Raw genomic sequence first — 111,756 nt, 5'->3', positions numbered from 1 at the left:
GATTTTGAGTGAAAACCTCCTTCCATCAGCAAGGGCATTGAAGATGAAACGTGGCTCGGTCTCCAGCATGACAATGATCCCAAACACACCGTGAACTAACGAGTGGCTTTGTAAATGAAGCATTTCTCAAAGGAATCCTGGAGTGGCAGCCAGTCTCCAGATCTCCAACCCCATAAGAAAATCTTTGGAGGGAGTTGAAAGTCTGTGTTGCCCAGCGACAGCCCCAAAACATCACTGCTCTAGAGGAGATCTGCATGGAGGAATGGGCAAAAATACCAGCAACAGTGTGTGAAAACTCTTGTGAAGAAAGCTTACAGAAAACATTTGACCTGTGGATATTTGCCAACAAAGGGTATATAACAAACCTTCAATGAGAAACTTTATATGTTATTGACCAAATATGGCTTTTTTCTACCATAATTTGCAAATAAAGTCATAAAATCCTACAATGTGATTTTCTGGATTTTTTTTCTCATTTTGTCTGTCATAGTTGTGATTTTGCACTATGATGAAAATTACAGGCCTCTCTCATCTTTTTAAGTGGGGAGAACTTGCACAATTGGTGGCTATTCTTCTTTTTCCCCCACTGTAATCGGCCATTGTGTCAAGGATAGAAACAGAACAAATAAATCTCAATTTAATCCTTTTAATGAAAATATGTCAATCATTATTTGGAATATGTTGGTAACTCGTTAGATAAAGGTGATAATGCCTCAAAGTTGGTGTTTGGAGGATATATTAGCACGATTTGCTAACAACACATATGCCAATATATCCTCCAAAAACACCGCCTTCTCAGAATTATCACTAAAATAAGCAGCAGCCTGCTAAGGGTTAGGGTTTTTTTTTTTTTTTTTTTTTTTTTTTTCCCAACATCTACAGATGGACTAGATCCAAACAAAGTGTTACCCAATTCCTTCCCAAAACATATTTGAAAGGGCTTTGTAGCTGAATAACTTGGTTTTAAGTTACTTTGACATGAATACAAAGTGATCAGAAGCCCTGTGTATACTCTGGTTCTAACATTAAGCTTTTGTCTAGATCATTTCCATATCTAGATTGTGCCGACATTTTAGACGATTAAAAGACGACGATCTGATTGTGATCAGATCTTATAAGTGTAAACAGACAAGATCAGGACAAGATCGGGACGAAGGACGCATGTTAACGGCAGGTATAAACAGGGCTAAAGACAGCTATAGCTCCCTGCAGGAACCCAGGGCTCCAGCTCAGATAAGTTGACCTAGAGTACAGTGCTGTGCGAGTACAGCGCAGTCTAGTGCCTAAGAGGGAACCTGTCATTCGAAATCTCTTCCACACTGTAAACTGACTATGCTGATCCTGTGATCCCCAGTGTTCCCTCCTCATCCATCCTAGGGTTGTTTTGATCTATCCCAGCGTTGATTTGCTCCAGCGCAGCCCAATGTGCTCTGGCCTTTCAGTCTCTACTGGACATAACCGAGGATGGCATGCTTGTGCCATTCACCCCTTGCACACACACACACACACACACACACACACACACACACACACACACACACACACACACACACACACACACACACACACACACACCTCCCCAGAGAAACAGTCCCTAGGCCCCTCATGGTTCCCTCTCAGCTCTTCACGAAGTCAGGACTGTCCAAGATCTTCCTGTTGCAGTGTCCCCTTGTTGGCATGCTTTACATTTCTTGCCCAAAACATCTCTGAAAATGATTTTGTAGCTCAATAACTTTGTTTGAAGTTACTTTGACAGCGAATGATTGAGCATGACATTTAAAGCCCTATGTTTCAGAGGGTTAAACCATGAGGTTAGGTTTATACTAAGTAGCAGTTCTCATATTAATGTGCCCGATAAGTAACAAACTGATTTCTCAATTTATGATTCGTCACATTAAGTAAAATTTTTACAAATACTGGTCTGATGGATATGATCCATTTGCTGTTGTAGCCCACATTTCTCGACGAGGATCGCATTTTTGCAAAAATTACTCAAAACTTCTAAATGAAACTGGGCCACACAAATTAAGTCCTCCACGCGTTATTTTAACAACAGTGACTATGGCCAAGTTTACTCAGTCTTAAAGGGATGGTTCATCAATTTGTTTGGCTACTTTAATGCAAATCAAAGTATAGATTGCATTCACTCCCTGTCCATAAAACTGCCTTTAAGGTAAGGGGAAACAAATATCTAAATATGTTAATTCATCGAACTGTCCCTTTAAAATAATGTGAATTAAGTCACAACAAAAAACAAATTATTCAATATCTACTTTCAGTCCCTATGTAGTTTTGCTTGCTTGCTTCAGCAGACTATAATGTGAGTAATTGGACACTTTGCCACTTGTCCTCGCTGTCATGTCAAGATCCATCCCGGTAGGGTGATTGCATATTTCTTGAAAGGTCACTGTTTCTAAACTCGCCCAGATAGGTGAAAAATCTGTCTGCCCCTTTGAGCTTAAAAATGCTAAACTAAAAAAAAAAATGCCGTTCTGACTCATACTGTAGGCTCAGTGGAGATGAATTGAGCATGTAAAGAGAGTGTGTAAATGTCTGAATTGGGGGCTTTTGGATTAAATATTGGGAATACAATCCTATGTAGTGAATCTAATGTCTCATCCTTCAATTATATTACTCTCTATCCTTTGTGAAGTCGAATGTCTCTCTAGTCTCAGACGTCCTTAATTTGTATTTTTTCAATTGTGTTCATGTGCCTGTGTGGCTTCTATGTTCAGATTTATGTCATTTATTACATTTCTGTGGTGGTGGTCTGCGTTCTAAATAGTCAACTGATTGGGTATGTAGAAATAATTGATGTTACCATGGATAAGAGGTAAACAGATATACAGCTAATACTTTATGCTCTATTTTATCACACAACACAAGTGTTTATTTTACCTGATTATGCAAAAAGACAGGAAATGTGTAGAGTGTAAGAAATGCAGAATGCCGTTTTAAAAGGGACAATCAGGGATTCCAATAATTGATGTACTAATCCCATATTGTCCCTCTCAAAGCAGGCAATCTGCAGTTCGAACACTAACAAAGCGCCACCCCGCCACTGATTTAATAAACAGCTGAGGGATGAGGTTGGAGAAATGAACTCACTCTCAAACTCATGGACAAAGCCATACCACAAACCCCCTGAGGTGCTTGATTGCTATTATAAACTGACCAACGTAATTAGAGCAGTAAAATAAATGTTTTGTCATACCTGGCAGCCAATCAGCATTCAGGCTCGAATCACCCAGTTTATAATCTTCAATAATCAATGGGTATATATAATTAATATAAAAGTCTAAATGAACGTAGCAGCTGCAGATTGCCCCTTTAAGTCTAGAATTTCTAATGTAAATGCACCAAGCACAATATCATTGAAGTACAGAATTCCATTGAGCACCATACTGTACATTGCTGGACGAGTTCAGTCCAATAAAATGTGAAGTCCTTCAGCAGTCATCTAAAAAAACACCCAAAAAGGAAAAGAAAATGGCCTACAGAGAGAGAGAGAGTCACAGAGTAAAATACCAGTAAAAGGACCGTTTCTATTTTTACTACTGCCTAAAAAAATCCAGAGTGGAATAATGGAAGCATGCAATGACATAGTTACTACATAGTTTTCTGTTGTTGCAGCTGGAACTTCCATCAGAGAAAGCTCTTTGAGGATGACTGGAGGGCCTGTCTCCCCCGGGGCCATGCTTCAGGCTTGCCCGCTTCTGGATATCGACATCTCTGAGTGGAGCCTGAAGTGAACAAAGATTTTACAGCAGGGGGAACAACGATGCAGCTGCATACACGCAAAAATGGCCTCCTCCACTCAACAAGCATCAACGAAACGATGAAACGATGACTTACTGAAGCAGTTTTCTCCACGTCACAATTCTGATCTTAGAAAGCTGTAGATAGACAGTGTGTGCATTATTTTGCTCCAGCTCAACATTAAATCACCTAGTTTAATGATTCAGCTGATCCACTAATCGTGGTCTTGGTGATTAGTTGACGAGACGAATCAGGTGTGTTGGTGCTGGGTCGAGACTAACGCCCACACATACTGCAGCCTTCCATGACTAGGGCTGAAGGACACTGACTTAAAGGGACAATACACAGCAAAATCAAACTTTGTCAAAAGTAGTCAAGATGAGTTCATGTCCCAGCAGATCTGTTTTGTAGATCCAGCTCTATGCCACAATCCAAAATGAATGAATAAGGTAATCATCATGTAATTTCCACATTTGCGGTGCTTATCTTTTCCATTCATTTATGGTTGAGCTGGATGGCTGGTGTTTGATGTCAACACGTGCTTTGGTACACTCTTAGAAAAAAAGGTGCTATCTAGAACCTAAAAGGGTTCTTCGGCTGTCCCCATAGGAGATCTCTTTCAAAAACACTTTTTGGTTCCAGGTAGAACCCTTTCCACATAGGGTTCTACCTAGAACCCAAAAGGGTTCTACCTGGAACCCAAAAGGGTTCTACCTGGAACCAAAAAGGGTTCTCCTATGGGGACAGCTGAAAAACCCTTATGAAACCCTTTTTTCTAAGAGTGTATTCTAGTGCCAACCATAGCGAACATGTCAGTAAGCTCTCACAGAATACCCATTAGGCCTCACTGCTCTTGGTGGAATGGCTCGAGATTTTGACTGAGGGATGCAATATTGCTCATTTGAAACCATCCCTTCCTCTGGCTACAAGACAGTACAATGATATAATATTGTACATCTATGATTCCATCATATTGGTCAGACAGCATAACGAGAAAACTTGGCATGGTATCATTCTGCAATATGACGATAGTAAAACAACCAATTTGGAGGCTTTTCCTCAATGTATGACTTGATAATGAACTTACAGTACTTGACATACAGTATATTTCGATATTTAAATGTATAATTTTCATAGATGCCAGATTGCAAAACGTTATGCCTCAGAAAGGTTGAGGAAAATTGAAAGTGTCACATTCTGTATGACATTTATAGGACTTGTGACTTTGCAATGCTAAAGGGTGTATGGGACAGGCGTTGTCAAGCATGTACACACACATACACACAAACACACACACACAAACACACACACACACAAATGCACACACACACTGGCTGTCATGTCATTGGTCTATTGGGACCTTGTGTGAGAACAAGAAGGTTTGAATCTTAAATGCATTTAACCTCCAGTCTGGAATGGCTGTTAATTTCACTGGGTTAATTCAGTTAGTGATGCATGAACAGGCAAGAAGCTTATTATTCCCACCCACACCCATCCACACACACACGCAACACGTACGGTCACACATGCACACACACACACCCACACACACACACACACACACACACCCAAACACACACACACCAACCAGTGCCTTTTGATTTACATTTGGCTGAGTTATTCAACGTGAATTCAACATGGAATCAACAAAACATTTCACCATGACATTGGATTTAGGTTAAAAGGTGGGTGAAAAAAAGTTAAGTTCCCTTATGTTAAGTTCCCTTATGTTGATGACGTTTTGCAAACCCAATCAGTTTTCCATGTTGATTCAACGTCATCACATTTTATTTATTTTTTATGACGTGGAAACAACGCTGATTCAACCAGTTTTTGCCCAGTGGGTGGCTGCCAAAGAGCCCCTGTCAGTGGCATCCCTCTGGCAGCGGTGGAATTTCAACACTGATCTCCTTCCGCGCAATAAGCTGCTGTCACCTCCGTGAACAGTCACAAGTCTCAGCTCTTCCATCGTCAGCCATGCTCTACACACACACCCCTACACACTCACGTGTCCACGCACACACAGAGAGACACACTCTGATACACACACACCCCAACACACATACACACACAAACACACACACAGATACCCCCATTCCACACACACCACCCCGATACGCGCACACACACACACACACACACACACACACACACACACACACGGCAGCTCCAGAAATGTCAAGTGGAAAGAAAGGCGCCTTGTCACAAAGGCCAAGCCAACTACTGTAAAGGTCAGTCCCAGAATCCACCTCTATAAACAGGATGTATCCCAAAAGACACCCTATTCCCTATGTAGTGCACCTCTTTTTGTCCAGGGCCCATAGCGCTGTAGTCAGATGTAGTGCACTATTTAGGAAATTGATTGCCATTTGGGACACAATCACAGACTTCCTGGAGATAGCCATCATTAACTGTCAAACTGAAAAGAAGGTCTTCATGTACCATTTTACCTGCTGTAAGTGATGTAGCTGCTTATTCCTGTGCCGTAAAGTAAAGTGTTACCCATGAAAATATAATGTAGTTGTCAAATATTCTTCTAGTTCTTTGGATTTCAAAGGCAATGGAGGGAGGGGCTTGAGTTGAGAAGTGCCGTCTTTGTTCTCCTTCTTTTGATACAGTTATTTTTTTTACAAGTGAACCATAAATGGAATGAAAAGAGCAGCCACAATTCCCTTTTCTAACCGACAGACAATAATATCTGTTGTACACAATACATTTCTATCTGAGCATTGCATTCTGTAATGGTGCCCTTCAGAACAGACTCCTGATTAAAGTTGTGCCCTTAAAGGTGATAGGCAAAGGATTCCAGGTTTGTAATAAAAAAAATAAAAAAAATAAAGATAAATATATTACATTTTGTTTAGTCTCGAGTTATACTTTTCTGTGTGTGAGCACGCGTGCGCTTTCTATCAGCACAATGGGAACGGAAAGCAAGTGCATGCTCGCACATGGAAAAGTATCGCTCGAGTCCAACATAATGGACCATAACGTTGCGGATGAAGTTCAAAATGACACATTTTCCTGTGTACAACATCTAAAGACCTGCATCACTATACTGAGAGCTTTGCCATTTCTAAAAGGAAGTCATTGGGTGATTTTGGACCGTATGATCTATGTGGTTAAGAGAAGGAGCTTCTTAATTTGCTAAAAAAAACATCATTTATCACGTTGATGGGGTAAGTTTCTCAAAAACAAGTGAAATCACAATAAAAGTGTCTGGACACTTCTATAACATGCCATTTACCAAAAAATGTAGGGTTGGTTCAAAAAGCTAATTTGTCCTTTAACTGCCAGGACACCCACCATAGCTGATCCTGGCTTCAAACTCCTCAGGGTGTTTGTGACTGTGTTCCTGAAGGGGTTGGCTTTAAAGCAAATAGGACACATTTCTGTGATATGAAAGTCCTCACGCAAAAGCTTTTGACACGCCAGTGATTGACAGATCAATCACAAAGTGCTCAACCAACATGCCAATCTATAACTTTGAATCTAACAACATTTACACTGTCCCTTTTACTGTCAAAAGAAGTTACAGAATCGAGTCACTCAACTGTTTATTTTTCCTTCAAATGTGACAAATAAGCTGGCCCACTTTCCAGCTGAGAAGATACCCTGCCGAGCGTTTACGACATCCTGCTATTTCTCTAAATATTTCTATGCTCTCCCAAGACATAGAGGAAGAAATGCTTGCAGTAGCAGCAGTAGCAGTGCTACCTCAATGACTCATGTCAGTTGTCCCTAGACATTGATCTTGGGTCAGTGTTGCATTTCCCCCAATAATGTTTAAGGTTAGGATTTGGGGAGGAGAAGCTGATCCTAGATCTGTACCTAGAGGTAACTTCACCCTGGAGCACCTCAGTGACTCACGTTCCAAAACAGGGAGAGTGGTCCCTGACGGCACTGTGTGATGAAGTCATAAGCCCCTGGTGCAACTCCTAAAATCAAAAGACTGACAGGCATGCATTAGCCCCTTAAACCAGACTGAGTGAGCACAGCAGTCAATCTGGTTGAGGCTAGGCATGCATAGCTACATATTCCAAAATAGAAAAGTGTAGAATTCAGACTTGGGATAGTATTGTTTATGCCAGTGTCTTCATTTATAAGCACACGCACAAACACACACAAACACACAGACACCTCTCATAGTACACAGTAGGTCTGCTTTACACCTTCACGCATAACTGAAGCCACAGGGAGAAAAAACTACAAATATAAAGCAGTCTGTGAAAGAGACATAAAGTGAGCATTAGGAATTCACAAAAAATCAAGGGAAATCTCTGGAAGCATGTGCTACTTGAGTAATGGTGTGAAAAGTAAAACATGCTGCAAATAACTCTCACACGAGCAAGGCAAATTTAACCATTTGGGACTTGAATCAGCCTAGTGCTTAAAGATGAATTACTAAAGAATCAGGTCGCTGTGCTGCCACCCCAAAACACTAACATGCAGACTGGTAGCTAGAAAATAAACTGAATAAATAAAAAGAAGGAAATTACAATTAAGTCTTGGCAGTGATGGCTTGACTACTGTAAACTCACTGCAGCATTCTGTATGTTTTGCAGTTGACCAATGGCTTTCTTGGGTAGACCATACAGGAGAACTTGACTATTGTAATGCTCTCCTGTATGGTCTACCCAAGAAAGCCATTGGTCAACTGCAAAACATACAGAATGCTGCAGCACGGGTACTGACCAAGACCAGACGGAGAGCACACATTACACCGGTTTTAAAGTCTCTGCACTGGCTGCCTGTGAGTTTTAGAATCCATTTAAAAATTATTTTATTGGTTTTTAAATCAATACACAATTGTGCACCCCATTACATGTCAGAAATGCTTTTAAGTTATGTACCCAGTAGGTCCCCCAGGTCCTCTGGCACTGGCCTTTTAACTATCCCAAAGCCTAGGACTTTTAAAACACTCAAAGAGGCACAGGACCAAGAGTGGAGAGGCAGCCTTTAATTATTATACCCCCAGCCTCTGAAATAGCCTGCCAGAGAATCTGAGGGGGGCCGAAACTGTGGACATATTTAAAAGAGATCTTAAAACTAATATTTTTTGCTTTGCTTTTCCTTAGGGTGCTTTTTAGTCATGCAGTTTTTGTCATTCTTTAGTTTTTTATCTTCTGTTTGTTGTGTAGTAAATATCTCAGCTTTTGTTTTCATTGTTTTTTATTTGTTTTTACTGTGAAGCACATTGCATTGCATTCCATGTCTGAAATGTGATGTAGAAATAAAGCTTGATTTGATTTGATGGGCCTCAGACATATATCTTTTTTTGCATGTGCTCGCTGTTTAGGTATACAGTATTTTAAAACAAACTATAACCACAACCAATTTAATATGTGAGAATGATAAGCCAATAAGCACACTTAAAATAAATTGTAATAATAAGCATAATCTTAACCATAACAATACCTATAACCATAACCATAACCATAGCCACAGCCATAGCCATAGCCATTGTCACACCCTGATTTGTTTCACCTGTCTTTGTGATTGTCTCCACCCCCCTCCAGGTGTCGCCCATCTTCCCCATTATCCCCTGTGTATTTATATCTGTGTTCTCTGTCTGTTGCCAGTTTGTTTTGTTTCGTCAAGCCTACCAGCGGTTTTCCCCTTGCGCCCGTCTTTCTCAAGTTCCTGTTTTCTAGTTTTCCCCGGTTTTGACCATTCTGCCTGCCCTGAGCCTGCCTGCCGTTCTGTACCTGTTGGACTCTGATCTGGATTACTGACCTCTGCCTGCCCTTGACCTGCCGTTTACCTGCCCCCTGTTTTTGTAATAAACTTTTGTTACTTCGACACTGTCTGCATCTGGGTCTTCTCCTGAAGCGTGATAGCCATAACCATAACCCTAACCCTAACCATATCTATAACCTTAAGGATAACCATAACCATGTAACTTGCTCAATTTTCGCCATACTGTGCATGCATTGAACCATAAGCATAACCATATGACTTCCTGCATTTTCATCAATACTGTAGTCTACATGCATTGATTATATTGTGAAATCCAGCTGACTGGAAACTATGACCACTAGATGAATCGTGTCCGAATGTTTTAACCAAGGTCATGAACCTTCCATTCAACGCAAACACACGCGAGAGATACTCTAATCTCCATCCTGTTTCACCCATGGCCAAAACGAAAAGAGAAAAGAGAGAGAGAGAGAGACAGGGAGACAGAGAACAGAGAGAATAGCAAGAGAGAGAGAACAGAGAAAACGAGAGAAGAGAGAGGGAAAAGCTCACAGCAATTAAGCAACACAGAGGGTGGCAGAGTTCTCCAAATCGTATCGTGGGGAGGCCACGTGAGGGTCCTGACAGGGGAGGCAATGCTCTCAACCCACTGACTCATCAAAAACAGAAAGGGATTAGATCAGATAAACAACCCAAAATTCTATTTCGAAAGCTATGGTTCTCGGGCAACTGCTGTCCCTTGACTCTCAGCTCCACATATATTTGACTTCGCAACGGGTGTGATTTCCGTTTACAAATTTCACATAAACCAAAAGTGACGCAACTAGGCCACTGGCAGAGAGGAGAGGCTGGTTTGTGTAAATCATGAACGAGGACGAACCCACTCCCTTTAACCACTACACCAGTGAAGCGCAGATTGTTGACCAGACAGATGCCTGGAATGCATTCATCCACCAGGCGGGAGTGTAACTACTCAAAATTGTAGCACTGATGAGCCCACGTTTGGGTCGTGTTCATTACGACATGCAACAGAAAATGTTTTAAAATGTTTTACAATGGAAAACGAAAACAAGCAGTTGTTATTGGACAAGTACAGATAGTACCTCCCCATTTCACTGCATTTAGGTGCGTTTCCCTCCGTTTCAAGCCTACCGAAGACAACTCTGGTCTAGTGGTAGTGCTGAGGCAAACCTGCCCATCCAACTGGGACAAACATGAAACATATGTCTGAAAGCGCAGTGTGAAAAACCCACTATCTGTGACTGTAATGACTGAATACTGGCCTGAGTTACAGTAAGCATAGATTAAACTTGTAGAATTTCATTCAAAGATAGATTAACCTCTACAACACTATAGAAATAGTGACTTCAATGGATTGATGTGGTTCTTTTTCAAACAGTTTTGTAATGAAATATATATATATTGTATCTGAACGGTATGTAAGACTGAAGTTGCTGAGGACCAATTGCCTGTATTACAGCGACCTCTACTGGAAGCATGTTTGTATGGTTTCGTGACAGCTCTTTTGAAATGATGGCATGACAGTCATTTTTATCATGATGATATTAACATCATTGACTTGACATTTGACGTCAAGATATGCTGTGCTGCTTTTGTGACACTCAATATTTACAATAAATAGTGCAGGAAAAATAAATACTATGCAATATCTTTACATTTGTATATTTACACCATGTGTTTTACTCTTATTTTGCTATTTTTTAAAAATATATATTGTGAACTTTAGTTATGATGGTTAGCACCCAACCACAGAATTATAGACGGTACACTATCACCTCAAAATAATCTCCTTCCAATACATTTGAGGAACTGTGACACTGAGGGAAATAACAAGGAAAAGGTTGTAGCCTATACATTAACTGTAAATCATCAAGCATATATAAAAGACCAGAAAAGTAACCGAGCCACAACATCAACACAGTTTAGCCAGGGCTACTTATTTCATCAACTAGATGGGACTCTTAATGACAACCATGGACACAAATGAGGTTACATGAGGTCTTCAGCGGTCCTTCAGTAAACAATAGCTACAGGCCCAATAGCCACAGGAAGGAGGGTTTGAAACGTGGATCTATTTTTACTACGGCAATTAACATCAAAGAATGTGATATCCTCCATTCTTTGGCCACAGTCTGACACGTAGCTTCGTCGAATGTTGGATGGCTCCTTTCAACGCTGCTGCTATCACTTGGCTTGTCATTCAGGCCAAAGAGTTCAATCTTGGTTTCATCAGACGAGAAAATCTTGTTTCTCATGGTCTGAGAGTCTTTAGGTGCCTTTTGGCAAACTCCAAGCAGGCTGTCATGTGTCTTTTACTGAGGAGTGGCATCCGTCTGGCCACTCTACCATAAAGGCCTGATTGGTGGAGTGCTGCAGAGATGGTTGTCCTTCTGGAAGGTCCTCCCATCTCCACAGAGGAACTGTAAAGCTCTGTCAGAGTGACCATTGGGTTCTTGGTCACCTCCCTGACCAAGGCCCTTCTCCCCCGATTGCTCAGTTTGACCGGGCGGCCAGCTCTAGGAAGAGTCTTGGTGGTTCCAAACTTCGTCCATTAAAGAATGATGGAGGTCACTGTGTTCTTGGGGACCTTCAATGCTGCAGAAATGTTTTAGTACCCTTCTCCAGATCTGTGCCTCGACACAATCCTGTCTCTGAGCTCTACGGACAATTCCTTCGACCTCATGGCTTGGTTTTTGCTCTGACATGCACTGTCAACTGTGGGACCTTATATAGACAGGTGTGTGCCTTTCCAAATCATGTCCAATCAATAGAATTTACCACAGGTGCACTCCAATCAAGTTGTAGAAACATCTCAAGGATGATCAGTGGAAACAGGATGCACCTGAGCTCAATTTCGAGTCCCATAGCAAAGGTTCTGAATACTTATGTAAATAAGGTATTTCATTTTTATTTTATTTTAGCAAAAAAATATAAAAAACTGTTTTTGCTATGTCATTATGGGGTATTGTGTGTAGATTGCTGAGGATTTTGATTTATTTAATCCATTTTAGAATAAGGCTGTAACGTAACAAAATGTGGAAAAAAGGGGTATGAATACTTTCTGAAGGCACTGTAATTATTCGGGTAATGTCAACAACATTGTGTTATGTTACGGTTAACAAGAACACTTGTTATGCTTACTCAAACTTTGACAGTACAGTATACTCAAATGATAATTTTTTTAAACTCAAATGGTTCAATGCAATCAGTTTCCTCAAACCATTTGAGTAAATTTAACTAATCAGGTTTTACAGTGATAGTTGCCCTATGCATGGGTGCATGTGAAAATATATTATAAATACGTTTGGGAAAACTTGCTTATAACCTCATAACAAGAGAGTATAGCTGCCCTATGGCCTGAAACATTGCTGACTTTTGTCTACCTTATGACAACATTATGTATATCTTATGACTTATGACAGGTTAGTTATGTCTTCCATATAACAAGTTGTTATATTTACCTTGTGACATGGCAGACACACAAACCCTTCCTCGCCAGTTTGCCAAGCTTATGTGTTTTGTTTTTCTCTGTTTGTTCGTTTGTTTTTACTACCTCTAAACCCCATCCCCACCCCCAGGAGTGCCATCATAGAGCAGGGTAGGGTGATGAATGTGTCAGAGAGGTGCCTGGCAGTGCCCATGGTTGGATGATTCGTGGCGTGTCCAACATTCCTCCCCTTGGCACATGGGCAGTAATGTGCCATTAAGCAAGGTGACTATTGGGTGACTGGTGGAGTATTGGATCAGTAGATTGGCGAGAGACGAGGCTTAAACTTTTCCCACTTTTCCCTTACATGGGTTGACTCACTATTTCGCAAAAAGGTAGGACAGTAATTCCCTAACCCGTGAGAAAATCCATTGTGCAATGCTTGAAGAAAGTATTGTGGTCATTTCGATTAGGGCCATTATAAAACATACATAAAACATGTTTAATATGTTCAAGTAAACTATATATACAAAGTAACTCACTGGTTACATGAAACACAAAGACGAAACTTTCCCGCTACGCCGATGATCTGAAAAAACCCAGGGACCGTCTGGTTTATTTAAGGTGACGAGGAGAAAAGGAAGAGAAGGAGAGAGAGAGAAAAAAAGACCGCACACCTGACTTCCTCCACAATAAACAGTTGGCATCCGTCCCAAATGGCACCCTATTTCCTATGTAGTGCACTACTTTTGACCAAGGCCCATAGGGCTCTGGTCAAAAGTGCACTAGATAGGGAAGAATATAGGGTGCCATTTCAGACGCAAACCTTGAAAGTGAGCTGGCGTGGTAGGCGGCCAAGAATATCAAAACGTCTGCCCGCATCGACAAAACCTCAAAAAGACACCGGGACCCTTGTTTTCCATGGGAGCGCTGAACCGCATAAGCGACACAAAAATGAGGGCAAAATACTGACGTTAAAATACTATATTAATGACCTCCATCTTTTGCGACATCTTCTGAAGGGGGTTGGCATATCGTGACACCCTCTAATGGAGGTGATATTAGCGCAGCCGTGTAGATAGGGGCAGGAATTTATATCTGGTACGCATCTGATTAAAAAAAAACCAGTGCGCTGATCACTTTGGGTTGACTGGGCCTTTCTTAGCGAGACAATACATCACAGACTGAGAGATGCGGGAGTTTATGTGGGTCGTGAATGTGCAGTTGCTTGAGTCCTCTCCACGTTCTCTTTAAATGCTTACGCCCTTATTCTGTGGTATGGCTTATTCAAAGCCCCCATGTGAGAATAATGGATACATTGTAAAGATGTAAGGATAGCTTAGACTATTTATCCATAAATTGCTGTGTTCTTTCTATCCATCATTGAAATCATTGATTATGATTTTGACTCTGCCTCCATAACGAACTTGTGTTGTGCACTTTTCATCCATAACACTGCAAAAGGTCACTTTACACACAGCTGTTTTGCAAATATGTGCATCAGAGAGGCTCACACAGCTGCAAGCCAAGACTGGCAATGCCAATACTGTGATGCTTCCACGACCACGGGTGGGTTCAGGTTTACCCGCATGTGCCAACATCAGTACCACGTATCGCCATGGCAGGGCCTAACAAAGCGTTCAGTGTTAAGTCACTGCCGCCGTCAGATGGAGCCGATAGGAGAAGTTGAGTTATTACCAAACATACCCTGTGCCCCAGTGCCAATGTTGTTGAGTCATTGTATATGTGGCAGCAAAGTGTGCCAAAAAAGCAACTGAGGAGATGACAGTCAGGCTGGCCATGAAGTGAATATAATTGGCCTACCTACTTTTCAAACATACAACGGGGTATTTCAGAATTCAGAGGTGAGATAATGTATTATAAGGATGTTATAACTACTTATGAGTTGTTATGACAGCTTACAGCAAGTGTTATAACGCACTACAAGGGTAGGCCTATCATAAGGCATTATAAATGCACTTATAATGCCTTCTATGCATGTGCCTCATAGAAAGTTTACCAAAAGTTGTTGTGAAAATAGCCTCCCTTCTTAGCTTATCTAAGATAGCGTTAGCAGGAAAAGTTCCAGCAAGCCAACTGTTACTCAGACAGACCTTCTTATCAAAGCACTTTTCATATCAGGGATAATTACGCCCCAGATATAGCCACTGAGAGATGTTAATGGTTACTGTGCAAACAACAACCACTATAAAGACTTGACCTGTGTGAGAACACAACATCTTAACCTTTAGGTTTTACATTGTATAATTCAAGTTAAAACTCTACAGTGTTCAAAAGTAGTCAACTGTATTAGTGTTAATTTTGAACTCTTTACAGTTACAGAAACTCCCTGAAAGCTAACACGAATAGCAATAATTTAACACTAAAAAGTATCTATATTGTTCCACACTACACAGAGGTAGCTAACACCGTGTGGTGTAGGACAATATAGACATTTTTGATTTAACACTTGCTATTTTCCTGTGAGATTACCGCCACAATGTTGGGCAGTCAATCAATTTAGAAAAGTTGATAAAAGCTATATTCGTTTTTAAGAAAACTTCAATTGTTGGGAAAGGGCCCGTGGTCAAATCAGCTGGGATGAAAAAGCAATTCCTCCGGGACTGTAATCTAAAATTAACTTCAAGCTTTTAGATAACTATGGTAAAAAGCAGTTAGAAAAAGCCCCTAATGTTCCCTTCAAAAACTTGGCAGACAATATGTCTGCCCCAGACCAATTCTCTACCTCTCTCTAAGATAGCAATGGGAAAGAATAATCTTTGGGTAATTTTTTTGTCTTATCCAAGGGTGGCATGTCATAATCAGTGCTTTGACAGACTTCATGTGGTGTCTGAGTAGGCCGTTGTGCCTAGAAGAAACTTGGTAACATTTTCTAGTGTTATAATTTACTATAAGTATATCATAAGGCATTATGCAATTTTAAGGTATGTGTGCCTCATAGAAAGTGTTACCAAACATTTCTACTTGGTGGTTTTTGTTATTTTTTATTTTTATTATTAAATTTTTGTCCCTCTGATTATACAGCAACATTTGTATTATCCCTATCAAAATATTTTTGTTGTTGTTGATATTTAACTATATTTCATTTCATTATCAAAGTTTTTTGATGTCCTAGGACAGAATTTACCAAGCAGGTGTTCAACTCGGTTTAATATTAATCCTCATTTATTATATGCTGCTGGTGCAGTGGAATTTCTAGGTAAAGGAACATGACCTTTCGCCAGTATCTATTTTCAGTGAATGAGTCAAACATCAATGGGTAGTGAATTGCTGTCAACAGTTTTGATAAGGTGTCATTACGGTCCAGGTATTTCTGGTTTATGATGTAGGAGTTATATTTCTGGTTTATGATTATATTATATTCATAATGTAGCATCATATGTTTAAAATCAACTCTGAATATATTGTTTTTTAATGTTAGGCTATAGTCACTCTTCATTCAAGTATAAAGTGAATTTGATGAATGACAGCATATTTGGATGAGTGTCCACAAATAGGCTAACTTCATATTGTAAATTAACAAAGCTTCATTGCGGTTGGAAACACTTTTATATTTAACGATGAGAAGAACATTGTGAACATCAAATGTACCTAAGGACTTCATAACACATTCATAACACATTCATAAGCAGTATACATAACATGCTTATGTAAACAAGCACTTTAACTTTAACTGAAAATATAAAATAATGAGTGGTTATAAGTTAATAAAGATCCGAATGAGAAAAACAACAACGAATTCTAAAAAACTGCACGCTTTGTTTCAACCTTATGAATGGGCCTTGGGCCTCAGCGGTTGGCCCTGCCCTCGTTATGCTGACGTCAGGGGTTGTCTTACTTTGGACTACGTGTGGAGTGAAGTTGGGGGGCGCGTAGGCGCCATGCGACTCGAGCGGAACGACACACTGCAAAATAGTCAGACAATTCGTTATGACGCGCTCAACAGTATTTAATCTACTACGAAACACAAAAGGAGGGCAATTCAGCACATGTGATGAAATAATTATTTCGCAGGAATGCCGCCGCTCTACAATTTCGTTTCTATTGTTTTAGGAGTCTTCTAAACTTGGACGGTAGCAGCGGGTGAAAAGAGCTTGGTTTAAAGGGGCGCTCGCTCTGACATAAGCATGGAGAAGGAGAGAGCAAATGAATTTGACAGGGACCAGCAGTATTGTGAGCTTTGTGGAAAGATGGAAAACCTGCTTAAATGTGGACGGTGTCGGAACTCTTTCTACTGTAGTAAAGAACACCAGAAAGCGGACTGGAAGAAGCACAAGCAGTTTTGTAAAGAGGCCGAGAAACCTCAGTGTCAGCGGCAGTCCGAATCAACACAACAGCCCGTACGGACTGCGAAAGGAGGGCAAGACAGGCAGCTTAAAAAGAAAAGCACCGAGGAACAGAATGACACAGCTTCTCAGAGCACCACAAACACTGGGCCTTCAAATCCGCCGACAGATGGCGAAAGAATGAAAGATTTTATCACTTCGGTAACTTGCTCGGGTAGTGTGTCTGACAGCAAGCAGACTGGGGAAGGAATTAAGCTCAGCTCTAAAACCAACGGACAAATGAGGTCCCCCCCGCAAAAACTGGCTATGGACTATATCGTTCCATGTATGAGTAAGCATGGCATCTGTGTTGTTGACAATTTCCTTGGAGAAGAGACTGGACTGAGTATTTTGGAGGATGTGAGAGCCCTCCACAAGACTGGTAAATTTACTGACGGACAGTTGGTTATTCAAAGAAGTGACTCCACTAAAGATATACGAGGAGACAAAATAACCTGGACTGAAGGAAGAGAGCCTGGTTGTGAGAAGATAGCCTTTCTCATGAGTCGCATGGACGACCTGGTCCGACACTGTAATGGTAAACTGGGAAACTACAGAATAAATGGAAGGACGAAAGTAAGTAAACACTGAAAGTGAGTTGCATGTTATTAATAGATTTGAACTTATTTCAATATTTATTTATAATAATAATAATAATAATATTTATTTATCTTCTCCAGTTAGTCCTATTTAAAAGTTATGAAAGTCTTAAACATTTCTTTTTGCAACAACATAATAATCATAATATTGAAAACAAGAATAAAATATTTTAAAATGTGTAACATTAATAATAGTATGAATATGGTATCATATTAATAATACTATTATAAGAATATATAATACATATACTTCTATGATAACATATAGGCCTATTCTTAATATAATAATTAATAAGGGTAAGCCTATACAGTGCATTCGGACAGTATTCAGACACCTTGACTTATTCCACATTTTGTTAAGTTACAGTCTTATTCTAAAATTTATTAAATTGTTGAACTCTGATCTTCAAAAATCAATCATTTATTGGTCACATACACATGTTATATTTATTGCAAGTGTAGCGAAATTTGTGCTTTTTCATCACAATATCTACAAGTAATATCTACAGTTCCACAACAAAACCTAATCACACAGATCTAAGTAAAGAATAATAAGAATATATAATATTGGATGCATGTCATTGTCAGAGTGGCATAGGCTAAATGCAATAGATGTATAGAATCCATATATACATATGAGATGGGTAATGCAAGATATGTAAACATTAAAGTGGCATTATTAAAGTGACTAGTTGTTCCATTTATTAAAGTGGCCAGTGATTTTGAAGTCTGTATGTAGGCAGCAGCCTCTCTGTGCTAGTGATGGCTGTTTAACAGTCTGATGGCCTTGAGATAAAAGCTGTTTTTCAGTCTCTCGGTCCCAGCTTTGATGCACCTGTACTCGCCTTCTGGATGATAGCAGGGTGAACAGGCAGTGGCTCGGGTGGTAGTTGTCCTTGATTATCTTTTTGGCCTTCCTGTGACATCGGGTGCTATAGGTGTCCTGGAGGGCAGGTAGTTTGCCCCCGGTGATGAGTTGGGCAGAACGCACCACCCTCTGGAGAGCTCTGCGGTTGTGGGCAGTGTGACCATCAGGTTCTTGGTCACCTCCCTGACGAAGGCCCTTCTCCCCCGATTGCTCAGTTTGGCCAGCTCTTGGAAGAGTCTTGGTGGTTCCAAACTTCTTCCATTTAAGAATGATGGAGGCCACTGATGTTCTTGGGGACCTTCAATGCTGCATACATTTTTTGGTACCCTTCCCCAGATCTGTTCCTCGACACAATCCTGTCTCGGAGCTCTACGGACAATTCCTTCGACCTCATGGCATGGTTTTTGCGCTGACATGCACTGTCAACTGTGGGACCTTATATAGACAGGTGTGTGCCTTTCCAAATCATGTCCAACCAATTGAATTTATCACAGGTGGAGTCCAATCAAGTTGTAGAAACATCTCAAGGATGATCAATGGAAACAGGATGCACCGGAGCTCAATTTCGAGTCTCATGGCAAAGAGTCTGAATACTTATGTAAATAAAGTATTTCTGTTTTTCATTTTTAGTAAATGTGCAAAAATGTGTAAAATCTGTTTTCACTTTTTTCATTATGGGATATTGTGTCTAGATGGATGAGGAAAAACATTAATTTAATCACGTTTAGAATAAGGCTGTAACGTAACAAAATGTGGAAAAAGTCAATGGGTCCGAATACTTTCCTAATGCACTGTATGAACGAGAATATGAAAGTATTGTAGCGAATTCGGAAAGTTGCCCTGATATGGACTAGAACCTGGGTCCCTGCATCTGTCAGTCCAAGACCTCACACCTTACACCAAGAGTTCTGAACGTCTTGGTGATGTTGCTAGGTGTTGTACTAAGGAGCCTACACACTACCCCCATCCTGCAGAGCGGTCATAAGTCCCCTTGGAGGCTTTCTCCAACTGGTACCCAGCCAGGTCCCTGCAACTGTCAGTCAAATACCAGTAATTTAATGGGGGAAAATAATAATTGAATAGTGCACATTGCATTCCAGTGGTGGAAAAAGTACTCAATTGTCATAATTAAGTAAAAATACCTTAATAGAAAATGACACAAGTAAAAGTGAAAGTCACCCAGTAAAAGACTACTTGATTAAAAGTCTAAAAGTTTTAAATATACTTAAGTATCAAAAGTAAATGTAATTGCTAAAATATACTTAATTGTAAAAGTATAAATAATTTCAAATTCGTTATATTGAGCAATCCAGATAGCACAATTGTCTAGATCTTCAAAAATGTAATTTATGGATAGCCAGGGGCACACTCCAACACTCTGACATCCTTTACAAACGAAGCATTTGTGTTTAGTGAGTCCGCCAGATCAGAGGCAGTAGGGATGACCAAGGATGTTCTCTTGATAAGTGTGTGAATTTGACCTTTTTCCTGTCAAAATGTAACAAGTATTTTTGTGTGTCAGGGAAAATGTAAAAAGTACATTATTTTCTTTAGGAATGTAAAAGTTGTCAAAAATATATACTGACCAGAAATATAAACGCAACATGCAACAATTTCAAAGATTTTACTGAGTTACAGTTCATATAAGGAAATCAGTCAATTTAAATAAATTCATTCTATGGATTTCATATGACTGGGCAGGGGTGCAACCCTGGGTGGGCCTGGGAAGGGGAGCCAGGCCCAGCCAATCAGCATGAGTTTTTCCCCACAAAAGGGCTTTATTACAGACAGAAGGACTCCTCAGCAAATTCTCACTAACAGGGATGTAAACAAATTTGTGCACAAAATTTGAGCGAAATAAGCTTTTTGTGTATACGGAACATCTCTGGGATTTTTTATTTCAGCTCATGAAACATGGGACCAACACTTTACATGTTGCTTTTATATATATTTTTCAGTGTAAATAGTAAAGTAAAGTACAGACCCCCCCCAAAAAAAAATACTTAAGTAGTACTTTAATGTATTTTTACTTAAGTACTTTACACCACTGCTTGAAACAAAACAAAATCAGTGTGACTCACAAGAACATTTCTTGTTACTTGGTGCTTATTCAATTGTTAGATTAATTAAATATTACATTACTTTTTAAGACTTAAACTATTACTACGATATGCTACTTTCCATATGCTAGGATATTTCAGTTACAGGACACAAAACAGGGAGAAAGGGGTATTCCCTATTACTAAGGATTCCAGATTCTCTTTCCCTCCATCACCACCTCTCCCTGTTTTTTGTAAGGACAATGGAGCTCTGTCATCCTAACATACAGTACCAGTCAAAAGTTTGGACACACCTACTCATTCCAGGGATTTTCTTTATTTTCACTATTTTTTACATTGTAGAATAATAGTGAAGACATCAAAACTATGAAATATCACATATGGAATCATGTAGTAACCAAAAAAGTGTTAAACAAATCAAAATATATTTTATATTTGAGATTCTTCAAAGTAGCCACCCTTTGCCTTGATGACGGCTTTGCACACTCTTGGCATTCTCTCAACCAGCTTCATGAGGTAGTCACCTGGAATGCATTTCAATTAACAGGTGTGCCTTGTTAATTTGTGGAATTTATATCCTTCTTAATGCATTTGAGCCAATCAGTTGTCTTGTGACAAGGTAGGGGTAGTATACAGAGGGGGGGGATGGCATGACTTTAAAAATGGCAGAGTAATAAAAATGATGTAATTCATGAACAGTCAAAGTGACTGCTTTAGCGGCTCTAGTGTTAAGCCTAAAACAGATAGAAAGGATTCAGCGATGGCTGGCCACTGACTGTTTTTTACTCTTTGTCCGCCCTGAACAAGATTATACATGAATCTGGGAATGACGGCCAATCGCTCAGGTCCAACTAACGGCGAAGGTGCGGCACACACCTGTGGGCGATGGTCGATCAATGACGGTGTTTGACTGATCGTCGGTTCCGATGCGTCCCCTACTTTATGAGTTCCTGCCCGACTTTATTGCTTTATTGCATGCCAGACCTTAAAACGCTTGGATAGGTATTTAACATATAAGCTAACCACATCATATGACATAGCCATCTGATGCCCGACTGTACAGTCAATGACATGGTACGCAACCATTAGTACATCTAGTCGGGCAGGAACTCAACCTTATACTTGTGTGTGAGATCAGTCTTCACACCTCCACCAGACAGAACTGTACTAGGGTTACGATACAGTACTGTGTAATTGATCCAGTCTATCCACACACACCAGCTGAACCACACTGCTAGTATGCACTCATTACGCCTAGTCTCTTGACAAACTTTGAAGTCTTAACCATTCTACAGTGCATTCAGAAAGTATTCAGACCCCTTGACTTTTTCCACATTTGTCATTATGGGGTATTGTGTGTTGATTGGGATTTTTTTTTTTTTTAATACATTTTAGAATAAGGCTGTAACATAACAAAATGTGGAAAAAGGGAAGGGGTCTCAATACTTTCCAAATGCACTGTATATAAAGTGTTGGGGTGTACTGTTCACCGGTTGACCGGTGATTCCATTTTTACAAAACAATGGAAAATAATTCAATGCAAAGCACTTCGAATACCTTCGTTTGAGCTGTATGGGGAGCAATGCAAGCGTAATTGCTGCCCTGCTCATGTCCCCTTGACTTTGGATGTGCAGCGGACCTTGGCCCTTTGCGCCTCTCTCACCAGCTGTTAATGGCACTCTACTGCCAAACTCTCATGGTTTATCATTACTTAATTCCTCAAATCTGCCCCCGTCATTAGGACTAATTCACTAAGGTATGCATCTGTTGTGTCCCCTATAGGTTCTCGCCAGGGGTTAATTGCAAAGTCCTCAAGCCCACCACTCAAGGTCAACACATGGGGCCCACCCCCTCACACAAAGTCAATGTTTTGAGGTTTGAAGATGTACCCAAAAAGTTGCTGTTATGGCACTTATCTCAGTTAAGGGAATCTGCTCAATGAGGGTTTAAAGGTGGCGGCTCAGCCAGACTGCTGTGTATCTTCTCTCTCTATTGTTCTGAACTCTCTGATATTAAAACTTGAGTCCATTTCTTTAAACAGGGACTTCCTGTCAGGCTGCACCCTATGCTACTGATAGGCCATATTTGAGTCATCCATCGCCAGGACGACCTTCACATTTCCTGCATGCGAGGAACGCCCCTTTACCACCAGCTTTGGGCCCTGTTGTGTTTTAGAGGACAAATGCCTTAAAGATACACTATGGAAGTTTAGTTTAAGTCAAATTTTGGCTTGGATGTTGGCTGCATGTTTCATATGCATATTATATGTTAATAAATTAATTTCCTGTTTTATAAAATCACACAAATCCATGAAAAAGTATTAGGGAAACAATGTATGCTTTTGCTCATGGTTGTGAGAAAATGTGCCTCTCTCTGTCCAGTGAGGTCATTTCTGGACAATGGGTTATTTCTGTCCATTTAGGGGACCCCCTTTGGCTCAAGAGCACCTCCCGGCAGATGTCACATATAGCCTCTTTAAGTTGTTTGACCAATAGAGAAAAAATACACTGATGTGTCAGTTAGACACTGATGTAACTGCCATTTTGTTAGGGGGTGTGTCTCTGAACCCTTTAAGTTGCTTTAGCTCTCTCCACACTGTTGGCCAGCAAGGTGACTAAGTTTGTTCTGTCACAGCTGTGAAGAAGGACGACCCCTGATAGATCAGTGAGTGACTGTTTGGACTGTAGATTGGAGGGCTTCCCTTATCAGTCTCTACACACACACACAGACAGATGCACGCATGAAACTCTACTTTGTCTGCCATGGAAAACAGTGCAGCTCTGCTTGCTTGTCACGCAAGTCCCAGATTCAAGGTTTATGAACTTTACGTCTGGGTGTCTAACCAAACAAACAACTTCTAAACTACTCTGAGAATGTTGCTTTTGGAGCCCCTAACATGCTCTGTGTCTTGATGTAATGTATCTTCTATCTGTAATGATTGGTTCTGTGGTTGACATGTGGGGAATGCAAACACAACATTTCACTACAAGCAAAGCCTGGCTTTTGTGGTACTTGAAATTGTATCTGGTGTCAAGATCTCAAAGTAATATGAAATTACTGCAATACTACACTGGAAACAACACTATGGTATGATCTTAAAGGAAAACAATCCTCTCCCTAGAGTACAGATAGGGCTTTGAAGAGAAATTTGATAGGAAGTAATCTGCCCTGCAAGCTTAAATAGTGGCTTGTTTATTTTCTATAATAATTTGATGTTTGCCTCAGTCGTCAGTTTGTGAGAAGCAAAGTAGAGTCCAGGCCTGAATGTTTAATTTGTCCATTTTCCGGGTGTTAGGCCTAAACAGTAGGAAAATAAACAGACTGACCATGATATCGTATGCCGGGTATTCAGACTCCCCGGCCATATCAGCTAACAAATCGATTTATTTTATTTTATTGTTTCCTAATTGATTGTTTTCCAGCAGTCCTGGGACTTTGCACAAATGCACTCTGTCAAGGTCTTAAAGAATAAGAAAATGTCCCCTTTCTGTGATTGCAAGGATTTGTCTTATTTGCAAAAAAAAAATCTGTGTTTTGTCGCTTTTTAAAAAATATACATTTTCATCACCCAAAGTGTTGGGAGCCTAACATGCTAAAGTTTTGTTGATTGATGGACTTTTAAAATGTGTTCATTTATCAACACCTTTCAAAGTTTTAATTTAACACTTTTCCGGGTAATAATATGTACGTGTTGAAAGTGTTTATTTGAACACTGTGGGTGTTAAAATTGCTTAGGAGATTTTCCTGTGTACTTTCCTGTTTGACAATTTAAAGGACATGTCAACTGCAATTAATAGACTTATTCCGTTGGGAACAAACGGAAGATGCTAGGCGATATTTGGAAAATGCAGAACACCAGAGACACTTTTGTTCACATTCAAGGAAATTGGCAACAGTTCAATGCAGCTGGTCCAGTGTCATCTGTCATTTTACTCAGCCGTGTCATCTCCTTGTGGCCGTGCACTACAACAGGATGTTTGAGAAGCGCCGAAGCAGCACTTCCTGCAGACACTGATATGGGCAGCAGGGCCGTGCTGGTTTCTCTGACCATTAGCACGATAGCATGTAAGCACCTACTAGACAATGAGGAAATGCTCAAGTTACTAGGCAAAGAATTGTACACTACCCCTTTCCTCTTAACATGGACCATTGCATACATTTGGGATCCAACTGCGCTCCCTAAAGAATCTTACTTATGGGGACCTACAAAATGCAGTGGGCCACACATGGTAATGGGAAACCTATGGCATAATTCCTCCTGGTTGTGTATACTGGTGGTCTCAGGCCTCATAAAGATTCCAAAAGCCTTTGGTAAGTTACTGGCTGCTTTAGGATTGTTTGAGAACCAGTCCTGAAAGTTTTCCCGCCATTTTCTCCTGTCTAGGAAGCGCTATTGATTAATTTAGGGGCTTGTTTGGACGGGCATCGATGCAACGGGTTGACCCTCACAGGCTAAAGGCTAATGGGCGCTAAAACTGCAAGTTAGGGAATGTAAACAAAACAGGCTGAGAACAGTCTTAGCTCTCTAATGAGGCCAATAGATGGTTTATTCAGGGTTGTGTTCATTAGTCCATAAACTGAAAAGCTGACCAATACCGGGATGGACTACGTGGACAATAAGAAACACGCATTTCAATTTTTCGTTTTCCGTTGCATGCCCTAATGAACACGACCCTGGTGTCTCTGGGTCTGTCAGCCTCTACTTCCTCCCTGGTGGTGGGTCGGTGCTGGAGCTCTAGCACAATTAAATGCCTAATGCCTCTATTTACATTCTACGGTGGAGATGCGCAGTCTAAGGAGAGCCCATTTTGCCCCGTTGTTTTAATTCAGAAGACTGAGGCTGCTCCATTCCCCCAGAACTCACAGTGGCACTGTAGACTCCCTGTGGAAAGTCCCCCGTCGGTAGTCCGTGAAACTGACAGGAAATAAGAGTTTTATGTTACTCTGTTTGAGAGGTTATTTAAGAAATGTTCACGTCATAGCAACGTTAATTTTCTGTATCCTTGAGTGCTTGAACTCCTTATCTTTGCTGCAGCTCGTATGTGAAAACAAAATGAATCCTGGTCCAAATGGGTTCTCATGTGCTTCTGAAATGAAATGACGTTGCTTTACAAATGATTGGAGTGAGGCTACCGACTTTCGTCTCCAGCTGCACAGAAAGCTTTGATATTTTTCATTTATTACTGCTATGCGGCGCCGTCTTTCCGACCCTACTTACAGTTGTGATTGGCACAACTTGTAACAAATTCTTACAGTAGTGCAATGCTCTTCAATCATGATCTTGGGGGACCCACAGCTTTTGCACATTCAAGCCCCTGATAAGTTGAATGTGGTGTGTTCAGTGCTGGGATATAACAAATGTCCCCATGACCTAAATTGGGTGGGTCGCCATGACCTAAATTGTAGAACACTGCCGTAAAGAAGAGCATATTTATAGACTTTGATTGAATTGGATGTTGCATGCAATTTCAAACGTGGATGAGTTGCTTTGTGTTATAAGTGAAGTTGCATTGAAAGATTGAAAACAGTTGCTTTTTAAAACAGCTGCTTTGTGTAAATCCAGCCTAAAGCATTAAACAGTGTACATACTTCTTGAAAGTCAGTCTCATTTTAAAAGGTCGTTTTGAAGGCAGTTCAGGTCCTCCATCTCAAACGACACTGTCTGTGTCAGACAGTAACTCATGTAGCGTAAACTGCACCCTGCGGGGGTTGTGCATGACCCGTCTCAATTCTCAATTGGCTCGCTAACCTCCCTCTCTTGACCATAACAAATGTGTTTACTCCAACACCGGTTGAGCCTGGCCTGGATGCTCTTCTAGTGCCAGGGCTAGTCCCCACTCCCCGCTAGAGGAGCAACAGCCAGCTAGAAGACAGACAGCCTCACGCACCGCACGTAGCACGATCATTAAAATAAAGCCTGTCTGGATGGGCTCCAGCAGCCGTCACAGCCACCGCTGAGTTTAGATCAGTTCAGCCACTCTTCTCTCTGGAGTAGGCTTGGGCAGGATACCGTTTATACCATATACCAAAGTGGAGGCTGCTGAAGGGAGGATAATGGCTAGAACGGAGCGAATAGAATGGCATCAAACACATGGAAGGAATGTGTTTGATGTATTTGATACCATTCCACTAATTCCGCTCCAGCCATTACCACGAGCCTGTCCTCCCCAATTAAGGTGCCACCAACCTCCTGTGGTATACCGGGGTATTGGAAAAAGCCACAGGATGGTTTTTCAATACCGTCAAAACTTTTTCTAGGAAGTTTTTCAATAAATGTGAATATTTGTAGCTACCTTTTTAAGTTAATACCTGCATTCAACTTGTGTTATACGTTAGGAGATACAGTAGATTGCGTTCTTCATTTCACCTGTCACATTATTTTACATTATGAAGCTTACCGTAGTTCCCCAGAACAGTTGAGCCAGTCACGTGTTTGTTTTTAAATAGCACAGCGGGAGCCGGTGAGTCCATAGCGTTCTGTATCTATCTGCGAGTCTCAGTTGTGCGGCACACATAAGGTGATGGAATTGCACTTGTAAGCAATTCACTACTAAATGTTTGCCATCAGATATCTTATAATGGCTTTCTGCCAGAAGTCCAAAACTCTGGATTGAGTTATCTGTACAGTTGCAATTTTTTCCCTGTGCTTCATATTAGCATTTAAATCCTCCTCCGTTCTTCTCCCATCTGCTCTGTGTACACATGCTGCTCTTCCTTCAGAAAAGCATGCATCACAACTTTGTTCATTTGCACAATTTCTCTTGTTGACATTCGGTAGCTACTAACTATGCTTGTATAACTTTATGAGCTTGATTTCCCTGTCTTTGCTATGTGTCGTTTTTCGCTATGTGTCAATGTGATTTCGCTATTAGTTTGTGCTAATTTTGTTAGCATTCTGGTAATAGAAGCCCAATTAGCTTTTCTTGCGTTTTTAGCTCCCCCTTGTGTGCTATGCCAGTAATATCGTAAATCCCGGGATGAGAGAAGGACGGTATGACGATTTTAAAATCTGGAGACTGCCCAAGCCTACTCTGGAGGTGGCGCGGTGTCAAGAGATTGAGCAGGATGAGAGAGCAGGAGACCGCATTCTCACACACACACACGGACACACTCACTGAGGTGCATTCACACAGACACACATCACTTTCAAACGTTGAACCCTGCAATTACACAGAAAGACTGAAACATGCACAGACAGCCTCACCTTCAGACACACAAACACAGGAATACTCAGATATTTACACTCAGATACAGACACACTCACTCCAAGTGTGCAAAGACTGGAGTGTTGAAGTGCATTGTGCACAATGCCTACAAGTGCAATATAGCCTATTCCATTTGTGTGGCCTTATATAGTTCAGAGCTGTGACCCATTTATGCATTGTGCCTACTGTAAGCGAGTACCTCGCTCCAATACATGTATATTACATAACGCATACATTGGCTTTCTCACGTCTGCTTGCAGCACTGCGGTAGAAAATGTAACTGATCACCATCAACTTTATAAACATAAAACATTAATTAAACCTCTGGAAAATAAAGTAACAAGAGCATCCATTTCAGGTCACAGTTACCAAATTACCCTCAACCCCCTATAACAGTCCTTTTTTTTGTAGTTATTTAGCAGACGCTCTTATCCAGAGCGACTTACAGTTAGTGAGTGCATACATTTTCATACTGGCCCCCCGTGGGAATCGAACCCACAACCCTGGCGTTGCAAACGCCATGCTCTACCAATTGAGCTACACGGGGCCACGTGTTATGCATATTAAGTGCTTACAGTATGAGATGTGTGTTGCGTTTTGTAGACCGCTGTCCCAAAATCACAGTTGGAGGATTCCCGGATTCAGGAGCGAATGAGCAGGAAATCTGTAATCCTCCAACCAGGATTTCTAGAAAATAAGAATTTATTGAACGTTTTTGCAACCCTAGGTTTTGTACGGCCACTGTCTGCATGAAGGCGGTATGGCTGCCAACCCCCTTTTCTCTCCATTCTCCTGCCCTCTGTCAATGGAGGCACTTGAGAAATCACTCTTGCACAGCATAGAGGAGGCATAGCATGGCATGCGAAACACGACCACCAGAAACCAAATGACACAAAGCCCACGTCTCACCACCCCCATCTCGCACTGAGCAAAACCTCTCTGACGCACTTCAGCCCCTCTTTACGCACTCCATGTCTTCAAATGGCATCTGATGTTATCTTCCCCATGTACCCGTTCACTCCCCCTGACTTGCGTCAGCCCTCGGCGCTGTGTTGGCTTTGTCCCGACTCGTCTTTTGTTTTGGTCTGCGTGTGTCGGTGTTTCCCTCCTTTTCGAGCTCAGCTTGCACCTGCCAGCAGGAAAAGCGCTAATGGTTGGATAACAGCTGAAATAATGGCGAGTGGATTGTGGGGGCTGTCATCTGTCATGCATAGCCTGTCACTGACTGCCGGCTGCAGCGTGGAGATCACTCTACGGAATCCGAGGGCGAGCGCGGCGAGATCGAAGCAGCGTCATTTATATAAAAAAATGTTTTCATTTAAGTCATTTAGCCGATGCTCTTATCCAGAGTGCCTTACAGGAGCATTTAGGGTTAAGATTTTTCACCTAATCGCCTCTTGGATTGGAACCAGTGACCTTTCGGTTACTGGCCCAAAGAGGGCCCCGCTAGGCTACCTGCCGCCCTATCCTGGTGAGCTAAGCAGAAACATTCTAACAATAGCAGTGGGCCCTCTTTCCCAACGTTCCGACCTCGACATTCCAAAACTTTGGAGGACGGATTGTTCTGTTGTGCAAAAAAAAAAAAACAAGACCTTGGTTATCACAAACTCTGGCTGCTTCACGGCACAGTCTCCACACAGACAGACAACCACACACACACTCACACTCAAACTCACAGCTATGATCACCACCACTGCCTATCCCAGTTAGACTCAAGGTCTGACCCAGAGCGCCGCTGACCTATTTCGTGACCTCAGACCCCCTTTCCTCTCTTTGATTTCCTTTGTTTTGCGTGCGGGCCTCTCTTAAATAAAAAGACGAGGGGGTTTCCGCCATCTGGAAATGACCCTGACGGAGAGGCGTGAACGGGAGACGTGCAGAACATCCTGGTGGTTAACAGCCTCCCGTCCACCTCTCCCCTCATCTCACCCCTCAGTCCTCCTCCCTCCTCCACAGTTGGAAAAGAGATCAGAAGGCCTTCCAGGTCACAAATAAACACATACAGAGAGGGCCAGCAATCTGGGGTAAATGGCAGTGTAAGCAGTCTCATGTCATAGTATCATACAGTCCTGTGGGGTGGTGGGGGTGTTGTGGGTTACACTCTGGCCCTTGTTGACAGTCTAAGAACCTATCGGAATCCTGTTATCAGTTTAGCATAGTTGTGATTATTGTAGAACATAATTGAAGAGGACTTGTGATAGGAACTTGACAGGGATATTGTTTGGAAAGCAGTTCCAATTCAGAGTGTTGTCAGTTTGCCTACTTCGGAATTGAAAGGTAACAGATTTGTAGCATCAATGTCTTCTGTTTCTGTGATTAGATATGAAATATACGGTAACACTTTATTTGGATAGTCCCAAATAAATGGTTTGTGTATGATTTGTAGATGTTCAGTAGATGTTCAATAACTGTCAACAACATTTCAACTAACTATCCACTAACCCTAGCCCTAATCTTAACCTTAGCAAGCAGTTGCTTATCAACAGATAGTTGTCCCCCATGATTAAATGAGTCACCGTCCGTTAATACGCTCGTTCGTCACACGCGATATCTCAGACACCACTGGACCGACTTTGACGAAGCTTGTGTGAATGATGTGTCTTGCAATAGAGATCCGGTATTTACAAAATTACATTGATTGGCCAGATGGTGGCGCTATAACAGGCTATACAAAATTTGCCTCAGGGACCCAGGAATTTTCCACCCTTTAGAATTTTGTGAAAAACACTTCAAACGCTACTCCTATGGCACCGAATGACCTATCTACACAAAACTTGATATTTGGCATCTATGGACAAAAGTCTCTCAATGCAATATTTTCCAGACTAGTACCTAAAACAACATGGCCGCTATTGACCAATAAACATTCTGGTCTGGTACATTAATGCATATAAATCAGTCAAGGATATTCGTATTGTAACAAAATTCAGTACACATGTTGCAAACACTTTCAAGACACAACATATGCAAGAACATTCATATTGACCACATGGTGGCGCTATAATGGGCACATATCTCTTGATCTGTTTGACTCCGAGTGATGAAATTTGGCACACACGCTCAGGGATACGAGTCTAGCTAACCCACGTGATATCTCAGACACCACTGGCCCGATTTTGATTAAACTTGGGTGAATGATGCATCTTGCCAAAGAGATTTGTAATTTATAAAATTACACTGATTGGCCCAAGGGGTGCGCTGAATCATTCGTGGGGGAAGGCATGTTTACTGTTGCCTTGTTTGTTGAAAGTTTGACCATCTGTACTTTCAAGTTGTATTGTCACGTGCACAAGTACAGTGAAATGCCTTTTTTGCAAGCTCTTTCCTAACAATGAATTAATCAATATCAGAGCACAATGCCATCTCTTTTGATCTGTAGATCATCTATATGGGACTATCCAAATAAAGTCAGACAAAATATACTACTTTGCGACTACTCAATTGTAGCCTATGTCCTTGGAAGTACTATACTATCTCCAATGACCGAGCAAAATGCATGTCCCCCCCCACTTTGTCCTGTCCCGTGGCAATACCCGAGCACCAAAAGGATGTATCCGTTTATAAAAATAAAAAAATTAAGAGGATGTATCTGTGTATATATTTTTCCACCCACGGTTTGTTACGTAACAACTTGTGCGTGTGACCCAGAGACCGACATAATAAAGGGAAAAAATGCTCGTAAGCCAACAGTTCTGACCTATTGTTTTCTAACACTTGAAGTAAAGGCCAGACCGATGACACAGAAAAAACAACTCAGCTACTCCAATTAGCCTCTTTCCTTTCAAATCAGCCCAGCAAGCGTGTCAGTCGCCTCTCTGTCTCGTCTTTCACATATCAGCAATTATGAATAACAAGTTCTCCTTTTTGTTTGTGGTTCTCTTTTTTGTTAGCATGCTTTGAACGGGAATGATTTAGTATATACTTTTTATACACATGCATTTCAATAGCAGTATTATCAATTATGAATCAACAAGACTTCTTAAATGACATGACAATTTCATAATATCAAAGATAGGAGATATGCTGTTTTATTATATGCTTAATCATGGAGAAATAGGTGTTGGGAAGCATTTTTATCTTGTGTGACAACTTTTACGACATTTTCAAAATGGCCACCCAAACTATGTCCTTCTCATGTTCTTTTTCAGGCTATGGTGGCCTGTTACCCAGGCAACGGGACTGGGTATGTACGTCACGTGGATAACCCTAACGGCGATGGGAGATGTGTAACGTGTATTTACTATCTCAATAAAGACTGGGAGGCTAAGGTATGTCAAAACAATGAACTGAAAGCAAACTATATGTCCAATATTATGTTAATTTTTTGTATGTTTTCTGCTACTAACCCAAAATTTGGCACATTACGTATTTTTCTGGTTGTAAACTGCTTCTCTGTTTGAGGAGACTTCACCGGGTAAATAAGTATTTTTCATGACAAAATCTAGACGGCATTGGAAAGATTACATATTTTGGTCAAATTCTAACCAGTAAAAAAAAATCTGGTAACTTATTTTTCTGGTTCCTTAAAAAAAACAGTAGACCTATAGAAGGCCTATTCATCAAAGATGCCATAATGACGTCATTGCAACCAGTTTTCTCTGCTGGGAACAACACTGTGGCTTTGAATATTGACTCTGTTAATTCCATGCCAGTCACCCTTTAGAGTTCAGTTTCTGGATGTAATCCCAAAGTTCACCAACCAGCCCACTAAATGAGTTTATGCGGAGGGGAGAAGCGTTGATCGATAGAGGGGAAAGGGGGGTGTCTAAAGAGGTACTGACACGCTATGGATTAATCCCATACATAGTGTACACTGACTCCATTGCCTGGCTACCCAAACTCCTTACTCCAGAAACCATTGGGTTGGGCCAGAGCCAGAACACACATTGGTAAAGCGACGTTTTGAAAATGTATCATTGGCTTTGATACTCTGATTGGTTAGAGATGATCCAATCACTGATAACTTTGTTTTGTACAACACCCCTCATTTTGACGTCACTACAGACGACTTCAACGATGGCAGTCTGACTGAAGTATGTAGCGAACGAGAGAGCTGCGGAAGAATTCAGTTTGAGTCATCAGGCAACCGGCCCTATACCATATGTATGGTGTCCATATTAGGACAGCCTTTGATGGACAAATCAGAGGGACACGAACATCTTGTGAATCTGAAGCTGTCCTAATATGGCAACCATACATGCTACGGTGTGACAAGTGATGACAAAATAACTTTCTGACATGGCTGACTATGGAGTCCTGTTGGGACGGAATACATGTAATGGATACATGTCAATTGCACAAATAATGCACACAATCCCACAGGCATTCATACACCAAAGGTGGTGGTAGTAACTGCTAGAACAAACCCCAGGGCTACCACTAGAACATTGTGATTGCAGGTGGAAATTATGCTGGAATGGGGATGACAGGCAAGCAGCTCCTCTCACACTCCCACTCTGACGTTGTGGGCCTTAATTCTAATCCGATAGCGTCCTCCCTTCTCTTTCCCCCTTATCTTTGCCTTTGCTGACCCTCCTCTCAGATCTGAAACAATTCATTTGAATAGGGAGATATGGAGTTATCAGTTTGGAATACACTAGTGGGGTCATATAGTAGGGCTGCAGCCTAGGTCCTCGTAAAAAAATAATGGATATACTGTAGGGTGGAATGAGGTAACAATAGAACACTGTGGTGTAACAATTATCAAGGGATCCTTGTGAAAAATGCACTCTTGTTGATTCCAGTGGCATCAATGGTGACAACAGACTTCATGTCTTGTAAAGGGACTTGACACTCCAAAATGTCAGTTTGTCAGACGTTTTCAAACCTCAAAAGCGGTCATTTCTTTCCATATATCCACATCCCAGGCCATCTGTTTAGTAGATCCAGCTTTATGCCACAATACATTCTCAATTAAATGTTAACTACAAAGTAGCCTATGCTTACCTGATCATGATTATTTGCATCAACCCAGTGGCCATTTGTTTTGCAAACTCTGCAATCACATGTGCGCTACAGAAACACCGCTAAACAAACAACAAGTCCCTAGCTGTTGCACACTTGAATTAAAGGTTAACTACACTCCAAAGTAAAAATGTCTAAGATCTTTTTATGATTTTTAAGTAATTAATTTTCATTTGACATAGTAGGATGTTACACCAAAACTTGGTCTGTGCCATCTACAGCAGTGTTAATCCTGGCCCTTTTGTTTTTGCCCTAGCACTACACAAGGTTTGAGGATGAGTTGATTAGTGGAATCAGGTGTGTAGTGCAAGGTCAAAGCAAAAATGTCCAGCCCTATGGCTTATTAACAGATCAAGTTTCTAAAAGGAGGCCTGGATAAGCCCAGATGTGCCTTCAGTTATGGATAAATATACTTTATAAGACCAATAGGAACTGCAGGACGAATTAGAAAGTATGTGTGTTTGCTGCCATTTACACCATGCAGATACTCGGGGTGTTTTCACACTTGGTCCCTTTAAGACCATTTTTGTGAACTCAGTACAGTTCGCTTAATTTTTTTGTGCAGTGTGAACAGTCCAAAGGAACTCAGACCCTTGAAAAGATCACCCATATGGAAAGCCATTTGAACATAAAACCTTTTTTTATATCAATAATTGAATTTCTTATATCAATTATTGCATTTTTTATATCCCCCAAAATATCTATTGATATAAAAATATATTTTTTTATATTCAAAAATTAAATATCAATATATATTTTTACAATTATTGAATAATTTTTGATATCGATAAATAATATTTGTATATCAATAATTCTATGATAATGACCTTCATGGGGGCAGGATCACATTTGCATGCTGCTACATAGGTTCTCTGCTCCCAACAGGAAGACACAGCAACATGGCCGCACGTGTATTTCTCCAAGTTAGGAGCATTGCGTGACCGTGACCCTGACCCTGTTGCTACAGCACATTATGTAGGCCTAAGCACAGCTCTTCTGGCGCTGTTGAGAAGCAGCAGTGGATAGTATTTTTTGGGAGGAAAAAAAGTTTGTCTGCAGGGGGAATCGAACTCACACACACTGGTTTCTCCATTGAATCCTATTGGGAGTTATTGATATAAACATTTTAAATTATTGATATAAACATTTCGGTTCGCTTGAATTCCGGTGTCCGGTTCAATTTTTTAGGGCAATGTGAGCTCCTCAGGTTCGCTTGTCATTATTCCCGCACTACACAAGGCTACTGCAACACGGTTTCTCCTGACATAACCCTGACATTGGTACCACAAAAGAGAGATGATGCGCAGGTTCGCAAAAAAAAAAAAAGGTGCTGTTTTTGGATATTGATTAGTGATTGTCAATATGTGATCTATAGGCTAAGAGAGCTTCATAAGCTGTTTATTCAACAACATATTTGGTGAGAATCACAACATAGGATACAAAATCATTTCTAGCTCTTAAAGGAGCATTAGCCTACATTGTGTGTACAATTTTCAATTACAGCATTTTTTCATCTGCAGTTATTCTTCTGCTATTTATTTTGTTACAAAAAAAAAACTATTGATATCAGAGCGGCGGTAACTCACCAGCATTACGACCAGGAATATGACTTTCCCGAAGCAGATCCTTTGTTTGCTCTCCCCAGGGCAATTGAACTGATTCCAGCGGCTGACCCAAAACATCGCCGGCGGAGGAGAGGCACTCGGAGCGGCCTGCTGGTTCGACTTAGGAGGCGCGTACACCACCCACCGTTTCCAAGTATACTACTCGCTAATGTTCAGTCTTTGGATAACAAAGTCGACGAGCTCAGGGCAAGGATTTCTTTCCAGAGAGACATCAAGGCCTGTAACATACTTTGTTTCACAGAAACATGGCTCTCTGGGGATATTCTGTCGAAATTGGTCCAGCCAGATGGGTTCTCAGTTCATCGCGCAGACAGAAATAAATAGCTCTCCGGGAAGCATAAGGGCGGAGGTGTGTGTTTCATGATTAACGCTTTGAGGATAACACAGTGCCACCGACGAGGCCCACTACCAAGGACTGTGGCCTCTCCTTCTCAGTGGCCGACGTGAGTAAGACATTTAAGCATGTTAACCCCCGCAAGGCTGCCGGCCCAGACGGCATCCCTAGCCGCGTCCTCAGAGCATGCGCAGACCAGCTGGCTGGTGTGTTTACAGACATAATCAATCTCTCCCTTTCCCAGTCTGCTGTCCCCACATGCTTCAAGATGGCCACCATTGTTCCTGTACCCAAGAAAGCAAAGGTAGCTGAACTAAATGACAATCACCCTGTAGCACTCACCTCTGTCATCATGAAGTGCTTTGAGAGACTAGTCAAGGATCATATCACCTCTACCTAACCTGTCACCCTAGACCCACTTCAATTTGCTTACCGCCCCAATAGGTCCACAGACGATGCAATCGCCATCACACTGCACACTGCCCTATCCCATCTGGACAAGAGGAATATCTATGTAAGAATGCTGTTCGTTGACTATAGCTCAGCATTCAACACCATAGTACCCTCCAAGCTCATCATTAAGCTTGAGGCACTGGGTCTGAACCCCGCCCTGTGCAACTGGGTCCTGGACTTGTTGATCGGCCGCCACCAGGTGGTAAAGGTAGGAAACAACATCTCCACTTCGCTGATCCTCAACACTGGGGCCCCACAAGGGTGCGTGCTCAGCCCCCTCCTGTACTCCCTGTTCACCCATGACTGCGTGGCCAAGCATGCCTCCAACTCAATCATCAAGTTTGCAGACGACACAACAGTAGTAGGCTTGATTACCAACAATGACGAGACAGCCTACAGGGAGGACGTGAGGGCTCTGGGAGTGTGGTGCCAGGAAAATAACCTCTCACTCAATGTCAACAAAACAAAGGAGATTATCGTGGACTTCAGGAAACAGCAGAGGGTGCACCCCCCTATCCACATCGACGGGACCGCAGTGGAGAAGGTGGAAAGCTTCAAGTTCCTTGGCGTACACATCATTGACAAACTGAAATGGTGCACCCACGCAGACAGTGTGGTGAAGAAGGCGCAACAGAGCCTCTTCAACCTCAGGAGGCTGAAAAAATGTGGCTTGGCACCTAAAACCCTCACAAACTTTTACAGACAATTGAGAGCATCCTGTCGGGCTGTATCAAACGCCTGGTACGGCAACTGCACCGCCCGCAACCGCAGGGCTCTCCAGAGGGTGGTGCGGTCTGCCGAACGCATTACCGGGGGCAAACTACCCGCCCTCCAGGACACCTACAGCACCCGATGTCACAGGAAGGCCAAAAAGATTATCAAGGACATCAACCACCCGAGCCACTGCCTGTTCACCCCGCTATCGTCCAGAAGGTGAGGTCAGTACAGGTGCATCAAAGCTGGGACCGAGAGAATGAAAAACAGCTTCTATCTCAAGGCCAACAGACTGTTAAATAGCCATCACTAGCACATTAGAGACTGCTGCTGCCTATTTGAAATCACTGGCCACTTTAAGAAATGGAACACTAGTCAATTTAATAATGTTTACATATCTTGCATTACTCATCTCATATGTATATACTGTATTCTATTCTATAATATTCTACTGTATCTCAGTCCATGCCGCTCTGTCATTGCTTGTCCATATATGTACAGTATATATTCTTAAATTCCATTTCTTACTTAGATTTGTGTGTATTAGGTATATGTTGTGAAATAGTTAGATATTACTTGTTAGATATTACTGCATTGTCGGAGCTAGAAGCACAAGCATTTCGCTACACCCGCAATAGCATCTGCTAAACACGTGTATGTGACAAATAAAATGTGATTTGATTTGATTCCCCAGCCCCCCTTAGGAGGTGAACGGTTAACTTGATCCCCCGGATAAGCTTGGGGAGACGTGCATGTTTGAAGGTCAACAGACCCCGCTCTCATGTCTTCTTTACACACCCGTCACACACACACACACACACTGGCCCCCAAGCAGTTCATGCAAACCTGCAGTTATGAGTCATGTAAATCACGGCATGCAGATTCCTCATAGCTATGTTTAGCACCAGGTTGGCCCCCCACAGGACATTTCTCCTTTTAACATTTTCCCACCCTTAACATTCCTATCCTGCGTGTTTCGAGGGGTGTGTGTGTGTGTGTGTGTGTGTGTGTGTGTGTGTGCGTGCGTGTGTGTGTGTGTATGGATGCATGGTGCTGCTGTGTGTTTGCGTGTGTGTTTGCATGCATTTATTTGTATGTGTGTTTCAGGAAGCTAATGTGTTACTCTGTGTGTTTGGCGTGTGTGTCATTGTATTTGTTTCCTCTTAATTCACACTGACCCAACTCCCAGGAAAACACTGACCCAACTCCCAGGAAACACTACACGTGGTAACAGCTTTATCCGTGGCATTTGGGAAGAGATGGACGTGACTGCTCCTCTTGTTTGTTTTCCATGTCATGCGTGTACACCGAACCACACTCTTATCTGCATGGAGTAAATAGCAACAAGCACACATACTTCCTCATTCCTCCCCCCTATTTTCCTAACAAGAGGTTCATTTAGCCACAACTGAAGGTGAATCTGGTACAAATGGTTTGAACCTAAATTCAACCCTGTTTCGGTCCCAGACCTCACATCACTGATGATCCTTTTCTGCACAGTCAGGGTCACGTCATACACTACAAAAGTATGCGGACGCCCCTTCAAATTAGTGGATTCAGCTATTTCAGCCACACCCGTTGCTGACAGGTGTATAAAATCGAGCTCACAGCCAAGCAATCTCCATAGACAAACATTGTCAGTAGAATGGCCCGTACTGAAGAGCTCAGTGACGTTCTACGTGGCACCGTCATAGGATGCCACCTTTCCAACAAGTCAGTTCGTCAAATTTCTGCCCTGCTAGAGCTGCCCCGGTCAACTGTAAGTGCTGTTATAGTGAAGTGGAAATGTCTAGGAGCAACATAGGCTCAGCCGCGAAGTAGTAGGCCACACAAGCTCACAGAATGGACCGCCAAATCTGTCCTCGGTTGCAACACTCACTACTGAGTTCCAAACTGCCTCTGGAAGCAATGTCAGCACAATAAGATCACCATGCGCAATGCCAAGCGTCGGCTGGAGTGGTGTAAAGCTTGGACTCTGGAGCATTGGAAGCGCGTTCTCTGGAGTGATGAATCACGCTTCACCATCTGGCAGTCTGATGGACAAATCTGGGTTTGGCGGATGCCAGGAGAACGCTACCTGCCGAATGCATATTGCCAACTGTAATGTTTGGTGGAGGAGGAATAATGGTCTGTGGCTGTTTTTCATGGTTCAGGCTAGGCCCCTTAGTTCCAGTGAAGGGAAATCTTAACGCCACAGCATACAATTACATTCTAGACGATTCTGTGCTTCCAACTTTGTGGCAACAGTTTGGGCAAGGCCCTTTCTTGTTTCAGCATGACAATGCCCCCGGGCACAAAGCGAGGTCCATACAGAAATGGTTTGTCGAGATCGGTGTGGAAGAACTTGACTGGCTTGCACAGAGCACTGACCTCAACCCCATCGAACACCTTTGGGATATATTGGAACGCCGACTGCGAGCCAGGCCTGATCGCCCAACATCAGTGCCCGACCTCACTAATGCTCTTGTGGCTGAATGGAAGCAAGTCCCCACAGCAATGTTCCAACATCTAGTGGAAAGCCTTCCCAAAAGAGTGGAGGCTGTTAGAGCAGCAAAGGGGGGAGCAACTCCATATTAATGCCCATGATTTTGGAATGAGATGTTTGACGAGCAGGTGTTCACATACTTTTGGCAATATATTGTATTTCAGAAATATATTTCATTACAAAGGTTATTGTTTGATGATATTTGCTATTGCTAATGAAACTTGGTGCTTGGTTTCCCTGTGAGAAAGGTTGTCAAATAAACAATGTACCTTTTACAAGGCATTTTGAAAAAAGTTATGTTTTGATGCACATAATTTTTTAAAGTTTCTAATTCCATGTGTTTTTCCTTTCTATTCACACCTTTTGCTGTTTTATGAGGGGATGTTCTATGTTCTATGTTCTATGTTCTTTGACATTAAAATGGGGAATTAAATTACATTTTAACGTAATTTCTGAATGAATTAATGAACCCCAGAGTGGAAATTGGAAAAATGTGGATAATTTATTGATGTCACACATTACTTTTATTGTCTCGTAGGAACACGGAGGAATCCTGAGGATTTTCCCAGAGGGCAAGGCACAGTTCGCCGACATAGAGCCCAAGTTCGACCGCCTGCTCTTCTTCTGGTCGGACCGGCGGAACCCCCATGAGGTGCGGCCAGCGTACCACACCAGGTAGAGTGATCTCTTAGCCTGACCTCTGACCTTTTGACCCCAGAGAAAATGTCATAACCCTGACCTTGGATCTAGGGTCGTCTGCTTGTCTTCCATCACAATCCCACACTTCCTGTTTTGTGTTGCTTATTGTAATGTAATTTAAGTAAAGCATCTGTCACAGGCCATATTGAGAACTTGGCTGAAGTGTGAATGGTGACATACTTTACATTAGGTTAATGCATGCCTTGATCTATGAACAGACATCGTTGTAAAGTGCTACCACATTAAGCAACACCACCAACACTATCCAGCTGTAATATATATGGAAGTGCTCAATACTGTTAGAATAGTAGGACCGTGACAAATGGTTGGGTAGTGATGGTGTTACCTATAATGTGAATTATTGTATGTTAGATGACCTCTCTGTTTCCGTTGTCTCACTCTCTGTCTAGGTATGCCATAACAGTATGGTATTTTGATGCCGATGAACGAGCTCGGGCCAAGGAGAAATACCTAACAAGTAAGATGGAGTCCTGGGCACGTATTCATAAATCGTCTCAAAGTAGGAGTGGTGATTTAGGATCAGTTTTGTCTTTTGGATCATAATGAATAAGATAAAATGATCCTAGATCAGCACTTGATCCTAGATCAGCACTTGATCCTAGATCAGCACTGTGAGACTGAGACGCGTTATGAATATAGGGCCATAGTGATCATCATAAGAAATAATAATTTATATGAAGTCATTAGAAATAAGAATTTGTTCTTAACTGGTTGAATAAAAATGAATAAAATGAACTCCCCCGCTCTCCCTCCTTCTCTATTCCGGCCTATAGGTGCAGGAGAAAAGGGAGTAAAGGTGGAATTGAACAAGCTGTCAGATCTGAGCTAATATGAGAGAAGCGGTTGGTCCTGAGGCGTCACTGCCATCACCTGCTGCTGCTGCTGTGGACAGAGGGGGAAAGAGGGAGGGAGGGAGATGGCAGGATGAAGAGGAGGGAGACGAAAGAAACCGACTCGGACTAGTCAGCTTTCTTTACACTTACTATCCAAAGTTGACACACATGCAACACACAACACACACACAGACCCTGAATGTGATGTCATTGCGCTGCAAGGACTCATCATTTTTTGCCAAGTTTCTGTTTTTGCTTGTTGCTTTGATTTTTTGACTTTATTATGTGAAGAATGCCGGTGTAAAAATGAGCTATGGAGAAGAGAAAAAAAGGAAGGAGTGAGCCAAATGCAAAAAAAAAATATTATTGTTAAATTTGGGGTGATAAAAGAAGTGTACCCATATGTACTTATCTGCTGTCATGGTCTCCATTGGATGGATCTCTCCACACCCGTCGCTATGGGCGGGCCATAGGGGCCCGGGCCCGCCCCCAAAAATGATTGTGCCCGCCCACTTGAGGGAATTTATTATTAAATATATGTACTGTAGGCTAATAACAATTGTGCCCTGCCCTCCCATGCATTTCATATGCCCCCCTTAAGACAGGTCTGGCGACGGGTCTGGATCTCTCACTGTTAAGAAAAAAAGGTACAAAAGACTGTGTATGATATCCCTTGACAGGAGGTTGTGACACACTGTCCCGCTATTGCCTGATGCACACTATAAGGGCCGACTCAAAACCGTACTTTGCTGATTTGGATACTTTCTTTTCGCATGATCATTTGCAGCACGGTTCTAGTAAATGAGGATGATGCCTAACCACGCCAGACCAGTACAGGACAACTCGTCTCGGACCGGCTTGGCTTAGTAGTTTGAAAAGGCTATTAATAGCTTAAGCTGCACTGACTCTAATAAGATAGAAGTTTTCACGTTTGTGCAAACGGCAGTAGTGATTTTCACATTGCAGGCGTATGTTGATTGCGGTGCTGTTCTGCTGCTACTCTTTCTCTGTGTCCTGGCACCCATTGCTTGGTAACTGGGTCCTGTTCATTAGGCACCAAACAGAAGAAAATGGACTGAAACAGGGAGGGACTGACATGCTCGTTCTCCGTTGCAAAACATTTAAAAACGTGTTCCTTGCGTGCCATAATGAACACGGACCAGTGATCTGTCTGTTGTTGCAGACGTAATATCACCGTTGTCTTAAAAACCAAAATATGACACCTGACTATTAGCCTTGCAACGACCTTGCAGCTCTGAAGTTGAATAATGAATAAAAAGGCGGGATTTGTAAGTGCAGTTTAAATCTGCGGCTGTATTGTCTCGTCATTGCAACGTGTGTGGGGTGTGTGTGTGTGTGTATCTGCACGTATGCATGTCTGCGATTCCTTCTCTAACCACTGAGCCGAGGTTGAAAGTGAGTGAGAGAGACTGTAATAATACAGTCATGACTATTCTCTCTGGCTATACACCATCGCCGTCATGTGGTCACAAACAACATAAAGGCAAAATTCCTGTTAAGGCACATCTGACCAATGAGTTTATCAACGGGAGAATTGGTAGACCTAACTGAATGCGGCAGGTCTCCTAGCGGTTAAGAGCGTTGGGCCAGTATCCGAAAGGTCGCTGGTTTGAATCCCAGAGCTGGCTAGGTGGAAAAATCTGCCTCTCTGCCATTGACCAAGGCAATAATCCCCAACAACAACTGCTCCCCGGTCGCCGTTGACGTCGATTAAGCCCCCCCCCCCACCTCTCTGATACAGAGGGGTTTGGTTGAACGCATTCAGTTCTGCAACTGATTAGGTTTTCCATTTCTCCCTCCACCCTAAAACATCCCACAGAATCCTTGCATGTGATTTAGGTAAACTGTATTTATTTGCCATTGATCTATTCATTTATCAATAAATCAGTTGACAAGTAAATAAAACAACATTTAGAGAATAAATGGTTTATTGAGATAAACATTTATGTATTGTTTGCATCAAGTTTAAAATATAAATTCCAATATATAATTACAGACTTTTCAGTTGGTCCCATTGTGAAGGGCAAGCTCAATCAAGCACAGCTGAAATATTATAAATGTTTTCACCCATGTCTGAATATGTCCCTTCATTGCGGTCTCCTCGTGAACTTCTCTTCCCAGGCCATGTCTCACATCACACCCACAGGAAAGCCAATTACCTTTTTCTAGACCCTACTCTTTTGGTGTTTACAAGTGTGTGAAGGAATACGATATGTGCAGGGAATATGGAGGAAACTCCCCAAATAAATGTTGATGACGGATCTGCCAACACTGTTTAATTAACAAGAAATGACAGTCGCTGTACAGAGCTGTTAGAGAGAGGTTGACCGTCACCCTGTCTTTGGACCTATTCCACTTGAGGTATTCAGTGCACTTGGCCCTGACTATGGACCCTATCACCCCCAGAGTTCCAAGGATGCTGGAGATGGAGCTGAGGGCCAGAGCTACTACCCCACTGTAATGGGGAAACAGAATAATTGCCTGTATAGACAAAGCAAAGGTCACTAGGGAGATCATCTACACTGCCACTCCCAGGGTGTTGACCACGAACTCCATCCAACTCCTGCTTCAGCAGGGCTTTAGGAGGTATTGGAGGGGTAGACAGTTCTGTACAGCATGGTACCCCTGGTCAGCAGCAAGGTTGAGGCCCCCCAGCCAATGTAGAGTAAAGCCCTCAGCCCACTCCTCTGGGCGATCAATGGGTTGTGGGAGTATCAGATGATGTTTCTGGCTATCCAGGAGACAGGGATGAGGAACAGAGTTCCAGTTAGAATGAAGAGAATTATGTTAATCATCACTATGGCCTTGATGTGGTTGGTGCACTTGACCCCGATGAGCAGCATCAACCCCAGAACCCCCGATATGATGGAGATGATGGTCAGGGCTCTGGCGGCCTGCAGGTCCTGAGGTAAGTCCAGCATGGAATCGTAGACCTTACACTGCATCTGACCTGTGCTCTTGGTCACACATCTCATCCACAGGCCCTCCCAGATAAAAAGGTTGTCTCCTATGGTTGTCTATCCAAGTGGGGAGTGTGCAGACCACAATGGTCATGATAAATCATATGACTCCCTGGGCAATGGCAAAAATGTCCATGCACATCAACATGCTCTCTTCTACACCTGCCCTTTCTGGAGGAACGATGATGCAGAAAAAGTAATTCCAGAACAGCAGATATGTTAAAACTTCAGAGGATTTCCTAGAAGCTATACAAACAAAGTTCTAGAATGGCATATTCTTCCACTTTGAGTCTCACAGACATTCGTTGCTGAAGTTTTCTGTGAGATTAGAGTGCAGAGCCCAGTAAAAAGTCCTCTGTATGCTTTACTGTGGTGTCAAAAATTAGGCTGTCTTGGAAACACAAACTATTAATAAAGACATGGTTAAGGGTGGTTAATAACCACATCAGTGAAAAACTGGTGCGTTTCTATTCTGTGACTATTTTGTTACGGCCCTGGAACAAAGTAGTTAGCTAAAGCAGAAACATAGATCCAGTTTAGTGAGTTTCAGAGCTGAAATAAAAGCTAAATTCAATAGAACCAGTTCTGTACTACACTTGCATTAGCATGTAAACATATATTTTCCCTGAAACATATTACAAAATCTGCCTTGTTAGTAAAATTATAAATCTATTACATGTCATCCAATTGGCTTAATGCGCTGAAACAACAATTATGTAATAAAGCACCAAATGTCATCTAGACAGACACTGTTTTGCAATTCTGATAAGCAAGTCATCATGCCTGCTTGAATATACACTACCAGTCAAAAGTTTGGACACACCTACTCATTCAAGGGTTTTTCTTTATTTTTACTATTTTCTACATTGTAGAACAATAGTGAAGACATCAAAACAATGAAATAACACGTATGGAATCATGTAGTAACCAAAAAAGTGTTAAACAAATCAAAATATATTTTATATTTGAGATTCTTCAAAGTAGCCACCCTTTGCCTTGGTGACAGCTTTGCACACTCTTAGCATTCTCTCAACCAGCTTCACCTGGAATGCTTTTCCAACAGTCTTGAAGGAGTTCCCACATATGCTGTGCACTTGTTGGCTGCTTTTCCTTCACTCTGCGGTCCAACTCATCCCAAACCATCTCAATTGGGTTGAGGTTGGTTGATTGTGGAGGCCAGGTCTTCTGATGCAGCACTCCATCACTCTCCTTCTTGGTCAAATAGCCCTTACACAGCCTGGAGGTGTGTTTTGGGTCATTGTTCTGTTGAAAAACAAATGATAGTCCCACTAAGCGCAAACCAGATGGGATGGCATATCGCTGCAGAATGCTGTGGTAGCCATGCTGGTTAAGTGTGCCTTGAAATCTAAATAAATCACAGACAGTGTCACCAGCAAAGCACCCCCAACCATCACACCACCATCACACCTCCTCCTCCATACTTCACGGTGGGAACCACACATGCGGAGATCATCCATTCACCTACTCTGCGTCTCACAAAGACACGGCGGTTGGAACCAAAAATCTCAAATTTGGACTCATCAGACCAAAGGACAGATTTCCACAGGTCTAATGTCCATTGCTCGTGTTTTTTGGCCCAAGCAAGTCTCTTTTTCTTATTGGTGTCCTTTAGTAGTGGTTTTCTTTGCAGCAATTTGACCATGAAGGCCTGATTCATGCAGTCTCCTCTGAACATTTGATGTTGAGATGTGTCTGTTACTTGAACTCTGTGAAGCATTTTTTTGGGCTGCATTTTCTGAGGCTGGTAACTCTAATGAACTTATCCTCTGCAGCAGAGGTAATTCATGAGAGACAGTTTCATTATAGCGCTTGATGGTTTTTGCAACTGCACTTGAAGAAACGTTCAAAAGTTCTTGAAATGTTCTGCATTGACTGACCTTCATGTTTTAAAGTAATGATGGGCTGTCGTTTCTCTTTGCTTATTTGAGCTGTTTTTTCCATAATATGGACTTGGTCTTTTACCAAATAGGGCTATCTTCTGTACACCACCCTACCTTGTCACAACACAACTGATTGGCTCAAACGCATTAAGAAAGAAATACATTCCACAAATTAACTTTTAACGAGGCACACCTGTTAATTGAAATGCATTCCAGGTGATTATGTCATGAAGCTGGTTGAGAGAATGCCAAGAGTGCGCAAAGCTGTCATCAAGGCAAAGGGTGGCTACTTTGAAGAATCTCAAATATAAAATATATTTTGATTTGTTTAACACTTTTTCGGTTACTACGTGATTCCATACGTGTTATTTCATGGTTTTGATGTCTTCAATAATATTCTACAATGTAGAAAATAGTAAAAAAATAAAGAAAAACCCTTGAATGAGTAGGTGTGTCCAAACTTTGGACTGGTTCTGTATATCACATTACAAATATAAAATAAACAGCATTTTCATTTGATTTATTATTGAGATTTCTATTGAAATGATAAAGTAATGTGTCATTGTGATATCATCAATAATAAGTGGACAGGCATGGTTATATCCTTTTTGGTTCTTTATTCCCAACATTGCTTGACGTGGCCTCCACGCAGGGAGCCATAACTAACATCTGCTGTACCACACATACAAACCAATGGTGCATATAAACACTAGACGACTGACAGGTGGCGCTGTTTTTAAGTCACTGCGTCACCACTGTATAATTTTTTGCCAAGCATAATTCTATTACAGACACCTTAATGCATACTTTTAAATTGTATTATATGAAGAAAACTTTTTTTTCTCCTTAAAGTAGAGTTTTTAGAGAGTACGAATGTTACTGTTCACTCTACAACAAATAAATACTTAAATATATTTAATTTTGCCCTTGAAATATTAAATTGAAATAATGTAGAATTGCATTCATTCCTATGGAGGACTGCTCCTTCTGAGAAGTACAAATATGGCGGACAGTGGCTTCGAAGTCTCTCAATGGCCAATACATATCATCAGAAATCTAGTGTTTTAATACATAATTGATACAAACCCCTATAGCAGGGTTCCCCAACTGGGTGGTTTTATTTGGCCTCCCAAACTTTTCTTGTTTTAATTTTCATTGTTGGACATAAAAGACTGTAAAAATACCAGAAAATCAGCTCCAATTGATTTTTATTTAGGAAATCTGTTCCCAAGTATTCCCACGCATAATAGGGAGACACGTGATCGTATACAAATGTAAGCAAGGTTTGAAATGATCTGTTTGGGATTCTTGCGGTCAAATTGCAGTCTACAAATCATTTGTAATTATGTTCCCACCCCCCGACCATCCGGTCAAGAAAAAATCGACCCACGGCTGAACCTAGTTGATGATCCCTGGCCTACAGTAACTGAGGCTGTGGCTCATTACTGCCTCTGCTGGAAGAACGCACTGTAATAGCAGAATTACAGTCATCATTACAAGTAGCCTACTTCAATTGATGTGGTTTTGAATAGATCACTATATATCCTGAACAGTCACGTTGATACTTTATGATTAGCAACAAAATAAAATAAAACCAAAATAAATGTATTGGTTTAATAGTAAGTGTGTCAGATACATTTTAACAGATCAGGTTTTGCCTCCTCTCAACAACCACATAGCCATGCCTTGTGTATTCTACTGCGTTCCAGTTTACCACATTCCCTGGAGATAAGATCTCCCCCTTCATATAGCTTTGGATCTCACAAGGGGAGAGCACTCTGTCCCACATGTGGACATCGGTCTCATGTCCGTAAAAGGAGTCATACACATCAAACCCACCAACGTATGCATCTTGGTCCTGACCTAAAATAATGCTTGGAGTACCAGAGATGGAGCCACCGACTTGGAGAGCTTTCCTCGAACTTGGCTTCCCATTCACCCACAGTTGAGTCAGTCCTGTACCGGCATCCCACGTCCCACAAACGGAGTTCCACTCGTTCATTTTGTCTGACAATCCCCAGAAATAGATACCTTGGTCCCCAATGTACACCCTGTAATTTCCCCCATCTCCCCTGAAGATGACAAAACCATCGGCATGAGAAGGCGTGGCCAATGAGAAAATGGACTGCTCCTTCGTCTGGTAGTCCGGTGAAAAATCGAACACAGACAGTCACAGCAAAGAAGATTTTGTTCATGTCAGGGGTTATCTTGACATAGGCAGTGTTTGACTCCACTGGGAAAATGATTTCCTTCCCTGACATGTCTGTTACAATGAGAATAATATTTGTTAATAGAGTTGCAAAGGGAGAAAATATTCCCGGTAACTTTCAAAATTCTGTGTTGGTAAATTCCCAGAACTTTGGAAATTACAGGGTATTTTGCAACCCTATTAGTATAGTAAGTAAGTACTACTGAAACACATGTAATAATTCAACAATTCATAATAGTATTTTGGGCCATCTCCAGTATTTCAGTCTTACCTTGTGGCACAGCATAGCAGCACGTAAAGACCATCAGAAGCCATATCTGCAGTTCCATTTTGTAGTTTCATTTGGAGTAAGCGCCAATGTTATGGACACATCCTCGAAGGATATTCCTATTTATACTATAGAAAACGGACTGAAAATGGGACTACCTGTGTGCTCTTATGAATGCCAGCCAGACATAATATATTCCCCACTTCCTTGTTTTTGATATTGGTCTAGATTAGAGTAATCTGAGAATCAAAGTTCATATGATTTATCAACATTGCCAGTTTATCAAGATGTTCTTTCTGTCATAAGACTTTCTAGATCAAACCAATCTCTAGGTCAACAGATATGTTAGTAGGTATTGTCACACATTTAGTATGTAATGGTATTATTGGGCAAACACATCATAGAAAGTCAATAGAGAGTTTGTGCAAGCTTTTACTTTTATGACCTCTTTTATGACCTCTCTATGGTTTTATCTCACACAGATGTGGTGCCACTGTAACAGACTTAAAGTAAGGTAAAGTTAAAGTTTTATTGGACACTGTAACTGTCCAATGAAAATCTCATTTTAAAAAGTTAATATTCTGTTCATTCAAATAATGTTGTTGACTTGTCCTTTACTTCAACTTGTGACCAAAACATTCATAAAAAAAAAATCTCAAAAACCTCTCCTCAAACTTGTATCTGAAACAGACAGTTTAAAAAGAAAAGTTTGCTATTGCCTGATATTATGTGACCTCTGTTTACGTGTCATGAATATTTATGTTTATCTTTGTTTAAACCTTTAGGGCCATAGTCTCACCAGTTAGGTACCTATCCAGTTCACACCTGACTGAGGTTTTTGGTGTAACCACTGAATTGGCCTCTTTGACACTAAAACCAGGGGACCTTACTAGCTTTACTCTGGAACCAAATAAGATGGATTCAGTTTTTCCAAGATGCAGAAAAAGTTTGTTATCTGAAAGCCATTTACTGATAATGGATAACTATTCACTAAGGATCTCTTCTACTGAGGCTTTGTTCTTATGGGACACCAGTAGAGCAGAGTCATCCACATACAAAAGCAAATGATGAAAGCTGGCTCATTTCATATTGTTAAGGTACAGTAGGAAGAGAAGTGGGCCAAGGATACTGCCCTGCGGGACCCTACAACTAATCCCCTTCGCACTAGAATGTTTTCCATAAACATCCACCATTTGGTCTCTATCTGTTAAATAGGATTTAACCCAATAAATGGCCCATGCATTACCATTCCACAAACATTTTCCCGGTCAACTTCTTTCCCTGGTCAACCCATGCATCAATCTAAGTAACATAATACAAAAATCCCCATCAAAATGCATCAATTTAAGCTAGAGATATCGTCTCAATCCACCGCATCCGCCTATGTTGGCCTTCCGCTTCTGCGGTGGAAGGTTGCCAGGCTAGAGCGGTGTTTGTCAGACCATGAGAAATTCAGAAAATCGGTCTTCTCACAAAAACGTCTGTAGCGTCTGAACGGTTTGGCCTACAAACTAATATAACCACTCTATGGAAAGATGAGACTCTCATTTTGCTGTTTTGCTCTACGACCCTCACAAGCCCCACAGGACTTGGCTGAAGTCGGTACTGCCGATGTGCCAACTTCTGTCTGCAGCATCCGAACCGTTTGGGCTACAAACTAATATGACCCCGTGAAAAGGGGAGATTCTCACGAACACAATGGTGTTCTCCGTTTTGCTGTACAACTACCACAAGTGTCTGAAAGTAACCGGTACCGGTAAAATACAGTAATTGAAGTATGGAGGTAGTTTTGTGGCAACAAAAAAAGGGGGTTAAATATGTGTTAAAAAAACAAAACTATTTCCTTAGCTTTCTTTTATCTCCTAGATATAGGAAAGAGACTTCAAAACCTTATTCCTTATGATTAATTGTTTTACTGAATGTGTTATTCAATGTGTTTCTATGAGCTGTGGTAGTAAAGGCCAAATACAATATTGACCCCTGTAGGGGGATACCTACAGGGGTCAAGAAATTCAAATTCAAATAGCTAAATGATCCTTGGTATGACCATCTTAAAACAATTCCATATGATAGCTTAACCTTTAAAAACAATAGACGTGTCAGTGGAGTGGGACTTTCTAAAACCAGACTGTAGTTCGTATAAAAGATGATTCTTGTTAGTATATTCTTCTATCTGTTCATAAATTACTTTTTACAGCACTTTAGACAGAATACTCCAAATAGATACAGGTCTATAGTTGCCCTTGTCTGTTTTGCTGTCCTTCTTGTGGATAGAGATCACTCTAGCATGTTTCGCATCCGTAGAAACTCTACCCTGTTCCATAGAGATGTTGATTAAATAGGTGACACAGGGGGCTATAAGTTCAGCAACATCTCTTAAAAACCTGTCAGGGATCTTATCGAGGCATGTAGCTTTAGAGCAGTTTAGTTCAGACAGTCTCTTGACAATTTTAGCCTGAGACACTGCTGTAAAGGAAAAGGCATAATCTTGAAACCCATCTTGGAGTAATAGCCTAGGACCTGACCCTCCCCATACACTCCAGTACAACCAGGTAGCTTCTCAACAAAATGTGAGGGAACTGTTGTGAAAAAGGTATCGAGATTGTCAGCTACCACTTCCTTGTCAAACATGATTTCTCCATCAAGACCCAACTTTTGCAATTCGTTTTCTGTTTTCTGGTTGTGAACTTATCTACTGCTCATCTCTACAATGCACTATAAAGGCATTTATACATAATGGTGTTGTTGCTTTTAACAAACAAATAATTAGGTCACCTTTGATTCAAAATTATGGGACGATAAACAAATAATATCTACATTGTAATACATTATTTCTATTGAAATGACTTCATAAAGACTGGAAAAGATGTAAGTTATTTTATCTCAGCATGTCTACAGATTCTCCCTTCTCCCTGTTTTTGTTTGCTTGGGAATGTTGATACTGGAGACTGTTATCAGAAGAAACTGTGTAACCTAGCATTTATAGTGGCTACGAAATGCATTGCCATTAATTGGAAGGTTGGTTATCCTCCAACAATGTCACAATGGATGGCAGAAATGTTAAGTTATGTATCACTAGATTTGATTTATTACCATATTAAAGGTATACTGTGCAACTTTCATAAGGTCTGGATGCCTTATATGGAATACTGTACGACGAAAGAGTCTGTATTGAAAACATGTCCACGTCAGTGGAGATACTTATTTAGGCAATCACTAGCTGCTAGGCTGCTCAGTCCTGGCCCTTCCATATGGTTGGTTGTCACTCTGGCATTGGCCTAACACAACTGAAACCAATAATGAATGTTTCACTAAGATCCTAAAGCTGAGTGGGATGTGTTGGGTTGGGGTGCTGCAGGGTGGTGGACCCTGTCGTGGAAATTCTAACCAGAAAGGAAGAGACTGTAGATTCTTGGGGGTATGATATTTGTGCATTTATAACTTTCTCACTCATCATTATTCACGATTCATTCAGTATTATCCACATTCATTCATAGCATCCACATTCACGTAGAAGTGTTTAGAAACATATTCCCCCCCAAAAGAAAATCTACCAGCCAATCAGATTTTTTACCAGCCAAAATAAAGGATGAGCATGATTTATGATGTTTCTAAAACAATAAATGTATTACTAGTAAGAAGTAATATGGTATACTGTTTAATTTCATTAAAACATTTCTGACCTGAGTCTTTTATCCAAAATATCACAGATGAGACAAAAATGTTCACCTGCCCCTTTAAAGGCGGGAGGTTACCATGGTAAAGTGACTGAGTCATTTTTGTGCCTGTGAGTAGTGGTGCACAACTCCAGGATTTTTGGAGTCGACTCCGACTCCTGTGATTGGAGTCGAAAGGAGTCGACTCTTGCTCAACTCCCAAAACACGCTGAAACGAATGTGCACACACATACACACCATCTCATTATTGCAGTCCTACTAGGAAGACTACATTTGCATTCTAGAATACTGACATGAGCATGATGCTGCCTATTTGCCTGTAAAATGCCTATTTTGTTTGACTATAGAAAGAAGATGTGTAGGAAGTAGAATATTTCAGTGATATCCCATGGGATGATGCGGCGCACTCTACTCTGAAAAGCCTATTCTATACCATGATATAGCCCTATTCGGGTGGGTATTACTAGAGACGTTGGTTTTGTACTTATTATCCAAGCATGTGCATTTTTCCAGAGGACGATTCACACAGGATGAGTTTTTCCAAACTGCCCCCTGTTCTTTTAAATTAATCTTTTTTTTTATGAATTGAATCTTATGACGGATGCCTGGAAGTTTTTATTGTAAGCGTGAAGATATTTCAACGGCATGTCTAGACAATAATAGGCTACACTGATAACTCGTGCGTGGCTGCCAAATGTAGGCCTATAGGTCTCCCCATAATATTTAAATTGATAAAGTGTGATCATAATCATTATTTTAGCAATCCATCCATGGTAGACGTCCCTTCCTAATAACAATGCCCCACATCCTGCTGATTTGAGCTGCTGAACCGTATTTGCACTTGACTGTGTTTATGGATGAGAAAGTGAACTTGCCATTTCCAAAAGGTTTAGCGGGGATGCTGCTTTGAGATCTATTGCCTAGGACAGGGCTCTCTTACCCTGTTCGTGGAGACCTAACATCCTGTAGGTTTTCACTCAAACCCTAATCTAGCGCATCTGATTCAATAATTAGCTGGTTGATAAGCTGAATCAGGTTAGTTACAACTGGGGTTGTCGGATCACCCCCTCAAGCTGAACCTCGGCAAGAAGGAGCTGCTCTTCCTCCCGGGGAAGGACTGCCCGCTCCATGATCTCGCCATCACGGTTGACAACTCCATTGTGTCCTCCTCCCAGAGTGCAAAGAACCCTGGCGTGACACCCTGGACTATACCCTGTTGTTCTCCGCTAACATCAAAGCGGTGACCCGATCCTGCAGGTTCATGCTCTACAACATTCGCAGAGTACGACCCTACCTTACACAGAAAGCGGCACAGGTCCTAATCCAGGCACTTGTCATCTCCCGTCTGGATTACTGCAACTCGCTGTTGGCTGGGCTCCCTGCCTGTGCCATTAAACCCCTTCAACTTATCCAGAACGCTGCAGCCCGTCTGGTGTTCAACCTTCCCAAGTTATCTCATGTCACCACGCTCCTCCGCACACTCCACTGGCTTCCAGTTGAGGCTCGCATCTACTACAAGACCATGGTGCTTGCCTACGGAGCTGTGAGGGGAACGGCACCTCCTTACCTTCAGGCTCTGATCAGACCCTACACCCAAACGAGGGCACTACATTCATCCACCTCTGGCCTGCTAGCTCCCCTACCTCTACGGAAGCACAGTTCCCGCTCAGCCCAGTCAAAGCTATTCGCTGCTCTGGCACCCCAATGGTGGAACAAGCTCCCCCACGACGCCAGGACAGTGGAGTCACTCACCACCTTCCGGAGACACTTGAAACCCTACCTCTTTAAAGAATACCTGGAATAGTATAAAAGTAATCCTTCTTCCCCCACCCCCCATAAAAAATTAAATAAAAATAAAAGTGGTTGTCCCACTTGCTATCATAACTTGAATGCACCAATTTGTAAGTCGCTCTGGATAAGAGCGTCTGCTAAATTATGTAAATGTAAATGTAAATGTTGGAGCAAAAACCTACAGGAAGGTAGCTCTCCAGGAATATGGTTGGAGAGCCCTGACCTGGGACATCAACAGTCAGCCAGGGTTTCATTAAATAAATTATAGGCAATACCTTATATTGCACATTTCGGCCTAATTAAACTGATACATTTGGGGATGTTCAACTTCAATTCACTGGCACTATGAAGAACAGCTTAGCCATGCTCATTGATTGCCTAATATATACTTTAATATACTTTTGATGAATTTATGAGGCATTGCTAGATACAGATTACCAAGATACAGTATAGACCAGTGGTTCCCAACCAGGGGTACTAGGACCCCTGGGGGTACTTGGCATATCCACAGGGGGTACTTGAGAAGACTCATGAGACCATAGGTCTACTGGTAAAATGCACCAGGCGGTACTTCAGGGGTACTCCGGACAGAGCAAAATTCAGTTGGTGGTACAGTAACCCAAAAAGGTTGGGAACCACCGGTATAGCCTATGCGCACGGTTCTGACTGTCTCTCTGCCTGCCCCAATCCTCTCTCTCCCTCGCCTGTGCCCCTTTCTTTTCGCTATGAAAAACGCTAGTGTGTGTTGGACTTCGGTCTGTTGCTTGTAGAATAGCTCAGCATACTCATTGAAAGCCCCTACTTTAGTGAACTTGCACAAGACATTGCAAGCCAAGAAATTGCGATATACAGCATTGCGATAGCCTATAGCCTACATCTTTTGATTACCGATGCACGGTTCTGACTGCCTGCCTGGTGGCCGACATGCCTACCTATGCCTGGCTTTGCCCCTCCCATCTCCCTCTCTCCCTCGCTAGCTCTATCTTTATTTTCTGTGAAAGATGCTAGAGTTTATGTTCTCGAAGTAGACTACGGAAAATAGTTTCCTCCGTTGCAGAAAATACTGAATTTTAGGAGTCGAGGAGTCGATTCGGCCAAGCTTGACACCCAGAAATTGTAGTCGACACCGGGAGTCGACGGGCAAGGAGTCGACGAATCGATGCTTTTGGAGTCGACTCCCCACCACCACCTGTGAAATTGAGAGTCTGATTAGTAGCAGCTTTGTCTTCTCTTCCCTAGCAGTTTAAACTCAAACATTGAAAAACAACGTAGCTTGTGAACAAAACTATGTAAATAGCCATGAAACACAAGGACAAAAAGCAAAATTCATCAGTAGAAGAGAAGAGAGAGGTCCAAAGAGTAAGGTCGGTGAAGTAAGTCAGGCAGACAGTCGAAGACTCGTTGTGTTTCTTCGGCACTAATAGTACAAAACCCTGCCCGTAGAAAATCACTTTTCCTGATAGGTCTGTGCCTGAGAGAGAGACAGTGACCATAAATGAGAGAGAGACAAGCTCCATAAATGTAATCTGTAATGTATGTGGCGTGAGAAAAGCAACTTGATCACAATTGTACAGACAAAGTCAGTAGGTATCTGAATTGGTACTTACATTTTCATGGATTGCACCTCCATCACGCGGTCGAGTCGTTGCCATTGTTATCAACGTTCTACAGAAGCCGCAGCCACATTGATGTCCAAAAGTAAAACGGGGCTAATGACGTTGAACAGGAGCTATGACTGTTTCGCCTAAATTACACTATAGTGGCTTCGAAATACGATGACATTGCTAAAGTAGGCAAATATTTAGTAGGAAACAACTGCCATTATCATCATGTCATCGACTTCACTTTAGAAAGATGGCAATGTTGTCATTAGCTAGCCAAGTTTGTAAATAATTCCTAGAAATGCGAACTTTAGCTAGCTAAAGTTTGGTGGTCTCCTCTCGATCTTAGCTAGCTAGCTAACGTTAAACTGCAACTAAAGTTAATCTGGCAACATCAAAATGAAGACACAAGGTTTTGCTACTAATAAGTTACCTTCTGTAGAAATGGCATCGTGTTTTCAAGCTACAGTAATGTACTTTAGACCAAATCTTCATCAGCGCATATTGAGGATGTATTGAGTCAATATTCAGCTGGCCATCAGTCCTAAAACGAACGTTCAAAACAATATTGTGATGAAACATGCAACCCATGTACAGCGAGGGAAAAAAGTATTTGATCCCCTGCTGATTTTGTACGTTTGCCCACTGACAAAGACATGATCAGTCCATAATTTTAATGCTAGGTTTATTTGAACTGTGAGAGACAGAATAACAACAAAAAAATCCTGAAAAACGCATGTCAAAAATTTTATAAATTGATTTGCATTTTAATGAGGTAAATAAGTATTTGACCCCCTCTCAATCAGAAAGATTTCTGGCTCCCAGGTGTCTTTTATACAGGTAACGAGCTGAGATTAGGAGCACACTCTTAAAGGGAGTGCTCCTAATCTCAGTTTGTTACCTGTTGTGACGTCACGAGAGGCTACACAGCTTTCAGCGGGATTGCTCAAGTAGTGCATGGAGACAAGGTTCAAACAAAACAAGGATTTTATTATAGGTCTTGGGAAATTAACGAAAATATAACAAAATTCTGTTCTCTTGTGGCTCTTTAAGGGTTAACAGTTCAGGGATGTCTCTTCCACATCCAAAATCATAATTCTCACTCGCTCAGATAACTTTTCCCCAGCCTTACTGTAGTCCACGTTGCAGCTAGTGGCCAACCCAGCAAAAAGTCCTTCCAAATGTCTCTCACGTATTTCCACCGGTGCATATATCCAAAGGTGAGTATTTCCCAAAGGTAAGTATCTCCAAATCCTTATATTCCTCATGGAAGTGGACGTGCAGCACTCTTGTCCTCCAGAGAGCCCAGGTTGGAGACTGTGTCTCTTCACCCCCACACACTCCCTCAGTGTGTCTCTTCCCTTCCCAAACCTTCAGCTCATCAGCTCCTCATTTGTTTCAGCTGCGTGGGAAGATTGGCCATAGAGGGGTGGAGTTCCCGACCATACCAGCAGATGGAGCCATAGCTGTCTGGGTTTGCAGCCACCTCAGGGGGATGTAACGTCCCTCCAGGACACAGCCTCTCGTGACATCACACATCCCCCTTCCTCGGGACCGACGTCCTCGTCGGGTAAAGGCAGCGAAGAAGGCATCACGCCGGGAGAGGGCGTCCGCATTGCCGTGGTGCTTGCCAGCCTGCTCTCTCTTCAACTCCTCCAACTCTAGGACCAGGGACTCAGCCTCCTGTTGTCTCTCCTTGAGTTTCTTACTGAACGCATCAGCCTTGGTTTTAGCAGAGTTTAGCTTCTGTTGAGCAGCTTTCAGTTCCTTCTCTCTCTCTGCCTCCGCATTCTTCATCTTGTTCTCCAACACCTTGTACTTCTCCTCTGCCTTCTTCTGGACCTCCTTACTACTGCGCAGGGTCTCCTCACACTCCTCGATGATCCTGCGCAGCATCTCCAGCTCCTCCTGTTGCTTATGGAAGGAGCTCTGTTGGAGTTTAGCCTGGAGGATATCTAACTCTTCTGTCTTCATGTCTAACTGTTGCTTTAACAAACGATACCTCTCAGCGGTCCCCTTCAGACCAGACAGTTCTTTGTCCAGATTCTGTAGCTCCGTCTCTGTGTCGGTCTGGGCACCTGCCATCCCTATCAGAGCCCGGGGCGGGAGTGAGTAATTCAGAGGGATTGCACCGGAGCCTTCCCAGGATGAGTCTTGCCTCTCCGTTTCCGAGGTACTCGGGTTATCCTCTCCTGAGACTCTCTCCAGAGTGGGTAAAAGGCTGGGCAGTCTCGTCCAATTAGGACAGGGACGGGGAGGGAATCAACCACCCCCCGCCGTCGTGTGTATGGTTCCCCGTGTGCTGGTCATTGTAAGTTCAGTAATGGGGTATTCTCTGGTGTCCCCATGGACACAGGAAACTGGGAGGACTTTCCCGGGGTCAGACACGTTGGGCCCACCAAATCCTTACGCACCAGGGTGGCCCGGCTACCAGAATCCAGTAAGGCCTCCACATCATGGTGATTCACAGTTACCGGGCAGGTGGGGGTCGATCTGGGCCGCCATCTACGACTCCCAAGAGCGAGGCAAAACGGTGTGTGGGTGCTGAGCTGGAGGACTCCGCAGTGGGCATAGGTTCATCGGCTGGTTTCCCACACTGCCAGGAGATATGTCCCATCTCCCCACACCGGTAACACTGTCGAAGTTTCCCCCCTCCTGGTGTACTCTTCTTGGACCCGCCTGGTTTCTGTCTCCCCCTGGAGCCGGGATAAGTCCTGACGTGGCTGGGTTCGAGACCTTGGGGTCCTTTGGACGGGTTCTTCCCATTTGTGGTGGGGCCGCACTCCTGGGGTCTTTTCGGAAGCATTCAGCATCTCCGCTGTGGCCTGGTACTTTTCCACAGCTTCCACGGTCAGATCAGCCGTGGTCAAGGCCTGTTGACTGATGAACCGTTTTGCCTCATAAGGCAGGGCGCGTAGGTAACGATCCACCACAACGGCCTCCACCACCGCCGCTGCTGTATTCCTCTGCGGATCCAGCCATTTCCTTGCGATTCGGACAAGTTCATGCATCTGCGCCCGAGGAGGTTGGTCTGGTTGGAAGGTCCAGCCGTGAAAGCGCTGGGCCATACCAAACTTTGTGAGTCCATATCTGCTGAGGATCTCAGACTTCAGGGCATCATAGTCAGTAACCTGGTCAGGGCCCAGGTCCCGGACAGCATTCAGCGATTCCCCGGTTAGGAAAGGGGGCTAACAGACCAACCCACTGTTGCTTGGGCCAGGCTTCCCTAGTGGCCGTGGCCTCAAATGCATGCAGGTATGCCTCAATGTCATCGGTAGCTCCCATCTTAGATATAAAGTCACTTGCCTTTATTGGGCGGGTATTTTGGACAACCCTCTGTCTCTGCAACTGCAATTCCTCTGCCTTCAGAAGGTTGGCTTTCTTTTGCTCCTCCAAGAGAGCCACGTTTGCTTGCATCTGGGCGTGCTGGCCAGCAACAAGGGCTTTCAATATGTCCTCCATTTCAGTCGGGGCGGGGAGCCTACGGCCAACTTGGAAAACTGGGTGATCAAACCTTCGGTATCCTCCTCTGACATGCACTATTAATGCTTGGCGTGCCCGTATTCTCCACCATCTGTGACGTCACGAGAGGCTACACAGCTTTCAGCGGGATTGCTCAAGTAGTGCATGGAGACAAGGTTCAAACAAAACAAGGATTTTATTATAGGTCTTGGGAAATTAACGAAAATATAACAAAATTCTGTTCTCTTGTGGCTCTTTAAGGGTTAACAGTTCAGGGATGTCTCTTCCACATCCAAAATCATAATTCTCACTCGCTCAGATAACTTTTCCCCAGCCTTACTGTAGTCCACGTTGCAGCTAGTGGCCAACCCAGCAAAAAGTCCTTCCAAATGTCTCTCACGTATTTCCACCGGTGCATATATCCAAAGGTGAGTATTTCCCAAAGGTAAGTATCTCCAAATCCTTATATTCCTCATGGAAGTGGACGTGCAGCACTCTTGTCCTCCAGAGAGCCCAGGTTGGAGACTGTGTCTCTTCACCCCCACACACTCCCTCAGTGTGTCTCTTCCCTTCCCAAACCTTCAGCTCATCAGCTCCTCATTTGTTTCAGCTGCGTGGGAAGATTGGCCATAGAGGGGTGGAGTTCCCGACCATACCAGCAGATGGAGCCATAGCTGTCTGAGTTTGCAGCCACCTCAGGGGGATGTAACGTCCCTCCAGGACACAGCCTCTCGTGACATCACACTGTATAAAAGACACCTGTCCACAGAAGCAATCAATCAATCAGATTCCAAACTCTCCACCATGGCCAAGACCAAAGAGCTCTCCAAGGATGTCAGGGACAAGATTATAGACCTACACAAGGTTGGAATGGGCAACAAGAACATCGCCAAGCAGCTTGGTGAGAAGGTGACAACAGTTGGTGCAATTATTCGCAAATGGAAGAAACACAATGTCAATCTGTCAATCTCCTTCGGCCTGGGGCTCCATGCAAGATCTCGCCTCGTGGAGTTGCAATGATCATGAGAACGGTGAGGAATCAGCCCAGAACTACACGGGAGGATCTTGTCAATGATCTCAAAGCAGCTGGGACCATAGTCACCAAGAAAACAATTGGTAACACACTACGCCGTGAAGGACTGAAATCCTGCAGCGCCCGCAAGGTCCCCCTGCTCAAGAAAGCACATATACAGGGCCGTCTGAAGTTTGCCAATGAACATCTGAATGATTCAGAGGAGAACTGGGAGGAGTCTCGGAACCCAGAACCAAATTGTGCATGCATGCTGGCCAGCTACTAGATTTGGTTCTGGGGGCAGACCAACCTGGTCTCAGAGCATTTTGTATTATTCTGTTTCAATTCATATCTTATGTATTAATTTGTGGTTGTCCATCACCCATTTCATATGATATGTTACAAATAATATTATGTTACAAATTTGCAAAACGTACAATATGTTATGCTACGAATTCTAGCTAGGTGGCTAACGTTAGCTACCTGGTTAACATTAGCTAGGCTAGGGGTTAGGGTTTGGGTTAAGGTCAGGGTTAGGTTTAGAAGTTAGGTTAAAGGGTTAGGAGAATGGTTAGCTAAAAGGGTTAAGGTTAGGGTTAGCTAAAAGGGTTAGGTTTAGGGAAATGGTTAGCTAACATGCTAAGTAGCAAGTAGATGAAATGTTGCCTGTGATGAGATTTGAACTCGCAACCTTTGGGTTACTAGACATTCGCGTTATACGCCCACCTATCTACCCCGACCAACCACTGTACTTTAGTTTTTGCCTTAAGTAACCATCTGTCTTATGAACCATACGAAACACAACATGTCATACTAAATTGAATTTCAGATTTACTTACAGAATAATACAAAATGCTCTGAGACCAGGTTGGGCAGACATAGTCATACTGTGTGTGTGTGTGTGTGTGTGTGTGTGTGTGTGTCTATTTCCAAATTCTTTTGACTTGACAGAGCAGCCTGATATCAACCGAAGTAGGCTCACTTTCTGGACTTTAGTGTTTCTTTAATATTTGCTTTTTAGAGTCAAGGTTGGTCTAAGAGTAACACAAATGTTGAGTTAAGCATACAAACCTAACGCTAAATCACTAGCAGATCAGTCCAGTTCCATTTATAGCGCAGCGCACTGGAAAGCCGACGATGCGGTGTTTAAAGGAATTTTCCTTGACGTATGCAGAGATCGAATTAACGATAAATTCTGCAGATGACCGCTCAATCGGATATTACCTTTAAATGTCAAGCGTGTTTAAGCGGATTGAATCCCGGCCTAAATCCACATTTGCCCGAAACATGAGATAAGGAGTAAGTTTGCCTAACCCCTAGCCGGAACAGTCCTTCGGAGATACTGTATGTCACGAATTCCTCCGAAGCTGCCTCCTCTCCTTTTTCGGGCAGGCTTCTGCGTTCGTCGTCTCCGGCCTTCTAGCCACTGCCGCTCCTCATCTCATCATTCAAATTGTTTTGTCTTGTTTATTACACACACCTGGCTCATATCCCCTCATCAGTACCTGTATAAGTGTTCCCTCTGCCCCCCTTGTCTTTGTGTGTGATTGTTCTTTGTGGAGGTATTCGCATGCTCGTTGAGCATTTTATTATTTTTATCCCCAGGAACATTTACCCGTGTATGTTTGGTTCCCAGTACGCATTTAAGTCGCCCTGGGATCGTGTTTACGCATTGCTGCGGACTACCTTATTGAGCTGATTAAAGCATATTCCTTCTTCACACTCCTGTGCTTTACTCCATCCATCCCCTCGCCCACACTGTATCTACCACTATTATAAGCAGTCAGATTCAATGTGTAAATACCAATCATTTAAGTGATCAAAAATGTATGTAAATATCCTACAATAAAATAAAATTGTATTCCATGTTTAATCTGTGACAGGTAGGACTTTAAGTAGCGCAAGCCAGAGCAAGGGCCTCTTGTAACAAAGGAATATTCTTAATTGGGAAAAAGTCTGTCCTCTCCTCGAATTCTCCTTCCTCCTCTCATCCGTGACCGTAAACCGTTAAGTGGTCGCGTGTGTGTCAATTCGTTAATACACTGTAGGTGAATGGAGGAGTTTGCTCCTCTCATCAATTTCCTCCTCCGGTGGATGATCCTCAGGTGTATCTTATCGCGGAAGAGTTTAGAAATCCACATCACCCGCTTTGAAAGAGGTGTTGTTTTTCTCTTAAAAAGCGACATGCTACTTAATTATAAAATGTTTAGCAGAACTAGCTCAATTTATTTTTACCTCTTTACACATGTATTATGTGATTATGTGATTCCTCCTCTGTAAACGTAATTTGCCTGAGTCTCATTTCATACGGCGCATGTTTCCACGTTACCACAACCTCTGTCTTCTCCTCGATGGGGAGAAGACAGAGGAGAGGACGTGAGGAATTTAGCAAATCCCAATTGAGATTCTCCCTAGGCCTTTTCTCAAATGGATTTCATTGACTCCTTGCGTGTGACTAACTAATGTACGTACTGTACGTACTAATGTACGAATGGACGGAGACAGATCCATAGTCCCTCCGATTTCATCATGGGGGACAATGAGTGAGCCGTCCGATTTCAAATAAACCTATAATGAAGTCACCAACAAAGCTTAATTTAATTCCACACAAACCTTTTTTATTGCTCGAACGAACCAGTAATGTCATCATCATAAAGTCTCCAGTATTTAGAAGCTGTCACTTTCAACTGCTCTTTTTGCAGACATGTTTGTCCATAAACGGGCATACTGTGGCGCCACACCCCCAACACACCTCCAGAGAGTGGCCAATCGGTGTCTGCTTCTTGCACCGCTTACACCCGGCCACAATCCCCTGCTCGTGTCCCCGCCCACTTGACTCCGCCCCCTGTCTCTGCTGACTGATGAGCTTCTCGAGGGCATGCTTCGTGGCTGGGTCGCCACAGTGCGCAATGCCATTCACCGCCACCCGCTTGGGGTCTTTCACGCAGTCCTCCTCACGCCCATTGACGGTGGAGGGCAGCCAGGCCGTATCGTAGCCGCTCTGTTGCCACGAGTGCCACATTGCTACATTCTGCCCATCCATCTTCTTCACGCGGCCCACCCGGACCTTCAGCTGCAGTACCACGTGTTCCACAGAGGGGCAACCACTGGGGTAGCCCTGTGCCTTGGCTATGTCCCGGCTGCAGTAGACCCCCGGCCCAACGTGCCCCCCCGCCGAGGGTTGGAACCCCCTGTGATGATGGCTCGGGCTCTGTCACGGTGGGTTCCATGGTACATGGTGTAGCCTTGTCTGCCCCGCGGTGCCTGACCAGGTTTCAGGACACTCTGCTTCTCAACCACAGCCTCCCAACCGCTGAACTGCACCGACTTCGCTGGCATGGCTCTGCTAACGGACACACAGTTGACACCAATTTGTAAACAGATGATATCAATCAATCAAATGTATTTATAAAGACCTTTATACATCAGTAGTTATCACAAAGTGCTTTACAGTAACCCAGCCTAGACCCCCAAAATGCAAGCGAAGCAGAAGTGAGAGCACAGAGGCTTGGAAAAACTCCCATCAAGGAAGAAACCTGGAGAGGAACCCAGCTCAGAGAGAGGTGGCCTATCCTCTTCTGGCTGTACGGGTTAGGCTATATGTGTTGTACACATACAGCAATAATATATTTATTGGGGAAAAAAACATATTGAAGATGTAGACATAGAGAGGTTATCTTTTTCTAAAATCTCCCAACTCAAATGATTATTTACTCAAGTATGTTTCCATGATTTATTCCCCCCAAAAAGATGATTGACTAAGGCTTAATTCAATCCGTAGCGCTGAAGATCCGCTTTATAGGGCGGTTGACAAAGGCAATGTTCCCGCAGTTGCGAGACTGCATTCACGGTAAACGCTGAATATGTCGGCTCAATCAGAAATTATCTTTAAACGTGAAGTACAACACATATATTCTCTACTGATTGAATCAAGCCTTAAGTGTGCTAATTTGAGTAAAAAGTAAGATATCATAATGTATACAAAGTATACAAGGTGTCACTGAACAACACAAACCTTTTCCTTTTTACTGAACTAAACTCCATCTTCTCCCTCTATAGAGAGTTATTTGTATAGTCACCACCAGGGCTGGGGTCAATTAAGGGAATAATTTAATTCAAATCTCCCATCATTTATTATGAAGACTTTTCATTTTTACAGAACTAACTGAATTAAAGTCAACCCTGATCACCATACCAGCTGTACAGCATTAATTTGACAGGACTGAGAGAAAGCAAAACATACATATAGATAGTAATAACAATAAATGCAGTACTGTATAGTTACTACTATAGAAAAACTAAAATCTATGCTTTATAGATCCAAATGTGGTACAACTGACTGGCTGTGGAAAAGTTGCAAAAAATGTTTTACATTGTTTCTACCTTTCTCTCGTAATTAACCTACTTGTTCTGCCTCCAATGTTTTGACAGTGTTTCTCAGATAGTTTCACTTTCGATTTTTCAGGTCAACTCTGCTTCCTTGTGTGGCATCCATGGACATCATACCCAATAGAATTTCTTCAAACAATATCCCGTTTGCTTTAGAGATCACATTCACTTTCATTTTAAAGTGCTGTACACAGAATCCCACATTCTTGTAATCATGCTATTCTATATCGTAAGGTAAGACGATAGGTCCATTCTCATGGTAAGACATACCAGGCAATGTTTCCCTCTAGTGATTTTTGGGGATACAGCATGTATTATTTGTTCATTGGTCATCAGGGTTGTGGTTAATTCCATTTTAAATTCCAGTCAATTCAGAAACTAAACCAGATTAAATTACACATTTTCCTCATTGAAAACATTTAAGAGAATTGGAAATTGGAATTTCAGTGTAGTTCCTGAATTGACCGGAATTTAAATGGAATTGACCTCAACCCTGACGTTCATAAACAAAAAGTATACTCTGCTGGATATTGCCGGGAACTGGAACACGCTGTCGTACACGTCAATCCAGAGAATCCCTAACATGCTCAATGGGTGACATGTCTGTTGAGTATCCAGGCCAAGGAAGATCTGGGACATTTTCAGCTTCCAGGAATTGTGTACAGATCCGATGACATGGGGCCGTGCATTATCATGCTGAAACATGAGGTGATGGCGGTGGATGAATGGCACGACAATGGGCCTCAGGTTCTCGTCACAGTATCTCTGTGCATTCAAATTGCCTTAGATAAAATGCAATTGTGTTTGTTGTCTGAGGCTTATGCCTGCCCATGCCATAACCCCACCCCCACCATGGGGTACTCTGTTCACAGCGTTGACATCAGTAAACCGCTCGCTGTCTGCCATCTGCCCGGTACAGTTGAAACTGGGATTCATCCGTGAAGAGCAAACTTCTCCAGCGTGCAAGTGGCCATCGAAGGTGAGCATTTGCCCAATGAAGTCGGTTACGACGCTGAACTGCAGTCAGGTCAAGACCATGGTGAGGACGACAAGTATGCAGATGAACTTCCCTGAGACGGTTTCTGACAGTTTGTGCAGAAATTCTTTGGTTGTGCAAACCCACAGTTTCATCAGCTGTCTGGGTGGCTGGTCTCAGATGATCCCGCTGGTGAAGAAACTGGATGTGGAGCCTCCTGTAGCTCAGTTGGTAGAGCATGGCGCTTGCAACGCCAGGGTTGTGGGTTCGATTCCCACGGGTGGCCAATATGAAAAATGTATGCACTCACTAACTGTAAATTGCTCTGGATAAGAGAGTCTGCTAAATGACTCAAATGTCCTGGACTGGCGTGGTTACACGTGGTCTGCGGTTGTGAGGCTGATTGGACGTACTGCCAAAGTCTCTAAAACAACGTTGGAGGAGGTTTATGGTAGAGAAATGAACATTCTGTTCTCTGGCAACAGCTCTGGTGGAGAGACCTCTGTGGCATTGTGTTGTGTGACAAAACTGCACATTTTAGAGTGGCCTTTTATTGTCCCCAGCACAAGGTGCACCTGTGTAATGATCATGCTGTTTAATCAGCTTCTTGATATGCCACAGCTGTCAGGTGGATGGATTATCTTGGTTATCTAAGGAGAAATGTGTGCACAGAATTTGAGAGAATTAAGATTTTATGCGTATGGAAAATTTCTGGGATCTTTAATTTCAGCTCATGAAACATGGGACCAACACTTTACATGTTGCGTTTATATTTTTGTTCAGTGTATATTTATATAGTATTTAAAAATTCATCACATATTTATGATTTTATATGGGAATCAAAAAGCTTTCATGAATGTTCACCATGTGCTGATGTGCTAATCAACACTGTCAACAGACTCCATTATGACATCACAATGTAACGGAACCCTTGCCATTATGTCATTGCTGGTTCCATCTGACTGGCAACATTCTATTTCCACTCAGTTCATGATAGATCTCTCACAGAGATAGGTTAAGTTCTTATTTAGAGAGTGTTAATATTTATCATCAATGGCTTATCGAGGAAGAAAAACAAGTGAGTTTGACAAACTCCAGAAGGAGAACTCTAAGATGAAGAGTGTCATCGAAAACTTGAGGAAGCAAAACATGGCTTTAAACCAACAGGGTGACCAGGACAAGTCTTCAAGTTTTGTAAGGCTCATCAGTTTTTCTAAAGTTTTTCTAAAATATCACTGTGTTTATTTTGTGGTTTCATAGATATACAGTAGGCTTACATCCATAAAATCTTTAGCTTAAAAGCTTTATATGACACACTGTAGAAACTATTTTGACTACTTCACTTCTGCTATTCATTTCACCATTGTGATCCAGGGCTATCAGGAGAGCTACACAATCCCAGAAGGCCATCGTGGCTTCATCAGTGACGCCAGACTTCGGCAGATGCAGAGAGCTGAGAGAGAGGCCATGGAAGCAAAGCAAAGGAAGATAAGTGCTGTCCACGAGAATTATGTCCGGACTGCTCTCGTCGGGTGTTGGCAGCACCTTCGCGCCACCACTTCATCCCCACTATGCAGTGCACTCTGCCCCCGAAAGCTCCGCTAAGGCCTTTGCCACGAAGGCTTGAACACATAGCTCTGGCCCCACTGAAGAAAGTGGTGGGGGTGGACGGAGCCCAAGTTCGACCCGGATCTCACTCTCTGGAGTCCATCCAGGTAAAGAAGTCATTCAGCAGTAGTAGCGTGCATCCTGTCCCCGACCCTTCCACTGGAGCTCCCTCCAAAAGGGGCAAGAAGAGGAAGGGCAGGCGGGAGTCAAGGCCCTGAAAGTCCATTCGGACCAGGGCTGTGCTGACAACAACGGACCCATTGACCTGTTGGAGGAGGTGAGGGCCATGGAGGCTCACCTGAAGGAGGAGGCCTGGAAGGTAGGATGGACTTCGAATTTATTGTAAATGTGCAGATTTGCAGTTCGGGATTATACTTGGACTGATAAATTGCCAAACTAGACAGTGGTTCCATGTCTTAGGACACTGTCTATGACAGCATGATAGAATAGATCATAGAATACAAGATCTCTCTATGTATTAGTTAATGTATATAGTTCCATATGTATTTCTATGATAGGAGCATTATTTTTTGGTCTACTCCAAAGGTGGTACATGCGGTGAAGGCCATGGGCAGGAGAAGTTTGAGCCCGGTCATGTCTATGGGGGAAATAGCCACCAGCTCTCTGGGAAGCCTGAGCTCAGTGGATATGAACACCCTGAGGAGCTCCGTGACTACTTGAATGTCGGGACCCCGGTCACGCCGCGTGACCCCACACCCAGGCCTACTCCCCCTCCTACCAAGCCCAGGAGCCAACTGGCTCGGCCTATAAGGTTCCTTAGTCTGCCAAAGAATGCCACCGGCTCAGGTCAGTCCCTCTCATGTACTCACACTAATGGGAATTCGACGGGGAGATGACGCTACAGTGAGGGAAAAAAGTATTTGATCCCCTGCTGATTTTGTACATTTGCCTACTGACAAAGAAATGATCAGTCTATAATTTTAATGGTAGGTTTATTTGAACAGTGAGAGACAGAATAACAACAAAAAAATCCAGAAAAACGCATGTCAAAAATGTTATAAATTGATTTCATTTTAATGAGGGAAATACATATTTGACCCCCTCTCAATCAGAAAGATTTCTGGCTCCCAGGTGTCTTTTATACAGGTAACGAGCTGAGATTAGAAGCACACTATTAAAGGGAGCGCTCCTAATCTCAGTTTGTTACCTGAATAAAAGACACCTGTCCACAGAAGCAATCAATCAATCAGATTCCAAACTCTCCACCATGGCCAAGACCAAAGAGCTCTCCAAGGATGTCAGGGACAAGATTGTAGACCTACACAAGGCTGGAATGGGCTACAAGACCATCGCCAAGCAGCTTGGTGAGAAGGTGACAACAGTTGGTGCGATTATTCGCAAATGGAAAAAACACAAAATAACTGTCAATCTCCCTCGGCCTGGGGCTCCATGCAAGATCTCACCTTGTGGAGTTGCAATGATCATGAGAACGGTGAGGAATCAGCCAAGAACTACACGGGAGGATCTTGTCAATGATCTCAAGGCAGCTGGGACCATAGTCACCAAGAAAACAATTGGTAACACACTACGCCGTGAAGGACTGAAATCCTGCAGTGCCCGTAAGGTCCCCCTGCTGAAGAAAGCACATATATAGGCCCGTCTGAAGTTTGCCAATGAACATCTGAATGATTCAGAGGAGAACTGGGTGAAAGTGTTGTGGTCAGATGAGACCGAAATCGAGCTCTTTGGCATCAACTCAACTCGCCGTGTTTGGAGGAGGAGGAATGCTGCCTATGACCCCAAGAACAACATCCCCACCGTCAAACATGGAGGTGGAAACATTATGCTTTGGGGGTGTTTTTCTGCTAAGGGGACAGGACAACTTCACCGCATCAAAGGGATGATGGACGGGGCCATGTACCGTCAAATCTTGGGTGAGAACTTCCTCCCCTCAGCCAGGGCATTGAAAATGGGTCGTGGATGGGTATTCCAGCATGACAATGACCCAAAACACACGGCCAAGGCAACAAAGGAGTGGCTCAAGAAGAAGCACATTAAGGTGCTGGAGTGGCCTAGCCAGTCTCCAGACCTTAATCCCATACAAAATCTGTGGAGGCAGCTGAAGGTTTGAGTTGCCAAACGTCAGGCTCGAAACCATAATGACTTGGAGAAGATCTGAAAAGAGGAGTGGGACAAAATCCCTCCTGAGATGTGTGCAAACCTGGTGGCCAACTACAAGAAACGTCTGACCTCTGTAATTGCCAACAAGGGTTTTGCCACCAAGTACTAAGTACTGTTTTGCAGAGGGGTCAAATACTTATTTCCCTCATTAAAAGGCAAATCAATTTATAACATTTTTGACATGCGTTTTTCTGGATTTTTTTGTTGTTAATCTGTCTCTCTCTGTTCAAATAAACCTACCATTAAAATTATAGACTGATCATGTCTTTGTCAGTGGGCAAACGTACAAAATCAGCAGGGGATCAAATACTTTTTCCCTCACTGTAGGTAGATTGATAGGAAGACAGTAGAAAGGAAGGGACACAAATAGCTTTTCATATGACTTTTTTCCCAGCTTAGCCCAAGGCTAAGACATTTTTCCACATTTGCTTTGCTTGTTTCACATTGAGATAGTCTTTGCTGAAGGCTAACTGGGTGAGCACCAAAAAATGTGTGCTAAATTTAGAATTATATGATGTCATAATGAACTAAGATGTTCTAGTTTTAAAAGCTAAAAACAGATATGGAAATTAATAAATACATAAATATAAATATAAATATAAATATATATACAGTTCACAGACAGATAGATGTCCACTGTCAACCTATAGACAAGAAGTTAGCCAGTGAGCCAAAGGACCAAATAAAGACCAGCTTGCAGCCCCTGTCCAACCCAGAGCAGGCCCTGACTAAGACCTTCCAGCTGCTCCGCTCTGATGACTGGTGAGCATTCACTGTAGACAAGACCAATGGAGCTCGGCTAAAGGAAGCACAGTGTAGTGTCCTTGTAAATTTAGATTTTAGCTACAGAGCGTAGAAACTACAGGGAGTCCTAATTGATGAACATCATCATAATGTTTTTCAATGGAAAATGTTGTGGAAATTGCTTATGTTTGTTTCTCTGAATTGCAGGGAGAAGAAGATCGAGGGCTTGACCTCTCTCCGTGCGTTGGCTCAGAACCACATGGACATGCTGATGCCTAAACTCCATGATATCTGCCTTGCTATTATAAATGAGGTAGCTGTATTCATTCACTGCCCTATTTATTCATCTGCACAAATCTGCTACATTTGGAGAACAAGTCAAGACAAATGATTGTGTCATGTTTCTGATGTTAGCGGGTTGTACTGCTCAACATTAATAGCTGGTCCTGTGTGTTATTATGATTCAGGTGAAGAACCTGCGCTCTGCAGTGTCCTCTGCTGCCATGGCCACACTGGGTGACATGTACGCCTACCTCCAGAGGGCCATGGACAGTGAGGTGGAGGGGACGGCACGCGTGCTGCTGCACAAAGCCAGCGACTCCAACACCTTCATCCGGCAGGGCGCAAACTTTGCCCTTGGTCACATGGTGCAGAGCTGCACCCCTACCCGTGTCATGAAAGCCCTGCTCGTCAGTGGGCTGAGGTAAAGAGGGAGAGGGATCAATTAACAGTCACTCACTAAGGGGTAGATCCTAACTTCCACAAATGTTCACTTTGTCTCACATTGAAAGTTTGACTCGAGTGGTAGGTAGGATTCACTCCAAACAGCCCTGATGTGACAATGCAATAGATCATTGATATGTAGTGAACTTTCTGGTGCAAAATGGTCACTGCTTGCTTATGTATACTAAACATTAGTATTAGGGCCAGGACAATACCAGTATCACAATATTTTTTCGATGGCAAAAATGAAAACATAAAGCAGATCTCACTCTTTGGTCCTTTAAAAAGAAAAATGATGTATGTAAAATATTGTGTGCTATAGCTTGGAAATAAAAATAAATGTGACTCAGGATGACAACATAATGATATTTGTTTTCAACATTACAACTGTTTTCCTAAAGAAGTTAAATCCGCTTCGTGTTTTGGATACTGGTATGTCCCGGCCCTAGTTAGCAGTGAATGTGTGTCATCTCTACACAAGAACGTTTGGTAACACTTTCTATGAAAGTGATGATCCAGAGCAGGGCCGGCTCTAGCCTCTTGGGGGCCCTAAGTTGGGAGACCCCCCCACCAAGCAGGCAAAAAAATTATAACGGCTGAGAGAAAAATTACGTTTTTAAGTTAATTTCCTGCAATTCGACACATTTTGCCATAGGGCGTATATATATTTTTGCAGTTTTAAAGCTTATTTCCTGCTATTCTACCCATTTTGCCATGGGGTGGAGAAAAATGTTTGCCGTTTTAAAGCAAATTTCCTGCAATTCTGCACATTTTGCCATGACTCATGCCATGTTAATGACATCTGAGTGAAAATGACTCAATATGGGCACCCTTGAGGTCAGGGCCCCTGGCCACGTGCCCTGCGTGCCCGTTCAATTTTCGTCCATGATTACTACAAGTTTAGATAACTGGCTGGACTAATTTACCAATCTAAAAATTATTAGCTGACATGGCTAATTGAGTAACTGTCAGTGACTGACAAAACAAGAGAAAAACTGCTGTTCTACTATTCTAACTCTCAGCAGTAAATTGAGACGCCGACTGAGTTCCTAAAAAAATACAGTATATATAATAATTTGGGTCGGGGGCCCCCTAATCGACCGCTTATGTCGCTTATGCCCTGCTCAAGAGCTTTTGTATAATCTAATCCAGTAGTTTTGAAAGTAGTGCTCACAAGCCAAAACTGGTCCCTGAAAATTGTGCACAATTGTGTACTATGACATCCATTTCATATGATATGTTACGTCCTGCAAAAAAATTCATAAAATAAAAACAATTTGTTTTGCAATTCCTATGATATGTTACAAATTCTGATTCGCTTAAAGCTAGAATCCTTAATTGAAACAATAACAAAGCCTCACCCCGCCTCTGTTTCGGTAAATAGCTGAGGGATGGGCCTTGAGAAATGTAACCACCATCAAATTCATAGACAGAGTTATGGATGCAAGGACTGACCATCCATGATATCAAAATTATAGTTGTAACCATTATTTGAGGCTAAACAGTGTTTGTTTATGAAAATGAATGCACTCACTAACTGTAAGTCGCTCTGGATAAGAGCGTCTGCTAAATGACTAAAATGTAAAATGTTTACATGTACATTGTTTACAAACATTGGAGTAAAACAAGCTTATATTTTGGGTTCTGAACTAAGCCCATGATGCATTTCAAAGTTATGTTCTTCAAGAATCAATGGGTATATATAATTAATTAATAAGTCCAAAAATGGATGTAGCAACTAAGGATTCAAGCTTGAATAAATCATATATAAACACTTTTTATAAAGAGTTTACTTACCATTTATTGATAATTGTTCCTACATTTGTAAATGTCAATAAGCAATCTCTAAATAGTCATTTACGCATTAATAAACTCTATTTTAAATGATCTATTAATGATTTATACGATAATTAATCAAGTGTTTGATCATAGTATGTTCAAAATCTGTAAATGATTAATAATGTACTACTAATGGACTTATAAACCAGTTATAAAGGAGATATTGTCAACACATAAGATTATTTATAAGCCATTTGTTAATGGCTGATTAATGGTTTGACTCAACATTTATATACATATTTACAAATATATTTATATACAGTATGTCATGAATGGTATATTTATTATTGTTTATGAGTGCATTTGTAAATGTGAGTACATGCACTTACTAATACCTCAGTTGATGATTAATGTAGCTCCTTATAAACCATTTACTAATTATTAATGAACTATTTCGCAGCCTCTAATTTAGTGTGCACTATGTATACTTTATAAACATTTATAAATGACTTGTTACTCCCCAAAAGCTGGCCACATTAGTAGACAGTACCTGATGCTCCAGCAATAGCTAAAAATAACCTAAAACATGCAATGATAAAAGAAGTACAAAATACAAGTATAAGAAAAATAATTACATTAAAAACAAAGCATCTCCAGAATCTATTTTATTGCATGAACTTCTTGCTTCACAACTGCAGCCATTAACAAAGGCCTGATAAATCACAAGTGATCATCAACTCGGCAACTTGCACTTGAACAAAAAGCATATTTGCAGTGCTATATCGCCATTTAACAGGCTATAACTTCTCTCTCCGTCTCTGATCATGCCTAGAGTATTGCATTGTAATGTTTGTTAATGTCTTGTAACTGAAGATTATGCCTTGTATGTGATTCCATAATTGTATTAAATATCTGCTTTTCGTATTCCACTCTCAGACCAATTCTTGCTAGTCAACGTCAACTCAATGCTTAATGCTTGCATATTTTAATTATCTTTATGGAGTCAGATTAACATTTTTAATAGGCTAATATACACAGTATATATGTAAATACTTATATATCAGACTGGTGACCCCGACGTGATTTATCTTACAGATACTTTGGACTAAATTTGAGTTTATTCTATTAGATTAACTGATATATAACGAACAAATGGCCTACGTGATGGCGAATATGCAAGCAATCTATATTTTTGAGTTATGGCAATCGACTCTAAAAAGTTTCGTTAATTTTAATTATATTATCTATACAATAGGCCATCATTGATTTTGGCCCAATACGTCTGGCATATTACCTCTTTCAAGGAGCTTTCCATTTTGATAGGTTTATTTTACATAAAACTTTTTAGGCCTACCTACAGAAAAATAAAAAAACAACTACGAATCCCTGCCCAGCCTGGCATTAGTTGCCCAAATGGTGTTAAGCATCCCCAGTGGCTCTGCAGGAGCTGAGAGGGTATTCTTCGCGGCTGACCTGCTCTCCAGGCACCATCACATGAACCTGAAGCCACAGACTCTGGCCAAACTCATGTTTCTGAATTCAAAGGCACTGTAGACTGAGCCTAATAAGCATTTTTCGTTTAATTTGTATTTTATTCTAAGTAAGTCAAACAGCCTATGTGTGCAATTTAAAGACTATAATGATTTAATACAACAAAATGTTGTTTAAATGCTGAGCACTTAATGTCCATGCCAGCCTAGTGTGTTGCTCTCGCAAATACTTCACAATTTTTTTATTTGTAGGCTATCGACTTGAAATAATTGAAATTATACATCCTAAATAATCCTTCTTAGGCTACCTGTCTGACTCCTGACCTATTTAGAGTGTTTATATGCTGTTTAATACGACATGTAGCCTATTTGAAATGATGAGCGCTTCTTACAGTCACCTTTTCCTGTTGTTTATTAAAATACTTTTAATACAAATCATATGGTTTGGTTTCAACACTCGTGGTATATAACCTACCACAAAACCAAATGGTAGGTTATATACCACGACTTCCAGCCAATCAGCATTCAGGGCTCGAACCACCCAGTTTATAATTTCAATTAAAAAAATCTGAGTTGTTGACCAATAGTATACTGTAAAAGTGAACTTCCAATCAGATATCAGACCTTTTGCATGTCTAAAGCAGAAGACAATGCTACCTGTGATGCTACAAGGACCATGAACTGCTGGTCTGAAGATTGTCTACAGTGACTACAGTGCTGGCCATCCAGATCGTTTCGAACACTTCTGTCTGATTCAGAATCAGATGTTTTCAAGGGAGGATTATATAGGGCCCATAAGTAACTCTTTACACTGTATGCAAGAATTTCCTCTGTGTTGTCTTAGGAATGCTGCATTATCTCACCAACCCCCTCTTGTCACCCCTCTGGGTAGCAGAGGTTTTATTTTTTATATTTTATATTTAACCATTATTTAACTAGGCAAGTCAGTTAAGAACAATTTTTTTATTAATGATGTTTTACAATGACGGCCTGTAGGTCTGATATATGATTGGAAGTTCATTTTTACAGTATCCTATTGGTCAACAACTCAGATTATTTTATTCTAACAACTCGGCGGCTTATAAAAGAGTCTTAGATTCATTGTCTCTCTCTTTTTCTTTGTTCCTGACCTGCGCTGGTGAGATACACTCTCTCTCTTTCTCTCTCCACAACAGGGACTCTTGGGGCATGACCTTTCAGGCTATGACTTCTCTCTCTCTCTCCCCCTCTCTGATCATGCTTAAAGTATTGCATTGTAATGTTTGTTAATGCCTTATAACTTAAGTTTATGCCTTGTATATGATTTCATAATGTTAAATATCAGCCTTTCCACTCTCAGACCAATTCTTGCTAGTCAATGTCAACTCATTGCCTAATTCTTGCTTGCATATTTTAAGTATCTTTATAGAGTCAGATAAACATTTAATATATAAATACTTATACAGTTGAAGTCGGAAGTTTACATACACCTTAGCCAAATACATTTAAACTCAGTTTTTCAATTCCTGACATTTAATCCTAGTAAAACTTCCCTGTCTTAGGTCAGTTAGGATCACCACTTTATTTTAAGAATGTGAAATGTCAGAATAATAGTAGAGAGAATGATTTATTTCAGCTTTTATTTATTTCATCACATTCCCAGTGGGTCAGACATTTACATACACTCAATTAGTATTTGGTAGCATTGCCTTTAAATTGTTTAACTTGGGTCAAACGTTTCGGGTAGCCTTCCACAAGCTTCCCACAATAAATTGGGTGAATTTTGACCCATTCCTCCTGACAGAGCTGGTGTAACTGAGTCAGGTTTGTAGGCCTCCTTGCTCGCACACACTTTTTCAGTTCTGCCCACACATTTTCTATAGGTAGGGGGTCAGGGCTTTGTGATGGCCACTCCAATACCTTGACTTTGTTGTCCTTAAGCCATTTTGCCACATCTTTGGAAGTATGCTTGGGGTCATTGTCCATTTGGAAGACCCATTTGTGACCAAGCTTTAACTTCCTGACTGATGTCTTGAGATGTTGCTTCAATTTATCCACATAATTTTCCTTCCTCATGATGCCATCTATTTTGTGAAGTGCACCAGTCCCTCCTGCAACAAAGCACCCCCATAGCATGACGCTGCCACCCCCGTGCTTCAAGGTTGGGATGGTGTTCTTCGGCTTGCAAGCCACCCCCTTTTTCCTCCAAACATAATGATGGTCATTATGGCCAAACAGTTCTATTTTTGTTTCATCAGACCAGAGGACATTTCTCCAAAAAGTACAATCTTTGTCCCCATATGCAGTTGCAAACTGTAGTCTGGCTTTTTTATGGCGTTTTTGGAGCAGTGGCTTCTTCCTTGCTGAGCGGCCTTTCAGATTATGTCGATATAGGACTCGTTTTACTGTGGATATAGATAATTTTGTACCTGTTTCCTCCAGCATCTTCACAAAGTCCTTTGCTGTTGTTCTGGGATTGATTTGCACTTTTCGCACCAAAGTACATTCATCTCTAGGAGAGAGAAAGCGTCTCCTTCTTGAGTGGTATGATGGCTGCTTGGTCCCATGGTGTTTATACTTGCGTACTATTGTTTGTACAGATGAACGTGGTACCTTCAGGCGTTTGGAAATTGCTCCCAAGGATGAACCAGACTTGTGGAGTTCTACAATTGTTTTTCTGAGGTCTTGGCTGATTTCTTTTGATTTTCCCATGATGCCAAGCAAAGAGGCACTGAGTTTGAAGGCAGGCCTTGAAATAAATCCACAGGTACACCTCCAATCGACTCTAATGATGTCAATTAGCCTATCAGAAGCTTCTAAAGCCATGACATAATTTTCTGGAATTGTCCAAGTTGTTTAAAGGCACAGTCAACTTAGTGTATGTAAATTTCTGACCGACTGGAATTGTGATACAGTGAATTATAAGTGAAATAATCTGTCTGTAAACAATTGTTGGAAAAATTACTTGTGTCATGCACAAAGTAGATGTCCTAACCGACTTGCCAAAACTATAGTTTGTTAACAAGACATTTGTGGAGTGGTTGAAAAATTAGTTTGAATGACTCCAACCTAAGTGTATGTAAACTTCCAACTTCAACTGTATATCAATTACTACCACACGTCAAAGTAAATCAATTTAATATACACCATCACAATGTTTTTTAATTTTTTTATTTAGGCAGGTCTTAATTTTTATTTAAAAAATGTCTTTCAAAATAACAGAATAGCATATTTTGAGTTTAGTTATGTTACTGGGCTTAGTTAGCCAAAGCTCGACTTCAAGTTCAATCTGCCATCAAGTCGAAACGGTCCTATGCCAATATTTTTTCACTGTGGTGACGGAAAAGGGATATGGCTTGAAAACGTTATCTCAATCCAGGGATGGAAGGTGTCGCTGTATTCCTAATTGTCCCATTATCCAAGCCTCGAAATCAAGAAGATTGAAATAAAATACTGCTAGTTTTTAATTAACTGCCTTTTTCATCAGCATGCTAGGTTACTAGCATGCTAAAGTAGCTTATTAGATTCCACAACACTTCTGGCAGCAACTCACCCCAATGCTAGACGTCAAATTTTAATGGAATCCATTTTGTCTTATACTTCCTTGTGTTGTGTACTTCTTCTTTTACTATTCCATGATTTAGGTTATTTTTAGCCATTGGTGGAGAGGTACTGTCTACTGATGTGACCAGCTTATGGGGAATAAGAAGTCATTTATAAACATTTATTTACATTTACATTTTAGTCATTTAGCAGACGCTCTTATTCAGAGCGATTTACAGTTAGTGAGTGCATACATTTTCATACTTTATAAAGTATATATAGTGAACACTTTAGATTAGGCGGTATTAGTGAGATACTGAGGTATTAGTAAGTGCATGTACTCACATTTATAAATGCACTCATTAACAATTAATAAATACACCCTTCATGACATTTATAAATATGTATATAAATGGTAAGTCAAACCATTAATCAACCATTAACAAATGCCTTATAAATAATCTTATGAGTTGACAATAACTCCTTTATAACTGGTTTATAGTACATTAGTAGTACATTAGTAATCATTTACCTTATTAATGACCTTATAAATCATTAATAAATCATTTAAAATAATGTTTATAAATGTGTAAATAACTATTTATAGATTTCTTATTGACATTTACAAATGTAGGAATAATGATTAATAAATGGTAAGTAAACTTTACAAACAGTTTATAAATGGTTTATTAAAGGACCTTAATATAAAGTGTTACTGAACATTTTGATCCATCGGTGAGACTTCATCAATACAAACCATTATCATTTGTCTCCTAACTCATATATCTCTATGACCTGTCACTGATGTTCTCTGTTTGTCCTTCCTCAGCCACCGTAACGCTGCGGTGAGGTGCTGCACTGCTCAGCACCTGGAGAGACTGGCTGAGGTCATTGGGGCGGCTCGTCTCCTGTCAGGGAAGAAAGAACTCACTGACCGTTTCTTGATTGCCGTCAGTAAACTGGCTGTGGACCCTGCACAGGAAGTCAGGTGGGAAGTTCATCCTGTATAGTTGCTTGCTGAAACATAATGGCCGGCCTAAACTAAGTCTGGGATTCAATCCATGGCACGCTATAGCACTAGACCACCGACAATGCAGCTTTTAAAGGTTATTTATACTTGAGTCGACATCTGCGTTTACCACGATTACGAATTGAAATTGCCTTTAAAAGCCACATTGTCAGCTGTCTAGAGCATCTATGCTAAAGGGTGCCATGGATTGAATTGTGGCCTCAACTAAACCCATCTAAAGACAGAACGTCTTGAAGAACATGAAGTAGCGGAAGCGCTATTCCAAAACAACCACAGGTGCTATTGGAGGGGAATAGTAATTGAAAACCAAAAGGAAAAATTATAAACACAAATAGATGCTACTTGGCATAGAATAATCCAAGTCCAGGCACTCATGTGGGTTTGAAAGTTAAAAAGCCAAAGGCTTTTTACCTTTAAAACCCACACGAGTGCCTGGACTTTGACTTTTTATGTCACGTTGCACCTATTTGTGGATATAATTTTTCCTTTTGCTTTTCATTTAAAGACAGAAAGTCTTTATGTCAACCCCTTTCAAACATCAAACAGATCCTAATACACTTTACAAATTGAACACAGTCAATCTTCAGACACCAACCAGACAAAACAACCACACAACTGTAGACAACACTTGGATGACCTGGGTGACCCCAAACTGATTATCAACATAGTTGCCATTTGGGTTGTGTTTGTTAGGGCACAAAACTTTTAAAAACATTAAGCAATGGAAAAATTTGTCAGTACCTGATTCAGTTTCCTTCCTTCTATTTGGTGCCTAATGAAGACAACCCTACTTGAACACAATGGTTGGCCTGAGCCAAGCGCTGTGCAGATTCGCTAAGATTTTTATAATAACGAACGTTTAATGACCAGTTGTTAGATAGTTGAGATGATTTGTAGATCAGGTAATGCAGTGCATTACTCAAACCGACCCTCTTGCAAATTCTACCTAATGTCTTATTTTGATGGGATAGTTTTTCTCAGGTTGCCATCAATTGTGTACTGTTTTTAATCACAGACAGCAGAAATTGTTTGATCTGTCGCACGTTTAAGATGATATAAATATCTTTGTCCACAGGCATCATGGTCGCAATATCTTGAAAAACATGGCCACCTATAGCGACTTTGCTAAAATGTGGGACAAATTCGCTCCGAAGAAAGAGCGAGAATCCTTGAGGGGGGTCATCTCAAAGCTTAACCTCAAAGCAAGGTATGTTCTCTCTGGATGAGTGGAAGAAGTATGACAAATGAGTTGATATGATTACAGAAATCCAATCCCACTGGGCACAGACGTCAGTTCAATGTCTAGTTTTGATTTACATTTGGGAAATCAACCAAAATGTGAAATCAACCAAAAATGGACGACATTACCTTACGTTGATTACTTCTTGAAAATGTAATCAGGTTCACCGTCATCACATAGATTTTTTTGTTGTTGAAATGATGTGGAAACAACGTTGATTCAACCAGTTTTGGCCCAGTGGGATGAATTTAATATACTGTAACATTCTATCTTTCTGTCTTTTCTATTTTTCAACAGGAATATCTAAATAATCCCCAATTTGACTATATATTTGTATCTAAATATTTGCACATTTCCCAACTTTACTATTACACTGGGGGAACAAAGTATTTAGTCATTCACCAATTGTGCAAGTTCTCCTACTTAAAAAGATGAGAGGCCTGTAATTTTCATCATAGGTACACGTCAACTATGACAGACAAAATGAGAAAAAAAATCCAGAAAATCACATTGTAGGATTTTTTATGAATTTATTTGCAAATTATGGTGGAAAATAAGTATTTGGTCAATAACAAAAGTTTCTCAATACTTTCTTATATACCCTTTGTTGGCAATGACACGGGTCAAACGTTTTCTGTAAGTCTTCACAAGGTTTTCACACACTGTTGCTGGTATTTTGGCCCATTCCTCCATGCAGATCTAGAGCAGTGATGTTTTGGGGCTGTCGCTGGGCAACACAGACTTTCAACTCCCTCCAAAGATTTTCTATGGGGTTGAGATCTGGAGACTGGCTAGGCCACTCCAGGACCTTGAAATGCTTCTTACGAAGCCACTCCTTCGTTGCCCGGGCGGTGTATTTGGGATCATTGTCATGCTGAAAGACCCAGCCACGTTTCATCTTCAATGCCCTTGCTGATGGAAGGAGGTTTTCACTAAAAATCTCACGATACATGGCCCCATTCATTCTTTCCATTACACAGATCAGTCGTCCTGGTCCCTTTGCAGAAAAACAGCCCCAAAGCATGATGTTTCCACCCCCATGCTTCACAGTAGGTATGGTGTTCTTTGGATGCAACTCAGCATTCTTTGTCCTCCAAACACGACGAGTTGAGTTTTTACCAAAAAGTTATATTTTGGTTTCATCTGACCATATGACATTCTCCCAATCCTCTTCTGGATCATCCAAATGCGCTCTAGCAAACTTCAGACGGGCCTTGACATGTACTGGCTTAAGCAGGGGGACACGTCTTGCACTGCAGGATTTGAGTCCCTGGCGGCGTAGTGTGTTACTGATGGTAGGCTTTGTTACTTTGGTCCCAGCTCTCTGCAGGTCATTCACTAGGTGTGGTTCTGGGATTTTTACTCACCGTTCTTGTGATCATTTTGACCCCACGGGGTGAGATCTTGCGTGGAGCCCCAGATCGAGGGAGATTATCAGTGGTCTTGTATGTCTTCCATTTCCTAATAATTGCTCCCACAGTTGATTTCTTCAAACCAAGCTGCTTACCTGTTGCAGATTCAGTCTTCCCAGCCTGGTGCAGGTCTACAATTTTGTTTCTGGTGTCCTTTGACAGCTCTTTGGTCTTGGCCATAGTGGAGTTTGGAGTGTGACTGTTTGAGGTTGTGGACAGGTGTCTTTTATACTGATAACAAGTTCAAACAGGTGCCATTAATACAGGTAACAAGTGGAGGACAGAGGAGCCTCTTAAAGAAGAAGTTACAGGTCTGTGAGAGCCAGAAATCTTGCTTGTTTGTAGGTGACCAAATACTTATTTTCCACCATAATTTGCAAATAAATTCATTAAAAATCCTACAATGTGATTTTCTGGATTTTTTTTCCTCAATTTGTCTGTCATAGTTGACGTGTACCTATGATGAAAATTACAGGCCTCTCTCAGCTTTTTAAGTGGGAGAACTTGCACAATTGGTGGCTGACTAAATACTTTTTTCCCCCACTGTATCCCCTCCAGTCCCCAAACTCCAATATTTTCAGAACTCGCTCGTTCTAAGAAATTTGACCCTATCATCCAAACCCCAATGTAAATGGATCTTTAAGCTGCATTGACTCCTTGTCCAAGTCCTGAATCCACTATAAGGCGATATCAACCACATTCAAAGCACTAAATGACCTTGCCTCAAAGCGCATATCTGATCTACCAGCCCAACAGTGGTCTACTGAAACTACTGACCTCTACACCATCCTCAAAACCAGCAGTCTTCTTTTGGAGCCAGATTGGTCAGTGCTCGTGTATGGCACCAACATTGTGGATTTTCATCCAATACTTATGGACTATGAGAACATTCTTTGGACAATAAAATGAGGTGAAATGGAAGCTGGCTACAGTCTCAGTTTTATCCTCCAAGAGTGTGAGGATGTGTAACAACAATACCTATGGTTTAACTTGATGATTAGGGCCAGATTACCGAACGGGCACGCAGGGCACATGCCCTGTGGGCCCCGACCTCCAGGGAATTTCATCATAACATCCAAAGCTAAAAGTCTAGTGGATGTATATAAAAGTATGGGGACATTTTACAATTCGTGAGCTCGTTTCATAATTTGTGGCCATCTTTTATATCAATTTGTGCTCGTTTTGTAGAAATTCGTGAGCATGTTTTATATTTGGTGGGCATGTTTTATATCAATTTGTGATCTTGTTTCAGTAATTAATGGGCACGTTCTATATTACATGGGCACAATTTCAAATCAAATCTAATTTGTGTCACCTCCCGGGCTCTGTAACTTGCTCAGAATGACCTTACTTGAATTTATCAAGTTCCTTCAGACATAGAAATGTGATAAAGTGCTTACCTTGAGTGAGAAACACAGTAGCAAGCTTACAGAGGTAGACAGGACTCCAGTCATGTCATACTGAAAAACAGCACTAGCTGGCGGACATACCATTTGCATAGATGGGACTACCCAAAAATTTAGGTGAGAAAATTTAAAGAAAGGGAAAGGGGGATAGCTAGTCAGAGCACAAGTGGAAAAGCGTAGTCACTGGTGGGGATAAAAAATAATGTTTGCTTCTTTCTTTCTGTTTGATTATCATTGGATTTGGGCTTTGTTGCCCTTGTTTACAGTTACCTAAATTATGCTCAAGTAAAAGATGGTGCCTCACAAACACGACCACCCAGAGTTTCTACCATTGGTTTCTACATCCAGCTTCTAATGGTGCATTTCCATACAAGATTTACACCATAGTGTTTTATCCATCGCTCCGGCAGACCTGCTCTCACTTCGGGCCAAGGCAAGGCCCTGTGTTCTTTTCACCTGTCATTTACATAACAATGGCTAACTGTGAACTTGAACACCTTCTCACAAAGCAACAGACTTGAATGATGCAGAGGTTGTTGATTCCCTCGCCATAAGTCTTTAGAGCTGACATTAACATAAAACACAGTTGACACCCTGGCGTGGTGGTAATTATATATGGAAAAGCACCACTAGAGGGAGCCATATCCCAATTTATGATCCTGGATCCACAAATCTATCAGCTAGGATCTAAATTCCTACAAGGTCTCACAGTCTCACATCAGAATTAGACGTTCATCCATGTTTCTCAAACTTCAAATTTCAAAGTTGTTCTAAACGTAACATTTCAAAGTGTTTAAGGTTAAGTTTAGGCGTTAACTCTGGATTATAAGGTTAGGGTTAAGTTTAGGTATGAACTCCGAAATGTTAAGGTTAGGCATTAACTCCGAATGGTTAAGGTAAGGGTAAGGTTTGGGATAGGCTTAAAACAAGAATATCAAAAACTACTTTCTATCGCTGGATTCAACCATGAAACCTTTGGAATCAGAGGCAGATGCTTATCCCCATCCACAATGTTCTAGCAAAACCGAAACTTACTTAAAGGTAACAGCGCTCACTGTTGCCCCTAGTGGCCGGTTTCCACGTCATCTCCCAACATTCTCAGCCATAGATTAACGTCGAATACTGACTTGTATCACGGGTGAACTGCCTGCACAACTCTGATTCCATTCCAGTCTGGCTCAGCTCAGCGAATTTAGTAATTGGACATTTGAAAACGTAGCTAATGCAATTCAATGATATTGTTGTTTCCTGAACTGAGTGAACTCATTAACTGCATTTGACTTCATTTTCAGAGTTAATTGAGTTGAAATGGAATGAAGGTCAACCCTGCTAACCATGGTCCTTCACTGTAAAGTCTAGACCTTTCCCATCAAAACCCCAAGCCCCCATCCTTGTCTACAGTGTCTTCAGAAAGTATTCATACCCCTTGACTTTTTCCACATTTTGTTGTGTTACTGCCTGAATTCAAAATGGATTAAATATATATTTTTCTCTCACCCAGCTAAACACAATACCCCATAATGAAAAGCGAAAACATGTTTTAAGAAATGTTTGCAAATTTATTGAAAATTAAATACAGAAATATCTCATTTACATAAGTATTCACACCCTTGAGTCAATACTTTGTAGACGCACCTTTGGCAGCGATTACAGCTGTGAGTCTTTCTGGGTAAGTCTCTAAGAGCTTTCCACACCTGGATTGTGCAACATTTGCCCATTATTCTTTTCAATATTCTTCAAGCTCTATACCAGGCGGTGTCAGAGGAAGGCCCTAAAAATTGTCACAGCCACCCAAGTCATAGACTGTTGTCTCTGCTACCGCACAGTAAGCAGTCCTGGAGCGCCAAGTCTGGGGCCAAAAGGCTCCTTAACAGCTTTTACCCCTAAGCCATAATATTGCAGTTAACAGTTAATCAAATGGCTACCTGGACTATTTGCATTGACACCTTATTTTATTCTGATTTATTCTTATTTTTTGCACTGACTGTCTTGCACAGGCTCGATATACACTCACTGGACTCTAACCACACACTCACATATACTACACTGACACTCCAAAACACACACACACACACACACACACACACACACACACACACACACACACACACACACACACACACACACACACACACACACACACACACACACACACACACACACACACACACACACACACACACACACACACACACACACACACACACAAACACACCACACATACACACTCACACATACTACACTGACACTCCAAAACACACACTTCTCAACCAAATGTGAGGCAACTGTTGTGAAAAAGGTATCAAGATTGTCAGCTACCACTTCATTGTCAAACATGATTTCCCCATCAAGACCCAACTTTTGCAATTCGTTTTCTGTTTTCTGGTTGTGAACTTATCTACTGCTCATCTCTACAATGCACTATAAAGGCATTTATACATAATGGTGTTGTTGCTTTTAACAAACAAATAATTAGGTCACCTTTGATTCAAAATTATGGGACGATAAACAAATAATATCTACATTGTAATACATTATTTTTATTGAAATGACTTCATAAAGACTGGAAAAGATGTAAGTTATTTTATCTCAGCATGTCTACAGATTCTCCTTTCTCCCTGTTTTTGTTTGCTTGGGAATGTTGATACTGGAGACTGTTTGTCACGGTTTCGGCCGAGGCTGCCTCTCTCCCTTGTTCGGGCAGGCTTCGGCGTTCGTCGTCTCCGGAATTCTAGCTGCCACCGTTCTATGTTCTGTGTTTCCTGTTTGATTAGTTTTGTCTGTTAGCCACACCTGTTTTGTGTTAGGTCTCATTATGCACCCTATTTAGTTCCCTGTTTGTGTGTATAGTGTTGTGTGTAATTGTCGCTTGTCAGATGGTTGCGTAGCTGTGTTATTTTTCCAGTACGCCAGTATTCGTAGTGTCCTCCTCTGTTTAGGAGAGTTTTGCGCACTGTGTTTTCGTGCGATCGTGTGTTGACGCCTGTGCGCGTCTGTTTGGCCTCCTGCCGCTTGTGGATTATTTTGCTTAGTAAAGTCTTGTTGGACTGTACCTCTGCTTCTGCGCCTGATTCCCCACCACACCATCACTACACCGTTGACAGAATTACACACCTTAAACATGGAATCAGCGGGAGCCGAAGCAGCGCCGACGAGACTGGAGGTCCAGGTCGGGAGCAACAGGAACAGATCCTCCAGATGGGAACCGCCCTGCAGGAGGTAATCACCACGCTCCGAGGCTGGGGCGCACCTCCAACACCTTCCTCACCGCCAGCCCAGCCAGCACCATCGGCCAGCCTGCCCATTCCAGCGCCAGAACACCGAGGGATCCGACTCGCTCTCCCGAGGGCCTACGACGGAACCGCGGCTGGGTGTCAGGGATTCCTCCTCCAGGTGGAGTTGTACCTGGCCACCGTACACCCGGCACCCTCGGGGCATGAGAGCGTGTCTGCCCTGATATCCTGCCTGTCCGGGAAGGCGTTGGAATGGGCCAACGCGGAGTGGAGGAAGATCGACGCCGCGAGTATCACCTACGACGAGTTCTCCCGCCGCTTTAGGGCGGTGTTCGACCATCCCCGGAGGGGAAAGCGCGGGGAGCGTCTGGTCTTCCTCCGGCAGGGGAGGAGGAGTGCTCAGGAATTCGCGCTGGAATTCCGTACTCTAGCGGCTGATGCAGGGTGGAATGAGCGGGCCCTCGTAGATATATATCGATGTAGCCTAAGAGAGGACGTCCGTAGGGAGCTGGCCTGTAGGGACACCAGTCTCTCTTTCGACCAGCTGGTCGACATGTCAATCAGGTTAGATAACCTATTGGCCTCCCGCGGACGTCCCTGAGGGGGTCCGTCCATTTCACCCTCCAGCGCATCCGAGCCGTGTCCTATGGAGCTCGGGGCGCTGGCGCTAGAGATAGGAGGAGTCGGCAGGTGAGGGGGTCCATCCACTGCACCAACTGTGGTCGGGGAGGACACACCGCGGCTAGGTGCTGGGGATGGCCTCCTCGGGGAGATGACGACAGGTCCCGCACTGGGGATTCCCTCCAGGTGAGTAGGCGCCCCACTCACCCAGAGCTCACTGTTGCCCATTTTTGTATGCCTGTGCGTTTTCCGCAGGTGGCACCTCATTCCCAGTATAAGGCGCTGGTAGATTCAGGCGCGGCTGGGAATTTTATTGATAAGAAGTTTTGTTTAGAGTTAGGGTTTCCCCTTCTCCCTGTTGATGTTCCTTTTCCCGTTCACGCCCTAGATAGTCGTCCGTTGGGTACGGGCTTAATCAGGGAGGTCACGGCGCCACTTAGGATGTGTGCGCAGGGGAGTCATCAGGAGATAATTCAACTGTTTCTGATTGACTCTCCTGCGTATCCGGTGGTGCTGGGCATGCCCTGGTTAAGTACCCATAACCCCGTTATTTCGTGGCAGGAGAGGGCTCTGATGGAGTGGTCTGCTCAGTGTGTGGGTAGATGTTTGGGCGTTTCCATAGGGGCTACCTCGGTGGAGAGTCCAAACCAGGTGCCCGCATTGCACATTCCACCTGAGTATGGGGATTTGGCTATTGCGTTTAGTAAGGCGAGGGCGACGCGGTTGCCACCCCATAGGCAGGGGGATTGTGCGATAGACCTTCAGGCAGGGAGCTGCGCTCCCACGGAGTCATGTGTATCCTCTGTCTCAGGAGGAGAAGAAAGCTATGGAGGTTTACATAGACGAATCACTGAGACAAGGATACATACGGCCGTCCACCTCCCCGCGTCCCTCGAGTTTCTTTTTCGTGAAGAAGAGGATGGTGGTTTGCGTCCGTGCATCGATTACCGTGGTCTCAATCAGATTACGGTGAAGTATAGTTATCCACTCCCGCTGATTGCGACCATGACTGAGTCGTTGCATGGGGCGCGTTTCTTCACGAAATTAGATCTCAGGAGCGCGCATAACTTGGTGCGCATCAGGAAGGATGATGAATGGAAAACAGCCTTTAGTACCACCTCGGGCCATTACGAGTATCTAGTCATGCCATACGGGTTGATGAATGCTCCGTCAGTTTTCCAATCATTCGTGGATGAGATCTTCAGGGACATGCAGGGACAGGGAGTCGTGGTGTACATAGATGACATTCTCGTGTACTCACCTACCCGTGTCGAGCATGTGGCCCTGGTGCGCAGGGTGTTGCGGAGGCTGGTGGAGCACGACCTGTATGTGAAGGCAGAGAAGTGTCTGTTTTTCCAGGAGTCGATTTCCTTTTTTGGGGGTATCAGTTGTCTGCGTCAGGGGTGAAGATGGAGGTAGACCGAGTGTCAGCCGTGCGTAATTGGCAAACACCAACTACTGTGAAAGAGGTGCAGCAGTTTTTGGGGTTTGCGAATTACTACCGGAGGTTTATCCGGGGTTTTTGGGCAAGTGGCAGCTCCCATCACGTCTCTCTTAAGGGGGGCCCGTGCGTCTGCAGTGGTCAGTCGAGGCGGACAGGGCGTTTGAGAAGCTGAAGGACCTGTTCACCTCGGCTCCGTGCTGGCGCATCCGGATCCTCTTTACCATTTCAGGTAGAGGTGGACGCGTCTGAGGCCGGTATTGGCGCCGTGCTTTCACAACGGTCAGGCGCGCCACCTAAACTCCGCCCCTGTGCCTTCTATTCCAAGAAGCTCAGCCCGGCGGAGCGTAATTATGACGTAGGGGACAGGGAGCTGTTAGCTGTGGTACAGGCCCTTAAGGTGTGGAGGCACTGGCTTGAGGGGGCTCAACACCCTTTCCTCATTTTGACGGACCACCGTAACCTGGAGTACATCCGGGCAGCGAGGAGGCTGAACCCTCGACAGGCTAGATGGAGTATGTTTTTGACCCATTTCTCTTTTAAGATCACCTACATCCCTGGGTCACAAAACGGTAAGGCAGATGCGCTGTCTCGGCGGTATGACGGGGAGGAGAGGTCCGTGGAGCCCACTCCCATACTGCCGGAGTCGTGTCTAGTGGCACCGGTGGTGTGGGAGCTCGATTCTGAGCTCGAGCGGGCATTACGCACCGACCCTAGTCCACCACAATGCCCGGAGGGTCGGAAGTATGTTCCGCTCGAGTGTCGGGATCGATTGATCTATTGGGCTCACACGTCACCCTCCTCTGGACATCCGGGTATCGGCCGGACAGTGCACTGTCTTAGTGCCAAATATTGGTGGCCCACGTTGGCCAGGGATGTGAGGGTTTATGTTTCCTCCTGCTCGGTGTGCGCCCAGTGTAAGGCGCCTAGACATCTGCCTAGGGGTAAGTTACTGCCCCTGCCCGTTCCACAACGACCATGGTCCCACCTCTCGGTGGATTTTATAACTGACCTTCCCCTCTCTCAAGGGAATACTACACTCCTGGTCGTTGTGGACCGGTTCTCTAAGGCCTGTCGTTTGCTCCCCATGCCGGGTCTTCCTACTGCCCTACAGACCGCCGAAGCACTATTCACTCATGTGTTCCGGCACTACGGGGTGCCCGAGGACATTGTGGCTGACCGGGGTCCCCAATTCACCTCCAGAGTCTGGAGAGCTTTTATGGAGCGGTTGGGGGTCTCGGTGAGCCTCACCTCGGGTTACCACCCGGAGAGTAATGGGCAGGTGGAACGCGTAAACCAGGATGTGGGCAGGTTTCTCAGAACATACTGCCGGGACCGGCCGGAGGAGTGGGCGAGATATGTGCCCTGGGCCGAGATGGCACAGAACTCTCTCCGCCACTCCCCCACCCAACTAACCCCTTTTCAGTGTGTTTTAGGGTACCAGCCGGTTCTGGCACCATGGCATGAGAGCCAGATCGAGGCCCCCGCTGTGGATGAGTGGGTGCGGCGCTCGGAGGAGACGTGGAACGCTGCACACGTCCATCTGCAGCGTGCCATACGTCGACAGAAGACGAGCGCCGACCTACACCGCAGTGAGGGGCCTGTGTACGCACCTGGAGATCGAGTCTGGCTCTCTACCAGAAACCTGCCCCTCCGCCTGCCCTGTCGGAAACTGGGTCGGCGGTTTGTAGGGCCATTTAAAGTCCTGAGAAGGTTGAACGAGGTATGTTATAGATTACAGTTACCAGTGGAGTATAAGTGTATTAACCCCTCGTTCCATGTGTCCCTTCTCAGGCCGGTGGTAGCGGGCCCACTCCAAGAACATGAGATCTTGGAGACCCCTCCGCCCCCGTTGGACATCGAGGGGGCACCGGCGTACACCGTGAGATCCATCTTGGATTCTAGACGTCGGAGGGGGGGTCTTCAGTATCTAGTGGAGTGGGAGGGGTACGGTCCGGAGGAGCGGTGCTGGGTGCCGAGGAGAGACATTTTGGACCCGTCGCTCCTGACGGAATTCCATCGGGGGTATCCGACGCGCCCTGCGCCGCGGCCTCCGGGTCGTCCCCAAGGCCGAGTCGGCGCGCGCCTGGAGCCGCGCGTCAAGGGGGGTACTGTCACGGTTTCGGCCGAGGCTGCCTCTCTCCCCTTGTTCGGGCAGGCTTCGGCGTTCGTCGTCTCCGGAATTCTAGCTGCCACCGTTCTATGTTCTGTGTTTCCTGTTTGATTAGTTTTGTCTGTTAGCCACACCTGTTTTGTGTTAGGTCTCATTATGCACCCTATTTAGTTCCCTGTTTGTGTGTATAGTGTTGTGTGTAATTGTCGCTTGTCAGATGGTTGCGTAGCTGTGTTATTTTTCCAGTACGCCAGTATTCGTAGTGTCCTCCTCTGTTTAGGAGAGTTTTGCGCACTGTGTTTTCGTGCGATCGTGTGTTGACGCCTGTGCGCGTCTGTTTGGCCTCCTGCCGCTTGTGGATTATTTTGCTTAGTAAAGTCTTGTTGGACTGTACCTCTGCTTCTGCGCCTGATTCCCCACCACACCATCACTACACCGTTGACACTGTTATCAGAAGAAACTGTGTAACCTAGCATTTATAGCGGCTACGAAATGCATTGCCATTAATTGAAAGGTTGGTTATCCTCCAACAATGTCACAATGGATGGCAGAAATGTTAAGTTATGTATCACTAGATTTTATTTATTACCAGATTAAAGGTATACTGTGCAACTTTCATAAGGTCTGGATGCCTTATATGGAATACTGTACGACGAAAGAGTCTGTATTGAAAACATGTCCACGCAGTTGAGATACTTATTTAGGCAATCACTAGCTGCTAGGCTGCTCAGTCCTGGCCCTTCCATATGGTTGGTTGTCACTCTGGCATTGGCCTAACACAACTGAAACCAATAATGAATGTTTCACTAAGATCCTAAAGCTGAGTGGGATGTGTTGGGTTGGGGTGCTGCAGGGTGGTGGACCCTGTCGTGGAAATTCTAACCAGAAAGGAAGAGACTGTAGATTCTTGGGGGTATGATATTTGTGAATTCATACCTTTCTCACTCATCATTATTCACGATTCATTCAGTATTATCCACATTCATTCATAGCATCCACATTCACGTAGAAGTGTTTAGAAACATATTCCCCCCCAAAAGAAAATCTACCAGCCAATCAGATTTTTTACCAGCCAAAATAAAGGATGAGCATGATTTATGATGTTTCTAAAACAATAAATGTATTACTAGTAAGAAGTAATATGGTATACTGTTTAATTTCATTAAAACATTTCTGACCTGAGTCTTTTATCCAAAATATCACAGATGAGACAAAAATTTCACCTGCCCCTTTAAAGGCGGGAGGTTACCATGGTAAAGTGACTGAGTCATTTTTGTGCCTGTGAGTAGTGGTGCACAACTCCAGGATTTTTGGAGTCGACTCCGACTCCTGTGATTGGAGTCGAAAGGAGTCGACTCTTGCTCAACTCCCAAAACACGCTGAAACGAATGTGCACACACATACACACCATCTCATTATTGCAGTCCTACTAGGAAGACTAAATTTGCATTCTAGAATACTGACATGAGCATGATGCTGCCTATTTGCCTGTAAAATGCCTATTTTGTTTGACTATAGAAAGAAGATGTGTAGGAAGTAGAATATTTCAGTGATATCCCATGGGATGATGTGGCGCACTCTACTCTGAAAAGCCTATTCTATACCATGATATAGCCCTATTCGGGCGGGTATTACTAGAGACGTTGGTTTTGTACTTATTATCCAAGCATGTGCGTTATTCCAGAGGACGATTCACACAGGATGAGTTTTTCCAAACTGCCCCCTGTTCTTTTAAATTAATCTTTTTTTAATGAATTGAATCTTACGACGGAAGCCTGGAAGTTTTTATTGTAAGTGTGAAGATATTTCAACGGCATGTCTAGACAATAATAGGCTACACTGATAACTCGTGCGTGGCTGCCAAATGTAGGCCTATAGGTCTCCCCATAATATTTAAATTGATCAAGTGTGATCATAATCATTATTTTAGCAATCCATCCATGGTAGACGTCCTTCCTAATAACAATGCCCCACATCCTGCTGATTTCAGCTGCTGAACCCTATTTGCACTTGACTGTGTTTATGGATGAGAAAGTGAACTTGCCATTTCCAAAAGGTTTAGCGGGGATGCTGCTTTGAGATCTATTGCCTAGGACAGGGCTCTCTTACCCTGTTCGTGGAGACCTAACATCCTGTAGGTTTTCACTCAAACCCTAATCTAGCGCATCTGATTCAATAATTAGCTGGTTGATAAGCTGAATCAGGTTAGTTACAACTGGGGTTGTCGGATCACCCCCTCAAGCTGAACCTCGGCAAGACGGAGCTGCTCTTCCTCCCGGGAAGGACTGCCCGCTCCATGATCTCGCCATCACGGTTGACAACTCCATTGTGTCCTCCTCCCAGAGTGCAAAGAACCCTGGCGTGACCCTGGACTATACCCTGTCGTTCTCCGCTAACATCAAAGCGGTGACCCGATCCTGCAGGTTCATGCTCTACAACATTCGCAGAGTACGACCCTACCTTACACAGAAAGTGGCACAGGTCCTAATCCAGGCACTTGTCATCTCCCCGTCTGGATTACTGCAACTCGCTGTTGGCTGGGCTCCCTGCCTGTGCCATTAAACCCCTTCAACTTATCCAGAACGCTGCAGCCCGTCTGGTGTTCAACCTTCCCAAGTTATCTCATGTCACCCCTGCTCCTCCGCACACTCCACTGGCTTCCAGTTGAGGCTCGCATCTACTACAAGACCATGGTGCTTGCCTACGGAGCTGTGAGGGGAACGGCACCTCCTTACCTTCAGGCTCTGATCAGACCCTACACCCAAACGAGGGCACTACGTTCATCCACCTCTGGCCTGCTAGCTCCCTTACCTCTACGGAAGCACAGTTCCCGCTCAGCCCAGTCAAAGCTATTCGCTGCTCTGGCACCCCAATGGTGGAACAAGCTCCCCCACGACGCCAGGACAGTGGAGTCACTCACCACCTTCCGGAGACACTTGAAACCCTACCTCTTTAAAGAATACCTGGAATAGTATAAAAGTAATCCTTCTTCCCCCACCCCCCATAAAAAATTTAATAAAAATAAAAGTGGTTGTCCCACTTGCTATCATAAGTTGAATGCACCAATTTGTAAGTCGCTCTGGATAAGAGCGTCTGCTAAATTATGTAAATGTAAATGTTGGAGCAAAAACCTACAGGAAGGTAGCTCTCCAGGAATATGGTTGGAGAGCCCTGACCTGGGACATCAACAGTCAGCCAGGGTTTCATTAAATAAACAATAGGCAATACCTTATATTGCACATTTCGGCCTAATTAAACTGATACATTTGGGGATGTTCAACTTCAATTCACTGGCACTATGAAGAACAGCTTAGCCATGCTCATTGATAGCCTAATATATACATTAATATACTTTTGATGAATTTATGAGGCATTGCTAGATACAGATTACCAAGATACAGTATAGCCCAGTGGTTCCCAACCAGGGGTACTAGGACCCCTGGGGGTACTTGGCATATCCACAGGGGGTACTTGAGAAGACTCATGAGATCATAGGTCCACTGGTAAAATGCACCAGGGGGTACTTCAGGGGTACTCCGGACAGAGCAAAATTCAGTTGGTGGTACAGTAACCCATAAAGGTTGGGAACCACCGGTATAGCCTATGCCCACGATTCTGACTGTCTCTCTGCCTGCCCCAATCCTCTCTCTCCCTCGCCTGTGCCCCTTTCTTTTCGCTATGAAAAATGCTAGTGTGTGTTGGACTTCGGTCTGTTGCTTGTAGAATAGCTCAGCATACTCATTGAAAGCACCTACTTTAGTGAACTTGCACAAGACATTGCAAGCCAAGAAATTGCGATATACAGCATTGCGATAGCCTATAGCCTACATCTTTTGATTACCGATGCACGGTTCTGACTGCCTGCCTGGTGGCCAACATACCTACCTATGCCTGGCTTTGCCCCTCCCATCTCCCTCTCTCCCTCGCTAGCTCTATCTTTATTTTCTGTGAAAGATGCTAGAGTTTATGTTCTCGAAGTAGACTACGGACAATAGTTTCCTCCGTTGCAGAAAATACTGAATTTTAGGAGTCGAGGAGTCGATTCGCCAAGCTTGACACCCAGAAATTGGAGTCGACAACGGGAGTCGACGGGCAAGGAGTCGACGAATCGATGCTTTTGGAGTCGACTCCCCACCACTACCTGTGAAATTGAGAGTCTGATTAGTAGCAGCTTTGTCTTCTCTTCCCTAGCAGTTGAAACTCAAACATTGAAAAACAACGTAGCTTGTGAACAAAACTATGTAAATAGCCATGAAACACAAGGACAAAAAGCAAAATTCATCAGTAGAAGAGAAGAGAGAGGTCCAAAGAGTAAGGTCGGTGAAGTAAGTCAGGCAGACAGTCGAAGACTCGTTGTGTTTCTTCGGCTCTAATAGTACAAAACCCTGCCCGTAGAAGATCACTTTTCCTGATAGGTCTGTGCCTGAGAGAGAGACAGTGACCGTAAATGAGAGAGAGACAAGCTCCGTAAATGTAATCTGTAATGTATGTGGCGTGAGAAAAGCAACTTGATCACAATTGTATCTGAATTGGTACTTACATTTTCATGGATTGCACCTCCATCACGCGGTCGAGTCGTTGCCATTGTTATCAACGTTCTACAGAAGCCGCAGCCACATTGATGTCCAAAAGTAAAACGGGGCTAATGACGTTGAACAGGAGCTATGACTGTTTCGCCTAAATTACACTATAGTGGCTTCGAAATACGATGACATTGCTAAAGTAGGCAAATATTTAGTAGGAAACAACTGCCATTATCATCATGTCATCGACTTCACTTTAGAAAGATGGCAATGTTGTCATTAGCTAGCCAAGTTTGTAAATAATTCCTAGAAATGCGAACTTTAGCTAGCTAAAGTTTGGTGGTCTCCTCTCGATCTTAGCTAGCTAGCTAACGTTAAACTGCAACTAAAGTCAATCTGGCAACATCAAAATGAAGACACAAGGTTTTGCTACTAATAAGTTACCTTCTGTAGAAATGGCATCGTGTTTTCAAGCTACAGTAATGTACTTTAGACCAAATCTTCATCAGCGCATATTGAGGATGTATTGAGTCAATATTCAGCTGGCCATCAGTCCTAAAACGAACGTTCAAAACAATATTGTGATGAAACATGCAACCCATGTACAGCGAGGGAAAAAAGTATTTGATCCCCTGCTGATTTTGTACGTTTGCCCACTGACAAAGACATGATCAGTCCATAATTTTAATGCTAGGTTTATTTGAACAGTGAGAGACAGAATAACAACAAAAAAATCCTGAAAAACGCATGTCAAAAATGTTATAAATTGATTTGCATTTTAATGAGGTAAATAAGTATTTGACCCCCTCTCAATCAGAAAGATTTCTGGCTCCCAGGTGTCTTTCATACAGGTAACGAGCTGAGATTAGGAGCACACTCTTAAAGGGAGTGCTCCTAATCTCAGTTTGTTACCTGCATAAAAGACACCTGTCCACAGAAGCAATCAATCAATCAGATTCCAAACTCTCCACCATGGCCAAGACCAAAGAGCTCTCCAAGGATGTCAGGGACAAGATTATAGACCTACACAAGGTTGGAATGGGCAACAAGAACATCGCCAAGCAGCTTGGTGAGAAGGTGACAACAGTTGGTGCAATTATTCGCAAATGGAAGAAACACAATGTCAATCTGTCAATCTCCTTCGGCCTGGGGCTCCATGCAAGATCTCGCCTCGTGGAGTTGCAATGATCATGAGAACGGTGAGGAATCAGCCCAGAACTACACGGGAGGATCTTGTCAATGATCTCAAAGCAGCTGGGACCATAGTCACCAAGAAAACAATTGGTAACACACTACGCCGTGAAGGACTGAAATCCTGCAGCGCCCGCAAGGTCCCCCTGCTCAAGAAAGCACATATACAGGGCCGTCTGAAGTTTGCCAATGAACATCTGAATGATTCAGAGGAGAACTGGGAGGAGTCTCGGAACCCAGAACCAAATTGTGCATGCATGCTGGCCAGCTACTAGATTTGGTTCTGGGGGCAGACCAACCTCGTCTCAGAGCATTTCGTATTATTCTGTTTCAATTCATATCTTATGTATTAATTTGTGGTTGTCCATCACCCATTTCATATGATATGTTACAAATAATATTATGTTACAAATTTGCAAAACGTACAATATGTTATGCTACGAATTCTAGCTAGGTGGCTAACGTTAGCTACCTGGTTAACATTAGCTAGGCTAGGGGTTAGGGTTTGGGTTAAGGTCAGGGTTAGGTTTAGAAGTTAGGTTAAAGGGTTAGGAGAATGGTTAGCTAAAAGGGTTAAGGTTAGGGTTAGCTAAAAGGGTTAGGTTTAGGGAAATGGTTAGCTAACATGCTAAGTAGCAAGTAGATGAAATGTTGCCTGTGATGAGATTTGAACTTGCAACCTTTGGGTTACTAGACATATACGCCCACCTATCTACCCCGACCAACCACTGTACTTTAGTTTTTGCCTTAAGTAACCATCTGTCTTATGAACCATACGAAACACAACATATCATACTAAATTGAATTTCAGATTTACTTACAGAATAATACAAAATGCTCTGAGACCAGGTTGGGCAGACATAGTCATACTGTGTGTGTGTGTGTGTGTGTGTGTGTGTGTGTGTGTGTGTGTGTGTGTGTGTGTGTGTGTGTGTGTGTGTGCTATTTCCAAATTCTTTTGACTTGACAGAGCAGCCTGATATCAACCGAAGTAGGCTCACTTTCTGGACTTTAGTGTTTCTTTAATATTTGCTTTTTAGAGTCAAGGTTGGTCTAAGAGTAACACAAATGTTGAGTTAAGCATACAAACCTAACGCTAAATCACTAGCAGTTCAGTCCAGTTCCATTTATAGCGCAGCGCACTGGAAAGCCGACGATGCGGTGTTTAAAGGAATTTTCCTTGACGTATGCAGAGATCGAATTAACGATAAATTCTGCAGATGACCGCTCAATCGGAAATTACCTTTAAATGTCAAGCGTGTTTAAGCGGATTGAATCCCGGCCTAAATCCACATTTGCCCGAAACATGAGATAAGGAGTAAGTTTGCCTAACCCCTAGCCGGAACAGTCCTTCGGAGATACTGTATGTCACGAATTCCTCCGAAGCTGCCTAATCTCCTTGTTCGGGCAGGCTTCTGCGTTCGTCGTCACCGGCCTTCTAGCCACTGCCGCTCCTCATCTCATCATTCAAATTGTTTTGTCTTGTTTATTACACACACCTGGTTCATATCCCCTCATCAGTACCTGTATACGTGTTCCCTCTGCCCCCCTTGTCTTTGTGTGTGATTGTTCTTTGTGGAGGTATTCGCATGCTCGGTTGAGCATTTTATTATTTTTATCCCCAGGAACATTTACCCGTGTATGTTTGGTTCCCAGTACGCATTTAAGTCGCCCTGGGATCGTGGTTTACGCATTGCTGCGGACTACCTTGTTGAGCTGATTAAAGCATATTCCTTCTTCACACTCCTGTGCTTTACTCCATCCATCCCCTCGCCCACACTGTATCTACCACTATTATAAGCAGTCGGATTCAATGTGTAAATACCAATCATTTAAGTGATCAAAAATGTATGTAAATATCCTACAATAAAATAAAATTGTATTCCATGTTTAATCTGTGACAGGTAGGACTTTAAGTAGCGCAAGCCAGAGCAAGGGCCTCTTGTAACAAAGGAATATTCTTAATTGGGAAAAAGTCTGTCCTCTCCTCGAATTCTCCTTCCTCCTCTCATCCGTGACTGTAAACCGTTAAGTGGTCGCGTGTGTGTCAATTCGTTAATACACTGTAGGTGAATGGAGGAGTTTGCTCCTCTCATCAATTTCCTCCTCTGGTGGATGATCCTCAGGTGTATCTTATCGCGGAAGAGTTTAGAAATCCACATCACCCCCTTTGAAAGAGCTGTTGTTTTTCTCTTAAAAACGACATGCTACTTAATTATAAAATGTTTAGCAGAACTAGCTCAATTTATTTTTACCTCTTTACACATGTATTATGGGATTCCTCCTCTGTAAACGTTATTTGCCTGAGTCTCATTTCATACATGCATGTTTCCACGTTACCACAACCTCTGTCTTCTCCTCGATGGGGAGAAGACAGAGGAGAGGACGTGAGGAATTTAGCAAATCCCAATTGAGATTCTCCCTAGGCCTTTTCTCAAATGGATTTCATTGACTCCTTGCGTGTGACTAACTAATGTACGTACTGTACGTACTAATGTACGAATGGACGGAGACAGATCCATAGTCCCCCTCCGATTTCATCATGGGGGACAATGAGTGAGCCGTCCGATTTCAAATAAACCTATAATGAAGTCACCAACAAAGCTTAATTTAATTCCCACACAAACCTTTTTTATTGTCGAACGAACCAGTAATGTCATCATCATAAAGTCTCCAGTATTTAGAAGCTGTCACTTTCAACTGCTCTTTTTGCAGACATGTTTGTCCATAAACGGGCATACTGTGGCGCCACACCCCCAACACACCTCCAGAGAGTGGCCAATCGGTGTCTGCTTCTTGCACCGCTTACACCCGGCCACAATCCCCTGCTCGTGTCCCCGCCCACTTGACTCCGCCCCTGTCTCTGCTGACTGATGAGCTTCTCGAGGGCGTGCTTCGTGGCTGGGTCGCCACAGTGCGCGATGCCGTTCACCGCCACCCGCTTGGGGTCTTTCACGCAGTCCTCCTCACGCCCATTGACGGTGGAGGGCAGCCAGGCCGTATCGTAGCCGCTCTGTTGCCACGAGTGCCACATTGCTACATTCTGCCCATCCATCTTCTTCACGCGGCCCACCCGGACCTTCAGCTGCAGTACCACGTGTTCCACAGAGGGGCAACCACTGGGGTAGCCCTGTGCCTTGGCTATGTCCCGGCTGCAGTAGACCCCCGGGCCCAACGTGCCCCCCGCCGAGGGTTGGAACCCCCCTGTGATGATGGCTCGGGCTCTGTCACGGTGGGTTCCATGGTACATGGTATAGCCTTGTCTGCCCCGCGGTGCCTGACCAGGTTTCAGGACACTCTGCTTCTCAACCACAGCCTCCCAACCGCTGAACTGCACCGACTTCGCTGGCATGGCTCTGCTAACGGACACACATTTGACACCAATTTGTAAACAGATGATATCAATCAATCAAATGTATTTATAAAGACCTTTATACATCAGTAGTTATCACAAAGTGCTTTACAGTAACCCAGCCTAGACCCCAAAGTGCAAGCGAAGCAGAAGTGAGAGCACAGAGGCTTCGGAAAAACTCCCATCAAGGAAGAAACCTGGAGAGGAACCCAGCTCAGAGAGAGGGGTGGCCTATCCTCTTCGGCTGTACTGGTTAGGCTATATGTGTTGTACACATACAGCAATAATATATTTATTGGGGAAAAAACATATTGAAGATGTAGACATAGAGAGGTTTTCTTTTCTAAAATCTCCCAACTCAAATGATTATTTACTCACGTATGTTTCCATGATTTATTCCCCCAAAAAGATGATTGACTAAGGCTTAATTCAATCCGTAGCGCTGAAGATCCGCTTTATAGGGCGGTTGACAAAGGCAATGTTCCCGCAGTTGAGAGACTGCATTCACGGTAAACGCTGAATATGTCGGCTCAATCAGAAATTATCTTTAAACGTGAAGTACAACACATATATTCTCTACTGATTGAATCAAGCCTTAAGTGTGCTAATTTGAGTACAAAGTATGATATCATAATGTATACAAAGTATACAAGGTGTCACTGAACAACACAAACCTTTTCCTTTTTACTGAACTAAACTCCATCTTCTCCCCTCTATAGAGAGTTATTTGTATAGTCACCACCAGGGCTGGGGTCAATTCAGGGAATAATTTAATTCAAATCTCCCATCATTTATTATGAAGACTTTTCATTTTTACTGAACTAACTGAATGAAAGTCAACCCTGATCACCATAGCAGCTGTACAGCGTTAATTTGACAGGACTGAGAGAAAGCAAAACATACATATAGATAGTAACAACAATAAATACAGTACTGTATAGTTACTACTATAGAAAAACTAAAATCTATGCCTTATAGATCCAAATGTGGTGCAACTGACTGGCTGTGGAAAAGTTGCTAAAATATTTTTACATTGTTTTTACCTTTCTCTCGTAATTAACCTACTTGTTCTGCCTCCAATGTTTTGACAGTGTTTCTCAGATAGTTTCACTTTCGATTTTTCAGGTCAACTCTGCTTCCTTGTGTGGCATCCATGGACATCATACCCAATAGAATTTCTTCAAACAATATCCCGTTTGCTTTAGAGATCACATTCACTTTCATTTTAAAGTGCTGTACACAGAATCCCACATTCTTGTAATCATGCTATTCCATATCGTCAGGTAAGACGATAGGTCCATTCTCATGGTAAGACATACCAGGCAATGTTTCCCTCTAGTGATTTTTTGGGGGATACAGCATGTATTATTTGTTCATTGGTCATCAGGGTTGTGGTTAATTCCATTTTAAATTCCAGTCAATTCCAGAAACTAAACCAGATTAAATTACACATTTTCCTAATTGAAAAACATTTAAGAGAATTGGAATTGGAATTTCAGTGTAGTTCCTGAATTGACTGGAATTTAAATGGAATTGACCTCAACCCTGACGTTCATAAACAAAAAGTATACTCTGCTGGATATTGCCGGGAACTGGAACACGCTGTCGTACACGTCAATCCAGAGAATCCCTAACATGCTCAATGGGTGACATGTCTGTTGAGTATCCAGGCCAAGGAAGATCTGGGGACATTTTCAGCTTCCAGGAATTGTGTACAGATCCGATGACATGTGGCCGTGCATTATCATGCTGAAACATGAGGTGATGGCGGTGATAATGGCACGACAATGGGCCTCAGGATCTCGTCACAGTATCTCTGTGCATTCAAATTGCCTTAGATAAAATGCAATTGTGTTTGTTGTCTGAGGCTTATGCCTGCCCATGCCATAACCCCACCCCACCATGGGGTACTCTGTTCACAGCGTTGACATCAGCAAACTGCTCGCTGTCTGCCATCTGCCCGGTACAGTTGAAACTGGGATTCATCCGTGAAGAGCAAACTTCTCCAGCGTGCAAGTGGCCATCGAAGGTGAGCATTTGCCCAATGAAGTCGGTTACGACGCTGAACTGCAGTCAGGTCAAGACCATGGTGAGGACGACAAGTATGCAGATGAGCTTCCCTGAGACGGTTTCTGACAGTTTGTGCAGAAATTCTTTGGTTGTGCAAACCCACAGTTTCATCAGCTGTCTAGGTGGCTGGTCTCAGATGATCCCGCTGGTGAAGAAACTGGATGTGGAGCCTCCTGTAGCTCAGTTGGTAGAGCATGGCACTTGCAACGCCAGGGTTGTGGGTTTGATTCCCACGGGGGGCTAATATGAAAAATGTATGCACTCACTAACTGTAAATCGCTCTGGATAAGAGCGTCTGCTAAATTACTAAAATGTCCTGGACTGGCGTGGTTACACGTGGGTCTGGCGGTTGTGAGGCTGATTGGACGTACTGCCAAAGTCTCTAAAACAACGTTGGAGGCGGTTTATGGTAGAGAAATGAACATTCTGTTCTCTGGCAACAGCTCTGGTGGACAGACCTCTATTGTGTTGTGTGACAAAACTGCACATTTTAGAGTGGCCTTTTATTGTCCCCAGCACAAGGTGCACCTGTGTAATGATCATGCTGTTTAATCAGCTTCTTGATATGCCACAGCTGTCAGGTGGATGGATTATCTTGGTTATCTAAGGAGAAATGTGTGCACAGAATTTTAGAGAATTAAGATTTTATGCGTATGGAACATTTCTGGGATCTTTAATTTCAGCTCATGAAACATGGGACCAACACTTTACATGTTGCGTTTATATTTTTGTTCAGTGTATATTTATATAGTATTTAAAAAAATTCATCACATATTTATGATTTTATATGGGAATCAAAAAGCTTTCATGAATGTTCACCATGTGCTGATGTGCTAATCAACACTGTCAACAGACTCCATTATGACATCACAATGTAACGGAACCCTTGCCATTATGTCATTGCTGGTTCCATCTGACTGGCAACATTCTATTTCCACTCAGTTCATGATAGATCTCTCACAGAGATAGGTTAAGTTCTTATTTAGAGAGTGTTAATATTTATCATCAATGGCTTATCGAGGAAGAAAAACAAGTGAGTTTGACAAACTCCAGAAGGAGAACTCTAAGATGAAGAGTGTCATCGAAAACTTGAGGAAGCAAAACATGGCTTTAAACCAACAGGGTGACCAGGACAAGTCTTCAAGTTTTGTAAGGCTCATCAGTTTTTCTAAAGTTTTTCTAAAATATCACTGTGTTTATTTTGTGGTTTCATAGATATACAGTAGGCTTACATCCATAAAATCTTTAGCTTAAAAGCTTTATATGACACACTGTAGAAACTATTTTGACTACTTCACTTCTGCTATTCATTTCACCATTGTGATCCAGGGCTATCAGGAGAGCTACACAATCCCAGAAGGCCATCGTAGGCTTCATCAGTGACGCCAGACTTCGCAGATGCAGAGAGCAGAGAGAGGCCATGGAAGCAAAGCAAAGGAAGATAAGTGCTGTCCACGAGAATTACGTCCGGACTGCTCTCGTCGGTGTTGGCAGCACCTTCGCGCACCACTTCATCCCCACTATGCAGTGCACTCTGCCCCCGAAAGCTCCGCTAAGGCCTTTGCCACGAAGGCTTGAACACATAGCTCTGGCCCCACTGAAGAAAGTGGTGGGGGTGGACGGAGCCCAAGTTCGACCCGGATCTCACTCTCTGGAGTCCATCCAGGTAAAGAAGTCATTCAGCAGTAGTAGCGTGCATCCTGGTCCCCCGACCTTCACTGGAGCTCCTCCAAAAGGGGCAAGAAGAGGAAGGGCAGGCGGGGAGTCAAGGCCCTGAAAGTCCATTCGACCAGGGCTGTGCTGACAACAACGGACCATTGACCTGTTGGAGGAGGGGAGGGCCATGGAGGCTCACCTGAAGGAGGAGGCCTGGAAGGTAGGATGGACTTCGAATTTATTGTAAATGTGCAGATTTGCAGTTCGGGATTATACTTGGACTGATAAATTGCCAAACTAGACAGTGGTTCCATGTCTTAGGACACTGTCTATGACAGCATGATAGAATAGATCATAGAATACAAAGATCTCTCTATGTATTAGTTTATGTATATAGTTCATATGTATTTCTATGATAGGAGCATTATTTTTTGGTCTACTCCAAAGGTGGTACATGCGGTGAAGGCCATGGGCAGGAGAAGTTTGAGCCCGGTCATGTCTATGGGGGGAAATAGCCACCAGCTCTCTGGGAAGCCTGAGCTCAGTGGATATGAACACCCCTGAGGAGCTCCGTGACTACTTGAATGTCGGACCCCGGTCACGCCGCGGACCCCACACCCAGGCCTACTCCCCCTCCTACCAAGCCCAGGAGCCAACTGGCTCGGCCTATAAGGTTCCTTAGTCTGCCAAAGGCTGCCACCGGCTCAAGTCAGTCCCTCTCATGTACTCACACTAATGGGAATTCGACGGGGAGATGAAGCTACAGTGAGGGAAAAAAGTATTTGATCCCCTGCTGATTTTGTACGTTTGCCCACTGACAAAGAAATGATCAGTCTATAATTTTAATGGTAGGTTTATTTGAACAGTGAGAGACAGAATAACAACAACAAAATCCAGAAAAACGATGTCAAAAATGTTATAAATTGATTTCATTTTAATGAGGGAAATAAATATTTGACCCCCTCTCAATCAGAAAGATTTCTGGCTCCCAGGTGTCTTTTATACAGGTAACGAGCTGAGATTAGGAGCACACTCTTAAAGGGAGTGCTCCTAATCTCAGTTTGTTACCTGTATAAAAGAAACCTGTCCACAGAAGCAATCAATCAATCAGATTCCAAACTCTCCACCATGGCCAAGACCAAAGAGCTCTCCAAGGATGTCAGGGACAAGATTGTAGACCTACACAAGGCTGGAATGGGCTACAAGACCATCGCCAAGCAGCTTGGTGAGAAGGTGACAACAGTTGGTGCGATTATTCGGAAATGGAAAAAACACAAAATAACTGTCAATCTCCTCGGCCTGGGGCTCCATGCAAGATCTCACCTTGTGGAGTTGCAATGATCATGAGAACGGTGAGGATCAGCCCAGAACTACACGGGAGGATCTTGTCAATGATCTCAAGGCAGCTGGGACCATAGTCACCAAGAAAACAATTGGTAACACACTACGCCGTGAAGGACTGAAATCCTGCAGTGCCCGTAAGGTCCCCCCTGCTGAAGAAAGCACATATATAGGCCCGTCTGAAGTTTGCCAATGAACATCTGAATGATTCAGAGGAGAACTGGGTGAAAGTGTTGTGGTCAGATGAGACCGAAATCGAGCTCTGCACAACTCAACCGCCGTGTTTGGAGGAGGAGGAATGCTGCCTATGACCCCAAGAACAACATCCCCACCGACAAACATGGAGGTGGGAAACATTATGCTTTGGGGGTGTTTTTTCTGCAAGGAGACAGCACAACTTCACCGCATCAAAGGGATGATGGACGGGGCCATGTACCGGCCAAATCTTGGGTGAGAACTTCTCCCTCAGCCAGGGCATTGGAAATGGGTCGTGGATGGGTATTCCAGCATGACAATGACCCAAAACACACGGCCAAGGCAACAAAGGAGTGGCTCAAGAAGAAGCACATTAAGGTGCTGGAGTGGCCTCAGCCAGTCTCCAGACCTTAATCCCATACAAAATCTGTGGAGGCAGCTGAAGGTTTGAGTTGCCAAACGCCAGGCTCGAAACCATAATGACTTGGAGAAGATCTGCAAAAGAGGAGTGGGGACAAAATCCCTCCTGAGATGTGTGCAAACCTGGTAAGGCCAACTACAAGAAACGCCTTGTAACGATCCCGGGCCGTCTGAGTCGGGTCCTGGTCGTAATCTCCAGCTCCCGAGGGTCGAACGCCGGGAGCGCTCTGGTTTCCGCAGACTGCTTCCATTGGGCAATCTGCACACCTGGGCCTAACCAGCACCTTTTTTAGGCTCTGGCCCAACATCCAGTTCCTGCCGGATCGCTAGCCAAGGAACAGTAGGTGTATCTGCGCATCAGACTAGAGATATCTAGCGTGAGTTTTGTTGTTTTGTACTTTGTTGAGTTTTGTGTCCTTACCTCCGTTTTTGTGTCACCTGCAGTCACACGTCCGGAACCTTCACCCCACCTCTGCTGATGGCCGGGCGGCTGCCGAGCCATCACTGGACCCTTGCACTGCACCCCCAACTACTCATCCACGCCGCCCGCTCTGTCCCTGGAATATTCTGCACCTTTTGTTTGTATCCGAATAAACCTCACTTTCGCTCAACTCTCTTGTCCTGGTCTGCTTTTGGGTTCTGGCTGAGGGAACTGTGACAGAACGATCCGGCCAATTATGAACCCAGCGGACCTGGACTCCGCTCGCCATGCCATTACCCAGCAGGAGAAGATGTTGGGCCATCATAGCACGGTACTACAGGAGATCGCGTTTGTCGAACCTTCACCGCCCTGATGGAGGTCCAGAACCAACGCCAGTGTCCGTGGAGGACCCACTACCGCTTTCACCCGACTCGCCTGCCGCTTCGGGAAGCTGTGTCCCTCCGTGAGCCCAAGGTTCCGACGCCGGAGAAATAAGTGAGGGGGAGCTGGGAAGATGCTGCTCCTTCCTTATGCAGTGTGGATTAGTGTTCGACCTACAGCCCTACTCTTATGCCACTGACAAGGCTAGGGATAGCCTTTTTGATTGAGTTGCTGCGGGCCGAAGCGCTGGAGTGGGCTTAGCCGCTTGGGAACGAGCAGGATCCCTGCATGGCTTCGTACCAGGGGTTCACGGCCGAGATGAGGGAAGCTTCTTCGACCATTCCGCCCGAGGGAGGGGGACGCAGCTAGGCGCCTGTTTTCTCTTCACCAAGGAACTCGCCGTGGCCGGGATTCGTGATCGAGTTCAAGACGTTGGCTGTGGAGAGAGTGGGTGGGACGAGGAGTTTTGCAGGCGGCCTTTACCAGGGCCTGTCGGAGCAGCTCAAGGATGAGCTGATCTCCTATCCGGGAGCCTAGTGACCTGGACAGCTTGGTAGCCTTGTCTATTCGGGTGGATAATCGAGTCCGAGAGCCGCGAAGGAGGGAGAAGCAATGGGGTCCGTCCCAATCAGATCAGCTTCTCAGTTCCCAGTCGGGTCGGGTGGTGGACCAGAACACGCCGATCATCCCCCACCACTAAGGATTAGTGGAGAGGACCTCTCTCCCCCGATTCTGAACCCATGCAAGTGGGGCGGCACGGGTTAACCAAGGAGGAGCGCCAACATAGACGTAAGACCAACTGCTGCCTTACTGTGGTCGACCGGGACATTACATCTCCACTTGTTCCCGGCGGCCAGCCACAACTGCCCGGCTCGCTAGGGGTTGGGAGGACTTTTAGCGAGCCAGTTTCAAACCTCAGTACCCTGTCAGACCCCCGCTCCGGCTACTTGTGAACAGGAATCAGAGCTTTAGCGCTTTAACGCTTTATCGATTCAGGTGCCGATGGAAGCTTTCTTGATGCCGAAGTTGGTGGAACCGGGGCTTTCCAAGGACAATTGCCGGAAGCGCCATTGAAGCGCTACTCACTCTGAACGGTGCAGTAGTCTAGCGCGATCAGAACGATGAGGACTGAACCGTTAAGATGCGATTGTCGGGGAATCATTCTGAGATGATTTCATTTTTTCATTCTGCCGCCTTCCCATGTTCTTCTGGTCTGGATACCCTGGCTGAAGGAACACAATCCCAACGCTCCGGATTGGGTGACGGGCAAGGTAACGAGCTGGAGCCTTGACTGTCATGGCTAACTGTCTCAAGACTGCCTGCCCCATCCGTTCCCAGTCAGGTGATTGAGGCTAAACCCCCAGATTTGTCCCTGGTTCCCGAGACATATCACGATCTGGGGGAAGTTTTCAGTAAGCAAGAGGGCTCTGTCACTTCCTCCCCACCGACCATATGATTGTGCCATCAACCTGGTTCCTGGAGCTGTCTGCCCCAAGGGAAGGGGGATTATACAGTATCTCCCGACCTGAACGGGAGTGCGCTGGAGCCCTACATCAAGGAGTCCCTAGCTGCTGGTCTCGTTTCGCCCCGCCATCACCCCTGGGGGGCAGGATTCTTTTGTGGGAAAGAAGGATGCCCTTCGATCGTGTATTGATTATCGGGGGTTGAATGACATCACGGTCAAGAACAAGTATCCCCTGCCCTTGATGAGTTCTGCCTCGACTACAGGGTGCTACGGTGTTCACTAAGCTAGACCCACGCACCGTATCACCTGGTCCGGATCAGAGAGGGGGACGAGTGGTTGACGGGTTTCAACACACCGATGGGTCACTTCGAGTATCAGGGGATGCCGCTTTGACTGACCAATGCTCCAGCGTATTCCAGAGTATGGTGAACGACGCTGAGAGATATGATCGGTCTCTTCGTGTTTGTTTACTGGATGACATTCTGATCTTTTCTCGAAGGAACCTTCCCGACCACGCCCAATGTCCGGCAGGTTCTGTAGCGATTGTTGGAGAATCGCCTGTTCGTGAAGGCCGAGAAGTGCGAGTTTCACGCCCACACTACATCCTTTTCTCGGACATACATCTCCAGGGGTGAGATTAGATGGATCAGGAGAAGGTTAGAGCGGTTCTGAATGGGCCCAGCCCCGGTACGAGATTGCAACTCCAGAGATTTTTGGGCTCATGCGACTTTCTACCGCAGAATTCATCCGGGATTACAGGCCGTGGTGGCCGCTTCCATTAACTGCCTTGACTTCCAGCATCGGGACCTTCAAGTGGAATCCGAGGCGGATCGAGCGCGGATTTGAAGAGGCGATCCACCAACGCACCGATTCTCTCTCAACCGACACGCTCCGCCAGCTGCCGTTGAAGTGGACGCGCCTGATGTGGGAGTTGGCGCCATCCTGTCGTCAGCGATGCTCCACGGACAGTAAACCCCATCCCTGCGCGCCTACTACTCGACGCCGCCTCGCCCGCGGAGAGGAATTACGACGTGGGTAACCGGGAGCTTCTCGCGGTGAAACTTGGCTTGGAGGAGTGGGCGCCACTGGCTGGAGGGGGGCGAGCAACCGTTATTGTCTGGACTGGACCACAAGAATCTTGGCTTACGTGCAATCGGCTAAACGCCTCAACTCTCGGGCCAGGCCAGGTGGGCGTGGTTTTTCGACGATTCAAGTTTGTCCTGACGCCCCGACCTGGATCTAAGAACGAACAAGGGCGGACGCCTTGTCCCGGATGTTCTCCAAGACGGAGAGAGTGGGTCCAAGACCGAGAATTGGCCTCCCGGAACTGGCGCCGGGGGGAGCAGTTATGTGGAGGATTGAGGAGGAGGTGCTGGACGGTCGGACTCAGCCCGGTCCGTAACGGTCCACCCGGGTCGGTTGTTTGTGCCTGAGTCGGCTCGGCCCCGCAAGTGTTCTCAAATGGTCCCACGCCAGTAAGATGGCTTTGTCGCCCTTGCGGGCTCGGACAATGGCGTTTCTTCGCAGACGCTTTTGGTGGCTCTGCCATGGCGAGGATACTCGGGGTTTTGTGGCTGCCTGTCCAGTGTGTGCGCAGAATAAGAGTACCAATCGGCCCAGCTCTGGACTACTTCACCCCCTTCCTATTCCCCGGCGTCCATGGTCGCGATCTGGCCCTGGACTTCGGCCACGGGGTTGCCCGCTTCGGAGGGGAACACGGCCGCTCTGACTATCGTGGGACAGGTTCAGCAAGTTCGCCCACTTTGTGCCTATTGCCAAGCTTCCCTCTGCCTCGGGAGACGTCCGAGATCCTGGTCAGGGAGGTTTTCAGGGTCCACGGGTTTGCCCAGTGATATCGCTTTCCGACCGCGGCCCCTCAGTTTACCTCTAGCTGTCTGGAAGTCCTTCTGTTTGGCCATTGGAGCTACAGTCAGTCTCACATCTGGTTTTCACCCCCAATCCAATGGTCAGGCGGAGAGAGCCAAACCAGAAGATAATCCACGCCTACGCTGTCTGGTCTCTTCCAACCCCACCTCCTGGGCCTCTCTGTTGCTTGGCTGAGTATGCCCACAATACTCTCCCTACATCTGCCACTGGGATGTCTCCCTTCCAGTGCCTGTATGGCTACCAACCTCCCCTGTTCCCTTCTCAGGAGAAGGGAGCTCTCTGTGCCTTCTGTTCAGGCCCATATTCCGCCGTGCCACCGGACCTGGCATCGGGCCAGAAAGGCACTTAGAGGTTCGGACCGCCATCAGCTCCAGGCGACCCCGCCGACCCCCGCCTCCCACCTATACCATCGGAGATAGGGCTTGGTTGGCCACACGGGATCTTCCGTACGGACTGAGTCTAGGAAGTTGTTACCGAAGTTTATTGGTCCGTTTGTGGTGGAGAAGGTGATCAATCCAGTGGCAGTGCGACTCAAACTACCGAGGACGCTCAGAGTCCATCCCACCTTTCATGTCTCCTGCCTCAAGCCTGTCTTCTCAGTCCTCTGTGCCTCCTCCGCCTCCTCCTCCTCCTCCTGGATGATCGGAGGTGGTCCTGCCACACGGTGCGCGATTATGGGATTCCAGACGGCGGGGCCGGGTTTTCCAGTATCTCGTGGACTGGGAGGGGTATGGTCCTGAAGAGAGGAGTTGGATTCCGCGCCGACAGGTCCCAGATGCGGATCTCATCAGGGGACTTTTACCGCCTCCATCCTGGCGCTCCGGGAGTCGCCCGGTGGCGGTCGCCGGAGGGGGGCTACTGTAACGATCCCGGCTGTCTGAGTCGTGGGTCCTGGTCGGAATCTCCAGTTTCCCGAGGGTTCGGGAACGCTCCGGGGAGCGCTCTGGTTTCGGCACCTGCTTCCCATTGAGCACCTGTACACCTGGGCCTAATCAGCACCTTTCTTAGGCTCTGGCCCAACATCCAGTTCCTGCCGGATCGCGCAGAGCCATGAACAGTAGGTGTATCTGCGTATCAGTTAGAGTATCTAGGCGTGAGACTTTTGTTGTTTTGTATTTGTTGAGTTTTTGTGTCCTTACCTCCGTTTTTGTTTACCTGCAGTCACACGTCCGGAACCTTCACCCCACCTCTGCCTGAGCTGGCCGGGCGGCCGCCGAGCCATCACTGGACCTTGCACTGCACCCCCAACTACCACCACGCCGCCCGCTCTGTCCCGGAATATTCTGCACTTTTGTTTGTATCCGAATAAACCTCACTTTCGCTCAACCCTCCTTGTCCTGGTCTGCTTTTGGCTTCTGGCTGAGGGAACTGTGACACGCCTGACCTCTGTAATTGCCAACAAGGGTTTTGCCACCAAGTACTAAGTACTGTTTTTGCAGAGGGGTCAAGTACTTATTTCCCCATTAAAAATGCAAATCAATTTATAACATTTTTTGATACGCGTTTTTCTGGATTTTTTTTTGTTTTCTGTTTCTCTCTGTTCAAATAAACCTACCATTAAAATTATAGACTGATCTGGTGTTTTGTCAGTGGGCAAACGTACAAAATCAGCAGGGGATCAAATACTTTTTCCCTCACTGTAGGTAGATTGATAGGGAAGAAGCAGAAAGGGAAGGGACACAAAATAGCTTTTTCATATGACTTTTTTTCCCAGCATTAGCCCATAGGCTAAGACATTTTTTCCACACATTTGCTTTGCTTGTTTTACATTGAGATAGTTCTTTGCTGAAGGGCTAACTGGGTGGGAGCAACCAAAAAATGTGTGTAAATTTAGAATTATAAGATTTCAAATGAACTAAGATGTTCTAGTTTTAAAAGCTAAAAACAGATATGGAAATTAATAAATACATAAATATAAATATATAATATATATATATATATATATATATATATATATATATATATACAGTTCACAGAAGATAGATGTCCACTCGTCAACCTATAGACAAGAAGTTAGCCAGTGAGCCAAAGGACCAAATAAACACCAGCTTCTGCAGCCCCTTCTTCCAACCCAGAGCAGGCCCTGACCAAGACCTTCCAGCTGCTCCGCTCTGACGACTGGGTGAGCATTCACTGTAGGACAAAGACCAATGGAGCTCGACCAAAGGAAGCACAGTGTAGTAGTGTCCTTGTAAATGTAGATTTTAGCTATAGAGCGTAGAAATCCGCAGGGAGTCCTAATTGATGAACATCATCATAATGTTTTTCAATGGAAAATGTTGTGGAAAATTGCTTATGTTTCTTTTCCACTGAATTGTAGGTAGAAGAAGATCGAGGGCTTGGACCTCTCTCCGTGCGTTGGCTCAGAACCACATGTGACATGCTGCATGCCTAAACTCCACGATATCTGCCTTGCTATATATAAATGAGGTAGCTGTATTCATTCACTGCGTCTATTTATTTCATCTGCACAAATCTGCTACATTTGGAGAAACAAGTCAAGACAAATGGGATTGTGTCAGTGTTTCTGATGTTAGTGGGTTGTACTGCTCAACATTAATAGCTGGTCCTGTGTGTTATTATGATTCAGGTGAAGAAACCCAGCCTGCAGTGTCCTCTGCTGCCATGGCCACACTGGGTGACAGTGTACGCCTACCTCCAGAGGGCCATGGACAGTGAGGTGGAGGGGACGGCACGCGCGCTGCTGCACAAAGCCAGCGAGTCCAACACCTTCATCCGGCAGGGGCGACAAACTTTGCCCTGGGTCACATGGTGGTGCAGAGCCGCACCCCTACCCGTGCCAATGAAAGCCCTGGGTTGGTCGGTGGGCTGAGGCAAAGAGGGAGAGGGACCCATACAGTCACTCACTAAGGGGTATAGGATCCTAACTTCCACAAATGTTCACTTTGTCTGCACACTGAAAGCTTGACAGTGGGGGTGATTCACTCCAAACAGCCCTGATGTGACAATGCA

General features: G+C 43.5%; 3 protein-coding genes and 2 pseudogenes across 3 annotated transcripts; 2 read left to right on the top strand and 3 right to left on the bottom strand.

Moving 5' to 3' along the window:
* Nucleotides 1-16,794: 16,794 nt before the first annotated feature.
* Nucleotides 16,795-41,521, top strand: LOC121572380 (egl nine homolog 1-like). The gene is made up of 5 exons (XM_041884435.2): nt 16,795-17,826; nt 32,131-32,250; nt 40,096-40,232; nt 40,667-40,734; nt 41,051-41,521. Exons 1-5 carry the CDS (start codon nt 17,053-17,055, stop codon nt 41,104-41,106), a joined length of 1,155 nt encoding a protein of 384 aa, XP_041740369.2. The 5' UTR covers nt 16,795-17,052; the 3' UTR covers nt 41,107-41,521.
* A 5,749-nt stretch (nt 41,522-47,270) lies between these two features.
* LOC121573057 (C-reactive protein) lies at nt 47,271-48,642 on the bottom strand. The gene is given in 3 exon segments (XM_041885090.2): nt 47,271-48,132; nt 48,134-48,255; nt 48,473-48,642. Coding segments are annotated over 3 exon segments (681 nt in total). The 5' UTR covers nt 48,531-48,642; the 3' UTR covers nt 47,271-47,631.
* Nucleotides 48,643-62,645: 14,003 nt separating this feature from the next.
* Nucleotides 62,646-64,668, bottom strand: LOC123487520 (annotated as a pseudogene).
* Nucleotides 64,669-67,724: 3,056 nt separating this feature from the next.
* LOC123487521 (TOG array regulator of axonemal microtubules protein 1-like) lies at nt 67,725-80,045 on the top strand. Its single transcript, XM_045218742.1, has 7 exons — nt 67,725-67,792; nt 69,778-69,889; nt 70,079-70,184; nt 70,339-70,574; nt 78,215-78,373; nt 79,491-79,622; nt 79,953-80,045. Exons 3-7 carry the CDS (start codon nt 70,131-70,133, stop codon nt 79,960-79,962), a joined length of 591 nt encoding a protein of 196 aa, XP_045074677.1. The 5' UTR covers nt 67,725-67,792; nt 69,778-69,889; nt 70,079-70,130; the 3' UTR covers nt 79,963-80,045.
* An 18,173-nt stretch (nt 80,046-98,218) lies between these two features.
* LOC123487519 lies at nt 98,219-100,265 on the bottom strand (annotated as a pseudogene).
* Between the last annotated feature and the right edge of the window lie 11,491 nt (nt 100,266-111,756).

Source organism: Coregonus clupeaformis, unplaced genomic scaffold (assembly GCF_020615455.1).
Source record: "Coregonus clupeaformis isolate EN_2021a unplaced genomic scaffold, ASM2061545v1 scaf1764, whole genome shotgun sequence".
Classification (NCBI taxonomy): Eukaryota; Metazoa; Chordata; class Actinopteri; order Salmoniformes; family Salmonidae; genus Coregonus; species Coregonus clupeaformis.
The sequence above is the reverse complement of the archived record's forward strand: the minus strand, read 5'-3'. Positions and strand labels throughout refer to the sequence as shown.

Excerpts from the sequence above, each read along its gene's own strand:
- LOC121572380 (XM_041884435.2), top strand. The coding sequence starts at position 17,053 with ATGGAGAAGGAGAGAGCAAATGAATTTGACAGGGACCAGCAGTATTGT. Across the intron at positions 17,827-32,130 it reads GAATAAATGGAAGGACGAAA|GCTATGGTGGCCTGTTACCC; the intron begins GTAAGTAAACAC and ends GTTCTTTTTCAG. Across the intron at positions 40,233-40,666 it reads CGGCCAGCGTACCACACCAG|GTATGCCATAACAGTATGGT; the intron begins GTAGAGTGATCT and ends CTCTCTGTCTAG.
- LOC123487521 (XM_045218742.1), top strand. The coding sequence starts at position 70,131 with ATGGACATGCTGATGCCTAAACTCCATGATATCTGCCTTGCTATTATA. Across the intron at positions 70,575-78,214 it reads CTGCTCGTCAGTGGGCTGAG|CCACCGTAACGCTGCGGTGA; the intron begins GTAAAGAGGGAG and ends GTCCTTCCTCAG. Across the intron at positions 78,374-79,490 it reads GACCCTGCACAGGAAGTCAG|GCATCATGGTCGCAATATCT; the intron begins GTGGGAAGTTCA and ends CTTTGTCCACAG.